Source organism: Theobroma cacao, chromosome 9 (assembly GCF_000208745.1).
Source record: "Theobroma cacao cultivar B97-61/B2 chromosome 9, Criollo_cocoa_genome_V2, whole genome shotgun sequence".
NCBI classification, from domain to species: domain Eukaryota; kingdom Viridiplantae; phylum Streptophyta; class Magnoliopsida; order Malvales; family Malvaceae; genus Theobroma; species Theobroma cacao.
Window position 1 is genome coordinate 31,984,736 of NC_030858.1, and position 139,124 is coordinate 32,123,859.

At 34.1% G+C, this 139,124-nt stretch overlaps 18 protein-coding genes, 2 long non-coding RNA genes and 1 other non-coding gene across 40 annotated transcripts in view; 9 read left to right on the plus strand and 12 right to left on the minus strand.

The window, feature by feature from the left end:
* On the plus strand, window positions 11,000-16,230 carry LOC18590082 (transmembrane protein 209). Its single transcript, XM_018127417.1, has 7 exons — window positions 11,000-11,389; window positions 12,121-12,176; window positions 12,268-13,184; window positions 13,719-13,917; window positions 14,026-14,208; window positions 14,325-14,701; window positions 15,530-16,230. Exons 1-7 carry the CDS (start codon window positions 11,202-11,204, stop codon window positions 15,668-15,670), a joined length of 2,061 nt encoding a protein of 686 aa, XP_017982906.1. The 5' UTR covers window positions 11,000-11,201; the 3' UTR covers window positions 15,671-16,230.
* Window positions 16,563-16,635, plus strand: TRNAK-CUU. The gene has a single exon. It is a non-coding gene; the product is annotated as a tRNA-Lys (tRNA).
* Window positions 16,725-20,829, plus strand: LOC18590083 (general transcription factor IIH subunit 2). 4 transcript variants are annotated; one of them, XM_007015387.2, is made up of 5 exons: window positions 16,725-16,783; window positions 17,346-17,684; window positions 18,527-18,988; window positions 19,406-19,781; window positions 20,452-20,829. In XM_007015387.2, the coding sequence occupies exons 2-5, from the start codon at window positions 17,400-17,402 to the stop codon at window positions 20,589-20,591; spliced, it is 1,263 nt and encodes a 420-aa protein (XP_007015449.2). In that variant the 5' UTR covers window positions 16,725-16,783; window positions 17,346-17,399; the 3' UTR covers window positions 20,592-20,829. The 4 variants fall into 4 exon arrangements, with proteins under 4 accessions (XP_007015449.2, XP_017982930.1, XP_007015448.2 ...); XM_018127441.1 differs by having other exon boundaries at window positions 17,363-17,684; XM_007015386.2 differs by having other exon boundaries at window positions 17,396-17,684.
* LOC18590084 (E3 SUMO-protein ligase SIZ1) lies at window positions 20,955-32,181 on the minus strand. 4 transcript variants are annotated; one of them, XM_018127411.1, is made up of 18 exons: window positions 32,016-32,181; window positions 31,804-31,852; window positions 31,089-31,169; window positions 30,723-30,765; window positions 29,973-30,045; window positions 29,553-29,715; window positions 28,465-28,595; window positions 27,461-27,529; window positions 27,219-27,306; window positions 27,053-27,128; window positions 26,706-26,779; window positions 26,362-26,469; window positions 24,985-25,146; window positions 24,071-24,175; window positions 23,910-23,990; window positions 22,623-23,835; window positions 22,367-22,407; window positions 20,955-21,660 (listed from the first exon to the last, which is right to left on the minus strand). In XM_018127411.1, exons 2-17 carry the CDS (start codon window positions 31,825-31,827, stop codon window positions 22,403-22,405), a joined length of 2,496 nt encoding a protein of 831 aa, XP_017982900.1. In that variant the 5' UTR covers window positions 31,828-31,852; window positions 32,016-32,181; the 3' UTR covers window positions 20,955-21,660; window positions 22,367-22,402. The 4 variants fall into 4 exon arrangements, with proteins under 4 accessions (XP_017982900.1, XP_007015452.2, XP_007015455.2 ...); XM_007015390.2 differs by lacking the exon at window positions 22,367-22,407 and having other exon boundaries at window positions 31,804-31,841; window positions 32,016-32,179; XM_007015393.2 differs by lacking the exon at window positions 22,367-22,407 and having other exon boundaries at window positions 32,016-32,179.
* LOC18590085 lies at window positions 42,535-43,281 on the plus strand. The gene is made up of 2 exons (XM_007015400.2): window positions 42,535-42,751; window positions 42,894-43,281. The coding sequence occupies exons 1-2, from the start codon at window positions 42,666-42,668 to the stop codon at window positions 43,102-43,104; spliced, it is 297 nt and encodes a 98-aa protein (XP_007015462.1). The 5' UTR covers window positions 42,535-42,665; the 3' UTR covers window positions 43,105-43,281.
* LOC18590086 (elongation factor 1-alpha) lies at window positions 43,938-46,439 on the minus strand. The gene is made up of 3 exons (XM_018127438.1): window positions 46,337-46,439; window positions 45,284-45,754; window positions 43,938-45,201 (listed from the first exon to the last, which is right to left on the minus strand). Exons 2-3 carry the CDS (start codon window positions 45,743-45,745, stop codon window positions 44,314-44,316), a joined length of 1,350 nt encoding a protein of 449 aa, XP_017982927.1. The 5' UTR covers window positions 45,746-45,754; window positions 46,337-46,439; the 3' UTR covers window positions 43,938-44,313.
* LOC108663453 lies at window positions 48,069-54,603 on the plus strand. The gene is made up of 2 exons (XR_001929473.1): window positions 48,069-48,158; window positions 54,314-54,603. It is a non-coding gene; the product is annotated as an uncharacterized LOC108663453 (long non-coding RNA).
* LOC18590087 (pentatricopeptide repeat-containing protein At2g27800, mitochondrial) lies at window positions 48,210-52,025 on the plus strand. 2 transcript variants are annotated; one of them, XR_001929450.1, is made up of 3 exons: window positions 48,210-49,623; window positions 50,181-50,300; window positions 51,428-52,025. XR_001929450.1 is itself a non-coding variant. In XM_018127440.1 (2 exons), the coding sequence occupies exon 1, from the start codon at window positions 48,315-48,317 to the stop codon at window positions 49,602-49,604; it is 1,290 nt and encodes a 429-aa protein (XP_017982929.1). In that variant the 5' UTR covers window positions 48,210-48,314; the 3' UTR covers window positions 49,605-49,623; window positions 50,181-52,025. The 2 variants fall into 2 exon arrangements, 1 of the variants encoding a protein (XP_017982929.1); XM_018127440.1 differs by having other exon boundaries at window positions 50,181-52,025.
* On the minus strand, window positions 52,328-53,498 carry LOC18590088. The gene has a single exon (XM_018127477.1). It carries the CDS (start codon window positions 53,401-53,403, stop codon window positions 52,684-52,686), a length of 720 nt encoding a protein of 239 aa, XP_017982966.1. The 5' UTR covers window positions 53,404-53,498; the 3' UTR covers window positions 52,328-52,683.
* Window positions 55,247-57,429, plus strand: LOC18590089 (elongation factor 1-alpha). Its single transcript, XM_007015404.2, has 3 exons — window positions 55,247-55,352; window positions 55,632-56,115; window positions 56,200-57,429. Exons 2-3 carry the CDS (start codon window positions 55,654-55,656, stop codon window positions 57,085-57,087), a joined length of 1,350 nt encoding a protein of 449 aa, XP_007015466.1. The 5' UTR covers window positions 55,247-55,352; window positions 55,632-55,653; the 3' UTR covers window positions 57,088-57,429.
* Window positions 58,053-65,640, minus strand: LOC18590090 (NADPH-dependent diflavin oxidoreductase 1). 4 transcript variants are annotated; one of them, XM_007015407.2, is made up of 12 exons: window positions 65,259-65,640; window positions 65,037-65,114; window positions 64,814-64,918; window positions 64,166-64,257; window positions 63,061-63,245; window positions 62,812-62,909; window positions 61,734-61,808; window positions 61,508-61,618; window positions 60,106-60,240; window positions 59,330-59,449; window positions 58,887-59,103; window positions 58,053-58,776 (listed from the first exon to the last, which is right to left on the minus strand). In XM_007015407.2, the coding sequence occupies exons 1-12, from the start codon at window positions 65,397-65,399 to the stop codon at window positions 58,247-58,249; spliced, it is 1,887 nt and encodes a 628-aa protein (XP_007015469.2). In that variant the 5' UTR covers window positions 65,400-65,640; the 3' UTR covers window positions 58,053-58,246. The 4 variants fall into 4 exon arrangements, with proteins under 4 accessions (XP_007015469.2, XP_017982910.1, XP_017982911.1 ...); XM_018127421.1 differs by having other exon boundaries at window positions 65,037-65,175; window positions 65,259-65,352; XM_018127422.1 differs by lacking the exons at window positions 65,037-65,114; window positions 65,259-65,640 and having other exon boundaries at window positions 64,840-64,913.
* LOC18590091 (protein disulfide isomerase-like 5-1) lies at window positions 66,401-70,413 on the minus strand. Of its 3 annotated transcripts, none has more exons than XM_007015408.2 (5): window positions 70,117-70,413; window positions 69,576-69,634; window positions 69,285-69,460; window positions 67,158-67,263; window positions 66,401-66,696 (listed from the first exon to the last, which is right to left on the minus strand). In XM_007015408.2, the coding sequence occupies exons 1-4, from the start codon at window positions 70,408-70,410 to the stop codon at window positions 67,169-67,171; spliced, it is 624 nt and encodes a 207-aa protein (XP_007015470.2). In that variant the 5' UTR covers window positions 70,411-70,413; the 3' UTR covers window positions 66,401-66,696; window positions 67,158-67,168. The 3 variants fall into 3 exon arrangements, with proteins under 3 accessions (XP_007015470.2, XP_007015474.2, XP_007015471.2); XM_007015412.2 differs by having other exon boundaries at window positions 66,401-66,790; XM_007015409.2 differs by having other exon boundaries at window positions 66,401-66,795.
* LOC18590092 (vicilin-like seed storage protein At2g28490) lies at window positions 72,254-74,670 on the minus strand. Its single transcript, XM_007015413.2, has 5 exons — window positions 74,309-74,670; window positions 74,001-74,182; window positions 73,748-73,828; window positions 73,288-73,674; window positions 72,254-72,934 (listed from the first exon to the last, which is right to left on the minus strand). The coding sequence occupies exons 1-5, from the start codon at window positions 74,643-74,645 to the stop codon at window positions 72,446-72,448; spliced, it is 1,476 nt and encodes a 491-aa protein (XP_007015475.2). The 5' UTR covers window positions 74,646-74,670; the 3' UTR covers window positions 72,254-72,445.
* LOC18590093 (exonuclease V, chloroplastic) lies at window positions 75,793-79,604 on the plus strand. The gene is made up of 7 exons (XM_007015414.2): window positions 75,793-76,413; window positions 76,543-76,647; window positions 76,773-76,894; window positions 77,607-77,756; window positions 77,916-78,069; window positions 78,393-78,469; window positions 79,082-79,604. Exons 1-7 carry the CDS (start codon window positions 76,060-76,062, stop codon window positions 79,353-79,355), a joined length of 1,236 nt encoding a protein of 411 aa, XP_007015476.2. The 5' UTR covers window positions 75,793-76,059; the 3' UTR covers window positions 79,356-79,604.
* On the plus strand, window positions 79,672-81,204 carry LOC18590094 ((R)-specific enoyl-CoA hydratase). 3 transcript variants are annotated; one of them, XM_007015416.2, is made up of 4 exons: window positions 79,672-79,983; window positions 80,126-80,412; window positions 80,495-80,610; window positions 80,701-81,204. In XM_007015416.2, exons 2-4 carry the CDS (start codon window positions 80,128-80,130, stop codon window positions 80,810-80,812), a joined length of 513 nt encoding a protein of 170 aa, XP_007015478.2. In that variant the 5' UTR covers window positions 79,672-79,983; window positions 80,126-80,127; the 3' UTR covers window positions 80,813-81,204. The 3 variants fall into 3 exon arrangements, with proteins under 3 accessions (XP_007015478.2, XP_017982971.1, XP_007015477.2); XM_018127482.1 differs by having other exon boundaries at window positions 79,673-79,947; window positions 80,139-80,412; XM_007015415.2 differs by having other exon boundaries at window positions 79,683-79,983; window positions 80,139-80,412.
* Window positions 81,920-101,561, minus strand: LOC18590095. Of its 2 annotated transcripts, XM_007015417.2 has the most exons (27): window positions 101,254-101,561; window positions 100,827-101,162; window positions 100,686-100,736; window positions 100,175-100,257; window positions 99,441-99,540; window positions 98,698-98,776; window positions 98,214-98,337; window positions 97,452-97,558; window positions 96,400-96,528; window positions 95,785-95,849; window positions 95,492-95,644; window positions 94,949-95,109; window positions 94,793-94,824; window positions 90,727-90,902; window positions 90,085-90,164; window positions 89,675-89,740; window positions 89,289-89,578; window positions 87,498-87,605; window positions 86,267-86,364; window positions 85,897-85,957; window positions 84,843-84,919; window positions 84,671-84,742; window positions 84,519-84,595; window positions 83,885-83,965; window positions 83,315-83,417; window positions 82,874-83,029; window positions 81,920-82,793 (listed from the first exon to the last, which is right to left on the minus strand). In XM_007015417.2, exons 1-27 carry the CDS (start codon window positions 101,398-101,400, stop codon window positions 82,401-82,403), a joined length of 3,405 nt encoding a protein of 1,134 aa, XP_007015479.2. In that variant the 5' UTR covers window positions 101,401-101,561; the 3' UTR covers window positions 81,920-82,400. The 2 variants fall into 2 exon arrangements, with proteins under 2 accessions (XP_007015479.2, XP_017982896.1); XM_018127407.1 differs by lacking the exons at window positions 100,686-100,736; window positions 100,827-101,162; window positions 101,254-101,561 and having other exon boundaries at window positions 100,167-100,251.
* Window positions 104,885-111,573, minus strand: LOC18590096. Its single transcript, XM_018127433.1, has 6 exons — window positions 110,771-111,573; window positions 109,761-109,952; window positions 109,411-109,650; window positions 108,090-108,307; window positions 106,009-106,263; window positions 104,885-105,331 (listed from the first exon to the last, which is right to left on the minus strand). The coding sequence occupies exons 1-6, from the start codon at window positions 111,111-111,113 to the stop codon at window positions 105,071-105,073; spliced, it is 1,509 nt and encodes a 502-aa protein (XP_017982922.1). The 5' UTR covers window positions 111,114-111,573; the 3' UTR covers window positions 104,885-105,070.
* LOC18590097 lies at window positions 113,209-117,064 on the minus strand. The gene is made up of 3 exons (XM_007015420.2): window positions 116,185-117,064; window positions 114,077-114,849; window positions 113,209-113,726 (listed from the first exon to the last, which is right to left on the minus strand). Exons 1-3 carry the CDS (start codon window positions 116,935-116,937, stop codon window positions 113,609-113,611), a joined length of 1,644 nt encoding a protein of 547 aa, XP_007015482.2. The 5' UTR covers window positions 116,938-117,064; the 3' UTR covers window positions 113,209-113,608.
* On the minus strand, window positions 117,743-120,859 carry LOC18590098. The gene is made up of 3 exons (XM_018127429.1): window positions 120,078-120,859; window positions 118,857-119,629; window positions 117,743-118,212 (listed from the first exon to the last, which is right to left on the minus strand). The coding sequence occupies exons 1-3, from the start codon at window positions 120,834-120,836 to the stop codon at window positions 118,017-118,019; spliced, it is 1,728 nt and encodes a 575-aa protein (XP_017982918.1). The 5' UTR covers window positions 120,837-120,859; the 3' UTR covers window positions 117,743-118,016.
* LOC18590099 (LOB domain-containing protein 1) lies at window positions 129,404-131,533 on the minus strand. The gene is made up of 2 exons (XM_007015424.2): window positions 131,136-131,533; window positions 129,404-130,097 (listed from the first exon to the last, which is right to left on the minus strand). The coding sequence occupies exons 1-2, from the start codon at window positions 131,523-131,525 to the stop codon at window positions 129,747-129,749; spliced, it is 741 nt and encodes a 246-aa protein (XP_007015486.2). The 5' UTR covers window positions 131,526-131,533; the 3' UTR covers window positions 129,404-129,746.
* The window catches only part of LOC18590100, a 5,757-nt gene continuing 4,429 nt past the window's right edge, over window positions 137,797-139,124 (minus strand). For 3 of the 5 annotated variants that reach the window (XR_001929461.1, XR_001929462.1, XR_001929463.1), the window contains exon 3: window positions 137,798-138,395. This is a non-coding gene — a long non-coding RNA (uncharacterized LOC18590100). Of the gene's footprint in view, window positions 138,396-139,124 lie in introns of all 5 variants that reach the window. The other 2 variants (XR_001929464.1, XR_001929460.1) reach the window with 1 other exon arrangement.

Sequence of the window (139,124 nt, forward strand, 5' to 3'; positions counted from 1 at the left end):
AATATATATTTTATATAATTTTAAAAATAATATATAAAATATTATATATAAATTAGTTTGGCCTAAAAAATTTAAAATTACGAACCAATTAAATAATCAAATTGTATCAAACTTTGTGGACTAATAAACTCAAAGGATTAATTGGATCAAACCATTTTACTCAAAGTATATTCAGTTCAATTAAGTTATTGATCCGGTTCAATTTTACTCACCTTTAACGCTATCTATATTTGACTTCATCAGTGGATATATCTTAATCCTTGCCACTTACATTTTGTTTAAAGAGGTGTGTTTTATTGGTAATTAAGAACATATATAGATCGAATGCAGAGTTCATTGTTAATTCATAAATAAATAAATAATTCATACTTGGTATTGGATTAGTGGTGTAAATCTAGTTTGAGATTCTAAAAATTGTTCTAAGTTTTAATATATTGTTTCAATTTTAATACTAAATCATAAAATCCAACATTTAAATACTTGATTCAATAATAAATATATGTTTTCTTATTTAAAAAATTAAAATCAAATTTTCTTTCTTTCAAAATAAACAAAGAGAATAATTTTTTAAATGAGACTTAAATTTATAAATCTATACCTAAATTCAATTATCTATACAAAATCTTTGTTTCATTAGAGAGAGAGTATTAAACAAATTTGAATTTTATATAATTGTGTTCCTTTATTATGATATGAAAATATTTATGTTTTATGAGAGTTGACATGTTGAATGCCTATATGACATGTTAATATACTACGTTTAATTAATTATATTGATAAATTATTTTACATTAATATTATGTTTAAAACATTTAAATCCATTAATTGTTTTATTAATATTTAAAATATTTTATTATTCACATTTAATAAATTAATCATATGTACCTAAATAAATCAATTGTATTTGAACGTGTTAATAGTTTATTTTAGGATAAAATATTTTTACCTCTCTAAGTTTTGATCAAAATTACATGAAAATCTATTAGTTTTCAAAATGGACACGTTGCCCTAAAAAAATATTTTTCGTTGGACATTTAGGTCAAATCGTTAGTCAACCGTTAACGTTTTCATCAATTTAATGAAGTGGTAAAGGTAAAAAGATAATTTTATCTTTGATTAATTTTTAAAATTACTATTATATAATTTTATTTTTAAAAAAATCCCTAGATGGGGAGCCTCGATCAAGCTCGTGCTTCCCTCCTTTGGGAGCATTGGCCGATGCTCCCCTTTCTTGGGGAGTTCGATACTCTTTTTTTTAATTTTTTAAAAAAATATAATAATATTTTGTAAAATTAATAAAGAAAGAAAAATTATTTTAACCTTTTTCTAATCTCTGTTAACATTATTTGTATTTTTGGATTAGAGTATCCATTTAAAAAAGTGAAATATTTTACTCTTTCTTTCAACACAACAGGATTATAATCCCTTAACATAAATTGTCAATGTGTGAGTGACAAATGGCTAGGAAAAGTGAATGGGAATCCTTTTTATAATTTTAACCTTTATAATTACCACTATAGCCCCAAATGACTATGTTACCTTACCGTCACTCATAATAGTTCTATTAAAACTTGCTAATTTAATCCATTATACATTTCCCGTTAGGCCATTATTCTTAAATTAAGTTATTTCAAGACTTTTCAATTTATCTTATTTTTTCAATTTATGAAATGTAATTATCCTCATTTTTAATAGTTCTATTAAAAAATAAAATTGTTATAACACAATATACACAAATGTAAACATAAAATTTTAAAAAAAAAAAACTTATTGTTACCAAATAAATGTTAAAAGCCCTTGACTATTCAATTGTCTAATTGTCCAACTATAGCGAACAAGTCACATTACTTTATTTATTAGGGAATTGTTTGAACAAATTCGAATCACTCTTGTTATTATTTTGTATTTCTTAATTGTTTAATTTTCTTTTTGTTTTTTCTTAGAGAGAATTGTAATCAAAAGTACTATGCTCAAAACTATTTCTTTTATGTTTAATTTTGACATAATATTTTAAAAAAATTCAAATAAATTTTTATATTGGGATGAGTCTTACAGCCAATTAGGATTGATTAAAGCTTGATTCTAATCGTGTAACAATATCATTCATGTTGAATTATTAGAGGTTTTCCTTCATCAATAAGACACTAGTTATGATGGGTTATAAGTCTAATTAGATGAAATCAATGAAATTAATATGTCTTGCAAAAGAATTGTGATGGGCTGCAGTTATGAGATCTCCATCCATTGAAACATAATTTCTAAATATTCTTGGTCGATATATCATTGAAACTAGACATCAATGATGCTTAGAGACTGATACATTCTATATTTCTTACTTGTGAAGTAAACAACCGATTTTATAGGTTGAAGTATAAAGATATTTGGAACTAGAATGTTGGTGCTTGCTTAGGAGAGCAAATTCACTAAACATGCCTGCCATGAGAAGTGCATTTAGTAACATGTGTCAATTGTGTAAAAACTCCCTAAACTTGAGACACTAGGTTGTCTTATATGTGAAGTGTTATACTTTGATTTTATCTTTACGGATGCCTAACCAAGGATGCTAAAACAGAATGCTTTTAGGTATAGCATAGAGCATGTAAAAGCAAATGAGTGGTTAAGATAAGAATCATTACCCCCAAGTGATTCAAGGAGACATATACTCTCAATTATTGGTTGACATTAGTTTATTGAAATCCTTGGCCAAGATGACTTGGAGAATATGAAAAGAGTTTCATAACTTTTTATAAAGCTAATGATCTAGCTGTAGGAACGACTATGGAAGTCATTAAGGGTAGACACTGCACCATGCTCTTATCATCTCCGAAATATATGATGAAGAAATAAATTACATTGATAGACTGTACATTGAAAGGTTATCAAAGAATCCTTTGACTCTTATAATAATTAAGTGGCCATGATGTATTGCTAAATGTCAATCTTAGTCTATGGAATTAAATTAATCGATTAATATTACAATTTAATTCCATTGCCAACTTATTAAGAATCTAATGGGTCACACACAAAAGTTGTACAATGAATTAAATTGGGAGTATGATAATTTAAGTTAGACTTAAATCAAACTCTAGGTTTGAACTTCTAAAGACTTAATTAAAATAGTTTAATTAAGTGTAAGGTCAATATTATAAATAGTTATAATTTTAGAACCTTAATTGCAAACATGATAAAAGAAAATTAATTTCATTTTAATTTTCAAGGGCTAAATTAAAATGGTTTAATTAAGTGTTGAGTTAATATTATAATGGGTTATAATATTGGACCTTTAGTTGCAATTATGGGAGTTGTTGAATCTAAGTATAAATACCACCTTTAACTACTTCTCACATATGACTATGAAACCCTAATTGTTAAAACCAAAAATTCTCTAACCGCCTTTTGTGTTTGAAAGAAAATTCTTGTGATGAATTTCTCTAGAATGGTCCGGCTTATATTGTGTGTGAAAAAAAGTACAATTGTTGTACATTCTACTAACACAGAGAGTAGTTAAAAGCTGTTAACCTACTATAAGTTCAAGGGCAACTGTGTGGATACCATTGGAGGCCAAACGCTTGGGTGGCTTGAGTTCTTCCTCTTTTTGTGGTGTATATGAGCTTGAGTAGAAACAAAAATAGTGTTGTATCTTCTCTCAATTGAGAGGATTTGTCATCGTGATTACAACATCACTTGGCTAGGTAATATTTTTTATTACTCCTCCTAAATTTTGTTTGTATTAAAACCACCAAGGTAATCCATTGGTGACAATATAGTATGATACGTTTAAGTTTTTTGTCTTTCACTGCCATTCCAGTAATGGTATCAAAGCCTTCTTTGGCTCATTTTAATACAAACGATGTCTCATTGTTGTTGATTCAACGTTTATATTTGATATTAGGTGTTTGGGTTTAAGCTGGTAAGGATTTAAAATTTTTAAAATCGATTTTGGAGTTGTTTCAATTTTTCTGGATAGATTTAATTAGCAAATTTTAAATCTTAATTTTGGATATACTAATCTAAGTTTTGGTGTCTTGATTTGGCTAGATTAAGAAGTGCATAAGATGCACAAATTAAATTTGCAAAATCATATTCAAGTTCATGATGTTTTAGTGTTGTTTAAAGGGAAAATTTTGACTCTATCCAACAATTGTTGTGGTTTGATTTTCAGTATTAAAAAGGTTTATAATGACTTTGAAAAATATGGAAAAATCATGGAAGTAATATACTTTGGAATAGTTCCAAGAGAGATTGTCGGCTAAAGGTGAATGGTGGTGCAATAGCCACAAAATCATGGCTGAAATCGCTGCTGCTATCACTTATTTCAGGCCACGTTTGAGAAATTTTGGCAACTTAAAAGGAGTCTAAATTTGTGCAATTAGCTGTTTCAGGCCATGATTTTGACAAATTTTGACAACTTAAAAGGAGTCTAAATTTATGCAATTAGTTGCACTTATTTGCTAAAATTTTAAGTTTTTAAAGGAGTATAAATATTGCACCCGAGCATTTGACTCATTGGTTGGTGCATGATCCCCTGCCTAAAGAGTAGGGTTTGAATCCCTTCTCCCTCAATTATAAAAAAAAAAAAAGAAAGAGTTTAAATATTGCCAAATTTGAAGCTCAAAAATCAAGGGATTTGATCCCTAGGATTTTGGAATTGTCAATGCCACCCAAGCAATTGAAAACGTGATTGTGTCCAACAGACTTAGGTCACAGTTTTTGAATTTTTTGGATAGCTTATTTCTGTCCAAAAATTATGAAAAATTAATATGAAAAGAATCCATATGTTAGCTGACCATGAAAAAAAAATTAGAGACTAAATTCCATGATTTGGACCTACTTTAAAGCGTAGAACTATAACTACACCATTGATAGCAACAACAGTAAAAAATCACGGTTTTGAGGTGATTTGATCAATCAATTTGCATCAAAAATTTGTGCAAATTTGATATGGAATAGTTCCATATGTTGACTAACCAGAAAAAAAATTGAAACTAAAATTCCTAAATTTAAGGCCTCATAAAAATCGAAAATTGTTACTGCACCAATGCTGCTTGTAACTGACTAATGCCACTGTTTTGGCATTAATTACTTGCCTAAATTGCATCCTTAATTGGTGCAATTTAAATTACAAATTGGCTATTTGAACATTTATGGAAATGCTCCGAAAAAGATAATTTCGACATAATTAAATTAAGGAATTTGATTTCTTAAATAAAGGATGTTAGGATTTAATTTATAACACTCATAAATCATGAAATTCGATTCCTAAAGTTATGGGAGTCAATAATATTCAAAAGTTGATTGGATAATTATGGAAATAGTTCCATAAAGATAATAAATTCAAATATTTTGAATTAAAGAATTTGATTCCTTAAATTAAGGATATCTGAAATTATTTGTTGACACCAAAAATTAAGGAATTTGATTTCTAGAATTATGGAAGTCAAAAATATATGAAGGCAAGTTTTTCATCATGAATAAATTTCCTTTAATTAAGGAAAGAAGTTTGAATAAGATATCAAGTTTAAATTAAAGATTTTCTTGTCTTAGATTTGATCTAAATTACCGAAAAAAGATTAGGTAATAGAAGACATGCAATTTTTAATTAAATTGGATTAGTAAAAGAGTTACCTAAAGTATTTAGGACAACAAATTAAAAATATTTTAATTCGTAATAAAATTTAATTCTAAGCCTAATAAAATTAGGAATGGATAAATTACTAATTTTGATTAGTAATACTTACCATATATGAAAGAAGTTTCCATATATAGAATTAAATGATTACTTGAAAATTTGAAATTGGTAAAGTCAAATGTTGAAAAATTGCTAGTGCCAAATACCTCAAATAATTTTTATATATATATTGATGGATGTATGTGGATGATTATGGACTTCGGCCCACTATGATTGTGTTATGGTTCAATGTATATTCTTGGTATTTTTTAATAGGGTCTGCGTGTCCTGCCTTATCTCTTTATCTCAGTTTGTAAAATTCTTGCCTCATTTTACTCCCCTTGAATGTAATCAAGGCTTCTACATTCAAATGTAATTAAAATTATGATAGATTAGGAATTGAATTTTGAAAAAATTGACGATGGAGACCCGAGGCACCAAAAAAGGACAGAGATTACAAGCAAATTTTGAAGATTATTATATGTAATCTCCTAGGTTTGACCAAGCTAGTTTTCTTTGATGGCTCAAGAAATTAGTATAGTTAAAATCCATAATCATCCAAAGTAATTTATATGTGATAAATTTATTTTATGCAATTAATAAATGCTATGCATGCCAAGATGAAACCTTAATAAAAACAAATAACAAAATCCCTCAATAAATATTAAGTCGCATGCCGCATATGATTAAGTTACCTTCCACCATATAGTAAGATAACATGACCACTCTTTTAATTGGAGACTTGTTAAGTACACTCAAGGTCACACTTTTACACGAGTATGTTTAAGCTATTGGTGGGTTTTACTCAACTAGTTTCATAAAATCCGAATGCTTGGAAACTTGATTATTATGAAAACTAGAGGCAAAGGCTAGGCGAAACATATATGATATGTTTAGGCAATGTATTGTCACCTAACTAATGTAGGAGTTGTGTAGAAATATAATTGGTAAGGTCAGTTACCTACCTAATCCACTTATCATGGTTTGTCGAGCGCACTCAAGGCTATGACTAGATGGATGAGATCCTAACCTATTAAAAGAATCCTAGTAGAGATCTTTCGATGTGATATGGAAGGTTATCATCTTGTAAAAATAGTGGGAGAACTATTTAAAATTTTAAAATCTTGTTTTAAATAGTTTATGCATGTTATTTATCAATTACTGTATCTATTCAAACATGTTTATATACATTTCAAATGACTAAAATCTGTCACTATAGTGCATCTTGGATGCAAATCAAACTCATTATACTAAACCTTTTTGAAAGGTACCAAGACTTAAGAAATGTTCTGAAGTAAAAGATTGTCTATTTATAGGAAGCTTTGCCATTAGCCCATGTTGAGGCAAATGGTGATAAAGCATGGGATGTTCATTAGACTCGTTAAGCCACATATGTGATGTTGGCTACTATGACTACAAAGCTTCAAAAGCAACATGAAAATATCTATGCGACATGTATGACTTTGCAATCAAAAGAATTGTTCTATAATTAAGGTCATACACAAAGGTATAAGATAACATAGAAATTGTTTCTATGCGAAAAGATAGAAGATATTTCTATAAAAAGCAAAAATTTAAGGTTGCTAGGCTTTATGGTAAAGCTAGAGCAATGTGTTTATCATGAATTAAGTATCGACTTCATTCCCTAATCTCTACCAAAACAATTCATAATTAAAAGTGAGCTTCTATGAGATGGAATTTACATTGCCTTAATTATGAATTGGGAAGACAAACACAATAAAGGCACTAACTTGGAAATGTTCTCAAGTATCTTTATGGTAAATATGGATAAAGAAGAGACTAAAAATGTTGACAGAGTTAAAGAAAAAGAAGCTTATAGAAGTTTCTACTTTGTCAAAGTTTATGATTGAGTTAGAAATTATTATTATTGTATTAACATTATAAGCATTCGATACTAAATGTTGAATGCATTTAAGTAATGACATAAAGTGCAAAATAATAGTAAAAAGTCAACGCTCAATATAAATGTCAAGAAAACTGATTGCATATGATCTCGATTATGGCATTTGAGTATTGGTCATTGAAGTAAAAATTAAAGAATGAAGATACTTAGATCTTTTTAATTGAGAACCATAAAGCGCTAGTATTTCTTAATAACATGACTAAATCACTTTTTATGCAAAAGTGAACGACTTGATATGTTCAAAAGGTCTTATACATATAGATGTATACAAACCATTGAACATAAAGTACTATTGCAAATGTTCCTAATTCATTAAGTTTACATAAGACCAAATTGAGATTTTGTCTTGTATACTTAAAGAAATATAATTTGAATTCTTGAAATGTTCAGAGAAATCAAATAGAAGATCATATGAGTTATATAATATGAAGTACTCTTATTAAGGTATGATCTTAATGCAGATTGCTCTTACTTATTAATTAATCATTTAAAAGATGAATGTAGATTCATGTGAAATGGAACTTTCTTATGAATCAAACATAGAGATGTTTGTTCAAAAAAGAAAGCAAATTCATATAGTTATATGATTTGGTCCTTATCTTTCCAATATATATGTAGCCAATTATATTATTCCAAACCAATACTATTCTAAACATATATTGAGATACATGTATATAACATCATGGAATATTCAAAAGAGTTTGAATATTACTCTCACAAAGGATCTTAGATATAGTGAAAGCATGATGACACTAAAAAAGGAGTTTTTTTAGTATTACATGATTACATTGAAATCTAACTTTTTAAGATTTTCCATAAAGATGCATAATCATATATATGAGAACTCCATGGATTTAGTATTAGAGGTGTATTATTCATATGAGATGAATCTATTAAATATGTTTTTCATTGGAGTTATACACTTTGTTCTATCAAAAGGGATCCAAAGTGCTAGATTTAATACAATGTACAAGTGTACTTATCTCATAAATTTAAGGAAGCTAGTAAGAGTGAATACAATTCTTTGGTGATACAATTACATGGGATGTAATGTGTATACAAAGAAAGTTCCAAAATTTAAAAGAGGCAGATGGCATAATTGAAGAGTGACAAGTGCATATAATGCATTCAACATAGTTTAGTTGGAATGGTTTTAAAGAAAGAAAAAGGATTATGTACATGTATATAATCAAAGCCATATACAACCTATTGAAGGCTCAAATAAGAGGATATTTAGATTATTAGTTCACAAAACTAATATAGTTCTAAATATTATTAATGCAACAATGAAGCCATACAAAGAGAACCCGGGTCTCATTGGATCTGGATCTGGATCTGGATCAAAGCATAATCTCTAAATGTTCCTCGTCGATATATTATTGAGACTGGACATCAATAATACCCAAAGACTATTACATTTTATGTTTGTTACTTGTGAAGTAAACAACTGATCTCATAAGTTAAAATATAAAGATATTTGGAACTAGAATGTAGGTGCTTGCCTAGGAAAGCAAGTTCACTGAACATGACCTGCCATGAGAAGTGCATTTGGTATTTCACTTAAATGTCTATACAATACTTCTTATGTGTCAGTTTTATAAATACTCCCTAAACTTGAGACAGCAGGTTGCTTTAATTTTTTTCCTAATAGTGCCTAACCAAGGATTTTAAAATAAGATACTTTTGGGTATAGCATGAAGCATGTGAAGGTAAATTGAGTGGTCAAGATAGGAATCATTATTCCAAGTGATTTAAGGGGACATATTCTATCAATTCTTGGTAGACATTGGCTTATTAGAGTTCTTGGCCAAAGCGACTTAGAGATTATGAAAAGAGTTTCATAAATCTCTATAAAACTAATGATTTAACTGTAGGAACAAATATGGAAGTCAATAAGAATAGACATTATACTATGCTCTTATCATCTCTGGAATATATGATGAGAGAATAAATTACATTGATAGATTGTACAATGAAAGGTTGTCAAAGAATCCTTTAACTCTCCTAAAAATTGAGTGGTCATGATACATTGCTAGATGTCAATTTTGGTCTATGAATTGAATTAATCGATTAATATTACAATTTAATTCCATTGTCAACTTATTAAGAACCTAATGGGTTACACACAAAAGTTGTTCTATAAATTAAATTGGGAGTGTGATGATTTAAGTTGGACTTAAATCATATTTTAGGTTTAAACTTCTAAAGACTTAATTAAAATAGTTTAATTAAGTGTAAGGTCAATATTATAAATAGTTATAATATTATACCCTTAATTGCAAACATTATAAAAGGAAATTAATTTTATTTTAATTTTCAAAGGCTAAATTAAAAAGATTTAATTAAGTGTTGGGTTAAGATTGTAATGGGTTATAATATTGGGTCTTTAGTTGCAATTATAGGAGTTGTTTAACTTACGTATAAATATCACCTTTAACTACTTCTTACATATAACTATGAAACTTTAATTGTCCAAACCAAAAATTCTTCAGCTGCCTCTTGTGTTTGAAAGAAAATTCTTGTGATGAATTTTTCTAGAGTGGTTTCGGCCTATAGTGCTTGTGAAAAAAAGGACAATTGTTATCCACTCTACTAGCTCAAAAAATAATTAAAAGCTCCTACCTTATTGAAGATTCAAATGCAATTGTGTGGATACTATTTGATGCGAACACTTGGGTGACTTGGGTTCTTCCTCCTTTTGTTGTGTACACGAGTTTGAGTAGAAATAAAAGTAGAGTCATATTTTCTCTCAATCAAGAGGATTTGCCATCACGATTACGACATCACTTGGTTAGGTGATATTTTTTATTACTCCTCTTAAATTTTGTTTGTATTAAAACTACCAAAATAATCCACAAGTGACGATATAATATGGTACGTTTACATTTTTTATTTTCTGTTATGTATGATAATTATTATCTATGAGTTTCATACTATTTTAGCATTTTATTTTTTATTATATTTAATTAAATTCTTGTACTTTCATTTTAAATTAAATAGATTATTGACTAAACTTCTTTAATCAAAATGTCACATGCCTATTTATGCCACGTAGTATCATATGGTATGTTGACACATTATATAATAAATGTTAATGTGACATGTTAAAAAGACTTGATAATAATGGTCCTATACAATTTTCACCTTTCACCTCAATGTTTGTCATTACCAAATTAAGGTAAAATTGATATCATTAATATATTAAGATAAAATTATTGAATAGCATTTTGATTAATAATACTTAATCAATTATGAATAATAAAAATTTATTTAACTCAAAATAATTATATAACAACTCGATTGAACTCTAACAACCTATTTGAATAATTAAAAATTATGCCTACAATTTTGGAATAGTAATACTACGTTTTATTTTTTTTTTTAATTTTAAATTTTCTTTTGGCTTTGTTTCTAAGCAAATCTCACGGTCTGCTACCAACAGCTTCCAAAGTCGGGGAGGGAGTGCCAGATATTTGAAGTTTTGAAACTCAAAAACTGGCGAGGACTACAACGGCAACGACAACTCCTCGTAATTAACCCACAAACAATGTCATAAGCACTAACATATCTCTATCAAATCCCTCATCTTCCAAGTAACCGGTTAAAACCATGGCAGCAGCCGCCGGCCAAGACAGGGCCTCGCCTCCATCGAAGCCCTCAAAGTTCTCTGTCTACCAGAACCCAACCCTGTCCGCTGCTCTAACGGCTACAAGTCTACAGCCCTCCAAATCAACTATTCTTTGCATCTTTTCTCTCTTATCTGCTTCGGCTTTTGCTCTCCTCTCCATCACTTCCAGGTTCTTTTAACTTTTTTTTTTGGGTTTTTTTTGTTGTAATAGGAACGCAGGCGTTTCGAGCCTTTTAAGCCGAACATATCCATTTTACTTACATATGGATGGTTATTTTAGGGTTTTAGGAGGGTTTAAGCAAAAGGGTATGTTTTCATTGTTCTTTTAGTGTTTTTGATCCTTGGGTTTTGTTAGGTAACGTTTTGCTTGATTTTGTTTCTGAGAAAATGCATGAATGGTAACTTTGTTTTATAGAAACTTCATTGATGTTTCCCGGGAGTTTTTCTTTTCTCTCAAAGAGTGACTTTGATTATAGGAGGCTTTTCGGCTTTAATTGTTTTTCAAGGGGCAAATTTAGGTTAAATTGTGGTCATGCTGTTGTACAGATTACAAAGGCATAGGCTCATTGGTAGCTGCAGCTTTCTTCCGAAGAAAGAGATTCCCAGCTTTGAATCTTCCTTTCCCCTACTTAATTATTGAAAAAACAATTCAGACTGCAAGAGAATGATTAATGGAAAGAGAGTCTGTTGATACTTCTGACTGTCACTGGAATTATGTATCATGTAAATAAGAAAGAAGCAGAAATATGATTGAGTTGGTTAATTGGTAAAAGTATAAAAGTGAACCTTTTGAGGTTTCTGAAATCTATAGATTAACGTCTTCTTTCTGTCCATAGTTTTGTTTTGGTTTGAATGTGTTTGAATTTCACTAACACAATCCTTTCTCTCACATTGATGAAGGGGCAATCTGTTGGCTGATAAACTGAAGTTTGGAGATTTATCTCATGAAGTTGCTTGTAAGTTATCATGTGCAGATGGAATTCCTTTGATTCTTGAATTAAGAGCTCTATTTCCTGTTGTCACATTTGCGTGTTATCTGTGCTTCAGGTATATTGGCCAAAGCAATACAGACTGCATTGGGTGTTGTTTTCATTGGCACCATTTTTGCCTTATTCAAAGCCATCTCTCTGCATAGAGCCAGAAGCATTGGTTGTGTGCCAGCTGTATCTCCTTCTAAAGATACTAAGGATCAACCTTGTCTGACGAAGCGGCAGCTAGGGCTTTTAGGAATAAAACCCAAGGTTGAGCAAGTTGTGCTAGAGTCTTCAAAGAAACCCCCGAAGTCCAAACCCCTAGTGACATCATCTCCTTCAGATGTTCTTGTCCCACTTCATCTGCCAATTAATGGCTCAGATCGTAAGTCTCGAGTCAGCTCTAATAAATCAAACACCAGTGGTGGGAATAAGATGAATTCTTTTGCTACCCCAACCAGATCCCAGGGTTCTCCTTCTTCATTATATCTTGTTCCAGCATCCACTTCTGCATTATCTTCTGTTCAAACTTCACCAGGCCAGGAGCATGTGGCCAAAACCCCTTGGTCCATTAAACGAGCCTCCTCTACCAAAGAAATAACAACAGAAGAGCAACTTGAACTGTTTCTTGCAGAAGTGGATGAGAAAATCACTGAATCTGCTGGAAAACTAGCCACCCCACCCCCAACCGTCAGTGGCTTCGGAGTAGCAAGTCCTAATACTGTAGCAAGTTCAGTTAATACATCTGGAACGACAAGGAGTACACCACTGAGGCCTGTTAGGATGTCTCCCAGTTCCCAGAAATTTACCACTCCTCCAAAGAAAGGAGAGGGCGACCTTCCTCCTCCAATGTCCATGGAAGAGTCTATTGAAGCTTTTGAGCATTTGGGCATCTATCCCCAAATTGAGCAGTGGTGTGATCGCCTTAGACAGTGGTTTGCTTCAGTTCTGCTAAATCCTCTACTTAACAAGATTGAAACCAGTCATATTCAGGTCTCTCATCATTTTCATTCTCTCAACTTTGCCACTATTTCAGTTACACTGTCTTTATGGAAATGTACAGAATATTCACTGTAATCGCATCCTAAACATGGAAATATTCAAGGTTGAGATTTTCAATTTTTCATGAAGGATATGTGTTTTATCAGGGATGAAAGGACAAGCCTTTTTTGTCAGAATATGGCTATTATGAATGAGTCCAAATTATATTCAGCTTTAATCTTGCAGAATGATTTGCAAAATTTTAAACTTTGCTATGTTGTTGTTGGTCATCAAAATTAGAAAGTTAGCATAATCTGGACTCAGTTTAGAATTTGAGAAATGAGAAAGTTTCTATAAATATTGACATGTTTCTTATAGCCTTTTCCCATATTTGTGTGCAGCACAGGCTCAAATCTGTTGATATTATTGCTCTTTATCTATGTTTTTCTGTGTTTTGGACATTGCAACCTGATTATTGCTGTTATCTACGTTTCTTCTGTGTTTTAGACATTGCAACCTGATTATTCTCAAATCCTCTGCTTATAGGTAATGCAAGCAGCTGCTAAACTCAATATCTCAGTAACAATTAGTCAAGTAGGAAGTGATCAACCAACCAATGGAAGTCCTGCTACTATGTCTCCACCTGATAGGATGAAGGAATGGCAACCAACATTCACTCTTGAGGAAGAAGGGCTGCTTCATCAATTACATGCAACTCTGGTCCAGGCTCTTGAGGCTTCTATGTGTTAGTTGCTTTTATTGCTGTTATTAATTTGTTCTTGTATTTGCTAGGTTGGTTTTGTTTATTGGTCTTAGCTGAGGATTTATAATGGCACTGTTTCATCAAATGCAGCAAAGCCTTTAGCCAACCAACAACAATCTCCACAACAAAATCCTTTGATCCCTGTTATGCAGGAGTGTGTCGATGCCATTACTGAACACCAGAGGCTTCATGCATTGATGAAAGGGGAGTGGATGAAAGGTTTGCTACCACAAAGCAGTGTGAGGGCAGATTATACAGTACAAAGGATTCGAGGTATTTAAAAGCTTAAAATAGTCCTCATATGCTGAGTGTCTGTGTTGCTTATAAACCATATTGAGACCTTTTAGTGTACATAATTTAGGGAGTTACCTTTTTGTGGAATTCCACAGAGCTTGCTGAAGGAACCTGCTTGAAGAATTATGAATATCTTGGAAGTGGGGAGGTTTATGACAAAAAGAACAAGAAGTGGACCCGTGAACTTCCAACAGATTCTCACTTGCTCTTGTACTTGTTTTGTGCTTTCCTAGAGCACCCAAAATGGATGTTACATGTTGATCCTAATTCTTATGCTGGAGCCCAATCTAGTAAGAATCCATTATTATTGGGGATCCTGCCACCGAAGGACAGGTTTCCAGAAAAGTACATTGGCATTATATCTGGTGTTCCTTTGACTCTTCATCCAGGAGCTTGCATACTGGCAGTTGGAAAACAAAGTCTCCCCATTTTTGCCTTATACTGGGACAAGAAATTACAGTTCTCTCTTCAGGTAAAAGAGTATTTTAAGTTCTTTGTTATAGGTGGCAAGACAAGGGAGTAAAGAACATGATTTAATGAAAACATGAAAGAGTGAAATTATTAATAACTATTAAAGATGATTTAAAGTGAATAAAAAAATTGATGTCAGCATTTGTGAAGCAAGTCTGAAGATGACTTAGACATAGATATAAAAAGATTGTAAAATAAAGCTGGATGTTTTGCTCTTAAAAAATGCTCAAGTGCATGAATGCCTTATCATATGGTTGAGATAAAGACTATCTTAATGGTAAATGAATAACTCTAGTGCTTGAAATTTGCCACTATAAAATATTGTAATTAATTATAATAGATAACTTGTATTCCTATCAATCAATTGTGATTTAATCTTTTCATTTTCTTTTGTGAGGCTTAGTCAACAGTGTCTGCAAGTCTGCAGCAGTTTTATGCCAACTTGACTTTATTCCAAGTCAATGATTTCTTTGGTCTTATGGAAGATTAAGTAGTGTATTGGCAACTTTTTTCTTAATTAAACAAACAATAGCACTCTTGGATGGTGCTTTTGTTTACCTAGCAGAACAAATAGTAAAAGAAACCAATGCAGTTTAATTGATGTCAACAAACGTAGTCGTGGTCTTTTATATTCATTATATTGTGGTTTCCTGTGGTAGCACATCAAAGTGAAAAGCTGAAGAATATCCTTAGCACTGCAGAAGCTGGCCCCAATTCAGTCAAAAGCTTTCCTCCATCCACATGCACGCAGACATTTGACATCTATGGTTGATAGAAAAGATATAAATCGTATGGGTTGGATGATAACAATTTTATTTTATATTTTCAGGGGAGAACGGCACTGTGGGATTCCATCTTGCTTTTGTGCCACAGAATAAAGGTTGGATATGGAGGAATGGTTCGGGGCATGCATATTGGTTCTTCAGCCTTGAATATTCTCCTAGTTCTTGATCCAGAAAATGAAGACTGAGTTCTTGTTAGGCATGCAGCATGCTGCAGTTTTGCCTGTCATGGCCTGTCTATTACAGTAGTCAGATATGGTTCGCAAATTGCAGTGTATTTTTCAATCAGTGTGGAAGTAGAACTTCTCATGTGGGTTGAAGCTTGTTGGAAACTTGGAATCAAGGGGGAGCTGTTTTCAATATTTTGCTTGATCCTGTGCACTACAAGATCATTCCAGAGCATTCTGATGATTGACCAAGTTGGCAGTTTTGGCAGTGAAGATAATTTGGACCAAAATCTTTGTGAAATTTTGTAAGCATTGTACCTTTTGGCATAATATTTTTGCTTCAAACTTCCCCACGGTACCTATGGCCTATAGACATCTTCTTGTACTTAAGCAGTATTGCTTCTAACCTTTGTGAGAGTCAAAGCTTAAGCAAGAGTTTAATCCTCTGCTAAAAGAGAAGCCTGTTGTTTATACCCCTGGAAAGATTGTGCACAATCTATTAGTCCTAAATTAGTCTGGTTTTATTGATGTCAAGGTTTAGGTAGAAACTTTTAGTAATAATTATGACGAAATTTTCCTTCTTTGGTATGCAGTTCTTGTACCAATGATTAATAGTACTAGAGCAAAGCTGGAGGGCGCAGAGGCTTGCTTAACCTTTGGATAAGAAGAATAGTAAAAGGAGAATAAAGAATCCAATGAAAATAAACAAGTTTAGTAATGCCAAAGTGAAAAATTAGTAGCATTCGAGTATATAGCCCATTATTGAAGGTTTATGTATTTTCTCACTCAACAAACCTATGTGTAAGATAGTGAGAAGCGAGACTTTATACGTTCAGAAATGAAGGAGCTGTAATGTGTGCATAGTGAGAGTGATACTCTATAATGTTTTAAACAGACCTTAGCTTTCCAACAAGCCCGTCTAGCTCAGTCGGTAGAGCGCAAGGCTCTTAACCTTGTGGTCGTGGGTTCGAGCCCCACGGTGGGCGTATAAAGATTTTGTTTTTATTTTTTTCTTAATTCCTTTTATTAAAAGTAAGTAAAAACCTAAATTATTATAAGCAGTTAAATACATGAATTGACACTATACTTTTGATTCATTTGAGGTCCTCCATTTCAAGTTTCTGCAAATCCCAGGTGATTGAATTTCTTTACTCCATTTATCCAAAAACAAGATTGATTCTTTACTCTCTCTCTCTCTCTAATTAAGAAAGAAAAAGACTAATCTTTTGTTTAACCTATTCTTATAACTGCTTTGATTTCTACTTAATTTGTTCTTATAAGAATATTACGTATTTTCTCCCTTTAATTTGATGTTTATCTAATTGTATCAAATGCTTTTCATCGAAAAAAAGCTGAATACTCCTTTTTTTTCTCTTTTAAATTTCGCACTCATTTCCTCAAACAGTTGCGTTGCATTCTGATAAATGATAAAACTGTAATTTCCTTTTTGTTGCTTTTGGAAGCAAAAATTGAAAAATAAAGGCAGCGCTTTTGGATATATACGAAAAAAAAACAAATGATATTTTTGAAGAATTAAAAATTAAAATGTTATTTTTTTTTATAATAAAAGGCATGATTTTTATTTTATTTTTTTATGTAGAACATTATGTTAAAAAAAATTGGTGTTAAAGTTATAGTTTGTTGAGTTTATTTATTTATTTGATTTTCCCATTTTATCTTATGAATTTTTGCTAAGTTTGGGAGACACTGCAGATAGCTAGAAACTAATCAATTGTTGGTTTGAAGAAGAATGAATAATGGAGGGGCAAGACGGATGAATGGTGGAGGCGAAGAGGACGATGATGAAGATTATGTGAATGGGGACCTTGATGCGTGGGAGAGAACTTACACCGATGAAAGGTCGTGGGAATCTTTGCAAGAGGACGAGTCAGGCCTGCTTCGACCAATTGACAACAAGGCCCTTTATCATTCTCAGTATCGTCGCCGGCTTCGGTCCCTTTCTTCCACTGCCACTGCTGCTCGGATCCAAAAGGGCCTCATTCGATATCTCTACCTTGTTATTGATCTTTCCCGGGTATCATTTTTCACCCCAATTACCACTGTAGTTTTATAAATTTGCTATCTTGTGTGAATATGTTCTTATTAGGATGAAGGGAATGGGATTTGCTCTTAGAGTAGGTAATTTGGAGCAGAACAATCAAGTTTGATAAGCAATCTTTTGTAGCTTTAATTTGGTTACTTCTTGCCATCAAGTTTGGTAATCATTTATTATGAGTAATAATTTGTGGTTTTGAGTGATGTCATGTCGCTCAGGTCTACGAGATTATTACTCAATATCTGAATCACAAGCTTGTGTTTAGCAGAGGCTTAAACTTTCATTACTTTGACCACTGCTCTATGTTCACATAGGGGAGAGAAAACCTAAGAAGTTTTTTCAAATTTTTCATTGAAGTTTCTCATGGATTTACCTCTTGCATGTGTTAAGCAATTTGCCAGTTTGATATCCTGAAAGCAATACATTGGTTTCAAAGTTCTTCACTGAAAAACCAGTCTATTGCCTACTTTCATATCTCTGTCGTAAATGTTTGATTTGGTAGAATTTGATCTATTTCTTGGGTTGATTGTTATTTGAGGCGAGTAACAGAATACAAATGATACAATATACCCCCAGGGAAATATGTTGGAAGTTCTTCAGAGAACTGGAACCCTTGAATTGAACTTATGATACCACCCAATTGGTTCTTTTATTTTTTTGGATAGTTGGGAAGGAGTAGTTGGATAGACAGAAGGTATTATCATGTTATTGCCTGGAAGTTGGTTATTCTTCTTCAATCATCATGAGGTTTAAAGTAATCAAAATTCCTTAGTTCTTTACATGAACTATCAACTCATTTTCATTTGTTTTGCTGTATTTAGGCAGCTTCGGAGACAGATTTTCGACCAAGTCGTATTGTTGTTATTGCAAAACATGTTGAGGCTTTCATTAGGGAGTTTTTTGACCAGAATCCTCTTAGTCAAGTTGGCCTTTTGACTATCAAAGATGGGGTTGCTCAGTGCTTAACAGATCTCGGGGGTAGTCCTGAGTCTCATATCAAAGCTTTGATGAATAAGTTGGAATGTTCAGGTGATTCCTCCTTACAGAATGCATTGGATCTCGTAGATGGGTATCTGAATCAAATTCCATCATATGGTCATCGTGAAGTTCTTATATTATATTCTGCTCTCAGTACTTGTGATCCTGGAGATATAATGGAGACCATCCAGAAATGCAAGAAATCTAAAATAAGGTGTTCAGTTATTGGCCTTGCTGCAGAAATGTTTATATGCAAACATCTCTGCCAGGAAACTGGAGGAACATACTCTGTTGCATTAGATGAGGTGAGTGGAACAAGAGGTATTGATTGTCCATATTCAACTGAAACTGATGTAATAACGTCAACCTGAAATTCTTATCTGAGTCTCTTAATTGGTTACTTAAAAGGAAAATGAATCTCTGTTTTCATAAGGATCCAAAGGACACTTGTCATAGAGAAGCCAAGTGAAATTGCATGGACAAGTTAGGGGTGTCTAATTCTCTATATCTTCTAAATGTTCTATATTGCAAGTTGTTCTCTAATTTTCGCTTTCCTTTGCTTTTTGGTTGTTATTTATTTACCTTTTGAAAGTGGGAAGAGGAGTTGCTGGTTTCTTTCATGTGTTTTCAGTTCGTCTTGTAATAAAGTTTTTGTCTATGGATGGAAAGGGGGAAAATGAAAATGAAAAGTAAATATATTTCTATGTGCTTTTCTTGTGCAGTCCCACTTTAAAGAGCTAATATTAGAGCATGCACCCCCACCACCAGCCATAGCAGAATTTGCAACTGCTAATTTGATCAAGATGGGATTCCCTCAAAGAGCGGCTGAGGGTTCTATATCCATTTGTTCATGTCATAAGGAAGCTAAGGTTGGTGCAGGGTACACTTGTCCAAGATGCAAAGCACGTGTTTGTGAGCTGCCTACAGAATGTTGTATCTGCGGGTTGACACTCGTGTCTTCACCCCATTTGGCTAGATCATATCATCATCTCTTCCCTATAGCACCATTTGATGAGGTGCCTCCATTTAGTTTAAATGATCCAAACCACAAACTGCAAAGAAATTGTTTTGGATGCCAACAAAGCCTCCTCAACCCAGGTAAGTGATGATAAGTAATGAGTACATGATGATTTTACAATACCAGTGTGCGCTTTGACATTATATTTTAATGCTGCTAATATTGAAATTGCAAGTGATAATACCTAGAATTGGTTAATACATTGACATGCCATTATGATTCTTCATAGAACTAAGCTTAAGGCTCTTTGAGGGTTGAAAATGGGTGTTACTGTTAAGTGCTATGCTATTTCCTTGACTATTATGAAAGAAATGCACCATTCTATTAAACCTTTGCCTTTAATAAATTAAAAAAAAAAAAAAAACAGATGTAGAAGTAATGATGAATTGACCAACTTACTTGCTATGCTAATGGCTGATATCATTATTTAGAACTATGATTGCTGCATTGGGAGAAAGTCAAAAGTGGCTGTTGAACTTATGTACTATGGAGGAATAGAATATTTATTCAAAAGGGACATTGTTCTTGAGAACTTGGAAATTCTTTGATGCACAACTGCCCTTTTTAAGTTTTAGGTTTTGCAAGATGTGCCAAGATGTTGTGGCCGATTAATTTCTATTTTGATTCTTAATTCTTTTGCTTAATCAAATTTGTATTTTAACCTTGTAATGTGTGTCAATTGTTCTTTCCTCTCATGTCTCACATGTATTCAAGAATTTTCCTTCCTGATACTCGCTGGTTTTGACTCAGGAAACAAACCTGGCCTTCTGGTTGTGTGCCCCAAGTGCAAAGGGTACTTCTGCCTCGACTGTGATATTTATATTCACGAGAGTTTGCACAATTGCCCAGGCTGTGACAGCTTCAGGCATTCCAAGGCAGATAAAGAATGAGAATGGCATTGCCCCGGGAATTCATAGTTCATAGTTGTTATAACAAATGCTACTGTCTCTTGTAACATATGCGCCCATTTTTGAGATAGTACACTTACAAATGGTCCCCTTTCTGTCGTTATTGGTGTCAGACTCTTGAGAGTTTATAATGTTGGGACCATAAACACTAATTTGCTGCCAAGTTCAATGTTTCTCCTCTTCTAAGCGAATGCAAATTTTGTGTTTCCTCTTTGGGTAACAGTGCTCCACAAAATCCATGCTATATGGTTCATGATTAAAACTAAAATCGAAGTTCCAGTCTACAGTGACAGATGCATAGCAGGTAAACAAGTGACGGCCGAGAAAACTATCTGACAAAGGGAATCAATTTGATAAAATAGCATTTCTCTATTAAGTAACTGAATTTTTGAGTGAATTTACAGGTTATTTGATCTCATCTTAAACCAAGAGTCAAAATGGTGGATCCTTGTGTTACTTCAGGGTTGTTTCCCCACTGCAATGCATCCAAAGGTTTTGAAACAATGGATGTAATTCCAATTCTCGGACTAAATGACTAACTGTACAAATTCAATCGGACCTGCTCATCTGTGTTTTAACTGTGGTGGAAGTGCTTGTAACAACCCCGTTACAATGCATAGAATTAGAAGTAGAGCTTCATCGAGTGTGCAGGCAACACTAACAGGCACAAGGCCCCGAGCTCACCCTCTTTAACAAAGAACTTCTGCAGCTGCCAGCTCAAGACCATCGGAGATAGGACAGTTCCCTTGCAGCCATTCTTACCTTAAGCTGTGCTTCGTTTCAAAATTTCCATTTCACGTTCACTGGCATGCCAGTCACGAGTGACCACCAAATTTCTCCACGAGATGCCTTGTTTTCCCCAAAAATTCACAAAGGGAGGAGCGCCAGTAACTTTAGGCAAACAAGTCCAATTACTCAGAGTCTGAGTCAATAGAAAGATATAATCTCTGTCTTACAGAACGTTTTTGCCGCGGAAATAGAAAAGGGCTCTCTGATCTTTGCCTACTTGACTTCTCAGATCTACTGTCGTTCATACCAAGCAGCAGAGAAGCTGCAGAAAGAAGGAACAGCCAGTCAGTGCCAGAAATTGAAAAAAGAACCAAAAAAAAAAAGACTGATGGAGCTATGAAACGCTAATGCAGCGAATTATGATTCTAGAGTCATGCGTTACTCCAGGAACTTATAAGCCAGATGTAGAGCAACAAACTCCACCAGTACCCTCGTGAAAATTAATCATTATGACATCTACAAACTTCTACTAACTAATAAACTATTAAAAGTGGACAAAAACATTACAATTATTTATAATGTTAGTTCTATTTTGATTAAACTTATCATGATATAATTAATATTTTAGTGTTGGGGTGTTTCCTAGTTTCACACATATAGGCATTCCTAAGGTAAGCACAGTGCAACTTTTGTAAGGATAAGACTACTTTTGTTTTTACTGTTACCTTTATTCAGTAATATTTATATATATAATTCGTATTGATATTTGGATCATTCTATATCATGTTTCCTAGTTTTTACACCCAAGTAAATTTCTTTCTACCTGAACATATAAAACATCTTCATTTTTGTTCTACATAATCTCAATCTTATTTTTAATAACATGCCTCCAATTTTACTGAATTCAAGACAAATTATCAGAGTCAGAAAAAAATCATCAATTACACTTCAATCAAAAAGAATGAAATAGATTTTAATTGAATCCAAATACAAATAAATTCTAACTTAAAATTATTAATAATACTCACATGCAACATATCATGTGCAAATTGCACATAGCGAACCTAATCTGAAAAGAATAAAAAGATGGCAATTAAATAGTTAAACAACACTAGAACAGATCCACTACTAATCAAATTCAACAAAACATAACAGCACTGTCCAAGAATTACACATGCTTGCATATAACCAGTTTGAAGCCTTTCCTATTTGCTGGCCATGATATGGCAAAGTTTAAACAAACTTTACAACACTATAGCACCTCAAAAGAACAAGGAAACTAACCGGTGTCATCCAAAGAATCCATAGTGCGTTCTCTGGAAGGTATCTGCTGCCTTAAATTCAATCCATTCACTGTTGTTGAGTCCCCATGACCACCAGTTGCACCATCTCCAAGCCTAAGTGAAATCCAATCATCAGTACGGATGCCATTTGATACATCAGCTTGATCTCTCAAATCAGACTGTGCTGATGCATCTGAAGGACGAGTTGGAAGAAATATCTGAAGAGAAGGATCTTCTGCACCAAACAAGGGATTGTCAACTAAGCGATCATTTATATCTGTATCAGTCTGACCAATGGAAGAACCAGGGACTAGATTTGCAGATCCCATTGTTGTCTCTGGAGCCAATGTATAACCATTCATTGATTGAGGGCAATTGAGAGCATTACGCTGCAGATCAACTAAGGCATCTGAGACATCTGCATTTGTACTAAATAGTTGAAACCCAGAGCCTTCTGGGGGTCCTGGAGGTAATGACCACAGACCCATGTCAAATTCATCATTAGTAGGAAAAAGACCCAAATTACCAGCAGGCCCAAGAGCTGGATCTTCTGAATATGGATGAGAAATTCCAGGAGGAGCCACTGGAAAATTAAGTCCAGAAGAATCATTTTGATTATCCTTATAAAGAGTTGCAGAAGATATCAATATGTCATTCTCTTCATCTGAATCACTAAGAACAATAACTTCTGCATTTCCTGTGGGTGCAGATGGATTTCGGTCCGTAAATTCATATGCCGAATCTATGTTCAGAGGCATGGAATCAAGTTCAATCCCATTGCTTGTAAAGTCGTAAGTCCCACCACCATCCTGATTTACACTAGGATCTTCACCATCCTTAACACTTCCAGTTGCACTGCTGCTCATTGGAATAATTTTTTGCTCATGATGTTCAAATCTTTCTTGTAATCTACTATCAGAAGACGTGTTCATATCTTCAGGCTTGCTAACTTCCCACAACCCATCGCTATTCTTCTTGATTCCAAGTTTCAAACCTGTATGACCATCTGAAGCACCTTCAAGTTTGATCTGCTTCGACGTTTCAGCTCTGGGCTTAACCTCCGCACTGCCAGGGACACATAGAGTACCATCAGGAGAATGCCATTGTGCAAGATCACCAAGTTCTCTACGCTCATTTTCACTTTTAGCCTTTGCACGCCAAGAACCATCAGGCTTGACCTCAATCTCGGTAATATCTTCTCCACAATTTCTCATCTGTAGCACAGTTAATCATGGTCATCACACATTGACATCATAGATAAAATACAGGAGAACCACAGGGTACCCACCTTGGATGTGATGCGATTAAAATAAGGATCAATTATAATGTTCTCCAATGAGTAGTTCTTCAGACAAATTGGGCACTGCCACTGCAATCACATACAAATGCTTGTCAAAAGCCTAAAAAAGAATTATACATGACAATAAACATGTTACTATAGTTGCTTGCCTTCCTAGAACGTTGGTTCAGCTCCACAAAAACTTCAAGATCAAAACAACCCATGTGAACACAAGGTTTAAACCTTCCAGCCACCTTCATTCTTGAACCACTCATCTATCACAGGTAAACACAGAAATGAATATCAGAAATAATTGGAGCAACTTCAAAACAAGGGTGCAGTAAATCAAATGCTGCATTCAATATATACATACTATTGAAAGCAAAAATGGCTCCATCTGGTTGATGATACTTTAGCCTTTTGCTTCTTTTGCAAAAAAAATGAATAGAATGGAAAAGGCAAAAAATAAAAATGAATATAAAACCAAAAACACGTCAACCAAACAAAGCCTATATAAGCAGTCATAAAGCCTAATAAGCAGACAAATATAACCCAAATGGTGCTATAATAGTTAAGTTCTTTATGGAACAAAGCACAAGTGATTGACTGCACACATTGTCCATGTAAAATAATAAATCCATCATATAGGCCACACCATCCAGCTAGCCGAAACCAACCTATTGTCATGACAGATTAGATATCTTGAGAAAGCACTTCAATATAGGATGAAGTGCATCTTCTTAATGTTAATAACACGTTTATGACAATGCAAGAAAGCTTCAGCCAACATTAATACTATACACCCAAACACACACGACATCCCTAGATGTTTCCACCATTGACACTATTGACACACTTTACAAAAACTTTGCTGGTAGGTAAGTGATACTTTTGATCCCTGAATTTTGCAAGGCACAAGCTCTTCCAAAAACACTTTCCAAGATAAACCAATTAAGTACTAAAAAAATAATGTCCCAATCAATTAAAGATGCAGTATTCTTGTTTCTTAGCATAAAACATGGTACAGAGCTACAGAAATATTTGGCAAGAGATTGCTAGCATTTGTAAAAACTATATAACTCACAGGGCAACGTAGGTTGACTCCAAAAAAATCTGCAACAACTTCTAGATCACTGTCACTATCACCATTGTCTGTTGCAGTTCCACCACCAACACAACGACAAACACGAGCAAGAGCGTCTTCAAAACGTTCACCATCAGTCTCCTTGGGAATCATGTTAAGTACCTAGGCAGGCCAGAAAAATATAATATGACAATAAAGACAACAAAAATAGTGATATAGCAAGGTAAGCTTCACTTGCATAGAAACTTGATATTATTAGCAAGGTAAGTACTAATACTAAGATGCTTGAATTCCTGCTAGTAGTTTATCTATGTTTTATCTCAAAGTTAAACTTGATGTTATTAGTTTTAGGATGAACTTGATATCATTAGTTTGCGGCCTTGAAAACAATACAAAATCATAAAAGCAAGCCAACCTCATAGCCAGCCCCAAATATTTAAATAGATTCAGGCCGAAAACCCATCTCCTCAGCTATTAAAATGGCCCCAGACTATGCAATTAAGCTTGTACACAAAATAGCCAAAACGAAACCGAGGAAAAAAAAAATTAAGTTGACCATGGTAATAATATGAAGAGTGGAGCACTTTACGTGACAGTTTAAAACAAAATAAATATATATATATATATATAAAAGCCCCAAATTTCACATATTTCCCCTTTTCTAGATATTCCCTTCATTCTCTGTTTGTAATCTCACCATTTTTCCAGATCCAGCCTTTTACTTCAGTTAATCTTCATGATCACAAGTTTCTTGTGATAAAGACCCATTCTCTCTCTGTTCTTCATTCTTTTTCTCCCAATTTCCTTAAATTAATGATAAATTGTGCTTGTTCGTTGTGTGGTATGAAGATTTTTAAAAAAATAGAAGAAAAAACAGGGTGAAAGGTGAAAAGAAAGCTTTATTTAGGGCACAGATTAAACCCAAATTGTGGCATTCCTCTCGTCTAATCTGACTCTGATCCCATACCCATGTCAATGTCTTGTTGACACAAGCACCTCACCAAAAATGCCAGTAAGTGATAACTTAATGGTCAAGTGTCTAATCTGTAATGATTTTTGCAATAAACATGAAATACAACTAGAATGCCGTCTGCAGAGATATGAAAATAAAACAGCCATATATAACAGCAGTAAATATATTTGCATTCTATTCTGCTTTATTGTTAAACTGATCAATGCTGCCAAAATCAATAACAGATCTTGCAAGCACTGGATAAAAATTGTTACATGCAGAGCTTCTATACTTCACAAATTGGGCATATATCGTTTTCGACTTTGAAGCCCATCAGATGGCAACGGAATAAATCTTGTAATTCCAATATGCAAAAAAACCTAAGGTCAATCTTAAAAGATAAAATTTGAAGTTAGTTAACATACCTGTTGAACAGTTCGCCGTTTAACAATTCTAACTCCAAAACAGAATACGCGAGCATCACATCCAGTCAAAGTTATCTTATTAATTCCATCTTTAGTACATGGAGTTATCTGACAACAGAATAGACGATAGACAATTGCTTAGACACCACACTACAAATGTTTCTTCAATAGGTTAAAAAATATTAACAGAATTGTAAAGCACATGCAATAACCTGCCTGCCAGCTTCCCCACCCGTTCCCATCACATGCATACACATGTAAAGTTAAAAATTATGGAGAATATGATTACATATAATTGAGAACAAAAAAAGAATTAATCTGTTTTATAGAAGGACGAAACTCACAATTGGACCATCATCACGGCCATTAGCCCCGAGCAATTGCGAGCCAGGTCTATTAATAGCACGAACAGGTAAGCCTGTTTAAAGACAATCAGTTGGATGATTACTAATCAAAACTGAAATGGAAAAGGTACATAGAAATTAGTAGATGTAAAGATGGAGAAAAATGATGCTGCAATGAGGAAAAAAATGGCAAACATGCTAAGCATGCTTCTTTTTTTTAAGCTAGATCCAAGCATGCTGCTCAAGTGACAACAAATTCAATAAACAATAGCAAAGCAATTAATCTGAATTTGTAAAAGGAGCTGTTAAACCACTAAGTAGTCAAAGCAACACATAAATAACCATACCATTAACCTGCAAATCTGCATATTGAGGCCACTGCATCCTGAATGGAACTTTGTCATTCAGAAGCATGCACCATGCCTATGTGACAAGATAAAAAACAAAAACATCACAATAGATAACCAAAAAGCATATCATCAAACTGAACGCATTTTTTTTACACTAGCCAACCTGGACATCATACTCTTGTTTTGTCAGTAAGTCCTTGTCTGTCCTGGTGATTTGGAATGTTTTCTCTGCACTTAGGACTGGATTTGTACTGTAAAATGTTGGATTTGAATTACTAAACTAAACAAACAAAGTCATAAAGCATTACACATAAAGCACAAACACGTTGACATTCACACCTAATTGACAAAGCAGTTCATGGGGGAAAAGAAAGAGCTGTACTGTTTCTCATATAGTGCACTCACCCATCATTTGGGATATTTGAAACAGCCAACTTCAACGGACATAAAGGGTGCGCAATAGTAATCCAAAAACTGCACAAGGGGAGTCATATCAGGAATTAAAGGAATGTAACATAAATTTTCCAACAAAAGATACGCTAGATGCATCCAGATGGAGACATAAGAGTATACAAATTAGAATGCAAATATAGAAATATTGTTATCATGAAACAGTTAGATATATATATATATGATGCAGTGAGCAATAAATACTAGATAAATAGTAGATTTCATTTGTAGTAGAGCCAACTTAGCATAACCCTTTTGAGCATTCTATAGCTACAAGTAACAGTATTTGGCTCTTAAAAGAATTCCTGATAGGAAAGTGAAATAGCTCTTTTAGATACCACCAATCACAATACCTAATCTATATTATTTATATAGAAAGCCACCGCCTAAATGGCATCACTGAGATATTAGATACAAACTCAATGAGTTAAGAGTAAATAACAGAATAAACAAAAAAAAAATATCCCTCATTTTTTCCAAAGAAAAGGTTTGACTCCGCTTTCAAATTGACTCAACTTGATATGATCATTTCAAAAAAAAAAAATTCAGTTCCAAGTGCACTTTTCCTTTCTTCTGCCTAGGTAGTAGGTGGCACAAAAGCTAGTCTATATTTACAAGTCTTGCATCCTAATTTTATTCTGACTACAAAGAAGCCCAACCAGTAATTACTTTTTACCCAACCAAACTGCACTACAAAAGTCTGCCATGTTAATATTGCAACACACATAATAAATTGAAGATAGAACACCTGCAATAAGATGTTAAATAAAATAAACATTTTCCCATATCTATATCACAAAATTAAACATCAGCAAATAACCAATCAGTAAACCAGCACATAGCTGGACCATCAATTTGCAATAATCATACATCCTCGAAGCGCACACATACAAACACACAAACACACACAAATACACGTAGGAGAGTGATTTGGCCAGAAAAAAAAAAAAGAGACATACGGATCAGCTTGGCTCAGCCGACAAATTTCACAATAAAATAAATCAGGAACTGGTGGATTCCCCTCCATAGTCTTCTCTGGAATTATAACACAACGAATATGTTGCCACACTTGACATCTTGGACCTTCACACTGTCATTACAACAAGGGCAAAAAGCTAATTTGAGGTAAAAGTGTAGCACAATTTTGTATAGGAGAATTTAAAAAAAGAAAATGGAAGTATCTGGAATCTATGTCTTCTCAAATTGGACAGGAGCATATTATACAAACAAGAATTATGAACAGAAATAATAATACGTTTTGATACAACATACAATCCCCTGATATCATTATAACAAGAATCGCTCAAAAAAGGCACACAAAGAAACAAGAAGATTCAAAAGCAATGTAACTCAATACAATTTCATCAGGACAAGATTCATATGAAAGTAGCCAAACATAGACGTCTGCATTAGGAGATACCTATTGTTGTGGAAGGCCACTAGGAAAGATGTATACTTCTTTTTTGAGGTAAATGTTAACCTTAGGGAACTCAATAATTCACCATGAATTTTAGTGGCAAGAAGAAAATCTAGGAGAAAGTCTAATGTGCTGAATCTATGCATTCTTATTCAAAGTCAGTGTTTCCAAGTAAATACACCACTGCCATACTGATTCGTCTATTTCATTTTTTTATAGCCTATCTATCTGCAATTTTACAAGACAGTTTCCCAAAGCCCATCAAAAAGTTATCAGATTCATTAAGACCTCAAAGCCTCAAGAATTACAAAAAAACTATTGAGTTAATAACTAAAGTAAGCAATTTTACAATATAAGGACTTTGAATCTAAGTGTATGAGTCAAAAAGCAAAAAACCTAGATCATGAGATGATAACAGCAAAATGTAGAAGTATTATGAAAATTGAGCATCATATACAATTTCAAATCAAGCAAACCCAAACCCGAACTTGAAGAACCATAAATAAAGTAACATGACATTGAACTTAAAAGGTTACAGCCACCCCAACATTCCAATTGAATGTTTCTGACATTAGATCATCATTAACATAAAATAATGAGGTCAAAGAACATTAAGCTTGTTATCATTACCTTAATAATGTTCTCAGTCTCCAATGAACTTCCACAGGGACAACGAACTTTCATATCTGATTGAAAGGGATCATCTATTTCCCCTTTAACTTTTACATTACTGCTGTCCGACACACCCTGTCCCTTTGATGCCAATTCAGTGGCTCCAGAAACCTGCATCTTTCTGAGGACAAGAAATAAAATTTAGAGAAATAAGTAGAAAAAAAAGAGAAATACACTTTAGAGAGAGGAATGAAATACAAAGCAGACAAAGATCATAAGCGGATAATCAGATATCCTAGATTCAATTGGCCAGCATTGTTTATCATAAGTCATAATTTGTTCACAAGAATGAAAAAAAAAAAAGAAAAAAGAAACAACTAATCCCATTGTAAATGTTGCCATCTTTATTCTGTAATAGAGATAGATGTAAACACAAACCTGTATATGTCATCGACAAGTTTTGCCACATCTTCCTTTCCGACGGGAGTCCTTTTTGCCCACATCTTTGCAACTGGGAAACAGCAAGTAGACCCAAGTTTATTATAAAGGTTAAAAGGAATAGTTTCTGAACAGATAAAACAAATTTATGAGCCAAAAGTGAACTATCTACAGTCAAATGACACTACAAATTCAGAAAATAGTACAATTCCACTGACAAGCATACTTGTATCCAACCCCTTCCCTCCCCTTCCTCATCAAAAAAACTGCACTCATAAAAAACCAAACTTTACACACAGCCATTGGAAGCATCAACAAATTATAATGAAATTAATGGAAAAAATAGCTAAATGCTACAATCTCTGCAACCCAAAGAACCTACAGCAACATTAGGCAGAAAAACAGTTGCATAGTTACTTTCCTTGATCACTCCCAACCGACATCACAAAAAGGAAATAAAAAACTGACTAATATAAGTCCTACTAAGAGCTGAAACTGGAAAAAATTTTTGCAACATTCCTAACACAATCGATTACCAATACACATCCAACAATTTGACTGTGTGAGTACTTTGCAGACACAAGAATATCAACAGCTCAATACTAGCACTTTAACAACCTATGCTTTAGGCTAGCAGAGTAACATCAGAAACAATAAATATTTAAAAGATAATATAACTTATAAATCACTACAGCAGTTATAAATCGTCTATTCAAACAAGAGAGAGAAAGCTGGGAAGAAATATTTTACCTTGTTCATCAGAGAGAGCACCTAATATCCTCTCAACAAGGTCCTACAAATCAATATACAGAAAGGTCAAACATAATCCTACACAATGAAGGTGCAACTTATAATAAAAAATACAGATAATTAACGGAACAACAATTATCATATCCCCTAAATTTTTAAGGCTGCCAAATTTGCTAAATCTGCGGTTATCTTGAACAGATTTATACAGGGAAAAAATACAAAAAGGAAAAAAAAGGGGGGAGGGGGGGGGAACCAGGAATTCAGGATAATAAGAACAATGCCACAGCTATGAAGATAAGACTCAACAAAGACATCCCTCTCATACTCATACAAGATAGATACAGTGCATTATCTCAAGCCCCTAACCTGCTTCTTCCCTTGCTTTGAAAGACCCAATTGAGTGAGAACATCCTTGAGTTCTTTTATTCGAAAATACGCCAATTTATCCTACAATAGGAATATCAGATTGTAATAAACTCTTCATAAGAAAAATAAAAAAAAAATATCAACATATTAGCATCAAAGCATAACAAGTAGCAACTGAAAACATACCACTTATCTACTAAAATAGAGCTTAAAAGGGTGATCTGATACTCTAATTATAAATAAAAAATTCCATTATTTTTAAGTGACTATATAAAATAAAGTTAGCCAAGCGCTATTAAAAAGCCCTTTGCTCACAGCTGATACTAATTCTACCAAATAAAAGAACTAAAACCAACAAAAGTATCCACAATAAACTTACTACAAACCTAAAAGCACTTGATTCACAAAGCCACATAAGCTATTACCCATATGTTACAACAAAAGCATATCCCCATTATTGAAACTAAGTTCAGCAGTCGATACTCCCTATCCAACAATTAAATTACATGAATGTTAACCTAGTTAATTGAATTTGATAAAATAAATAAAAAAAAGGATACAAAAAGTTCGATCCTCAAACAATATTTCAAGAGTTTAGTCTTACATAATTGCATACCATATTTGAAGAAGACAAAAAAATAACAGGAGCTACTCAAAATAGTAAAAGATCAAAATAAAGCCAAAATATTTTACAAACAATATAAAAGTAAAATACCTTGCAACTGGCCACCAAATCCATGTTTAGTTTACAATCTGTAGCCAAGCTAAAAACCAGTAATCAAAAACCTAAACGCTCAAATATTACCAATCGATCTAATAGAAAATAACTAAAACAAAACCGCGTAAATGAAATTAAATAAATTAATTAATCAATCAATCAATCTTCAAAGAAAGCGATAATCCAATAATCAAATTAAAGCAACTCACCAGGTTTTTCTGATTATTAATTAAAAAGGAAAGGAAAGGAAAAAGTAAATGGAAAATTTGATAAATGGAAGAGAAATCGGAGAAATAGGGTTCAGAGTGTGGAGGACGCCGACTTCTCTTTCTCTTTGTGTTTTTTTTTTTTTTTTCCTTTTTTGACCAAAGAGACCCAACCAGAAGGAACCAATCCTTTCAAAAGAAAATTACAAAAGTGACCGGACTTATCGCCGATTATCAAATCCGGTTTTTTGACGGGGAACACGTCCGGGTTTAGTTTCGGTGAAGTTGCGTGTTCGTTTGTAATACACGCCTTCCTTTGTTTTTTTTCTTTTTCAATATTCAATGCAAAATTCCTTTTTATCTAGGAATTCCTAAAGTACACATGTATATACGTTGACTCAATCTGACGTTAGCTGTGATTCTGCCACGTAAGCAGAAAGTCGAGATCGCATGAGATGGTTGACCTGGTGAGTTGAAAATGAGACTGCCTAGATGGTGTTTTAGCCGTCGGATTTTTGGTATTTCCATGTACGGACTTGAAAATAAATGAATATTAATGTTACAGATTAAATCTCATCTCACCAACCAAAAAAAAAGATTAAATTGCATAATGTTTGAAATTTTGTGTCATTTACTATTTTCATCTTCGTAATTCAAATGTCACTCTTTCACACTCAAAACTTTTTTTGTTATAGATTACAAGTTATAAATAGCAAGGTAATTTAAAATTTTTATACTCAAAATAATCTTTTAAAATTCTCGAAATTGTAATTATTTTAAAGAAATCATTTATCAACCTAACAATTACTTAAATCATTAAAAATGGCATGTTCATTTTTTCCGACCAATATAATTGACATATGCTTTAATCATTAAATTTGCAAAAGTATTTATTTGATATAAAACAAATATTTGAAGATAAAACTAAAAGACTTTAAATTATAAAGACAAAGACATTAAAGGATATGAATTTTATATATAACGGTTGTAATTTACTTCAATGTAACCGTGAAAAAAAGTATTGTTTTTAAAATTGGATCCAAAAATTATTACCTATTAAAGTTTACAGATCATCGGGTCACGATTCAATTATTAAGTCATTTGACTTAATGTTAAGTTAATAAAAATATTTTAAAATATTATAAATAAAATGATAAATTATGTAAATATTGTGAGTAATAATATAAATGATAATAATTTATGATAGGAAGACAAGAAATATTCATCATCATTATGAAAAAATGGTTAAGCTTACAAATGCCATTTTTACTTTTAATTTTTTTAATGTATTTTTATTTTTTATAATAAATTTTTAAAAAATTTTAAAAATAAAAAAAAAACATACTTCACTGATACGGATCAATAAAAATCTAAGAGATTATTAATTTATTTCATAAACTCGACCAATCAAATATCAATTTCTCAAATCATATGCATAAAAAATTCAATTGAATATCAATCCAAGTTAAAAGTCAGGTCACCCAGTGGGATCAATTCCACGGTAATAGGATTATTTTTAAAAAAATAAAAAAAAGGAAATTTGGTGGAAATAACCAGAAGAAGCCAAGAAGGGCTCATCGGAAGTCCACCATGAGAAAAAAGGGACCCATTGGCTACAAATTAATAAAAAGGTAAAAAGTTAGGTATTCAAGGATACAACCTTTTTTTTTTTTATTCTTTTAAGTTGAAGGACAATGCGACATGGAGCATTGATTGGTTGATAAAGTCATATAATGAATCTCAACCTGATTCTCATCGCCATGATACCATTCATTGGAATTTTACGCGTAGGAGCAAGTGAAATTATTTTGACATAATATATAAAAAAATTTAAATTATTAAATAAATTTTTATATTTTTATTACGTTTAATTAAATTTTTATATTTTTATTTTAAATTAAATAAATTTATATATTTTTTATTTTAAGTTAAATAAGCTTTTATAACTAATAATTGACTTAATCAAAATATTAGTTATTATATGTTGCGTGATGTTGATATAATATGTTAAAATATCATAATTGATTATGATATGACATATTGGAATATCAAAATAGATAATGACATGATATATTAATTTGATATGATAATATGATCATGTGACAATTTTCACTTTTCATATCAGTGTCATATCAGTATTATGTACATATAAAATGATAAGAGACATTTTTAATAATGACAGCTGGTCAATCATTAATAATAAATACTTATTTGATTTAAAATAAAAAAATATGAATATTTGATTGAATGTAATAAAAAAATAAATTTATTTAAATATTTTAAATAGTTTATGAACTTATTTGAATATTATGTCAATTATTTTTTATTTTATTTTTATTTTTTTCACCATACTTTTCGCTTGAAATTGCATTACCCATTCTAAGAAGCTCGTGAGAAATTGTAGAGAACATCATCCCAGATTCCATTCACACTTCCTTTTTTTTCTTTTGATAAAAAGCATAGCATATCCTTTCTTGGAAAGTAATAATCTCGAATTAGAATTTAAAAGGTCACGCCAAATTTGATTTTAGAATATGCTTTTTTTTTTTTAAATGTTATGAAAATATGTTTGTTTATTGAAAACAAAATATTATTTCTAAAAACAGGCAACAAATATCTTTTTATTTAGAACGAACAATAAAGATAATTATTAATATTTTCAAACATAAAAAAAAAAAAACTGAAAAGAAAGTTGAAAATTCGACAACAATTATATTTATTTTTTGTGAATTTTCAAATTAAATTTAAATTATATGCTAGACTTATTTCTTAAAATTTCTGAAATTATTTTAAGTCAAACTAGTTGGATTTCAAATTTCAAATTGGATCTAAGTTCACATAATTTAGGATTGAAAACATATACAAGAAATGGTTATTTAATTGGTTGGATCAAATTAGTGTTTTTGCTTAATTTGCCTTAACGCAAACTAGTATTATGTATTATATGTTCTTCTCAACAGTTAAGAGTAATCTTTTGACTAAGAAATTTAATTTTAAACATTTGACATAAAAATTTTAAGGTATAATATGATGAGGTGGTAGTGTTTGACGAGTTTATATATGATGCACTATTTGTGTATAATATTTATATATTAATAAAATATTGTCACCTTATTAATAAATAAATTTAAAATTATAAAATTTAAATGGATTTATATTTAATGCACTATTATTACAGTAAAACTTTTATAAATTTATACTTTTGAGACTATGAAAATTTATTAATTAATCAATATTATTTAATCAATAANTTTGACTTAATTTTTTTAGTTTAAAAGCTATTATGAAGTTTTTATGAAAAATAATAACTTTTAAAATTAAGTGAGACTGTTTGGTAAACCGTTTAACAAAATAAATTATATAAGTTCTAATTTCAATTAAAATTATCATAAAGAGTATTTATGCTATTTTCAATCAACTATAAACTATAACAGAACACTTTAAGCTTATATACAATTTTATATGTTAAAATAAAAAAAATCCATACAAAAACAGAACAGTTTTCAAATTTGTATAATAACAATAGTATTAGACTTTTGTCGATATAAAGACCAAAATGCTTCAATTCCAAAAAAAAAAAAACTGTATATTTGACATTAAAATATTTTTTTGAGAAAAAGAGAGAAAACCTTTAAATAGTATCTAAATGCAGTTTTGAATTTTGAATTTTCTTTTCTTTTAATCTTTATAAAAACAAAAAAATTCTAAATTTTGCTATTCTGTTACTAAATCTTTTGTTTTTTTTTTTTTGTAGTTTTTGTAAAGAGAGGTAGATGACAAGAAGATCGCGATTTGCATTGGAGAATAATGATTTGCAAAGGGAAGGAGGGGAAAGAGAGATTAATTGAGAAAGGGATATTTCTTGAAATATTGCTGTGTTTTTAAAAGAGGAAAAGAGAAAATAAGAGAAAGATCTTCCTTTGAGCTTTTCTTTAAGCTTTTTTTAAAAAAAATTTTGTTTTTTAAAAAAAAAATTTTTTTAAAAATTTCTCAAAAATCATGTTTGGTCTTACTTTTACTTTTAAAAAGTAAATAAGCTGAAAAAAAGTTAAGCCAAACAATCACTTAATATACTCATAAATGTTAAGTCAAACAAAAACATCTACAAAAAGAGCATACATTATCACAAATGATAAAGTTAAACATAATGGCTTTTAATCTAAAAAATATAAAAAATCAACAATGACAGATAAAATGCGTAAAATACTATGTGAATACAACATAAAAAATCTAAATTGCACCCAAAAGCAATTGCAACAATGGGTATCAGAAAAATTTAATTTACAAGTGAGCCAAGCAACAACATCAAATACGATCAAGAGGTCATCAGAGTATTTATTGGCCAATATCAATTTTCTCCTGCAATATAAAAACACTACACCAAAGTTTCTTAATGCAAAAGTTAGAGATGTGGTCTAAAGAGACATCAATTTAAAAAAAAAAAACTAACATTAGAGTCATATGTTACAAAAGTCTCTTAATTAAGTTAAGAATATATATAATTTTGATGTATAAAGAGATTATTAATTTATATATCAAGTGGGACTTATATGTTTTTTTAAAATATATTATCTTATAAATTAAACGAATTATTAATTTACTACGTTGGTCTCAAATCAAGACCAGTTTAAGAATATTATTTAATTGAGGTTATTAATTTATTGAGTATTAATTTTTCGAAATTTTACTATATATAAATTTTATACATTATTATTAAATTAGTTGTCACGTCATTAAAGGTTTATATTTAATGTAAGTGTATAATTTTTATATACGGTCAATGCATAATGAAATGTCACATTATTAATAAATAAAAATAAAAACTTATAAGATCTTAAAATAAGCATTTAAAGTTTTAACGATTAATAAGATAAAAAAATAAAATATTTTCAAAATCTCTTTTCCAAGCTTCTCTCCCCTTCTCTTGTTCTTCATGTGTAGGCATACAAACCAAAATCCTCTTCAGACTTCTCTCTAGTTCTCTAGTTCTTCATCTGTAGGCAGTTAAACCAAAATCTTGCTTTTGATTTTCTTCTTCATCGATTGTCTCCCCTCGATTTTGTCACTTCTACATAAAAGGAAATGGAGCAATGGATTTGATTTGCTCATTTTCTATTTTTTTTCTTCACCATTGGAATTGCAAAGTCTTTTATAATTAATTATATTTAATGTACTATCACCTCATTTAGGGATTTAAACTTAAATACTAAAAAGTCTATTGATTTATTAATATAGAGAAAGTATTTAGAGGGAGTAAGAAGATTTTTTTCAAATATGTATTTATAAATGAATTTATAAGCTAATAACCCTTATTTAGTTAGAATTTATAAGATGAAGATAATACTAAGGAATTAGATAGATGTATTAAATTTTAATCTTAATCCAATCTAATCTACATCCAGATCTAAATATACATAATACAAATTGATATTCACAAAAATATTAATAACATATAATAATTAATTAAATAAAAAATTTCCCTATAACCCAAAGTTGTTTGATTATTCTCCTACTTTTTATTCGTCTTTAACTTCATTATCTTCTTTTCCCCTCCTCTTCTTCTATTAAAATTAAATTTGGCAAAATTATTCAATTTTAAGAGATTTTAACATAATTTTTACTTGTTGACTTTTATAATATAATTTTTAAGTGATTTTTACTTTTGATTTAGGGTTATAATGTGATAACCAACTGTTATTTTTTCAAATAAATAAATTAGAATTTTAGTTTTAGTTTGATTAAAAGGTAATTAACTAGCATCAACTTAATATCAAATTAAAATTCTAACAGAAATTGTGATAAAAAATTTTCAACACTTATATCGCCCAAAGATAATTTAATGAAGGATTTTTTATCACAATTGGTGATTAAATCGACCAGCTACCCATCCCATTTGGTTCCAATGTTAACCAAAAAGAGAATTACTTCCTTGTTGAGCTACAAGGTGTTTTGGTTCAATAGCACTTTTGTTTCCTCTCTCAAAGAAAAAAAAATCTTAATACCAAATTCTTCACTCTTTCTCTCTCTTAAGGTTTCAACAACATACTCTCTTAGGGATGTAGTAGATTTTTAGTTTAAATACCTATTAAAGAACAAGAAGAAGAAGAAGGTGAAAGAGGTTATGGGGGAAAAGTGAAAATATTTTAATTTTTAATTCCTATGGAAGAAGAAAGGGAGAAGAAAATGGCGTTAGAGAGAGGAAAAATGAAAATAATAAAAGAATGTTGTGAGGGAGTTGGAAAGGAAAAAAAGAAAAATTTTATTTTTTTAATTAATTATTAAAATCTTTTAAATATTTAAATATAAATCTTTGAAAATTTTTAATTTTGCCTCGTTAATGAGATGACAAAATTTGATGAATTGATATTTTAGGCCCCGTTTAGTAACATAGGTGTTTGCTATTTTTTTGTTTTTATTTGCAAAAAACACTAACAAAAAAACATATTTGGTAACTCTGTTTTTGTTTTCTCTTTTTTGAAAACGTTTTTGATATTAGTGGAAAAAACACAAACATAAAAAAGGTGTTTTTCATTGTTTGTTTTTGTTTTCATAACAAAAAAACATGCTGAACCACCCCAATTAGACCAACACCAAACCACCTCTCTCCCATTTTTTTTCTTTGTTTCTCTCTCTTCTAACACCACACCCTAAATCATTTTTTTTCTAATTTGTTTGCTTTTCCACCTCAAGCGAGTTTCTTCGGATCTTATTCACCTTATATTAAGTTTTTTTTTTTTTTTTCTTTTTGACTTTATTTTATCTTTTGGATTTAATTTATTGTTTCTGAAGACTTTGGGTGCCTCAATAGAACAATGCTTCTTCCTTTTTCAGGTCATTTTCTCTGTGAATTATGATGGTTATGTTTACGTTTCCCTATTAGGTCTAAGCATTTAAAACAAAGATGAAATTGGAAATTTTGCATGGTAAAAGTATTAGTTATAGAGGAACCTTGATAAAAATGTTTTTGAGACTCGAGAAAAATGTTGGTGGTAGTAGTTCACAAAATCCTGTTGACATTGATATATCTCGTGGTTGACTTCGCCAAATGGCCTGTGTGAGAAGTGAAATTGCAAACTAGATTTAGAGCATGTTTGGCTTGGCCTACTTTTTTTAGTTTAAAAGTTATTATGAAGTTTTTATAAAAAAATAATAGTTTTTAAAATTAAGTTAAGTTGTTTGGTAAATTTATTTTTTATAAGCTCTTTTTTATAGATAAATTGTTTGGCAAAACAATTTATATAAACTCTAATTTTAATTAAAATTACTATAAATGGTATTTAATAAATAATTTTTTATTAACCACTAATTTCTTTGTTCAAAATAAAAAAATTAATTTTATTTTTTATCTATTTAAAATAAAATTTTGAAAATATTAAAAGGATTTTTATATAACATAAAGTTTATAATTAATAATAAATCATAAAAAAAAGTTCCACAAATAATTTATAAGTAACACATAATTCATAAATAAATTTTTATTGAATAATAATAAATAAATTAAAATCAAGAGAAAAAATTGAATCAAATAAAAAAAATGATAGATGAAAGAAAGCAGTAAGTCGATTACTGGAACTCTTAACCTTAACAATGGAGTAGAACCCAAAAAAGAAGAAGAGAAGTCTAAAGTGGTAATAATAATTCAGGAAAATCACGTTTAGCTATTGATGTCCTTATTAACAAAGTTGACTTCCATGAACAATATTATCTCAACAACCATAATCAACAAATATTATCTCAATTTTCATCTAATTTATCTCAACAACTATTGACTTATTTAATTAATTATTTCAATCATAATAATTAAATATTATATATACCATAAAGAAGTTAAGAATAAATAAACATCACATAATTGTCATATCAAACAATAAATTGAGAAATATCAACTAATAAAGAGAGTTTTCAAAGTACAAAAAAAAGATAAAAAATAAAATGAAAAACAAAATAGAAGAAAAAGAAAAAATAATACTTGAATGCAATTTTGAATTTTGGATCTTCTTTTTTCTTATTTTTGTAAGAAAAAAAAAAAAACCTTAGAATGATGATTTACAAAAAGGGAGAAAGGAGAGGAAGATCAATAGGGAGAGAGGGAGGATTTTTTTGAGAAAAAATAGCTCTCCTAATAAGTTGACGTGGTTTTTTTTTGTAAAAAAAAAAAAGAGAAGAAAAAGCTCCTAATTGGAACTTTTTTTAAAGCTTTTTTTTATAGATTTTATTCTTTTTAAAAAAACTAATTTTTTTAAGAGTTTTTTACGAAATTCTATTTTGCTCAGCTTTTACTTTTAAGTAGTAGATAAGCTAAAAATAAGCCAGGGCAAACGGACACTTAGACAAGTGTCCATGGTAGATGATTGATTTAAATGTTAATTTGAAAGTTATTGTTCTAATTGTCACTTTTTCCTTTGAATTTTATGTCTTCAGTTGTATTTTTACCTCTTGGTGCAAGTTTTGAACTTGATAAAACAATTACATAAATAATATTTGGTATATTGGATGATTTATATGACTTAATTGTTTTTTATTTTATTATATATTTTTTAATTTAGTATATAACAAAAACAAATAGATGATATTACTGGTCATATTTTCATGTTTTTATTTTCAAAAGTTTCTTATAACAAGAATATTACTAAATGCGTTTTATTTATGCTTTTTTAAGAAAAAAACGAAAACAGTGTTTCTGTTTTAATGTTGAGGTGTTGTAAAGACACCTGAATGTTGTAAAAATCCCACTACAGTGAATCACCAATCTTGTTACTCTTTAAAAAAAGTATAGAGAAATAAACACTTTTGTTTAAGAAAATATTATTTATAAACTCTTCACTTGAATGTTTCATAACTAAGCTTAAGGATACTATTTATACTATTATAGACTCACATCTTAATAAAACTCTACTTCTAGTTGCCTAACACAATTAAAATAGTTCACAAGAGACTTAAATAAAATAGATATTCTATTCTTAAATACAATATGACTAGCTTAATTAAATAATAATTTTTAAAAGTATTAAAATCTTAATAAAAATAAAAAAGAATTTCAATCTAAATAGAATAAAAAAATAAATCACAAATCAACTAAAATTAGAAAAACTAAATAGAACCTTAAACACTCCTGCATCATGTTTTTATTAAAAAAATTAGATTACCAAACATCAGCTTAATTTTGCATCAAATATAAATCCTTACTACCCGTGAATAATTTTTATACATGATCAAATCATCCGAATATGTTGTACTTGTTATTTTATTTTCTTTCCACATTTCTGTCTCTCCTTTTCTTCCTCGTCCTTGTTCTCTTTTCTCTATTCTTTGTCGTCTTTCTTGTGTTGTCCTGCTGGTACAAGAAATGGTGGTCGGATAAAACTTTTCATGGTCAGTTCATGTGTTTTCAGGATCTCGCATTTCCGTAGTGCCAATGGCCTTGAAATTGTTTCAATGTCTGGGTATATTTGAAAGCTCAGCCCGCGTCGTGTTGGCATTTTAATAGCAATGAAATTCATTTGATCTTTCAAAAAAAAAAAAAAATCTGTTTGATTACTGGGTTTGAACAGGGAGTCTCAACTTGTTTCTGCCAAGAGCATCCACAACCATTGAGTGGTAGTTTTTTGTAATGTCCCTCTGAAAGCAATACAACTCCAGCTTTTCATAAAACAAAAAAATTAAATTTTTGGCTTTTATATTCCAAACCAGTTTCTTGTTAAGAATCCATGGTGCCTTCTCTTCTTTATGGCATTTTCCCTTTTATTATCAAGGCTTTGTTGCTTTAGACTATGGGAGCAAGAACCATCTGTAATTGTTGAGACTCAGGGCTTTGAAAAATTGTTAGAGGACTAACGATTGTCTTTTATCTATATTGGGAAGAAAATAAAAGATTTTGATTTTTTATTTATTAAATACTAAAACTTTAAAATATTTATTAATAACTCTCTAAAAATATTTAATTTTACTTCATTAATGAAATGTTACATTTCAACGACTTACCATGCATAAAAACAAAACACTGTTAGCATATCAAATATAATTTTAAAATATATAGTTTCAAATTATTTTGTAAAGCTGTAATGCACTTCTTCTAAGAATGAAATTTTATTTGTATAATAGCAATTCAAATGATAGTAATTTAATTAAAAGTTTTATTTTTTTGTGAGGTTAAATTGTGAGTGGTCCTAGTCTCAATTATATATAAAAAAAGAATTGAACAAGGAGACAAATGCTACAAATCATTGCTATATTCTCACGCCATGCAAAGGAGACATTGCGAAAATCATTAAATGCCTCCGAAAACTTGGATCTTTCCCTTCAACCCCTGCCTTTACTCTTTTTAACTCCTTTACCCAGAAAAAACAAAACAAAAGAGCCATCTTCCAGTCATCAGTTAAGGGTGTTAAATGGTTTGAAAAAGAGAGACGGGGAACCCATACCAACACCTTTTCCAAGTTTGAAACTTAATGGGAGAAAAGGAGAGAGTGACCATTACTCTAAACAATTATTTAATACTAATAATGATACAAAAAAAGGATATCTGATACTAATAGCTAGGCAGCTACCAAATTCACAAGAATACAAAGTTAGAATCAAGACACCACCCTCCCACTCCTAGTTATAGTACTTTTTCTTCTTCTCTTCATCTTACAGAAACCATTTTCTAGAAAAATGCAGTCCATGCTAAACCTTCATACAACTTATGGTCTTCCTCTCTGTGTTTCTGGCATCACCAAACATTTTATCCTCTCTGAAGAGTACAAAACTACTTTTACATCTCTCTCTCTCTCTCTCTGTCTCTTACCTGTATAAGTATGCGTTAATCTCTTTTCTAGATGCCATAATAAACAATTTTTCTTCTTTTTTTTTTTTCCTTCCCTTGCTTGTTTTGATGAGTAGGATGGCAGATCATGACCGCAGGAGGGAGGCCATGAAGAAGAAAAGATCAAGAGCCAGTGAGAGTCTGCATGCAGATCGAGAAATGGGTATTCAAGAAAACTTTGAAACTGTGGTTGAACAGATCATGGAAGGTGAAGTTGATGGAGATGGAGCTATTGTTTTGCAGCATCTGTCCTGCAGTTGCCTGGCTTGTACAGCAAAAGCTGCCTAGTTTAGGCAAGTTTAAACTAGTATTTCTAGGCATGATGTGGCTCAGAACTTTGGTTTTTAACGAATATATGTATATGGTTTTGTGTTAGATTTGGACTCCTTTTGGCTCTTGTGGTTGTTTTCTTTCTGGATCTTAAATTACTATTAATTACTGATTTCACCCAAAAAGCAAATTTAATTTTTGTTCTTGTTGTTTTATCGTTTTGGATCTAACCAACTAGACATGTACAAATTGCATCTAGTGACCAATTGTTAGGTTTTTCCAAATAAAAATAATTAGTGAAACCAAGGCACGCTCACCAATAAGGAAACGCTGATGCTATGGTTTCGATCAAATAAATAAATTTGAGGTTCATCTTTTCAAAGCAGAGCCCACTGCCCTCGAATGAATTGATTGCTTTAAAAGCCTGGTACCAACCCAAGGGTTGAAAAGGAACAATCGTAGATCAGGGGTACGAACAAGCAATGCACAAGAATCCCCTTCCCATGGGCCGATCCATCCATGTAAGAAAAGCCCTCAAACTTGAAATTTAGTTTGTAAATGGTAGTACTACTTATTTACTTTTGTACTGACGTCTCTCATTAAAAGTTTTTATTGAAAAATCAGAATTATTTTTTATTAAATTTTTTCTCGAATTCTGCATCTAACATGTAACAAGTTAGCATAAATTTTCCCACCGCAAGTAGTAACATAACAGAATACAGCTTTCTTCCCATCCATTTCCTCCTAAAAACCAAATCAAGAGAACACATCTCGAGACACAATGCACCTTGGATTCAGCCCGAGAAATGCCAGTAGACGATAAATGAACATAAAGCAAAGTCACACGGGGGCAGAAAACCTTGGGCTCATACTAGATAGATAATCTGATAATGGAAGCGATTGAACAGAATGAAGTAGCTAGGACTAAATAGAAAAGCCCGTCTGAAATAAAAATCAAAATAATGCAATGACTGACAATGATTCCGCAGCAGAATGAAAAACATAAACAAAAATTTTGAGCTACCTTGGGAAACCAAGGCACTCCCCACGCTATAGCTGCCACCGTCTGTCCAGCACCCAATTCTGAGAACAGCCACCGACAAACAAAGACACTACCCTATAGCAGAGACAAACCGTATCATAACTAAGAATAACAAAGACTCTTAAACTATTAATAAGATAAAGTACATCAGCTGCGGAAACAGCAAGAGGATTAACCAGCACAGTTCACTTTCCACCCTTCTTAGCTGCAGACTTGGTGACCTTGGCACCTGTTGGATCCTTCTTCTCAACATTCTTAATAACACCAACAGCCACAGTCTGCCGCATGTCCCTCACAGCAAAACGTCCCAATGGTGGGTACTCAGAGAACGTCTCCACAACCATGGGCTTGGTGGGAACCATCTTCACCATACCAGCATCACCATTCTTCAAAAACTTGGGTTCCTTCTCAAGCTCCTTGCCAGATCGCCTGTCAATCTTGGTCAACAACTCAGCGAACTTGACAGCAATGTGGGAGGTGTGACAGTCAAGGACTGGGGCATATCCATTTCCAATTTGGCCAGGGTGGTTCATGATGATGACCTGAGAAGTGAAGCTGGCAGCCTCCTTGGCAGGATCATCCTTGGAGTTAGAAGCAACAAAACCACGCTTGAGATCCTTAACAGCAACATTCTTCACATTGAAGCCAACATTGTCACCGGGAAGAGCCTCTTGAAGAGCTTCATGATGCATCTCAACAGACTTAACTTCAGTGGTCAGGCCAGACGGGCCAAAGGTCACAACCATACCAGGCTTCAAGATACCAGTCTCAACACGACCAACTGGGACAGTTCCAATACCACCAATCTTGTACACGTCCTGAAGTGGGAGACGGAGGGGCTTGTCGGAGGGCCTCTTGGGCTCATTGATCTGATCAAGAGCCTCAAGAAGAGTAGGGCCCTTGTACCAGTCAAGGTTTGTAGACCTTTCAATCATGTTGTCACCCTCGAAACCGGAAATAGGAACAAATGGAATTTTATCGGGGTTGTAACCCACCTTCTTCAAGTAAGAAGAGACTTCCTTCACAATTTCATCATACCGAGCCTTGGAGTACTTAGGGGTAGTGGCATCCATCTACACATTAAATAAGCAAAAATAAGTTTAATGTGTAATTAAAGCAATCAAATGGTAACAATAGGCTTGCTATAAATCCAACCTTGTTGCAGCAGCAAATCATTTGCTTGACACCAAGGGTAAAGGCAAGCAAAGCGTGCTCACGAGTCTGACCGTCCTTGGAAATACCAGCCTCGAAACCACCAGTGGTGGAATCAATAATCAAAACAGCACAGTCAGCCTGTGAGGTACCAGTGATCATGTTCTTGATAAAGTCACGATGTCCAGGAGCATCGATCACAGTGCAGTAGTACTTGGTGGTCTCGAACTTCCACAAGGCGATATCGATGGTAATACCACGCTCACGCTCGGCCTTGAGCTTGTCAAGCACCCAAGCATACTTGAACGACCTCTTGTTCATCTCAGCAGCTTCCTTCTCGAACCTCTCAATCACACGCTTGTCGATACCACCGAGCTTGTAGATCAAGTGACCGGTGGTGGTCGATTTACCAGAATCGACGTGGCCGATGACCACGATGCTAATGTGAACCTTTTCCTTACCCATTCTGATTCACTGCAGAAAATAACAATGGCAGACAAAGAGAAAAACCACAATTTATCAAATCATAGAAAAATAATAGTAGTACACATGGAATCTCACATGGATTCTAATATAAAGTGTAAATAATATAACAGCCGCTATCGGAGTCGAACCGATGACTATCGCAATTAGATTGCGATGCTCTGACTTCTGAGCTAAGCGGATTCAGATTAATAAATCACACATATAACAACACATGGGCTCAACTAAGGCTTCGTGGATTGGGCTGAAAAATCATAAAAAGCCCGTGACCAGAGAAGCTGTTTACCCAAGTCTAATAATAGTATCGCCTTATAAATCCACGAAATATTTTTAGATAATTTCCACTCATCTTTTCTGAGATTCGAGACAAAGAACAAAGATCTACTCGCAGTTAATTTGAAAAGCAAAAAACCACACATATCTCAAAAACGTATTCAAAAATCGAAACATAATTCACAATTTCAACACAAAATCGTTCCATAGCTAAAACAAAGCCTTGAATTCATGATATTCGATCAACTAATAAGAAAAAAAGAACTAAAGAAGAGAAGAAACTAAGCTTAGACCTCTCACCTTGATATGGAGCTCGCAAAAAACCCTAGGCGCCGAAAGAACAAAGAAAATTAAAGAGCGGAAAAATGGATAGTTTCTGGGCGCAGTGTAGGGTTTTGCTGTGATATTTATAGAGAGGAAAGCAGCAGAGCTAGGGTTACACAAGGAGACGATTTCTGGTGGTTTACGAAATTGCCCTTATTCCTTTGTTTAATTGACTATAGTCAAAGCCGGTGTTTGCGTGGGAAACATACTGTGTATTTTGTACCGAAAGTATCGTTAAAAGGTCGGCGGTTTTCGTTTTCTCACTAATAACGCCAGTGATTGGATACGCTTGCATGGATCCCAGCATCGGCGTAGTTGTTAATCCCATTACGGCCTTCCTTATACGGATGTGATTATGAATTTCCTGGAATCAGTTCACAACATTCCTGCAAAATGTAAAATTACAAGTAACAAATTGATATTCTGCATCCGGAATCTCAGTTTTTTTTTTCTAGTTTTTAGTTAAATTTTATTTTTTTGTAATTTTTTACCATAATTTCCAAAAGTTCTTAATCATGTTAATGACATATATTATAACATTTTTAAAGCCTAAATTAAAGGTAATCATATTTAAAACAAAAATACAATTAAGATGACGTGCATCGCTATCAAATTTCCACCTTCTTCGTTGATATGATTTGATTCCACGCACCAAGATTTCAAGTTTAATAAAACAAAAGTAAAAAATTTAATATTTAGAAAAATAAAATTATAAAATTTTTAAAAAATTAAAAAAAAATTATAAATTTTTGAAAATTTGAGAGACGAGCCCTAGTAGCCCCCCCTCCCTCCGCCTTTATTCCATGTAAATGCCGTGGATAATCGTACTTGTATCCAAAACTTCAATTATTTGTGCCATGTGAGATGTTGGATACGGTACGAAGGGAAAAGGATTTCCATTTTGTTGTTAAAAGCGATGGTGCAAACTCTGAATATTTCATCAATTTAAACTATAAACAATCAATTTAAAATCTTCTAAGTTTTTATTTTTACTTTTAACCATGTCTAATAGTATATAATTTTTATATTATCCGTACAGCAAATATAATTTTTATTTATTATTAGATGTGATGCATGTGAACATTTATTTTTAAATAATATCTATATAAAAAGATGGAGATAAAATATCTTCATTTTTTAATTTTTAGGCATAATTTCATTTAAGTCTATTAATATTAAATATAGATAATTTGTTCTAAAAATATAAACATCGTTCTTTGAAAATATGAAAGAATTAAAATAGTTTTTTTTATTAATTTTTTAAAAATTCTTATTATATAAATGTTTTAAAAAAAATTCAATAAGCAAGGAATCAGTGTTTTTTTGATTTTTTTAAAAAATTATATAATAATAATTTTTAAAATTAATAAAAAGTAAAATTAATTTTTAATATTATCAAATTAACAAAAATATTAACGATTTATTAACAGATGAATCTATATGTCTAGTAAAAGATATTTTTTTAAGTACAATATCTATTTCGAAAATAAATGAACGTATTTAGAATTTTGATTAAAATTGAAGAGTGAAGCTATTTTATTCAAAATACAAATATTTTTAAAGTGTAAAATTCAAATAATAGTTCAATTGTGGATTTGTTTGGACGGTTAGATTCGACTATCTCGGACCAAAGGAAAAAAGGCATTTGGGCTGACTAGCTGAGGCCCATGAATATTGTGCAGCGTGGAGCAGAATCGGAGAAGAAATATTTCAGTCTTCACCATCACCACTTAACAGTTGTGTTTTACTCCAGTTTTTGTGTCTTTCTCTAGTTGTCGCAGCTCCAACACGTTTTAAGGTTAGATTCTCTCTCTGTCTCTCTTCTCATATTCATTCTCTCTGATTAAATAAAATATATATACAGATTTCCCACCTGCTAAAAGAAAAAAAATTTGTTACTTCGATATTAATCTAGCAATCAAGCCAGCTGCAATTTCTTTCAATAAATAATAATATGATTTCTCTTCATAGAGATTGCTTGAGGAAATTCTACCATAAAACAAAGATTTTTATTTCTACGAACCCTTTTCACAATTTCCCTTATTACTCTGTTTTTTCTTCTTATCTGAATCCCTTTATCAAAGACTTTAAGCCTAAAGAAAGCCTTTTAGGCTTTACCCAAATTGACCCATTGTCCGTTATATCTCCCACTGCAAATTTACACCCATTTTGTTATAATTCTTTCACTTGTTTTTACTCAACTAGAGCCCCATCTAGATCATTTAGAAGAAGAATTAATAAGAGATTAAAAGCTAGTAGCAAACCTGTTCTTGATCAACCAAAATTTGAGAAGGCGGTTTCCCAGCTCCTGCCTAGGTTCACTGCTGAAGAGCTATGTAATGTGATAACTCTAGAAGAAGATCCTTTAGTATGTTGGGAGTTATTTAATTGGGCGGTGCAGCAGCCTAGGTTTAGGCATGATGTTTCCACTTATCATATTACCATAAAGAAGCTTGGTGTAGCGAAAATGTATGAAGAAATGGATGTTGTTGTTAACCAGGTGCTTGCCCTTCGTACATTTGGTTCTGAGCCTCTTTATAATACCATCATATACTTTTTTACGGAAGCCAGGAAGTTGACTAGAGCTGTGAATATTTTTAAGCATATGAGGAACAATAGAAAGTTGGATTGCAGGCCGTCTATTAGAACATATAACATTCTTTTCACAGCAATGTTGAGTAGGGGAAGAGATTCCTATATAAACCATATGTACATGGAGACTATTAGGTGTCTGTTCAGGCAAATGGTCAATGATGGGATTGAGCCTGATGTTTTCTCATTGAATTCTATGATAAAGGGATATGTGCTTTCACTTCATGTTAATGATGCTCTACGAGTGTTTCACCAGATGGGTGTGGTCTATAAGTGTCTGCCTAATTCTTATTCCTATGATTTTCTGATTTACGGGTTATGTGCACAAGGTAGAACCAATAATGCTAGGGAATTGTGCAACGAAATGAAGAAAAATGGGTTTGTTCCTAGCAGTAAATCGTATAACTCCCTTGTGAATGCTTTGGCACTTTCTGGAGAGGTTGAGGAAGCACTACATTACCTAAGAGAGATGATTGAGAAGAGAAAGTCTGCTGATTTCATAACATACAGAACAATCTTGGATGAGATCTGCAGAAGAGGAAGGGCTGAGGAGGCCACGGGATTGTTAAAAGAGTTGCAAGATAAAGATCTTGTTGATGGGCATACTTATAGGAAACTCCTATATGCAATGGAGGATGATTTTGGAAATTGAAATGCAGAAGCCAGATTAGGTATAGCATACAGAATTGGTAATTTTTGTGCATGATATTTTCTGTTTTAAATGCATAAATCGTTATTTATTTGGTATTTATTTGAAAGCCAACCACTAGAAATATGCACTTTTGGCCTAAGCGCTAATCTAGGAGTTCTTACCTGTGAGTAATTGGCAGCTTTTCCTGAGGTTGCACTTATTTTCAGGTCATATGTATGATATAGATGATATATTGACAGTGAAAACTCAAAAGCATGCTTTTAATGATTTTTATACTTCTATTGTTTAAACTTGTTTATTCAATTTAGATTTGCACTCACCTTTCAAAAAAAAAATTTAGATTTGCACTCTCATGAATCATGATGATGTTAAGGTTAAGCTAGATGAAAAGTACATCTATGAAATATCCATGGAAGAGCTCACTCTATCATGGAGTTCCTACTTTATAGTATTATTATTGGTTTTTGCTATCTTCCAGGATATTTGATTGGCTGAAAAAAGTTTATTTGATGAAACGACTTATAATTTATGTAGTCTAAGAGAGTTTTGGAATTTGTGCTTCTTTGGTGTTTGCAGTAATGTTGGCGTAAACAATCACTTTCCATGCAGTTTGACATTCAAATCATGTTTGAATTATGGAGAAAACCTTCCAATGAGTTGGAGGTTGCTACTGCCACTTGATATTTTTTTGTGAAGGTACAACTTGGTACTTGATCAACATACAAGTTTTACTTGTGTACCATTTTTATTTCAAATTATTTAGATTTATAGATGTAAAATCTTGGCTGTGCCAGCAGTTAATAAGATAATAAGAGTCAAAGGAATGACTTTATTTAGAACTTCTTATGTGTCTTGTCATTATTTAGGGAATGATGGTGAAAATGGTATTCACATATATGAAGTTTTTACATAGTTATGGTCCCATAGAAGTGGATTATCTAATGGGGGACCTACATATATGATCCTACATTTTTGGATTTTGTGAGCATATTCTTAGATGGTTGAGTCCTACCTTCTGCACTATGTTAGGAGCAATTATTGTTTCATATTTGCGAATTAGAAACTCATTGATTGGGCTCTTGAATTGGTTTTCCATTTTCCATTTTTACATAAATGGCTTAATTGTTATATCACTATTTTCGGTTCTTGAAAATGCATCCTTACTCCTTAGTCTTCAATAATTTATGCATCATTGTAGCAAATATGAAGAAAGCTCTCTGACTAGCCTCCATCATATTCTATCATAACTTGTCTTACATCTTATTACATATGTTAACCACATTTTCTGCATTATGTAAAGAGCAATTGGATTTTGTGCAAGGGACTATTGTTTGGTATCAGAATGGTCATTGAATGTTGCTTAAGGTGTTGATACATCAAACAGCATTATTATTAGTATTATTTTATTGAAAGTGCATTCTCATGTTCTTTCTTGTTGTTCTTAAATGCCTTTCCATTTCTCTAAGATAAAAAGAAAAAAAATTCTGCAGGGGGTTTTTATTAAACCATATTGGGGCACCATTGATTATTTTCTAGATTGTAACTGAACTAAACTCTTAGGTGAGAACTTGTGACTGGTAGCATCTGGAATCTATGAAGGTATCAAGCCATATAGTTATGCCTCATTTCAACAATGAGCTTTAGATAGATAATCTGTAGGCTAGCTTTCCTTGCTGTTAATATGATTGATTTTGGCCTTTTTTAACATAATCTGGTTATTGAGACAACATCCGCAAAGTTACTTAGTGTATGGATTCATTAAAGCAGTTATTCTTGCTTGGTCTTGGCTAAAAATAAGTTTGTAATGTGCCAATCTTGCAAAGGAAGGAGTTCTTCTGCATCCAGGATTCCTGCGGGTTTTTCAGTAAGGATCACCTTCTACTGTTAGCGTCCTTTTTTGAATGTGCCACTGGAATGCCAGGAGATTCTGTGTTGGGCACTTGATGATGGAAGGAGAGTTGTTTTCAGTTAGGATTGATGTTGATGGTTCTCTGGAAAGGGTGAATGTTGTTCAAATTGTTGACTGATATTGTGTTGGTCTTGCGGGTTTGTGATCGTTTTGTTTTGTCCCTAAGGTGTATGGCTTCAAGTAGGAAGATTCAGGATTTTTGTTGCTCTAATCAGATGTACAAGGAAGGTTCAGAGCGATGTGAGGAGCTGTTTTTGTCTTTTGAATAGGAGTATTGGGAGTGTATACTGTTACAGGTTAAGGGCATACCAACCAATATTCTTCTTGTTCGGCCTGGTTGCTCGCCATGGCCCTTGTAAAGGGGAAAACAAAATTCCCAGCTTTTTAATGATATTCTTCTTTTAATTTTCAAAAAAAAAAAAGTTTGTAATGTGAAGGCTGGAAGGCACAATACTGGCTGGTATTGATTGAGTCAATGTCTAATTATTTTATAAAAAATTCTCCATTGATTATATTTTTGAATTGTTTCAAGAGAAAGATTGTTCCTTCAACAGCATATTTGCCTTACTTTTGAATAGGAGAAAGATCTGTTATGCATAATGTTAGTTTGAAATTGCAAACGAAATCATCAAACCAGTACCATAATTCAAGCAGCATTATAGTCGGTGAGAATAGATTTCTTAGTCTGAACTTCTAGACTACAAAACTATCAGCATTTGAAACTCTATCAACATTCAAGAAGCAACAATATGGTTCTAACATGCCTAAACACCATCAAGAGCCACTCATTAATGGCAATTTGCAAGCATCAAAGTTGTTCTTCCTGATACAGAACCTGCTTCAATTACATTATCAATGGCGATTATGTGAGTATAATACCTTACATAAAGCATGCATCAAAGCCACTTCCTACTTTGTCAACAATCATGCGTATCTTTGGCACGATATAAAATCCAGTGAGAAGCAGAAACAGCTATAAGAAATTAACCATCAATTGATTTCAATCATTCTAAATTAACAAACATATTTCCTCAACAGTATGATGGAAAAGATTATCCAAAAATGATTACGCATTTTAACCGCGGAGCTAAGAATTGCCTCCAAACCAAAACCTTCCAGGCTGCCATAAGAAACAACAACAACAAAAGTTGCTCCATTGCCTCAAATCAATCAACTATCCACTTCGTTTTTAATCTTCTTCTTCCTTGGCTCTGAAGAAGAATCATTTTCAATTCCCTCCCCAATCTCTCTACTCTTCCGTCTCTTCTTGTTCTCCCATTGCCCTTCTGCTTCATGTCTCATTTCACCCTCCTCAATTTTCACCCCATTTCTCTGAAAATTTTCAATTTTTCGGCCACTTTTCTCCCTCTTGTGCTTCTTTTTCTCACTTGGTTCCTCGATTACCATTTTTTCCTCATCTTCCTCAGAGTTACAAATCTCATTCTTCTCCTTCTTCCTCTTGCTCTCTCCATCCTCAATTGCACTTTTGCCTTCACCATCCCCGACATTACCAACCTCACCCTTCTCTATCTTCTTCTTGTTCTTATGCTTCTTTCCCTCGCTATCCCCATACCCATGACTCGCCTCTTGACTCAGCTCCACAGCACCACGAGTCAAGTTGAACACACTCGGTTCTAGACTCGACTCGCCGGCACCTTCCACTGCGGCCTCAGACTTGGACTTCTTGTGCTTGCGATCCGATTTCGACTGTTTTCGGAGCTCCCTGTGCAACTGTTTGAGCTCGTTGAATGAAGCGGAGGCGCGTCGAAGGTATGCGCTGACCGCTTGCGACGCGCCGTTGTCTGTAGCGGCGAAGTTGGAGATGATTTTGGTTGCTTTGGAGACGGAAATCGGAGTTGAAGAGAGGATTTTGCCCGTTGCCGTCTTCATCAGGTTTAGGGGTTTTCGAAGAACCCAAATCCCTAGGGTCTAACGTTTAATTGGTTTTAGGGTTTTGGGTTCGCATGTGATATGTTATGGATAAAAAGGTAATTTAAGATATTTGTCCTATCTTTTTATGTGTTTGTTTCTCTTGTAGTTTGCTGCATTGTTGCGAAATATCAGTTTACTTGTACAAGTATGTTCCAAACCTTTTGTTGTGACAAAGTATGCATAGTGCTAAGAGCTAGCTTGCTCCCTTTGGCAGCTAACCCCTTAAACCCCGTGTGTGTACGAGCAAGCAAAGTAAAGTTGTAATTGGAATCGTGTCTGACCTAGAGGGCTATCCTGGTCATAGACAATTAAGAACACCACACTTCAAGTTTTGATGCTGCAGTTTTTTTTTTTTTTTGTCAACAGCCAATGCTGCAGTTGAAATCCTTTAAAATTCCTTTATTCCCAAATATCTTCCATTATATTTTTCCTTCTCAATCTCTATGGATTGGCTGACATAGTTTCCTACTACAATGCTATGAAGGAAACAATTGAACCTTAAAAAAGAAATTATGTCGAACAAACTTTTTTCCATGTGTTGAGTATATGCAGCAGTAATTGATGATACCTGGGGTTGTGGTACTGGAAAGAAAGGTTTGATAAGTTGATATAGTTGATACATGAACAAAATCTTTTTGTTTTTAGCTGAACAATTTTTTTTCTAAGCAAACCAAAGCTATCTTATAATGCTCTATCCTGCTCACCAGCTCGCATCCACTTGTGCTTCAGAAATTATATATCTGTTGATTATAATGCAATGTTCCAGATAAAAATAATATTCTACTCCCTTCAAATTTTCGTCATACTTTAGTACTTTCCATTCATTGGTATGCTTCATCATGGTGGTCTAATTGTGTGCTTTTACCAGATATATTTGGCTTGGAGATGGTGAGGACTATATTTCACTTTTGCAATGGTGTACCCCTAGAGGGGGCAGGGAAGCAGGTCAGGTTGCTGGTGTTGTCGTTTAAGCCTGCTGAGATGTATGCAGCCACTGAAACAAAGGGGAAGTGATCCATCTCAATATATTTTGGTTGTCATTATGCATTACAGGAATGGGCGGCCTGTCATGCACCAGCTTTAAATTATAAAATTGTTGGAAGGCATGATCCTGCTTTTGGAATGATTCTATCATCAGTTGTGTCTAAATTGCTAGCATTATGTTGGAGAAGTGATATGGTTTCAAATTTGAACCAGACATGCCCTTATATGGCAGCCATGCATACATGAAAAATGATGCTTCATGTGCTTGTACTTAAGGCTTTGTTTACTTGCTATCTTTATTAATTGCAAATATAAAAAATTTGTGTTTGAAACTTTGAATGCAAAAAAATAAAAAAATAAAAAATAAAATGAAGAATTGAAATTAAGAATGAGTGAAATAAATTGGACAAACCTAACTGTTTTTTTTTTTGAAGGTGCAAACTTTAAAGTTATGTATATAAAAAAAAGAAATAACATAGTAATAGTTCTAAAAACCATATTTTCAATAACATAAAATAATACTTGAATAAAACAAAAAAAATTATTAAATAAATAATAAAAAAAATTGCATTTAATTATTTATTTAATAAACAAATTACATGTTCTATTTTTAAAAATAATGTTCCAACAATTTCAATAATCAATGGAGGGTTATTTTAGAAATTTCAAGGAAATAGAAAAAGAATATGCCATGCCAGCAACATAATGTGCACATCCAACGTGGTAACTTTAATCCATAACCGTTGGATGGAGGACCCTTGAAATCCAACGGCGAGGAGAGAAACCCTAAACTCAAAACAAGAACTATGTCGGCTGAAACTCGCTTTAAAGCCACAGCTCTTCCTCCAGTCTGCGTTCCTCAACCTCTCTTTCGATCAATCTCCAAGGCGGCTCTTCCTTGTTTCTTCATTTCTTTCGACAAGGTTCAAACCTTTTTCCTTCTTCATTACTTCATCAATATTATTCCTTTTGTAAATTCTGGTTTCTTTTTTCTTTGTTTTTAGAATGAGTTGTGTAGATCTGGTAGTTTCTGAAACCAATGCTATGCTCAAATCTTTTCAATTCAGACATCTCAGTCTTACTTAATTTTATTTTGGGTTACTGTTTTTTTCAGTTATTGTTATGTTATTCTTGTGGAAATTGGAATATTGGGAAATGTCTTTTACTTATGTTTTAGTAACCCTTTGCTTTGCCTTTCTTAGGTTTGTTTCCCAGTGAATCAGAATGGGTAAGGAAAAGGTTCACATTAGCATCGTGGTCATCGGCCACGTCGATTCTGGTAAGTCGACCACCACCGGTCACTTGATCTACAAGCTCGGTGGTATCGACAAGCGTGTGATCGAGAGGTTCGAGAAGGAAGCTGCTGAGATGAACAAGAGGTCGTTCAAGTATGCTTGGGTGCTTGACAAGCTCAAGGCCGAGCGTGAGCGTGGTATTACCATCGATATCGCCTTGTGGAAGTTCGAGACCACCAAGTACTACTGCACAGTGATCGATGCTCCTGGACATCGTGACTTTATCAAGAACATGATCACTGGTACCTCACAGGCTGACTGTGCTGTCTTGATTATTGATTCCACCACTGGTGGTTTTGAGGCTGGTATTTCCAAGGACGGTCAGACTCGTGAGCACGCTTTGCTTGCCTTTACCCTTGGTGTCAAGCAAATGATTTGCTGCTGCAACAAGGTTGGATTTATAGCAAGCCTATTGTTACCATTTGATTGCTTTAATTACACATTAAACTTATTTTTGTTTATTTAATATGTGTAGATGGATGCCACTACCCCTAAGTACTCCAAGGCTCGGTATGATGAAATTGTGAAGGAAGTCTCTTCTTACTTGAAGAAGGTGGGTTACAACCCAGATAAAATTCCATTTGTTCCCATTTCCGGTTTCGAGGGTGACAACATGATTGAAAGGTCTACCAACCTTGACTGGTACAAGGGCCCTACTCTTCTTGAGGCTCTTGACCAGATCAATGAGCCCAAGAGGCCCTCCGACAAGCCCCTCCGTCTCCCACTTCAGGACGTGTACAAGATTGGTGGTATTGGAACTGTCCCAGTCGGTCGTGTTGAGACTGGTATCTTGAAGCCTGGTATGGTTGTGACCTTTGGTCCTTCTGGTCTGACCACTGAAGTTAAGTCTGTTGAGATGCACCACGAAGCTCTCCAGGAGGCTCTCCCTGGTGACAATGTAGGGTTCAATGTGAAGAATGTTGCTGTTAAGGATCTCAAGCGTGGTTTCGTTGCTTCTAACTCCAAGGATGATCCTGCCAAGGAGGCTGCCAGCTTCACCTCTCAGGTCATCATCATGAACCACCCCGGCCAGATTGGTAATGGTTATGCCCCGGTCCTCGACTGTCACACCTCCCACATTGCTGTCAAGTTTTCTGAGTTGCTGACCAAGATTGACCGGCGATCTGGCAAGGAGCTTGAGAAGGAACCCAAGTTCTTGAAGAATGGTGATGCCGGTATGGTGAAGATGGTTCCCACCAAGCCCATGGTTGTGGAGACATTCTCTGAGTACCCACCATTGGGACGTTTTGCTGTGAGGGACATGCGGCAGACTGTGGCTGTTGGTGTTATTAAGAATGTTGAGAAGAAGGATCCAACAGGTGCCAAGGTCACCAAGTCTGCAGCTAAGAAGGGTGGAAAGTGAACAACGCAACAGCTCTATTCTCTTGGCGTTTGGGCGCAAGGAGTGTTCTATCCTGGTTATAGTTTTAAGAAACTGGTTATTGTCAGTCTTTCAAAAGTTTTGCATGTCGTTATATGTATTTTCTTGCCTTTGAATTTGAGTAGCAATTTTCAGAATTGGGTTCTTGATAGGCGGTGGCATTCTTAGCACTTTCGTTTTACCTGTTTTGTGGAGGATTAAAAATTGCGATGCTTTGCTTTGCCTAAGCATCTTTAGACGTTTTGTGTCAGTTTTTGCGGAACTATCATTAATATTTTGTTCTGTTTCTATGCCTATTTATGCCTGACGTTCTTGTTCTGTTTAGGGTTCTTTGAATTCTGGTTGATCTGTCATTTTGTACGCTGATTTGGTTCTTCTGTACGAATCTGATAAAATTTGCATTACATTAATTTTTCAAAATACTAGGGGAAAAAAAATGATAGAAAGCCATATTCTTTCTCTCGGGCAGTCATTCTAATTGTAACGAATTTTTACTCGTGGAAAGTGCCTCTAGCAAACATATCAAACATCAATGGTTGACAATTCAGAAGCTGAAATAATCCTATACTTGATATTTATGTTTTGAAGCAAACAATCCAAGTAAAAAACAGTTCTCTTGGCAATAGTTCTGGTAGAAGTTCGTCCAACCTTGCATGCAATGTCTCAAATTTCGGAGGCTGTGTTTTAGAAAAAGATATCAAACAAAAAATGAAAACATTACTACCATTCAGGTTCTGACCTATGCTGAATTGAAAAAGTAGCCAACCTCAAAGACGACACAGCCAATCTCTACAATGAATTTATCTTCTGCACCATAATATACTCGAGTAGATTTGTCTTGTTTTTCTGTCACAATAAAACTCATCATCCGAAGTGTATGTAAAGGGTGCATATGACAGGCAGAGTGAACTGTTCTGGGTATTGAAGGGTGGCAGTAGAGATGGATGTTAAATCTAAAATAGTAGCATTTTCGTCTGGTTTATTTTTCAATCAAGAAATCATTAGTAGCGACCAATTTGGCAGTTTAGTCCATTGACGGATGTTTTCACCCTCTCACTCGCTCAGAAGCTGACAAGAATTGCAATAGAAAAGTTTAAATGCTGTACGTGTACACTCACAGTATAGATGAATTAAGCAGGGCTCAAGACCAAGCTTCAACATGATATTTACCAGCTTTTTCTAAAGACCTAAGCCATCTTGCTGCCGATTCCCTTGGGGCCCCACTCTCCTTGGATATAATCTCCTCAAAAGCTAACATGACATCTGATGGCATTTTCGTTGAAGAGCCTGCAACATAGATAGCCGCTCCCTCACACAGCAGATTCCAAATCCTTTGGCTTTGTTCCTGCATTTTATGTTGCACATAAACCTTCAGGGGTTGGTCTCTCGAGAAGGCAGCATAAAACCCACCACCTTTGGCTTCTGAAAGCACCCCATCATTTTGTGAATGGGACGACCAAAAGTCTCTATAAAGAAAGTCATTCTCCTCATTTCGGCAACCGAAGAAGAGAATTATTGGAGCAATTGAACCGGACAAACTCTGTGCAGCTCTTTCATCTACAAATCCTCGGAAAGGTGCACAACCAGTTCCTGGTCCAACAAGAATGAGGGGAAGTGAAGGTGGTGGGGGAGGAAGCAAACCTTTACGAAACCATACTGGAATGTATATCCCTGTTCAAACAAAATACATATTTTAGCATGACTAACACATGTTGCATAGTACATACAGTTGTAAGTTACAATGAAGAAAATAATTGGAGCTTATAATCTGACACCCATACTTTGTTCAGGATTGAGACTGGCTAGCCATGTTGAGCAGAGGCCTCTCCTTTTCCTCTTGAATGGTGTTGTCCATGACACGACATCCACAGTCAAATGCACTTGATTGGGGTGAGCCAAAGGGGAAGAAGAAATGGAGAAAGCCCTTTTCTTCAGTGGAGGAACCAACTGCACCAACCACTCAAATGGCATTTGCACAGAAGGGAAATCCTCCAATACCTGTATCATGAAGATTGAAATCAATTTTGTTTGCAGTGGAAGTTGCATTTTTCTTTAAAATCTAGTATGTAGTATAAAATTGAACAGAGGGATAATTTGTCATCCTCATCCAAACCAAAAAAAAAAAAAATTGAAAATATCAAAATACAGAGGAAGATGACCATTAGAATAAACTACAAAGCACCAAAAATGGCATTATGCATGTACTATATCTATTTCACTTTACCTCTAGAACAGTTCTTCGTTCCTTCTGGTTGTATTGGTAAAGATCATCTCTTCCTTCAGGTGAGGCAAAATACTGAAGCCTTTCTTTCTCATGTTCAGCAGTTGCAAAGAAGCTCATAACCTGCAAATATTGATGTTGTCAGATAGGAACCAAGAATTGAAACCTTTGGAAAACTTTGAGTTTCTTTTCTTCTTTTCTTTATCAGAAATCATTTTTAAGACCTTTATTTGTATAAAGCCCATGAATTATATTCATGGTGATACATTTATGACAAACTTCCATAAGGGGCACAGGAAATGGAGCCGTAGACCACTAAAAAATTTGATCTATAAATAGCATCATTATGACAAAGGTCTGGTAAAGGTACTAAATGTCAAAGGAATCATTACCACAAGGCATGAGAGGGAGGTAACAAGCATCTATACTGTACAATCAGTTTTCTACAAAATGAAAAATGACACGTATGGTAGGATTGTAACTTAGAACATGGCCTTAATCAAAATGCATACATTTGTCTTAAACATAATACCCTGATTGAAATGCACCTTTTTATATGAAGAGTATTTAATTGAAAATTACAGGAAAGTATAACACTTTTCGTTTTTGAAGTTATCTTCTGAGATAATAGTGGTAGTTGATACTGCAAGTGAAATGACGTCTCAGGAGAAGGAAACAAAAGTGCATCACATTTTACCTAATTAAAGGTGGGAGGAATAGCTTGATAGCAAAATTCTATAATAGGAAAACCAAAGAAGTTAAAACATACAGGATCTTGCCTCAAAGAAATAGCGTCGAGGGGAAGCAGATGCGACATCCATTGTCAGTTCCACAAAAGTTCTTAATTTAATGGGCACCTCCAAAGTATTTACATTGTCATCAAGATGGTGATTTTCCAATTCCCTCGGATGGATCTGAAATAAAACATATTTGTCAGCACAAGGTTAGTATATAGCAAGATCATGGCTTCAATGTTTCTTATGCATGTGAGGTGTACAAAAGGCCAAAAGAGTTTTGGCAACCACGATAGACAAGAATATTAACTACGAAACAACAAGCAGTGTTCTAACCTATGGATGTGAAATACTGTCAAACTATGAAAAGTGGTAAATATGACCATGACAAGGGATATACTGCCATAGGCCCATAAGGCTATTATCATACAGGCGGCTGGAAGAAATTACCATGACAAGGGAATATGACCAATGCATTATAAAGCAAATTGACAAGCAACAAATAAGTATTCGAAGTCTAATCACAATAAAAATGAAAATATCAAAGCAAACAAGTCCAAAACCAAGCACACAAAGATAGAGCAGGTTAGGAGGATATTTATGCATATTGAAGGATTCAAAAAGGTACAAGCTTAAACATTAAAAGGGGATGTTAGAGAAGACTTCCATGCCAATAACCAAAATATCCAGCTTGCAGCTTTAACGCAATGTTGATAGAATGCTAGATACATTATGTGAGCATATTTAAATCAATATTTCTATTGTTTAAAAACACTACCTGTCATGACCAAAACCGAGAGATAACACGACAATCTTAGCAGTCACCTTGTGTTGTCGTATTTGGGCTAAAGTATCATGAAAGCCCAATGATGTGGCATAGGGTCCCTTATTTGTTTTTAACATATGTTTTTGGTTTGTTTTTTAAAAAATTTCTGTAAGTTGGGGACTAATTAGCAAAGATTTAGGGCTGGTATAAATAGCCAACTTAGCAATCACCTTGTGTTACAACAAGAGATAATTCCTATGTTACTAAGGGCTATCCACTAACAAGATGCTCACCAAGTACTGATATTTGCTGGCTTTCTCATCTCTAATATAGTTGCACATTATACTCAGACAATTGAGATGGTGTCTAATTAATGTCACCTGACCAAGTGCCACAAACTTTGTGTAAGTTTGTTGAAATACTGGCCTTGATCTTTGGGAGTGAGACCCCGACTGAATGGTGGCAAATAGAAGGAAAAACAAGAGAACATAGGGGAAAAGTGGTGTAAGACATTTCTCACATACATTGTAGTTCTCTACTTCCAAGATGAGTCCCTAAACGTCTGCTGCAGTATTGTTTGAACATGTAGTTGATGCAAATATAACATCAATAAAGAACATGAAAAGACAGGAGCATCAGAAAGAATGATTACTACAGTTAGCCAATATGGAAAGAACTTACACTTATGAATGATTCAGGGTCCAAATTACAGTGCTGTATGAAAGAATCAACTGCTGCAGGATTTTGAGAAGGAAGAACCTCTAGGACACCACCAATTTCATATTGAACCACCTAAAATATACAGAAAAAAAAAAAAGACCAAAAACCATCATGCAATAGCCAAGGGGTCTGGTTTGAAAGGTGAGCAGCACCAAAAATTAAATGTAAGCAACAACAAAAAACCTACCTGTGTAACAAATTCAAATTCCAAGTGACGTACATCTTTTTCGTGACTTGCCCTGGTCAATGGGAAATTTTTTATCTGCAAAAGCAAATTAAAACATCTGAGAAAAATATAGACAAAGCAAAATACCCCATAAACCAAGACTATTAAATATTAATTTTATATTCATGAACAATCCAACGGCCAACCATGGGTAGAAACTACCAAACAATATCTAAAGATAATGGATAAATATAGTTTCACATAATAAGATTTTTTAAATAATAAACTTCATCTTAATTATTATTTTTAATTCATTTTTCTGTTGAATGATATTTCCAAACCACCAAATGCAATTCTGTGCTAAAGAATAGGGCTTAAATATTCCTTAATAACGCATTCAAGGCATCTAAGGAAGTCCTTACTAGGGTTTCAGTTTAACAAAATAAATTTGATTATCTTAATTAATGAACAACAAAAATTAATAAGTTAAAATTCCATTTAGTCTTATGGATTAAAAGAGAAACTGGGGAATGAAAATGCCCCAAAATCACAGAATAGCCTTACTAATTTGCAACCAATGAGAAATACATCTAGATTGCATTCTACCCAAAGTTTCTAGCCCTCAACTTTCATACCAAAAAGGAAAAAAAAAGAGCAACTTTCCATCACTTTAGTAGCTAGTTCTTCTCCAGCCAAAAACAATATTATTACTTGCATTTCAACTTTCTTTCACATGGATATGAATATATCTTCTTTCATGAGAAATACATGTTTATTTGTGTGTATAGATGGTTTTAATATTCATTTGGCAAAAGCCTATTACACAATAGAGCAAATCGTTGGGAGAAGATAATAGGCAATGAAACATCTTTGTGCTTTAACTAGGAGATGAATTATTTATCCTAAAGCAATATAATTGGTGTTGCATGTTCCGTAAATGCTGGCTTTCAAACTTGGACAACAAGGTACACAACTACAGAATTGAGCCATCGTCAAGTGTCATTGGGCAAGACAATGGATTGAACAATGTGGTCATGAAGAACATATAATTAAATAACATAGCTTTCTTAAACAGTATGGTAAAATATGTTGCAAATACCATTTTAAGAAAGGCGTCAGGCTTGCACTTCTCATGAGAAACTTTTCCAGCATACATTGAGCAAGCCCTTCCAATTTGCATCTCAAGATATTCAAAATCTGAGAGAAACATAAGCGAGAGTATGTTCTAAGTGGAAAAGGCAAAAACAGAAAGAGAAAAGAAGATGAAATAAAATTATATCGAGACATCAATCTAAAGCACAAGGATTCCACTTGCTCAATACCCTTTCATTTTTTCTTTTCAATTTACCTGTGGCAGATGATAATTGGGAATCCATCTTGTCTATGTTATGGTAAGTGACTTGAAATTTTGGTTGGCCAATTAATTCCACATTTGGAACCAAAAAGTTTGGGCCTTCAGGGAAGAAATTGGGTTTGATCTCAGACAACCTACTCCACAATGCTGACATCCAAGGATCCAGAGCAGCTTCATACCTGCGAATATAAATTAAAATTTCAGTTAAAAATTTTTCCTAGTCAACTTTCTTTTCAACTTATCTTTTAACCTAAACATCAACAAAACCTCAAATCAAAAAAGAAAAAAAGAACAGAAAAGAAAAAACATCACGCAAACTTGGAGGGCAAAAAAGAAACCTATATTGGGTGCAACTCAACCTCACATCCATGAATGATTCAAAAGTCTACTTGGAATTTCTTCCAGAAACAGCAAAGATCCTTTTTATTTAACCACATTTCAACTGAGGTGATCTTATAATGCACTTGTAGCATAGTGATATTTCTGCTCCATGAAGTACAAAGTCTGTGTGCAGTACATATTGATGGCCGCTAGGTTTCTAGCAGCTACAGTTAACCTAAACTATCCACATGATTCCTACAGGAAAATAGATGGCTTCTAAGGTCATCAATTCTTTTCAGAATACCAGGGTTGATATAAATTATCCACTCTTGGCACTAAAGTGCACTGCTTTCCACGAACAAAACCATTCATAAATGAAAACTTATCCCAAAGAATTTTATTTTTATGTAACAAAGGTTTTGAAATTTTTAATAAACTAACGAACTAAGATATGGGATGCCTGCACCAGATATGCCCAAAAGAAAATTTTGAATAGGCAACTAAAATAGGATCATATATAAACCACTCAAATCTCTCTTAAAATCTAGATTATCTTGCTTACACCCATCATTTTAATTCCACGGGATCTTATAGGTTCGTCTTTGTCTTTATAGGTTTTTGCAACAATTTCTAACTGGTCTTGATTAGTCAACAGTGAAACATTTAAAGAAACCAGAGCATATGCTGAAATTAAGAACTCTGAAAACAATATAGTTAAAGAACCTGCTATCACACCAAGTTAAATGATCTTCTTCAGCAAAGTAATTAGCAACCATACCCTGAAGGATGCTGATCATCTCCCAAACCTCTCTCAACGACAGCTGTAGCCCCAAGGTCTGAAAGTCTTTTATCAAGCTTCTTTGCAACAAACTGCAGCCACAGCTATCAAATTAAGTGTTTCTCTAATTAAGCACCAAGAACTGAGTCAATCAAACTACTTGACGAGCCATTTAATAAAAATTCAAAACTACAAAAAGCTGCCTGATTCTTAGCTTATAGAACAGTGTCCGATAGTTCTAACACCATATGAGTCCACAGCTAAACAAATTATGTACCAAGAGATATTCCATGATAATTTAATTTGCAATAGACACTTTATTACACATACATATACTATGAAACTTCCGGCCCTCATGAAGCAATATAAACAAAGCATCAATACTATGCTTTTCAAATTTCGGCAATGGCTAAAACCCCGCATTTGATAACAGTCATCATGTTCTATGAACTCATTTGCTTCCTCAAACATTGTACTTATTAAATATGAGGAATGGTAACTACAGTCATCATCTAAGCTACACAGATTCTACGATATCATGAAGAATTAAAAAAATCTAATATATGAAAATTCTAACTACTATATGTAAGTGGAAGAAAGTAGACATGAATTTGACAATTCACCAAAGGAACTCCGAAAAACCATTACATTATATTTCTGGTAGCCAGAATCACCTAATCCAAACACAGCGTAATGAACTCCTTCCAACCAGTGGCTGCCTAGATTTCTTTGTAGAAGAAACCTCCAAAATACCTGCAATACAGATAATATTAGGAAACTCAAAACGATAACTTTGAGGCACATTCCAAAAATAATAACAATGAGAAGATAGTTATGATTTTTTAGGATAACTAATAATAACTAGCATTGCCTTCATGGAATCTGGAGCATCCCCTTGGCCCGTGGTAGAAACAACAAAAATTACAGCGTCTTCTTCAGGTAAGGAGCTCTGCAAAAAAGTAACAAGTAAGTTACCATTAACCAAAAACTTCTTCTTCAGGTAAGGAGCTCTGCAAAAAAGTAACAAGTAAGTTACCATTAACCAAAAACTTTTAACTTGAAAAGTAAAAAGAAAAAAGAGGAGACTATTTACAGCATCATATTCGTCGGTCGAACGAATGACTACGAGGCAGGCTCGGCGCTCAGCTTCTCGAGCAATACGCTCGGCCGCATCCAATGCATTTCCAGTTTGAGTTGCGTATAGTATCAGTAGTTTCTTTGATTTAATCTCCATTGTGAACTTGGCGATTGACAAAAATTGTTCTTCTTAGGGTTTATTGGAATCGAAGGAAGATTCAAGAACCTGTAGAAGGAAGGTTGGAGGAAAATTGATTTCGGGTCGGGTTACATGCAGGTGAGAGTCCGGATCCTGATTAATTTCGGTTAGTGGGCTACAGCCTACAGCCGTCGGGCAAGGTGGAGAAAATTAAGATTTGCGTGTTCTTGAGCTCCTGGCTCGACCTGAATGTTTTGGGTTTCATGGTTAATTATGAAATTTTTTAAAAACAATATTATAATATCAATATGTATATAACATATATTGATAATTTTTTTGAAAAAAATGATAATATAATATTCTATTTAAAATTATTATATTGAGTAAATAAAAATTTATTTATAAATCGAAGAAAAGTGTCAAAGGTCTTTATGTTTTTTAAATTAAAAATATGAATTCATAACATAAAGATTAAGATAATTTAAAAAAATTAAAAAATTATATTCTCATTGATCATCGGACAATTTCTTGAATTTTTTTTATACAAATATGACCGTGTATTTATTCTCGATTTAAATGCATAACATTCCTAATACCAAAAGCCTCTTAATTTCCTTCCATCTTTAATATATTCAATCATTTATACTACAATTTTGGTTTGCATATTTTTTTTCAATAATAAGCTTTAAGTGCTTAAAACTATTAAATCGGGAAAATAAAATTAATTAAATTATTATATTGAAATCATATGATCTGAGTTTAAATCGTTTCATATGATATTAATTTTATGATTATATCATGCTATTCTTATATATTATCATTTGCTTTTAAGTGAATTAATATTTCACTATTAAATCTTATATATATATATATATAGTCTTTATTTTATTTAAAGGAAAAAAAAAAGAAAGAAGAAANCACTATTAATACTTATATATATATATATATAGTCTATTTATTTGGAAAAAAAAAAGAAAGAAAGAAAGAAAAAGCCTTCCAATTAAAATTTTAAATACTGCTTTTATCCTGCCTATAAAAATTGGTTTGATTTACTAAAATTAAGATGCTCATACCCAGACCATGCACAACTAGCTCAAAACATGCCAACATTCAGTGTAAAAACAAGCCATTGCCATGCCCACGAGATTAGTCCTGCATCTGGCTAGAAATATGCAGAAATTACATAAAAACATCATATTCGTGATACAATCCAGTACAGCCCAGCATATCATGTGTGAGTTGGGGTGTCTTCAAAATTTAAGCATCCTGTTGTGAACAGCGACCCAAACCCTGTTTCTGCTCGGAAGTCTAGTCTCTGCATCGGATGATAATATACTGATCAACAATCCAAGAACATACTGAATTCCAGTACGTATTTGAAATCAATTTCCCTGAGTGACATTTACAAACTATTCTGCAAGAACGGTTACATGAAATGAAATTGAGAAGCAATTTATACTTGCAAACTCTATTCAATTTTTAGTCCTTCACAGAATGCTATAGCCGTACAGGAGATTTCATGCCCATTATTTTGCACCAAAAATAGGAAGCATTAATAAGAGATCTAGTGGTGTGTGGCTTAGAAAGTTATAAACCTTGTCCAAGTATTAGCCGTGCTTTTTGCATCGATATTTGGTTTCATACAAGCAGCTTCAAACTTCAATTATCCTTTTTCTCTCTCTTACTTCTTTTTTCATCATTCTTAACTGCTATAAGAGATTTCAGGCAAATATTTCATGGAACAGCTAAGCATACTGAAGAGACCTGGGTACTTACCTTTGAAATGATCATAACTCTTTATCAATGCCTAGCTGTGCGTTTTCTGCAGCCTTTTCTGCTTCTTCAACGGCAAATGTTTTCAGTGATTCAACATCCCTTGGCCCTGGTCAATTGCATAACATGCAAGGGAGAAAATAACTCAATTAACAGAAATAGTTCCAAAACATGGTCTTTTGAAATCTTTAGTGACTAATGCTTATTATGATGCATAGAAAGATGAACCCAAACATATATTTTATGTTCATGTGGCATTCAATGAAATCAGATCAACTACCAATAACTAGATTTATCCTGCTTAGAGGTGATTTTGACTCATATTCAGTTCAGGTCGAGTCAAATTGCTCAAAAAGGGAAAAGAAAATTCCAGTTCTTTCAAACTAGACTTCTTTGATTGCGATATGCATCATAACAATATAAATACCATGTTAGATAGTCCTTTATAAAGATTAGCCAAGTTGAGTGGCCAAAAGGCCCAGAAAGCTCAGTAACTTACCTACATGCTAGCTCTAAAATGTCAGTAGCTACAAAAGAGAAATGTCCACTTAAACTAAGTTGAGGAATATCAAATGATGAACAACTTGTAAAATTTGATGAAATTTCAAATATCATATTTTATCATTAAAAGAATCTCACAAGTAGTTCAGATGAATTGGAAACACTTGTACACTGAGTGATATAGATTTGCTATTTTCATCTGAAACACATTAACAGATAAATAAACAGGCATGCCCACATTCAGATATTTCATTATATAATAGCCTTTAACAATGCAATTAGAAATTCAAAGAAAAATGTAACATTTAACCATTTGGTGAAATAATTAAGTCACTAATGTCACAGATAATAATTTTAGGCAACAAATCAAACTAGATTTTGTGCCATGCATACATGAAAAAACATGTTTTTCGCTTCAAGACTTGACTTCCAAAAAAAAATGCTCAAAAAAAAAAAAAAAAAAGAGAATAAAGGGTGATGATGTGAGAGAAATACTATCACTTAGCTACATTTTCCCCCGCTTGATCTCAACACAAACCCAAAACGGCCCTATGAACATGATAGATAGCATAAGCCTTTTGGCACTTTTCTTCCTAAGGCATATAAGGCTCTCCCAATGCAGGTGAGAGCTTAACCAGCCTGAGTTCTTTCTACTTTGTTTAATTACAGTGGCCTTAGATCTGCATCTAAATCATTGATCCCTAGAGCTTGCTGCATAAGAACTGGTTTATGTGATTGTTTAAGAGAACAAATCAGACTTGTCCCTCTCAAGAAGCAATTGAGACATATTCCAGGACAATGCCAGCCTCTGATGTATACATATGGACAGAGGATCCAGAAGTATTGACAAATCAGACCAGATACCTAACAAATAAGGAACAGCTACCTTTTGGAAGAAATTCAGGCTACATAAATAGGTAGCAGAAACAATAGTTTGACAAAATAGAGACTACCTCCCTTTAAAAGGTTCTAATCCATTGAGCCCTCTTTGCTTCCACTAAGAGAGTACACTCTACACTAGTATTATTCACAGCTTATTTTGCTTGCTTTGATTGAGTGCCCAATCATGGTCCCAAAAAGCTCTCCATCCCCTATTGAGTTGACGCAACCAATAACTACTTATTGCAGATTGCAATATCTTTTACTTTAGAATGAAATGTTAATCCTTTGCATCAAAATTATATGCAATAACACTACAAATGCCTCACAAAGAACATGAAATTCACAGTTCGTATTAAACAGCATATTAAAAACATGAAAATTATGTTGGTAGAAGGGAAGGTGGGAGGAAGGAACAGGAGCAGAAGGAAAATAGTGTTTCTTTACTTCCTTTACTTTGTTTGGTAGGAGAGAAATAGAATGGGAAAGAAAATAGATGGATTTGCAACTTTCTCTTCCTTCCAAATCTAATACTTCCAAGAAAAGAGGAAAACACTCTTTATACTTAAGTTAATGATTTTATTTATAAGTGAAGCCCTAGCCTCTTTCTTTTCCTCTATTTTCTATCCTTCATACCAATCACAAGGAAGGAAAAACAACTTTCCTTTCTCGCATTCATTTTTTTCTTTCCTCACCTCTTTCCCCTCCTTCCTACTGAACATAGTGGAACAGATGAAATAGGATTGTTACCTTGATATTTAGCAACTTCTTCTCCATCATAAAAGAGCTTAAAAGTGGGGTATGAATGAATATCTACTTTAGCGCATACAGGTTTGCTCACACCGCAATCAACTTCTCCTATCTCTATTTCGTCTTCTCCTTCCATTGCCTTCCCTAAGTCATCCCACAACGTCCCCAAGTTCTTACTGCACAACCAAACATTATTACATTCATTAGTAAGCAAATTAGAACTGCGGATAGCTCGATAATCAGATCTAGCTTGCTCAAACAAATAGACTAAACTAGGCAGAAAATATTTACCAATGCTTACACCAAGGAACACAAAATTTCACAAACCACGCCGTGTCTTTCTCCTTTACCTGAAAACAAAAAAAAAATGCAAATTCAAGATAAACGCCAAGCACTCATATTCATTTACTGTGCTTTTATCCACTCATTTGATGCAGTTCAAGATTTATTCAATTTGATGTCAAAGTTTTTTTTTTTTTTTGAAGAGCAGAATTCATTCCAATCATGAAAAGAAGAACAAAAGATAGTCACTGGAGCAAATAATCTCCAGCCACCAGCAAAAGAATTTGGAAAGTTAACACTTCGTTAAAAACAATTCACTAATAAAATTCAATCAATATTGAATAAAATATGTCTAATAAATTCTCCCTGGAAGAAAGTAAATTGCAAATGTATTCATACTACAATTTATAAGTAGTCACCCCATAATTAAATTTTGACGAAAACAAACACAAAAAAACAACTTTGATAACTGATATGATTCAAGCAAAAGAAAACCCTTTTTTTTTTTTTTTGCGACGTTGAATGTGAATAACGAGAAAATTTGGGTTACCTTGTCGGAGAAGGTGTCGGGGGTTAGGGTTATGACTTCGGCTTCTGTGTGAACTGTTATTGATATCAAGAAAAGCAGGAGGAGGAGGAGAGTAAAACGACGGTCGCTCTTCATGGCTGGCGATCGTGATTTTTCACCTTCTTGTTTGAAGCTTGTTTTCTTTATTTCTTCGTTTCCTTTTTGGAGAGAAATGTAAAACGCCTGGAGATTTTCTGATTCAAGATTCCTCAGATTGCTTCTTGAGCCGGATTCAGGCCAACGGCTCAGCCTAGAGTTAAAGAAGAGAGGCCACATGGCACGTGCTATTTGCACGTGACATTTAGAGTTGTTTATAGTTTGATTTACATTTTAAACATTAAATTCGAATTTAATTTTAGTTTGTTCATTTAAATTATATTTAATTGTTAAAATATTTTATATTTTTAAAATGTACTTTAAAATTAAATAAAAATAAATAGATCGAGATTAAAAGATTTTGTCCAACACTCGACTTGAGTTAGGTTATCGGAGATTTTGTCCAATACTTTTAGGTTACCTGGAGCTCGCCTTGGCACAAGTCTAATGACATTATTTTATTTATTTTTATTATTTTCATTTTATATTTTTTGTTTTTTTTATTAAAATGTAATAATTTGTATGTAAAGATATGAATCTAATACCAAGAAATGGAAAATCTAAAAATGACTTTATTTAATTAATCATGTTAAAATATTTCAATTCCAATATATTAACAAAATAGGTATTATGTTAATTTGAAAATTAATCTAATAAATGAATACATTACATATTATTTTATATATATTTTTTATATTTAAAGAAAGAACATTCACCAACCAATGGTACATAATACCACACGAATGTGAATCATAACGAGGAAAGGTAACCAGAAAATTTTTATCTTCACTGTACATCTACCTTTCGTTAACCCATTGATTCTTTATTTCTCAAAATGGATAAATTTTGGAACATTTTAAAAAATAAGGTATTTTAAAAATAATTATTTTTATAATTTTAATTATTTTTAATTAAATTATATAAAATTACCTTTAACGATGTTATACGTTATGTTCAAAAAAAAATATTAATATTACACGTCATAATTAAAAAAAATTATTACTCGTAATGTTAAAAAGAAATATTATTATTACACGTCATGTATAAAAACATGTTACACGTCATAAATAAAAAATATTGTTGCAAGCCATATTGAAAAAAAATAGTTATTACACGTCATATACAAAAACATATTATACGTCGTGTTGAAAAAAATGTTACAGGTACATGCCATATTCAAAAATTTTGTTACATGTTTAAAATGTTGTTAGTTACGAATCAAAATTTCAAATTCTGTTAACTCTCTTCGTTTCTTTTTGTTTTTTTTTTTAACATTTTAGTATCGATTAAAGTGTTTCTAACATGTTTTTATAAATCAAAACACAAATTTTTTTATCTAAAACTCATATTTTGATTAAAAATCGAAAAAAATTTCCTTTGAAACTCTAAGTTTATAAATTTCAAATTCTTAAGTTTATTGTTGTTTACGTATCGAATTGATCTAATTAAAAATAATTTTAAATATCTGTGATCATTTTTACCGTTTTAATTTCATTTAAATTATTTAAAAATCAAATTTCTTAAATAATCATCCACTCCAAACACATCAAAAGTATAACTTGGCGTTTTAAAAGTGTAGGTAAGAGAAATCGAGAGTACAACAAACGAATGCTGAAAAGAAAAATTAATAAAATTAAAGAGAGTTGGATGATGAGAGAGAAATCAAAAGTATAGATGAAGAAAAATTAAGATAAATGATTTAATTTATTTAAAATAATTACGAAAATATTTTTATCAAGTCATGACTAAATATAATTAAAAATAATTAAATTTATTATAATAAATATTTTTAAAATACTTTATAATAATTTTTTTTAAATTAAAATTTGTTATCCTTTGAAGATCGATTGCTAATAATTTGACAGGCATGAATCATCCTATTTTAGAATCTGAATCGCTAATAATAAGTTGTGTTCCTTGTTGTTTTCCTCGTTCTTCTTTATTATTCCCCAACAACAATTTTGTTTCCAGGATTAATCGATGAATGACAGACAAAAAAATAGCTCCAGCAAAGTCCGTACTAGCAAAACAAGACACTGATTCCGGTCCGGTCCAGGGGCGAAAAGAAAAGCACAGTGGTTTTATTCACAACTCGTGGAAAAACTCGTTGGCAAAACCCTGAAGAGAAGCGAAAGCCAAAAAGACGAAATAAAAACTAACACCAAGCTTCCTAGCTAGCCTGCGACCAACATTTCCATCTTATCAACTAAGCCCATCAAACTTCTCCCTCATCAAAACCCATAATCATTTCACTGCCCAAGTTCTTGATCACCTTTGGCACTGCCTCAAAGTTCACTCTCTTCTTCTCATCTTCCTCCCCAGCTGGTGCTGCTTCTGCCGAAGGAAGGATCACAGCTTCACGTTGCGCATTGATAACACGTCTCATCCTCTTCTGGGTTACACCAAACGCTGCTGCAAGCTCAGGGCTGCTGAGAGTGTGGAGAAGTGAGTTTGAACCCACAAGGAACTGAGGCCGGTTCTTGCACGATGAGGTAGTGAATCCAAAGAACTCGAAAGGGCCTGCTCGTGATGCTATTTGACAGAAAGCAAAGTATCTTGGCACCCGAAATACATCACCTTCTTTTACCTTGGCGTCCAAGGCTAAGGTTCCATTTGGATACACAATCTGTATTCTACCAGTTCCCCTTAATACAATACCGTACTCGGTTGCTATTGGATTCACATGGGGTGCCAACATTGACCCCTGAAAAGTAAAGGAGAGTCATGAGTCATTGGCAATTGTACAACAACTTCGACCATCATCAGCAGTTTTTCAGCTTGTCCTGTTAAAAAAATCTCTAGCAGCACTTCTTTTACACTTTTGTAAGAAAGAGAACACTTTTTTTTTAGCTACTAAAGGTTACATAATTGAGCTAAAGAGTCTAAACAGCCACATTTTTTGTTTTTCTTTTTGCATTAAAGAATAGTCTAGTTAAATCAAGCTGCTAAAAATAAGTAGAGATCAAGCTCGAAATTGTTTGTAGCATGCGATAATCCAATTAGAGAAGAGTTTGCTAACTGTAATGCATAGGGTTGAGAAGTTTTGAAATTGATTACCGCAGTAAGACTGACAAGATAAATGCCGATGCCAGAGTATTTGAGAGGGTTGTCATCGGATCCATCAAGCGCAATGCTCCATCCATAGTTGTTCTTGAAGTCAGGGCTTCTCTTGTAGATGTTGTAACAGTCTGGGGCTTTGTCCTTGATATTTTTGTCTTCGCTTCCGAAAAATGAGTCAAAGAGTTTCCTCCATGACCACTCGGTTGGCTGCTCTTCCTCTTGATTAGGTTCTTCTTGGATCAATTTCTTCAGGTGTTTCAGTCTATCTTGCTCTTGAAGTTGAGAGAATTTTGTCCAAATGCTTGGTGCGCGAGACTCGGTCAGATATACAATTGGCCCCTCCTGCTGCTGGCTCAAAATCCCCGTTAGTTTCGACACTGAGACCTGTAATCATGTTGGTTAGTTCATTGCAGCACTCAATGATCTGCTGGCTATAGAGATGATGTGTTTTGCTTACGTTGAAGGCTGTTGAGAGAGTTTCAGGACCAAAGCCAGCAAGGATAGATGTTGGATAGGTTCCTCCGCCAATAAAGAAAGACTGCATGCAGATACAGAAATCAAAATATATCATTTCATATGTTAGTCTTACATTGACAAAAGAAATAGGGAAAAGTGTTGTGATCATGAACTGGTGTAACCCAATAAAAGCTAATTTTAGCAACTTTCAAGCCAAGAAATCCTAGCCTGGAGTTAAATTATGAGTATTGTACCTGGAAAGTACCCAATTGCGAACTTTCAGAGGGATCAATGCTGCAAATGATGTGAAGCCTCTGCCCCTCCCCTGGGTTCAAAATGTAGAATGTTGAACCAGCTGGGATATGATACACGTCTCCGATCTTCATTCGCCTCTCTACCATCTGATCGTTGTAGATGCAGCCTACCCTGGCTTCCCCTGCATCCATTCCAATATCCATCAGCATTTACCTTGCTCCTCACATTGATCTGCTTTACTTCCATAGTGTAATTGAGCAACTGCAGTAATCAGTGTAACAGAAATACAAATGAGAAATTGGCATACCTCTACGAACGAAGAGAATCAAACTGGAGTCAAGATACTGAGGAATAAAAAGAGTTTTAGGCTCCATTGTAATGAACCCAATGTGCAATGGCTTTTCAATAATCCTCCCTCCAAGACTTTTAACCACCCTCATTTCTCCAGCATCAGTTTTCATCACAGGCTTTGAGTCTGGAAACAAGAACCATTCCTCTCCTTTTCCTGCTTCTTCACCCTTCTCTTCCCTCCTTTCTGTTTCTCCTTCTCGCTCCCATTCCTTCTCTCCTTGGTACGCCATTGCCATTGTCACTCCATGGCATACGACAAGTACTAGCAGCAACAAGCTCAGTCCCTTTCCCATTTTTAGCTTTTGCTTTCTTAGCTGACTCTTTGGTTTGATTTGAGTTGGAGTGGCTTATGTAGAGGAGAAAGAGAGAATGCAGGGAGACGCGTGTAATCCATGCATGGTTTGTTGGTTTAGGTGGCAGATTATGGTTTAGACACAGTTGAGATCTGGTGAGAAATATCAGTTCTCTGCTAGACAAAGTCTGTTTGCTTCAATATATGTAAGTATCATGATCCATCTCTTCCTCTTTCCTTCATTTTTGTTTGTCTGTAAGTTCCTTCTTTTAATTTGTTCATTCCATATTTCCCTTGCATTGATTTTTTCTATGTCTAAGATTTACAATATTGCTTTCACAGTATTGTATTTGCTTATGCACTAGTATTGGAGAGCAAAAGGAGGCCCGAACTGAAAAAAGACAATTATGTTAAGCATGACCTTTTTGCACTAAAATTGCAATTGGCTTGGGGTTCTAAACAAGATAAGCTTATGTGAGTTGTGTCTTTACAGTGAAGTCTTCTTTGTTGGTTGGAAGTACTAACATGGAGCTTTGACCGTGGGCGCTGATCTTTATTTTCAATATTTTTTCTTTCCTTGGGGATTGTTTTTCCACCTTTTAATATGTCAAAGGAAATGGGTCCCTATTTCTTCAAGCCTCTAAGACTAAGCACATCATCTCTTCCTTCTTGGGCTCAAGCCCAGTTAGTAAACACAGGAAAAGGGGCAAATTTCCAATCAGGCCGCTAGAAGGAGGCTAGATACCTAAAGCTCAATCCAAACTCTCAAAAGGAACAATGCTGATTGGTGCTCTCTGGCTGGCTGGGAAGAGGATTGCTTCTCCCTTAACGAAAAATCAAAAGTTGTGAAAACAAGACATGGTCCGAAAAGCAATGAAGTGTGGTCTTTTCTTCTTTCCTTCCGGACAAAGAAATAAAAGGTGGCAACTTTGAGAAAAGAGATTCGTGACTGTGACGCTTAAACACAGCTACATCATTTCATGATAGATGCATGGAATTAAAGCCTACTAGAGACCACGCACAGGGGCTCTTTCCACTTGTTTTTTTCTGTCTTTTTTTTATCTTTCTTTTTCCTTTTTTGCTATGACTTCCATTTGGCTAGAGGAGGAAGCCCCACTTTTACTTCTGCTGAATCTTTTTGCATAACTAAGCCGCTAATAAAATCCCTTTCAAATGCACACTTCCTATATTCAAGCCCAAAGCCTTCCTGTAAAGGCTCCATTACAATACTAACGGCAACGCCTACATTTCAGGTCTAACTTCTAAGCCTTGCTTCCATGCAACGCAAACAAATCTATAATAATAATATTAAAAAGCCAAATCAAACTGCAAAAAACTGAAGCAACCACCCCATTAGGCGGGCGGTTGTTTGTTCCCAACGGTCGTTTCCCCGCAAAAAACTCATCAAATCGAAAATGGCTGAGTCACCTCCCAACCCCCAAGAACTAAACATTCCCAACATCCCAGTCGAGTTCGTGAGTGAAGAAGAGATGGCTCTGATCGAAGCGGCTTGCGCAGCAGCTCATTCCTCTCTCTCCTCCTCGTCGGTTTCTTCTTCAATTTGTTCACCGTCTCGCTTGCCAAGCAAGATGAGGTCGATCCAATCGATTTCCCTCTTGTCTAAACGAGGCTTAAACGGTTCTAGGGAGCCGGATATAGAAGATTCCTGCAATTTAAGAAGTACCCAGAAGAGGAGCAGAGTGGCTCAACCCTTTTTGCTTCGGTTTAGAAGGGATACGGGATTGTCTGTTACTGATCTTACCGCCGCGGTATGGCAATTTTTTTTTCAAGGCTTTTAGATTATGGGTTTGGTTTGCTTTTAAAATTTAATTTTCGTTTTTGAATTTGAAGACACGCGGCATTAGTATAAACTTGCGTTTCAATTGAAATCTTCGTAGGACTGGTGTGAGAAGCAACTGGAATTTGCCCTCCACTTTGGCAAACGAAAAATCAATAAAGCTATGAAAGCTGGTCGGGCTCGCCATTTGAAACTTGAAGAAGAGGTTCTCTTTTTAAACACCAGAATTTTCAAATTTCCTTTAAATATGACTGCTTTTTACATGTTTTCCCGATTACTTGTCAGGTTCTCTTAATGCAATTATCTGACACTGGTTGTGTTTCTTTGCAGGTTGTTAAGAAAGTAAAAGTTCGTGTTCAATCAGTTGAAGATACCTGGGCTATAAAGTTTATTAATTTCGTAACTGGTGCTACCCAATTATTGTTTGAAGGACTTACACGAGAGCTACCGCTGTAAGTTTAACTGTTTGTCTATATCTCCAAAATCGGAATACATCTGTGTCTCCTCATGGTTAAGATAACTCTCAGCCACTACATGGCAGTGAGTTATACAATCATTTTATGCATGAAAGAGTAACAGGGTGTGCTTGAGCTCTAGGTTTTTACATCTTTCATACAAGGTTTGACTAATTGATTTTAACAGAAGCGGTTGTTTAGAACTTCTGAAGAATCTGTTTTTAGATCCATATTTCAAGATTGCCATATCTTAATTAGCAGTTTTTCTCATCGGGCATCTAGATCAACCTTTGTAGAACTAAGATTAGATATCAGAATAGCTATTTTATGAAGTTTGGCTACAGATTATGTTTTAATTACTGTTCTTGCATTTAAACCTTCAGGATAGGTCTTTCTTTTCCCAAATAATTCTTCAGGATTTTACAAATTTATGTGGAAATGAAGAAATGAAAGAGAAGTTTACTGAACGCTACATTTTGGGATTTGGACAGCAAATGGTGCCGGTGAAATGTTTTAGTTTATTAAAGTTTTTGTTGTTCAAAAATTGGTTAAAATGACGTTTAAAATAATTGTTTGTTAACCTGTTTTAGGTCAGTGGTAGTTGTTTAATTTGCCCGTCAAGTAATTCTTTCTCCTTTGATGTAAATTAGAGCTATGGATTTTCATTTTAATTTCCCTGCTGATGGACTGTGATGTAATATAACATCAGAATAGGTTTTGTGGAAGGTGTATGGTTGGTAGGAGTTATTGATGAGATCAGAATGTCTGAGAAAGGCAGTGGTAGAAACCCAATATTAGTAGACACAAAGACTCGGGTACGAGACTCTCTCCCTAGTAAACCACAAAGGAGAAATGGAAGGTATGCATATTTTACTGGCTTCTGTTTTAATGCAACTACTATGAAGATTTGGAATCTTTCTCATGGCTAGCCTTTAGCTCTTTTAGTCTATTATCCACTTTATATTGCTTGTACCAAATTTGGCAAGATTTCATGAATCAAAACGTTATTTTGTGTCAGGTTTCAATTAATGTGCTACAAATATTTGTGGGACACCTTGGTTGCTGATAGCTTCCCTTCCAGACAGTTTTTCAATTTCTTTTCATTGAACCCTAACTATATATTATCTGAAGACATCAGAGAGAAAACTGCTAATTCAGGTTTTCCAACTAAGGTAACTTCATATGTATATGTTTTTTAATTTATTTGTTCCATTCAATCTGGGATAGTCAGGGTATTTACAGTGTGTGATGTGTACGATCACTTTTATTCCCTAAAATATGCAATACTTATATTCAATTTTTTTTCCTGGAGTCGTGTTCATTGGTGGGGATGGGTTAATCTGCTGCCTATTCAATAAATGTCATGATTTTGTGCATCATGGTGAGAGTTGAAACATAGATTTAAGACTACCAAGATAACTAATAGTATTAGTTTAATACCTTCAAGGTTTCAACTCTTGCTCAAATATATTTTTCCTCTTCAATGGCTGTGCAGACCCTTGATGACATAGTGGGATATTACAGAAATACATGTAGCATGCTTCCCCCATCTCAGGACCAGCTACTATTGAGGTGGGTGAAAAGTAGTCTTAAAGACTTTCTGTTAATTTTTGTTTACTTTTGACAGTTGAATATTTTTGTTTTACCAGTACATGGAGACAATGTATGACATAATTATATGTACATAATTAAGATGCTTGGGATTTAGTTTGGTGAAGCATGGGGTGTTTTAGCAGTTTGCTGAGATCGAAATCAAACTTTTAGGCAGTCAGAAACAGCTCAATATGAAATGTTTTCTGACAATGTTATTATCTACTGCTTTGTGTACTGGGATGCCTCAAAAATTTTGTTACAGTGGCATCTGCTATATCTGCTTTGACATTTAACAAAAAGAAATTAGGAGAATTTTAGAAGCCATATTTATTAATGATGACAACCCTGTTAGTCAACTTTTTAAGGTGGGAACTCAATTGTATTTATCATAAAATGCACTAGCTGATGTCAAATTGGAAAAACAAAGAAGGAATGATGATGAACCAACCATTTTAATGAACTAGTATCCAGGGAACTTAATTGTATTTATTATAGAATATAATTTAGGTTATTTAATGTGGGTTCAACCCTTAGCTATAGTAATATGTGAGGTTTTCCATCAAGTCACGTTATCTAATTGCTTTGAAGCAGATATGAACTACAAAAAGATCAATCAGTGCTTGGTGAAGATCAATTTGCATATGATCCTGACTGGCTCAAGAAACAAATTCAAGGCAGTCTCGAATTCTGGTTGGGCGAGCGAGAAGCCAGTTACACCCCTGAGGAAGAGCGTTGGAAGTGTCGGTATTGTCAATTTGCTTCAGTTTGCCCTGGAAACCCCACTCCCAATAGTTCTCGTGGCTCCACGAGCTCTGATACCTCACAATCCTTTGAGCTAGAGCAGAACACTGACCTAGCTCCTTGATAATCTTTTCACAAGTTCATTCCTAAGTGAATGTGATGGGATGATATTGTCTTGTGCAAAAGAAGCACAGTTTTTATAGATGCTTCTCTGTGCTAGCTGCAACATTCATTGGATGTTGTAGTGTATTTGTTCTATTGGCAAGAATTGCTGTAAACTGTAGTATTTGTTCAAATGCATCTGTTGTAGGTCTTGGTGACTAACTGTTGTAAAGTACTGAATTACCATAATTTATTGATTATCATTTCTTAAGTTGAGTTGAGTTTAAGAGAATAGAACAATTAGAATAAAATTCTCAAAAGTATAAATAACTTACAAATTAAACAAGGAAACAATTAGAATAACTCTGAAAATAGTATAAATAAGCCCCTTACATGTTCAGAAGCTTATCAAATGTTGAATCTCTTATCAAAGAGTGGACACACAATAAAACAAAAAACAATTTCCAGGCCATTTTAATTAACTCAAAAAAAAAAAATACAACTAGTACATAACCTGGTTTAGCGTTTTCATGCCAAGCAACGCTGGGGAAAGGCTTATCAAACGTTCAACAGCCAACAGCCCAACGCCCAATCGCCAGATTCGATTCTAAAAGGTCGACTTGTTCACCACCCAGATTCTTAAATTCTAGGTATCTCAATTATACATAACGTTTGCTTACTACATCAGCTGCAGTGGTCCTGTTTCATATCGTTGGAAACAAGCTTGCACTTGAAACGTTTGGTGTAATGACCCACAGACAATTTTTAAGAGTTTTGTCTTCACCTTTTTAGCTATGTTTCTCAGGATGTTCGTGAAGAGTTCTGTCTTGGTAAATGTGTCTTCTTTGAGATACTTGTCGTCATCATCATCAGCATCACCTCTACTTAAAGCTGGAGATGTTTTAAGACATAGAAGAATATTCTCGGATAAAGATGTTGTTGAGTATTCTAAAGTGACCCATGATGCAAATCCTTTGCACTTGGATTCTGAATCTGCTCGAGCTGCTGGGTTCGAAGATCGGCTTGTACATGGGATGCTTGTTGCTTCACTGTTTCCTCGGATTATTTCCTCCCACTTTGTGAGTCACTTTCACCTTCTTAATTTATCACAAAACACGGTGTGCAGTCTAATGCTAAGTGCATGTGTTTGGAATTGTTTAGCCTGGAGCTATATATGTTTCGCAAAGCTTGCACTTCAGGTCGCCAGTTTATATTGGAGATGAAATTGTGGGTGAGGTACATGCTGTCAATATAAAAGATACCAAGAACAGATACCTGTAAGTTACATCCCCCTCAGTTTCACATTCTGTTGAAGCAAGCAAGACATTGTAGCCTTTGGGTTTTAAGCTTTCCGTTACATGGTTCAGAGCGAAATTCTCAACCAAGTGCTTCAAGAATGGTCAGCTTCTTGTTCTTGATGGTGAGGCCATGGCAATTTTACCAACTCTAGCTGTGGAACAAGTGCAATCTGAGGAATGAGGTCATGAATGCGATTACAATTTGGGTTCATCATACCCTTGAAGGTGCCATGCCTTTCATATTTGCTATTGGCAAGAGTTGAGGCATTGATTTATTTTTCCAGATGACGCTAACTACTGAGGGTCTGTCCAGCTGTTGATGGTTTCCCTAAGCTTTTGATACTATGCATGCTCTTGTTGAAGCTGCTTCACTAGATTTTAGTCATTGCATGTTTTTACTGCTGTAATAAAACCCATTGTTAGCTTGTGGCTGTCCCGTAGGCATGAACAAGATAATTGACTCGGTGATCCTTATATCGTATTGGTCAGAAATCTCAATGACAAGCTCATTGACTCGTACCGTGATTTTGTTGCTTTGAGATGGAAATTGAAGACGTTTGGCTAGCTTAAAGGGAAGATGGATTTAAACCTGGAATCTTAACACTCCCAAGGAAGATTATAACGTTTACATCAATATCGTGCATGAATTCTATATTGACTGTTTCAATTTCGTATCTGGAACCTGGGTGTGTCTTATGACAAACCTTTTTTTTTTTTTGAAAAGTTGAATTTGTATTTAATTATCACTGGATTACAAAATTTTCACATTCTAAAATCTATGTCAAAAAACGTGATCAGGTAAACGACAACCTGATCCAAATCTAACTGAAAAACTCAAATCATGCAGTAACAACTCTGGATACGTGTTGACTGATGAAATGCCAACCTGCTGCGAAAAGGCAACATATGGCCCACACCCGCTGTGAAACCCATGACAGGCTTTGAACCAAAACCTCAACAGTCCCGCAAGATACTACACTGACTTAAACACCACCAGCTCAAAAAACACAAAACAGGCAAACTTATCAGCCAAAAAACAAATTGCTTGACTTTGTTTTGATTTAATGTTCAGCACTCTGCCAAAAGAAAATAGTCCAAGGAGTTGTCTAAGCCTTCATCTTTCAGTAACCGCAAGTAGTAAGATTATAAGTCACAGTGATGCCCCATTGTATCCATAAAATTAATTGTAACAGATCTTTGAATTCGCATTTAATATGGCCTGATGATTATCTTTGTAATAATAACTCGTATGATTATTACTTGATTAGCATATATAATGAATGAGTCATAATAGGAACAATATGGACAACGTACACTAAAAGGAAAAATAATACTGCACCCATGATAGACGTGACGTGCATTACATTTACAACAAAGAAAATAATTCTTCTTATGTCCAACAGCACCCTTTTAACAATTTTAGAAAATATAAACAAATATATTTATTCTTGTGAATTAAGGCGTTTAGGGCAGCAGACGGTAAACTGTCCCACAATTTCTTCCTTCGCCCAAATTAAGTACTCCATGAAATTTAACAAATTTCTGTTTCTACTCTTTACGTACACTAGTATTTCTTGGAAGCCCGAATTCAATTTTAACCAAAATGTGCCACCTCAATACGCAATCCCTTTATTGTGAACCCTCAAAATCTCATGAGATGGAAGCTTGCAACTCAGCCCTCTATTCCATTTGCATGCACCCAATTCAACCCAACCCGATTCATGAGCAACCCTGATAATCTAATGAAGATAAGGGAGAAACCGGAGTTTTCAATAAAATTCCAGTCTGCCTGAAATTGTGATGGGTGGGTTGATTTCAACAAGACTTGCCTTCCCTTCTGAAAGCAATTGTGGTAACGTGTTGGCCTCCTTGGGCGCTACTCCTTCCGCACTCCATATGGTAACATGGGGCCACTGGTTTTTCGAGACTATCTTTTCGTCATCAACAGAGCCAAGTCGGGCCTCGAGTGCAGCGATTTTATCCGTGAAGAGAAGAGCAGTCAGTTCCACAGGAACCTGACGATGGAGGTAGGGGCCATAACTAGCCACAGCTATGACACCGTGACTTCTCTTATGAGCAAGAGTCACATGAGCCTTCTTAAGGATGTCCTCCATATGTTTGTACTTGAGGAAAGCTTCGACCTTGACGTTCTCCCCAGACAACTGCTCCATTCAACACAATATATTACTCAAATTTCTAGTGAATGAACTCAAAAAAGTTGAGGCCAAAGAATATTGCTCACTTTGTTAAGGACACTCTGGATCTCTGCAACAGGCAAATTGACAGCAGCAAAAACAATGGTTCCAAGCTTCCTCTTCTCAGCTGGCACTATGTACTCACCCTTCGCTATCTTTCTCAGTTGTTCCACCACCTGCTGAACTGCAAACTCAAATGGAACCTGACAAGACACAAAAAAATAATTAAAAGCATGTTTGGAATTTGGAATAAGTAAATTCCCCCAAAATCCATATTAATAAAGGTAACTCAAAATGAATTATATAGGCCAATTTCTGTTATCTAAAACGTGAGAATATGAAACTACAGCAGAATTCATTTGCAATTGAAATTATTTCTATTTCCATTTGCAAACAGTAAGCAGATAAGTGCCTTGTTGACTGCTGGAAAAATGTAATTAGACAAAAGAATGCAGTAAGTAGAAGAAGATAATGATAATGATGTCGACCTGAATAGAATTTAAATACTCAGCATTGGCAAACAAAGTGTCCCTTAATTTCTTCTCCCATTTAGCCCACTCCTGTGCATATGAGCCTTTGGTTGACTCCAATCTAACAGAAAAAACAAGAAACAACGATGTAAATATATCCACCAAAGTTAAAGCAGTAACAAGTAATGACAATACTGCCACCAAAAGGGAAGCCTACAATGGAATGGGCAAAACTAGGACCAAAGCTGGGACCACTTAGTAAGTTCTGAAGGAGACTGGGAGAAAAGAGAAGGGAAAAATGCAATAGATTATGTCACATGGTTACTTGAAATAAACAAATTCACAAGATAAAAACAGCTTAGTCTTAATTCCCATGTAAAATATTGTTACCAACGAAGAATACAAGTCAAGAATTAGAATAAGCTTATAAGTAGTTAATCATTTATCAGCTAGAACAAGAAAAAACAAGAGAAGAAAGAATGAAAGTTTATAACATTTAGTTCCTTCAATTCATTGTTGTAGACTGTTCTACAAAGAAGATTTATGTATGACTACTTTGTGCATATATTGTTTAAACTTTTGACCAACCTTCCATGACTATTAGTGTGAAGATTGTATAGATTTATTCCCTCTTCCAGAATCAATCTCAATGGAACAGGTAGAGGACTCCTGCAGATGGAAGAAGTACACAAAATATAAGTCTAATAAAAAGGGGAGAAAAGGTTGAAATAAATGGCATTTAGTTTCATATTCTTCATAAAATAAGAGAATATTCATTGGATATTGGGTTAAGGCAGGGAGGGATGATGACAAAACACTATCAAGTCAATCTTTAGAGGATAGTACAATCCTACAATTCAAAGATTTACAGATCATTGGTCCGTCCCAGGTATAACGGAAAGAGATTGCAATATCATCACCAATGCTCAAGTGCCTAGTTCACTTTTCTTATGTCTTTTGGACCACCTTTTATTTTCTTTTTCCTTCTTTGTTGTTGAAGGGGCAGCTTACTAGCACCTTTTACTTTCCTCTGTTCCAGTTCTCTTGATTATTATTATTATTATTTAAAAAAACTACTTTTTCCTGGTTTCTCTTGAAACTTTATGCAGGGTTCTTCATATTCACTCTATTTCTATTCTCCCTAATCTTTTTTATGGTTCCTTCATCTAGTAGAATGAAATACATTAAAATAGCCAACTAATTTAGGGGGCAACATTCTCACCTGTCAGGTTTCAGCAATGGCATCTTGACAAGAGAGCCGAAACGTTCAACCAGTTCATCCTCAAAGTATTCACGACTCTAAATATATGACCAGGTGTTAGAAAATGCTGAGTGAAAGAGAGTAAACACTATACTTGGTACAGCATAATGTACCTTTCCCTCATAAAGGTGATAAAACATTAGCAGCACATAGCCAGCATTTTGAGATGCCTTGTCAAGATTACCCTAGAATTTATAAAATTGAGGAAGTGTTAGCTAGATGGTAACAATTGGGAGTGTGATTTTTCACATACCTACAAGTATTAAGAGAAAGGCAATTGAATACCGGGTGGTTGACTCGTTGAAGCACACGAAACATGAAAACACCCAATGCATCAAGAGAAAATGGATTTGAGTCAGTCCCTGCATGTTGACAGAGGAATTCAACTGAGGCTGAGATGATAGATGAATAACCTATATGCAAGGTCATCAATTCTATATTACTTAGACTCCTAATTCTCCTCCATATGTGTAAACACAGCACAATCTTGGTGTGAGTAAGCTATATGTATCTGACAGCCCAACAAAATCATCAAACAGGTAATAGCCAACTTGTCACCAGTGTTGAATATGACTTGCATTTCTGAAAGTTGTCCAATATTTAAACTAAAATCATGAAAACAAACTTAGATGCCAATACTGAAATAGGAGACACAAAAGCTTTTACATTTTTTTAATTTTTTTAATCAATCCAAATGGTTTAATACAATAATCTTCTAAAACCTTCATTTAATAGTCCTACATAAATATTTGTGTACTTAATTTATCTAGCATGTCAATTAGGCAATAACTATCTGTTTTATAAATAAAAAAAATAAGGATATTAAGTCAAACTCGTGTATATACATATATTTTTTTGGGAGGGGGGAATAAACCCAGCTCAAACCAAAATACACCTTAAACTCAAAAAACAATGAACATAAAAGCTAAAAGTAGCAAAAATGATCCCACTCTAAAAATTTTGAGACTTTAAACAACCAACACTGAAACTATCTATTTTATTTATTATTCTTTTTGGACACCGAAACTACTAATATGCTTGAATAACCCAAGGCCCAATCAACCCAAAACAACTTGAAAGTTGAAATGATCAATTCTAACCCACTTGAACACCACCTAGGCCCAAGAAAAAAACAGACTAGTTTATCTGTATGCACTCCATATTCAAAGACAGATCTGGAATAGCAAGGGATAAATTTAAGATAATCATCATGCAGACAAAGTATATCAGACTAGCAAACAAACTATGAAATGCATCCAAAGCACACTTTAGCATTTTGTCAACAATAACACTTTAAAACCCAAAAAATTAACAACTTTCTGTTGGAATAAGATACAACCTTCAGAATCAGGTATGACTGGAACAGCTGAAGCTCTGGTGCTACGGCACATGTTTTCAATCTGCAGATACAAAGGGGACCATCAAATGAATTTTCCTAGAATGCTAAAAAACCATATGAACAGTAAAGGGGAAAAGAGAGCTAATCTTTCAGCAATATGTCTCACCTTCCACCACAAAAACCTTGTAATTATTAACAGAAGAATCAAAATATACCATCATTTGAGTATAGGGTTAATTTTGTAGTTCAGCTTTCAAAAGTTCAGTATATAGTAATTAAACAGCTATTATCAGTCAAATCCCTTCGGATTTATCTTTTGTTAACTTCATTGAAGCAGTGTACCGCACATGTCAAACAATGAGAGAGTTACCTGTCTCCAAACTTCTTCATTTGGTGCATTCTTATCCGCAAGAATTATAGAATTAGGTTTTCTCCTGAGCTCATCAGCAACTTTTGGCCAATATCTTCCTGTTTATAACACAATACAAATAAGTAAAACCTCAATTACATCAAGTAACTATTAACAAACCATATATACGAATTATCTAATCCATGTACTTTGGTGCTCAATCCTATTGCTTGTAATTGTAATTTTGTACATAAACACACCTATCAAATTATTCAAGTCTCAAAGTAAAGTAACCCTTCCTTTTGATGTGCCAATGTAACTTGTCAGAAATGGCAAAAGCAAAATATTAGTTTTTCACCAAGCAGTGTCTGATATATCACACACATACACAAACAATAAAAAATACCAGCATTGTCAACTTTTATACCAGTCATAATTAAATTTGGCATTATATGCAATCATTGATAAACACAAATTAAAGAGATAATGTTATTGCCTTTCAATAAAAAAGAGATAATGTTATTCAATTGATTTCAAACTTGGCATTTATGATCCCAATAGACTAGTACATTCAAAAGTTTGATTGGTGGAAATTGATCACACAAAAAGTTATGGAGTGCTTGTTGCACTATGTTATATAATTAAGTTTAAATGGAGGCTGATAAATATTAAAAAACTTATTCTGCATGAAATCACACATACACACACATGAATAGCATTCCTAATTTTGGTCCAACCAAGGTAAGTTCTACAAGCCATAATCTAAAGGTACAACGAAACTGTATTTGTTTGTCATGTCTAAAATGTATTTCATGCAATTGATACATTTTTGTTAAAATTCACCTGCATATATCAACTTTGTGACAAAAAATTATACCTAAATTTTACATAACTTTTTGCAACAAGATTTCACCAGATTTATACAAATTGCAAAATATTTTAACCAATAATATATACTAATCCCAACCAATCATTAATGCTGTTAACACCCCAGCAAACAAATAGGATGTGAAACCATTTCTACCTTGTATATTAAAAAAATTATGAGATGAAGGGCTTAGATAGACATATGCATACAACCATTGAACATAGAGAAGCTTTTAATTATGATCAAGAGACATTGCAAGTATCTTTCATTAAAAAAAAAGAGACATTTCGAGTAAGAAGATCATTATTACATATGGAGCAAAGTTTTAAAATCACCAAATGGTTTCAGAAAGCATATTAGATCAATTTCACATTTATCATGTACCTTTGATAAGGTCACCCATCAAACTCTGAACTGACAGATCATCTCCAAGTCCTCCTGGGGCAGTTAATAGTTCTCTGCAAAGTGCAGACTTAGCACAACCAGGTATTCCTGAAAACGCAATTGTATTGAGGTCAATGCACAGAAATTAAGATGACCATTACACATAATGTAAATAGAGAAAAGAACAATACAATAGCATTCTTGAATCATACATGAGAAAATGCAATATTACTTTTAAGTGAGCTACAATTGAAACATGTTGATTAACATAAGCAAAAAATACACTGCAAAATATTTGGAAAATAATATCAGGCAAACTCTCCATCAGCCATATGTAAAATGGAATACATATTGGACAAGGTAAACTTTGGCTGACACTACTTTTATTATGGAAACAGCCAGCTACCACACAAATAATTCAGAACCAAGTTATTTGATTTAGAAAATTAAATTGAAATGACCACAGTTTGGTCCTGATTCTTTACGTTCTAGGCATCTAGCGGTCGCCAAATTTGATGACCCAAAATTATACCACTATACTGTCAATTAAGTCCAAGCTGCAACTTAGATAGCTTAAGGTACCAACTTGTGGCAAATCAATAAGCTTGGTCAGAAAGAAGATAACCTTTTCAGAAACCAAGAGGAAATGTCCAAGGAAAAGTGCTTCAGGTAAATATTGACTCATTACTCCAACATAATAGAAGTTTTATTGAGTATTAGAGCCCAGTTGGCATCATACTTTTGGGCTGAATGCAACAAAACCATAATGCACAACACAAAGGCTGATTCTTCCTAATACTAATTTTAAGATATTATTATTTGGATTGTGATTCAAACTAGACATAATGTGAGAATTGAATAGTACTGGTTATGAGAATTAATATGCATATGATCATTGAAGATAGCTTATAAGCAGTTTCTTCTCACTTATTTTCAGTTTTTTTTTTTTCTGTAAAAATTCAGAAGCAAATACACGGTATTGAACACAAGAACTAAACCATCCACATATTTACCCACCTATTCCCTACCAACAACTACTCAATCTATGTACTTATGGTCAAGGAGGCTCCTGTTAAATAATAGCATATATTTGTTAAAGAGACTTATTTTTATGGTTAAAAAACCGAGTAGGAAACTAGGGAGGAAAGTTTTTATACATTTGTATTATGCATTATCACACCATATTGCAATTTTCAAGATCATACTTTTTAAACTTAGGTAGTAATATTTACATCATAAATGCAAGAAAATGCATAACGAATGTTTTACATATTAAACATGAATTCTGATAACAAAAGGATGAAAGTTGGTGTGTTAATAAGTTTTTCTTCTTAATATGTTTCAGATGTTGGATAAACAATTTTAATAGTTTTTGACCACACGATGTGTATACAACTGCAGGAAAAAGAAAAACTTTTGCAAAAAATTTGCTTTAAGTGTTAACGAAAAGGACTGAAGGGTTCAAAAGACAATTCTAATGTATTTTTTCTAACAAATTCCTATGCATTCCATGGCCAGTAAGTGCTTCCACAAATGCACTTTTGGCTGCTGTTAAGAAATTCAAGGAGCCTAGATCTATCATCAGACACCCTTTTGCCTTCAAGAGCCAAAGATCCTATCTTTTAGCAACAAAAAAAGAGTATATTATAAAATCAGATCTTAACATTTTGCAACAGTCACCAGGGAATATTTCAGTGACCTTCAGTGTAAGTTAATTCGCCAGATAACAGTAAAAAACTTCTCAACAAGAAAGAATAATGGGGCTTCAGCCAAATGGCAAATTAAAATTACCAGGGAAAAAAACAATCAAACTGTCAGCTTTCTGAATAGTGTCCTTGACTGAGGGGCAAAGACTTGCTGCTGCTGCCTCCTTCTCTGTCGCGAGATCACCTTCTTCGTCTCTGCCTCCTTCAACAATTGCCAAGAAATCTTCGGTTCGTACCAAGTTCCCAGCAGATCCAATTAGAGCCTGATTCTCTGGACTGCGTTTTGCATACTGTTCAAGAAATGACTCCGCTTCCGAAAGGTATATTGCTGATGATAATTGTTTGTTTCCACACTTCCTTCGAATGTACACAGCCCTGAAGTTAAAGCAGAAAAATAAATAAAAGCCCAAGAGAACAAAGAGAGAATGAAATTCATGTCCCAAGTGTATAGAATTAAAATTTCATCATTACCATTCATCGAGCATCTTGCTGAGCTCTCCCCGCTTCCCTGCTGAAGTGCCCCAAATCTTCATTTGCCTAAATACCAGAAAGAAACAAAATTTTTTGTAAATGGGCTGAATTGAAGTCTATTATTCAAATTTTATTGATTTATTTAAGAATTTGAAAATGCAAACATCATGATAGTACAAACTTTGTGGCCAATCATATATCACCACAGTAAAAAGAATATGTGATAAAGTGTAAGATATTAGAAAGGGAAAAAACGTAATATATAATATGAGAGAGAGACAGAGAGATGACCAACATCTGACCATAATTACTATCTAACAACCAAGTACCAAAGCCTCGCAATTTTTTGCTCCTTATTATAATTCACCAAATAGTGAAGTCTCATCTTACACCTTCCTTTCAAACCTCACCTCAGGTAGTAAGCCTTGTAAGCAGCTGGCCCATCCTTGAAAAGGATTGACAACCCATTGCGGATCAGAAATGTTCTCAACTGGCGGGAGGAAAAGGGCAAAGCATGATGAGAATCAGATTCCAAAGGAATATCACATGAAAATTACTATTTGGGAACCATACAAGAAGCAGAATTATAAGAAAATAGGAAATGAATGTTCATCCTCTGGCAATTTGTCTGCTCAATAAATAATGGCCAATAATACTCACTAAAGAAAAAATATTTGTATATTTACACAACACACCTTGTTCTGATAACTATCACATAAAATTACCATTTTGTAGAAAAAAGAAAAAACCAACAGCAGAGGTACAACAGAGAAGAATACTTCCTTAATGTGATGCTCAAAATCCTAAATGCCATGTATGAATTATAATGATAAAAAGGAAGGGCTATATTGATTCATGTAACGGAATTCTCTTAGCCTTGTAGTTATCATTTTGATGCCAACAACAAATCTTCAAACCGAAAATCTAAGCAAGGACAATTACCCACTTTCTATAAACATTACAAAGATGGCCAAATCATCAAATCCAATCTCACAGACAAATTAAACATAAGTGCCTCCTTCGCATCAAGAAAGTTGTAGAAGTAAGTATACCTTATATGTAAGGAACTTCAGTTTAATCATTAGATTTGCATCATCATCAGCTAAACCATCTCTTGTGGATATATTACTGTCATTATTTACATTTCCTACTAGATCATTGTTGCTTTTCGCAATTTCAGCAGCTCTTTCCTTGTTTGCCTTGAACAAATTAATATCAAGAAAAAAACCTGAGTAAAAAACAAAGAGCATGAGAATAACTAACTTTTTGCAACACAAGCAAGTATGTTTCTTCAATGCTTTTAAAGAAAAGAGAAAAAAATGGAAAATAATATTATCACACACAAAACAGATTTTACATGAAAATACATGTCAATTCAGTCATTTGGTATGTTTTTGACCTTAACCCCTTATTTAAATAGCTTAAATTTTTTCTGGACTTTCATCCCTTTTCCAAAATGCAAACAGTCATTTTTCTGAAATTTTTTGGCTTTCATTAAAGACTAATATATATTGTCATGAGTTATGTAGGTTTAGGGCTGTTTTAGTCTTTTTCATATTCTCTATTCTATCAGAGCCTACCTATCCAAAACCCTAAAAAAAAGAAGGTACTCGTCGAATTGTTGTAACCATGCGGATCGGGTTCTATTGAGAATAGTAAACCTTGTTAGTTGAATATAAGGTTGGTTGGTTTTGATATGTTAGTTGATTTGTTTTTGTTAGGTTGCTAGTGTCGTCTTTAATCCGTTGCTATTAAGTATTGCATTGTGTTAGTTGATTGTTTTAATAGCGGTGTTTAAAGGTCAATGAGATGGCGTTGTAAGGTAGTAAGAGTGTGGAGGTTGTGTCCTCACATCACAAAATAGTTGATGTTATGCTAGCTAGAGATGGTTCTACTTTAGTAAAATGGAAGTTTCTAATGAAGGTTAATGTAAGAGGACTTGGGAAGGAAGCACATCTTACTAAACACTGTCGAGATGAAGAAGATGCTGCCAAGGTATGGACGATAGATGATGGAAGATTGTTTTCTCAAATTGTTAATTGTATTGATAGAAAGATGGTTATTTCAATGCAACATACTACGACAGTTAAAGAGTTATGGGAGTTATCGCATGTGTGTTTTTCAGGTACAAATCACAGGAGGTTAGTCATCCGAGTCAGAATGGACGGACAATTATAGATTATTACTACGATTAAAAGAGTGCTACAGAATTTCTACACTGCCATGCTACTTGCAACCGATGCAGCTAAGATGAAAGAACAACGTGAGAGACTGTTTGTCTTTGGTTGGCTATTTGGTTCAGATTCAGAGTATGAAGTGATTCATTCTCAGCTCTTGGCTAAAAAGGATGTTTCTTCATTGTTTGATGTGGTTACCATTGTACTGAGTGCTACCAAGGAAAGTGTTCTTACTAATAGTGATGTGTCTGACCGATCTGCTATCTCACAGGGTACTACTGGGTTTAGCAGTGAATATAAAGGAGGATCCATAAGGGGAAGAGGCAATTCTAGAGGGGGCCATGGTGGAAAGGGATCAAGTGGTCATGCAGGTCCAAGAGTGTGTTATAATTGTCGCGAACAAGGTCACCTCAGGAATCAGTGCTCTAAATTCCTACAGGGACAACAAAATTATCATTATTAGTCTCCTCCATAAGGGCAACAATAATAGCAACAGCAGCAGTATCTTGCCCCCTCTAAATTTGCTCATGCAGCATCATAAGGTGGCGACTCCACTACACCCTGCACTGAAGGCCATACGATAATTACATTTGATGAGGAGTGTTCTAGGTATACTCAATTCCAAAAGTCGCAACAGCCTTCATCCTCTTCTACTACGACCTTAGTTAAGAAATCTCACAGCTTGTCTTTCTTCTTCCTCTCATCATTGGGTCATTGACTCAAGTGCCATTTGACCATATGACAGCAAATTCGAGTATTTTATCCACTTATAGACATTCCAATCATTGGACTAATGTCACTCTTGCAAATGGGTCAACTTCTAAAGTCTTAAGTAGTGGTAGTGTGTCTGTTACTTCGCCATTGCCTTTATCTTCAGTTTTGCATCTTCCTAATTTTCCATTTAACTTGATGCTTGTTAACCAAATAACTAAAGCCTTACATTGTTGTGTTGCCTTCTTTCCTGGTTATTGTTTATTTTAGGATCTCTTGACTTGGAAGATTGTTGGTAGCGAGAGTGAATCCAATGGACTATATCTAATGATTGAAGTTGTTGTTCTTCTTCGTTCTGCTGGTGCATCAATTGCCTGTTCCAATGATCTTTCCCCTTTCCAACTTCACCATCAGCTTGGTCATCCAACTCTATCAGTGTTAAAGCAAATGTGTCCTGAGTTGGTATCTGTGTCTAGTTAAAAATGTGAGTTTTGTGAGTTTTCCAAGCACCATCGTGTGCCATATGTGTCTAGAGTCAATAAAAGGACTACGTCTCTCTTTGAGTTAGTCCCATGACTTCAAAAAACAGTTTTAAGTATTTTGTTACATTTGCTGATGATTTTTCCAAAAGTATTTGATTATATTTAATGAAATTTAAATCTGAGCTGTTTTCCACCTTTGTTGCATTTTGTGCAGAAATTCGTACTCAATTTCACTCTAATTTTCGTATCCTTTGTAGTGATAATGCTAAAGAGTATTTCTCTGAGTGTTTTACTTCTTACATGATACAAATGATATTATTCCTCAATCAACTTCCTATGTGAGCACGGGAGAGCTGTGAGCACGGGAGAGCAGTCAGCAAATTTGTTTACTAAGAATCTTTCTCGAGTTAGGATTGATTATATTCGTAACAAGCTGGGCATGATCAATATCTATGCTCCAGCTTGAGCAGAAGTGTTAAAGATTGATATATGTTGTTATGACTTATATAGGTTTAGGGCTATTTTGGTGTTTTTCAAATTCTCCATTCTACTATAAATAGAATAGTCACATTGTGGATATTGACTTTAGTCTAATATACGAAAAGAAAAGCTTACTTTCACCATTGAAAGCTAACATTAACTAAGCTAAAGCAATTTTAGTACAGAGGAGGGAATCTAAGATTCCCATGGTAAACAAGTACATCATCTTAGTTTTTTCTATTATGAAATTCCAGAAAGGACTAATGACAACAAGGTTTACAGCAAAATCAAGCATATTCAACCCTAGGTATTACCAACAATCTACTTCAGGTACCATCAAACAATTTGAGATGAAAAGATCTCAGCTGCTTTATTGATTTTTCGTCTTATGGTTGCATCAACTGCATAATATTATTTTGCTTTCTCAACATAATAGTTCTTCTGATAATAAGATTGTTGAAACTCTTATCAATATCTACTAGAAGCAATCCTCTCTTAATGAATTCTAACCTTCATCATGCAAACTGTACCCAGCAAATTGTTTTTCCTCACAAAATATTGCTGTTTGCATGTTTCCTTCCATAAAGGTATTAACTTCCACCCACCTTTAATTAGTTTTATCTGTCAACTAGGATATTGTGAGAAAGCATTACTCTATCTAGTCATGTATAGGGAGCTTAAGCAAATCAAACACTAACATAATTTAAGTTCAAGAAATTTTTCACACCTATATATGCACAGAAACTATTTTATTTTTGAGTTTTCCGTGAGTCACAATGACCTGCTGCTGATTTAACGTTTAGGAATCATACAAATCAATTTTTTAAAAAAGAAAAAAAGGTATCAAACAAATCACATGAGCTGACGTTGTAATTATTTGATTTCTAAGCATCTTGCAAGAAGTATGAACATAGATTAGTAACAGAAGGAAAGGAATTCATGAAGCACACAGGCAAGATTTAGCAAAATGGTTTATTTATCACAATAAAATAATCCACAAATTTTGAAGCACCAGATTCTCACAAACATGTTCCTAGAGACTTGAACGTGAAACACTTTTCTATATTCTGCAAATTTGTAGGTTAATGAGCAAAATAAGAACACAACTCTTATACTTGTCTGGATCACTAATTTGAAACTATGTCCTTTAAGTGTATATTAGACCTTAACTAATTGAAAAATGTCCTTAACAAAAAATTAACACTCATCAAGAACTGTTAAGTTCAACATTCAAACACAGTCCAAGTATGCGAATGAAATATTTTTACCTCGATAAAGAGGCCATAATCCTGGCTTTTGCCTGAAGCATTCCAAATTTTTTTGTGCAATAAGACAATGCAGAAAATAATTAATAAGCTTCCGTACAAATGAACAAAAAAAAATGGCTGTAACTAAAAAAATTATAGAGTAAGTTTAAGAAATACCTCATCTCCTTTTGATAACGCCGAAATCCTGAGTCACTATGGACATGAATGACCATTTTATAGAAAAGGTTGTCACTTGAAACAGATTCAGCTTTGTGGAAGTTATGATAACATTTGAACGCAGCTGGGAAACGTTTTTCTCTCATCAGACGAATCATTTCCTGGTTTAGTAAAGAAATCAAATTATTATTTCAAGTGTAAACTATAACGGAAATATCCATGTAACAACTGAAGAGATCACAAAAATTTAGAAACCAAAATTTAATCAGTTCAATCAATGAAGGAAGCTTTATTGGCTTTTGGGTAAGAGGTTAAAAAAGTAATGAAGGAGAATATACATGTGGGTCACTTTAGCTCAGGTTGCTCAGTTTGGGCCATTTCAAGTTTTGGGCTGTTGACTTTTGGGTCAAGTCACTACATGTTGGAGCTTGATAGCAAATTTCATGCTATCCAGTTTGTGGTTATTCAGGTTCAGTTTCAGGCTGGTTGGATATGAACAAGCTCTGAAGGTGGAAGAAAAATGAGAATGTGGAGTAGCCTAACCTGCAACTTAGTGGTTGTATAATCAGCAGGATGAGCTTGCAAAAATTTTGAAAGAACAGATCTATCTGCATTTCTTGAATGCGCATCATCATACCAGTCTGAATGATCAGGGCAGAAAGAAGAACCAACATTTTGAAGGAGTGCCTTTATTTGCTGCAGTGGTAGATTCAAGAAAAACAAAAAGATTCACAGATAAAAAAGTATCCCAAGTGATATAATTTCTTAATCAAATGTGTCACAAATAACCAGAAGACAAAGTACAGTATTTCATATTCAAAGAAATTCCAAGTCACCTGTTTTTCATCTGACCTATTCGCAGCACAAATTTCCCTTAGACTTGGTCCCAAATCTATGCCAGCTGAAGTAGGCAAGGAAATTACATAATTTAAAAAGAGAATTAATTAGTTTTGACTCAAGAGATACACGTCTTTTAACAGCCAACATATTAAATTTAAAGTATGTTCTTAAGCAAAAATCATGCAAAGAATTAAAATGGAAAAAAGAAATGCAGTGCATGCACCATAGTTAAGAATAATAGCACGCAACTTTTGCTTGAAGCTCAAGAGTCAAAAAAATGAAGGAATAGCCCCTCTGATGACTCAGGAGAGTTGATTTCTGATTCCCTAGGCATAGGTAAGGGTGCTTGCACTTTTGACATAGGAATTATACTATCTGGTTGAATCATAATAGCGGTCCTGGGCATTTTAGATAGTTCACTCGGCTTCTAACTACAAAACAACATGCCGGTTCTCTTAGGAGTGTGTTAAAAGTATATAAATGTATTAGAAAAAAAAAAAGAAATATATGCAAGAAAAGAAAAAAGGATGAAAGACAGATATGTCTTCACAAGAAAGTTACTTCATAACCAAGAATATAAACAAAATGAATGAGAAGATACAGCCTCATACCTCCATCGGCAGGCGGAGGAGGGTGATCTTTCAAGACCTCCTCCATATGTTTTGAGCTCTCATGACTTACAATACGAGCTACAAGACCCTCTAAGATTTCTCCCTGCACCTTTATATGATCTTTTGAACCTGCGTGTTGGTAACATGTTGATTAAACGCTGCTCAGATACATCACGATAAATTCCTTTAAATTTACCGGAGAATAATACAGCACCACTTGAATCCAATAACACTGACCCTAAATGTTGAGGATGCAAAATGAAAATTTGCAAACAATTGCTTCCAAGCAGTCACTTCATGATAGTGTTGGCCACAGAAGCAAATGCACAATTTAAGCTGGAATCAGTGACTTGGAAATGCAGCTTATGCATCTGTGACGAAAATGTTGTTTAATAGGTGTAAAAAATAGTGAGACTAGCATGCATTAGAGGTGATTATAATGACATGGAAAGTACACTCCTCTCCCAAACCATTTGAGGACATACATTTCCAAATTACCATCCAGTTTTGTCAAAGGTATAATGCACATCCCTAGGCAATAGGACCCTGTATTGTCCAAGGCACAAGGCACAACAAAAGTGTTCACCTCAATGAAGTAAGGCACTAATTTTGAAAATTAATTTCTATCTATAACAAAGAAAGTTCAATGTATCATGTCTAAAGAGCTTTAAGTATATGATCTTCTAATAAACATTAAAAGATTTGCCTCATTAAATTGCTTAAGGTGGTTCAAAGGTCAAGTGTTATCATAATTAAGCAAAAGTCATCACAAAATACTCACCCATAGCTAACAAAAGAAATTAAAGGGACACTTAAGTGAGGCATGCTTTTCATGCACTTTTTACAATTGACCTTTTGATTGGACATAGCATTTTAAATACTGTCTATTCTTTCATCCTACTTGTTCATTTCAAGAACTCCTTCTGATTGGTAATAGCTAGACTTGGCCTACAGTTTGGTACTAGCAATACTTCCAATACAAATGGCACTTTGTTTGAAAAGCAGAAGCAACTGACCAGCTAACTGAAAGATACTTGAGTGAAAAACTTTACCAGGTACAGATGTATCTGCAACTTCATCGAGAGCCCTACATACAGAAGTCGCTGTTCCTTCTTCACATAGAGCATCATAAGCAGCAAAAAATGATGTCACTGACTTCCTACAGTTATAGAAGATCAATCAGACGCTTTTCTTGTAGTTTCATAATCTATATGCATCTAAGAGAAGAACTTACAAAATAGTGGATGCCACACTCAAAAAATTATGTTTAAAGAATTAGCAAAAATGCATTTGTTGAAAGAGAAATCGCAGTACTAATAAGAAAGAAAAGATGATGCTGAAGGATGAAAAATAGCTACTAATGCCACAAACTAACCAGTAACCACAAATAATTGCACAATTTTAAGATAAGCTATGTTAAGAAACTCTAAACTTTCAAGTCAACCAAGTTTGTGAGAGGAAACAAGGAAAGAAACGACATATAATAAGGCACAAATAAGAATTTGTGCTAAGTCTAATGAATACAAATTTTGGGTAAAAACTTACTTATCAACAAACTCATGAAAAAGAAAGCCATGTGAATTTCAAAATTTAATATCAATTCAAAATTTCTGCTTTATCTTGTTGATATAAACAAGAAGCAGGCAATCACATGAGAACAGTAGACCTTAAATACCAGCAAAAATATCTGATTCTCCATGTTATCACTATAAAGAACCCCATAAACATAATTATTTTAAGGATGTGTAGTTGTAAAGATAATTAATCAAACCAATTTTTGAATTGTGATAACTATACAAATCCTAGATCATCACCTTGTTGAGAACAACCATATGTGATTTGTTGGTAGACGCCATTTACGACAAAAAGCAATTACTTCAGGAGTTGAGTAGAACTTTGGCTTTCTGTTGCCCAATTCAGTGACAGCTGTTACTACCGCTGAAGGAAGCAAGAAAATAAGTATTACGGAATGTAGGACAAACAATATTAAATAATGGTGCAAATTAATATGGATAGTTTCATCATAGACAGTACTATAAATAATTTTCATTTTAAAAATGGAACAAAAACCAGCATTTGCACTGACATTTCATTAACTAAGCTGAAAAAACTACCCCTATCTCAGAAAATTTCTAACAGCACTAAACGAGACTCTACATATTAATAAGAAAAATTAGATCATTTTTTCTTGCTATATGTTTAAAATAATTTTGTTGATCATCAACAAAATTAGATTGACAGCTAGTCAAACATTTCAAAGCAATAAGAAGAAAGTGAAAAAAAAAAAAAACACTTAACCGTAGTCTTCTCGAGGGCGCTGTCCATGATCTCCCAGAACAGCAGTTACCAACTCCATTGATATGGACATATGATTATGCTGAAAGAAAGATTAAAGATCATAAAACTGTCTATTAAGAAGGCAAAAGAAATTTCAATAGCAATTGTAATTGATGCAGAAAGAATATAGACCTAGAATAATAGAGATAAACTAGGCAGCCAAAAGAGGCTGGTCTCCTGCCTCTAAGGCCAAGGAATAAAAAAATGTGGCTCATTGAATATTAACAATTGAATCCTTTTAAGGGAGGAAAAATGATATCAAAGAGAGAAAAGCAAGTTAATAGGAAATGGAGGCAAGCATCAATTGCGCTCGCACAGCATTTTACCATATATCCTGCCGTATGTAATTGATTTTTCATGGTTTAATTCACTGTGAAACGAGTCCTTGTTTGAGAACCAACCCCAAAGCAAAAGGTATACAAGTAAAACACAAGTTAGAGGTACATTCTGCCCGTCCAACATCTAATTAATCATAATTCTCCTTTCATGAGTCTTTTAAATTAAATCATCACCATGGCATTGAGTCCCAGTATTATTAGCAATATTTCTACATATGGATGTGAAAAGATGAAATAGCATGGCAAGAGATAGAAAGAGATCAAGCAAACTCTAATTGGCTAGAATGCTATAAATTCATATAATGTTCATTTTGGTGGATTTCTTTTACACTTTATGTTCATCCGCAATTGTAATTAGAATGCTACCTCAATAAAATCATTGAATTGTGCTTGCTTCTCTCCAGCTTTAGTCCCCCATGCCTCACGAAACATCCTCCCAAGAACAAAAACACCAACAGCAGTGTAACTACAGCAAAAATGTTAAATCCCATGAGTTACAGCAAAGGAAAAACAGCAGAAACCCGAAAGGAGAAAAGAGAAAGAATATATACAGTGCAGTCAAGACAAGTAACTTGGCATGCCCAGTTCTAATGTCAGGTGCTTTTGGGCATTGCCCCCCGCCCCCCACGTTCAGTTGCCTTACCAAGGCACACAGCTTTGGCAACTAGGCATGCTTTTTTGAAAGGAAATAGGCACCTAAAAAGGCACATCTCATTGATGTGTCCTCATTTTGTACAATTTTTATATTTTTATATTTCACTGCATTCTCTTATGTTATACAATTTTTATATTTTGTAATAAGCTATACTTCACGAAAGGGGATCTGCCTATAAATCTGTAATCTATAACACAACTATTAATTTCTCTTTTTTGCTGATACATTACACATCTAATGCTCAATTTTACACTACAACACAAGTAAACACTGATTAAAAAGAACAAAGTAATTATAAGTCACACACATCACATATACCACACTGACAGGTTTAATTGAAACATAGAATAAGTCAGAGTTCGAATCATCAAATTAGAAACAACGGAAGAACCACCAACCAAAAGAATAGTAAAGAGAAGAGGATCCAGGATTTTTACAAGCATACATATTTCCAAAGCTGTTTTTAGCATATGCTCCACCCTCATTACCCGCGTACATAAACAGAGATCCAGAGTGTTTAAGCGAAACCTGTGGAAGTTCCAAATTTATACGTATAAAAATTTATACACATTTCCATACACAAATACTAAAAAACAAGCTTACATTTGGTTGTCACTTTTTCTACTTGCTTTTGGCTTTCGGAATATTTGAAACTAACTTCTTGTAAATATCAAATTCGTATGAATTTTAATTTTCTATATACATTTTTAACAATTTGCTCGTTGTTTTCTACTCTTTGCTTTTCCATTTTAGTAACTTTCAGAAGAAGCAAAAGTAAATAGCAAAATTAACACCAAAAGGAACCTAAAACAAAATCTTAAAGTTATTCTATCTATTGCCTTTTTAAAATGATGTACAAAACTATTATAGCAAAAAGAAGCACAAGCTTCTTAATAAAGAACTTTACAACTCTTCTCCCTTTTCCAAATAAAGGTAAAGAGCTGCGTAATCCATACCTCCAAAGTAGCCAAACCTTTAGACACCATCTCGATCATCCGTATCCTAATCTAAACACATTCAGAGCCAACGAAAATTAATTAACAGGAAAAATATTGCCTCATCGTTCAAAAACGAAGAAAAAATAAACAAACAGTTACCTCTTGATCAGACTTTTCATTTTCGAATTTCGGATAAAAAGTAGCTCTGATTTGTGCAAGTGAATAAGTCGAATTATCAACACTGAAATTATCCAACAAATTAGGCTTCAAAATTTTACTCAAATCAACACTTCTCTTCTCGGTTTGAATATCGACGGCCGTGGCTGTGGCGGTGGCGGCAGCGGCGGCGGTGGGTCCACTCACAGTTCCATACGACGTCGGCTTCCAAATTTGGCCGTTATTATTTTCGGAGATAATCAAATCGCCGAGTTTGTTAGCAACGGCTTCAACAACTGATGCGGAAGCAGACGTAACCGCCTTCGGCTTTGGCTTTTCCTTCCATTTTTGTTTCAAAAAAAAAATTTATTTTGAGCCAAACAGAGAAAAAAGGTAAAAGTTCCATTTATAAAGTAAAAAATTATGTTACCTGATTTTTGGGCATGATTAGGCGAGAAAAAGAGAGAGGGCGAGAGAAAGGAAAATAATAGGAAGGAGAAGAGCGGAGGAAAGTAAACGGAGTGGATTTATTGGGAAGAGAATGGGAGAGAGTGCAAAGTCTCCGCGAAGCCGACATTCAATATTGGAGAAAGGAAGGAAATGGTTATTTGTTAAATCTCAGCGGTAGCTGCGCAAGCTATTCAGCTTACACGAAGCTCTCTAGAGAATCTGCTCAGGAAAACAGACGTGGAAGGAGCGACCCGTCGTTGTAGGGGGGTTTTGTTGTGTCACAAGGACAGGGTTCACTGTGGGGATCCGCGGCTAACCGTTCCACGTTTTGTGGCACGCCACATTTCTACGCATTTTATTTTAGATTTTACTTTTCTCATTCTAGTAAGGGTTACCAAATTAAAAAAATATTTTTTTTCAATGAAATTATTATATTAATTATCAACTACTATATTTATTTAATACAAATATTATTAATAAAATAATATTTTAATTAATTTTAAAACACTCATTAAGTTTTTAAGTATAGTCGTATAATATTAGTATTTAGTTCTTACCTCTTTTTATTCGGAATTTTTAATTTTTTATTTACATTAAAATTTTTTAAAAGCTTAAAACTTGGGCATAGAGGTGTCAAGTCAAGTGAATTATGTGACTTGGCATGACTCATCCACTCGATCAAGCCACCATGCCCCATGGAAGTTGAGGGTTGGCCTTGAATGATGAATGGCTCATAATTTGCATTGACCAAAGTTTGTTAAAATATTATCTTAAGAAAATTATTACACTTACGAAAATGTTTTTCATTATAATGTAAAAGTAAAAATAAAGTGCTTAGCTTTCAAGATTTTAAAAATTTTACTTCGTACAGGCAGCCTATTTGAGTTTTTAAACTAAGGTATGAAGCAAAGTGTTTTTTTTTTTCAAAAAAGTGTTAATATGTAGAAGCAAATAGCTAAGGAAATCTTTAATATTCTCATTTTCTCTTTAATAATTCATAAAATAAAATTATAGGAAGCATTATGTTATTCGTATTCAACCTTGTTATCTGGTTTATTTTTTTATCAATTATAATAAAGTATTCCCTATCATTATGAAGCATAGTTCAATTCGAGTGTTATAATAATGACTTACTTCGATAGTAAATTGGAGCAACTTAGTATCTAGACAACATTCTCACATGGTGAGCTTAATGAGTGGGTCTACATGCAATAACTTAAAGGATTTCATTGTTTCAAATATGGAAGACTACATTTGTCTACTTAAAATGTCATTATATGGCTTGAAACAGTCTCTTAGACAACGATATAAAACATTTGATATGTTCATGGAAGCATATGAGTATATTAGGAGTGTATATGATAGTTGTGCCTACTATAGGAAGCTTTTTGGTGATCCGTTTATCTATTTGTTGTTGTATGTAGATAACATGCTTATAGCTACCAAAAATATAACAAGTATTAATGTAATAAAAAGTAACTCAGTGATGAGTATGAGATGAAAGACTTAAATTTTACAAAAAAATTTAAAATAGGTGTGTGTCTAGGTTATATTTGTCCTAAAAAAATGCATATTCAAGAACATTTTAGGATGCAAGATATCAAGTTTGTGACTACTTCATTAAGGCTACACTTAAAACTTGTAACTGATTTATCACCACAACGGTATGCTATGGTGTGTAGTAGACCATATGTCTCGCATGCTGTCAGTGTGGTCAATAGATTCATAGGCAAATTGGGAAAAAGACATTGGCAAGAAAGAGCATTTATATTGGCTTAACGTATGAAATAGGTGCAGGCACTAGTTGCAATATGCTTGACTTCTTCAATTCAAATTTTGTTAGTAACTTAGATTATAAACGATCTCAAATGGAGTATGTATTCACTCTTTTAAGATTTGCAATTAATTGAAAAACATTTCTTCAATCTACAATTACTTTGTCAATAACTGAACTTGAATGAATGATTATGCCTGAGGCAGTGGAGGAGGCTTAATAGCTTCGAGACTTGGTTAGTGATATTGATTTTGGACAAGTACAGACACTTGTATTTTGCGATAATCAAAGTGACATACATTTGATTAAAAATTAGATGTTTTATGAGTAAACTTATCACATCCAAGTCAAGTTTAATTTTATTCAAGAGATTGTTTGTAGAGATGAGATTGTAGTGAAAAAAGTAATTGCAATTGAAAATTCCACAAATATGTTGACTAAGTTAGTTTTTAAATAAAGTTCAAGCATTGCTAGGACTTGATTAGTGTTTGCTGTGCTTGAAGCCTTTAGGGCAATGGTGGTGATGATAAAAATTGGTTTGTGAAGTAGAGCTTGATGAATTCAAGTCAATAGAGGAGATTTGTTGTAATAAACTTGAATTCTAGTTATACTAAGATATTTTAATTCTAATTATACTAGAATAAGACTCTTGTAATTGTTCCTTATGGATTTAAAGAAAATCATTAAGCTAAGAGAGGGGATAGAGAGCACCTTGATCTAGAAGAAGAGATTTGACTGCAAGTGAGACGAGAGTGTGAGTTTGAGATTTATCTTATAATCTCTATTGCTGTGTAAGTGGTCATAAGTCATCAAAAGATGAAACCACATCAATTATTTGTATTCTTGAGAGTGTGCTTGATTTATTTCTCTCTCGCAACACTGTCTCAGGAAGGTTCTTGTTGCCGAGGTTCAAGCGCAGTTGATGAAGGCACTGGCAACCAGCTTTGGATTGCTAATGGGAATGCACAGGAAGAGTTGGTGGGCTTGGAGGTAAAAAGGTTAGTAATGGTTTAGGCTTGCACTTGCTCATTGATGGAAGAAATGGCCTAACATCGTATTACTACTTTTTTCAAGTTTCTGATGCTCTTTTTAATTCTAAAATTTCCTTGGTCGTTCTATCCAATAAGAATCACAAGAATTTTTCCAATAGGAAAAAAAAAGGCTTAATCAAGGCGGAAAATGTGCCAAGGTATAAGTAAATTGATTGATCCATATCTAGATTAATCAATCAGATGCTAGTGCCTTGTACTATAGCCAGCCAGGTAAGGTTAACATGATTCCAATCAGCTGGTATTTGTTGTGCACAATACATGTATGATAAACATCACAGGCAGCTTAGAGACTAATCCTCTAACATAAACCAATCCACCAGGTTCATATTAACTACCTCAAAGCAGCTCCGAAATTTACTTCGGTTATGCAAGGCATAAGGAAAACCTTCTGATCCAAAGGAAATGTATAAGGAAAACAGTTTGATCCAATGATTATGCTACACGACTTCGTTTCCTATACCTTACAGCATAATTTAAACTTTGGATATGATAGTATTTCATCTTTCTACTTTTCTCCCCTCCCAAACATAGCCTTACAGAAGATACTGAATAGAAAACGGCAGGAAAATTCTCTAATTTGTTTTATGGCTGGTACTAGTTTGTTTTGCTGTAGTAGTCCCTCTTCCAATTCCCCTTCACATTAAAACTGTGGTCATGGCTTGTTGCAGACATTTTAAGAAACAGTGTTAAGAAACTGAGATGAGAAGAAACCTTTATCTATTGTCAACCTAATCACAAGAATAAACTATAGTTTCCAGATTAAACTGAGAGCAGGTAACTGGGAATAAGAACAAATTAACTTCTCTTGATTATTTCCCGTGTAGCCAACATCTTCAAAAGTTTCTCAATCCCACTGACAAAATAAATCTAAGAAATTTTATTCTTCTAACTTTCTTTACTCACAAGTAATAGAATGAACCTATGATATGTACACCTTACATGTCAAACCTATTATAGAAAAATTTAATCTCTTAATCTGTCTTTAAATCACCCTGAGATACCTCTTCCTGCACTTGTATATCATCAAATGGAGTTTGCTCTACTTCTATGGTATTGTTGAGAGGGCCCTGTGGGGTTCCAAATAGCGTGGTGAATATCTGTCTATGGCATTCATCACAAAAGGAGAAATATGTGAAATGGCCCTCATATGGGAGCTTATGCACTGCAGCCCCAGGTAGAACCCTATGCACAAAATCAGTCATCGAAGGTGGGACCACTTTATCATCCATCCCCTGTACAACACCAGAAGATTCAGAAAATAAAATTAAAAAAGAAGAAGTTAAATTAATTAATATTGGCTTGATACAAATTCCATAATTCCTCCGAACTGAAATAGTAATCCATGTGTTGCTCAGCTCCCAAACTAAACAATGAAACCACAGCTTATAGGTTGCAAGGACTAATCAAATTTTAGATAGCACAAATGCATATGTTGGGAATTTAGAAACAAAAGTGTTGTTTCACTAATGATCTTACATGCCAGAGGCGCATCCTTTCTAAAAGTAATATTAATTTCTGAGTTTGAGTCTATGAATTGGGCACAGCATGGGTTGAGCGATACTAGCATTCTAGCCTTTATTTGTTTCTAACAAAGAGGGTTCTTTGTTATAAAACCCACAGAATATGCCTTGGAAAACTGTTGTTCTAACAAATTATATTAGCACAACTGCATGAACCCAAGATGGGAAGCAAGTTAACTACGATAATCATTTGCAAGTAATTAACCACAAAAACAAAGGGCAAAAGAAAGCTATTAATGGAAATAACTTCATAGGTATCACACCTCACAGTAAAGAAGAACAGATCACTAAATCCATCATGTCTTAAAGAACAGGAAAAACAATTTTAGCAGTATAGTAACTACAGTTCAATGCAGCGGCAATATATGAATAAAAGGATGGAGGTAAACCTGCCATATGTGTATTGGACCAAGAAAACCAGTATATTCTTCCTCAGAGCTACCAAGTAACAACTTAATCAAATTGAGAATGCCTTTTCCTTGTTGTTTCTTCTGCAATTTGAGGTCTGCAAGGCTGAAACCCCAATTTGAGACTTGCAATACAGCTTCCTCCACAAAAGGTTTTGCATTTCCTTGTCGGATTGATTCTTCAACATCCCTTTGCCAAAATTCTTCATAGACAGGGTCTTCTATCAAAGCCCTATCCTGGAAAGACAGGAAATGCGATAACTTAAGAATCTAGATATGACGTTTGGCAAGTGACAAACAACAGCAAGCTTTTAACTTGTTCACAATATAATATACTTCCACAGTCAAGATCAGTGTGTTCTTGAAAAAATTTGCATATGAAGAACTAAACATGATGTTTTCATACATGTTGTGAATCAAATAAGTGCCTACCATGTGGATGATTTCTTTCCTGTAATCAGAAGTATGCAGGACCAGATTCTATATCCATATTTACCATTTCCACTTAGGAAAGCTGTTTTTGATTAGGACTATAAATAACTTAGGTGGTTTAGGCTTGAAGTTCCCAAATCATTGAGGTTTTTATCCTTATACAGATTACTCTTATAAAAACAATATGCTATTACAGCTAAAAACATATCTCTTGAAGGTATACTGCTACACTCAGTAGTGAAACAAATTATTGAATGCCATACAAGTTTCATCCCTTTTCTACAGATAGCAAAAGATTTTTCATTTTTAAGTTCCGAAATAAAAAATTTCCGTTGAAGTACACTGCCAAGTGCTTCATTTACAACATTCTTCAGTATGCGCCTGAGAAATGATGAGGCAAAGACTAACAACTTTGGTTCAGTTTTTATGGTCGTAAAATTAGGAACAAAAGGAAACCAGTATATATACTGTGTTAATCTAGCACTAACTCTGCTTATACATCACGTTAACTATTTAAAGCTCTCAAGTCTCTATTTACACTCATGGCATGGCCTTAATGTAGCTTCGGATTTCATGCTGTATGCATTACAACACCAAGGTAGGCTTCCTACTTGAAGCAACAGAGAGACCAAACCACATCATATAAGGGCATGCTAAGTCTCAACGATTGGCATAGGCACATCATGAACTCAATCATTAATAAACATTTCATATAACTTTCCTTTGACTACCTAAATTTTCCAAAAACATGAAATTTTACTCCTCCATAGACCTGACAATTTGTGTTTTCGTGTCTTAAATGTATCAGACACGATTAGACACGAAACACATTAAGGCTAAACACGAACACGACACGTTTAATATTCGTGTCTTAAATTTGAAACACGTACACGTACACGTTTAATACACGTGTAACACGACACGATTAACACGTTTATTAAACGTGTCAATATACGACACGACACGATTAATAACACGTTTAACACAATTAAATAAAAATATTTATAATTAAATATAATTTTATTATTTAAATTTAAAATCTATAATTATAAAAATAATTATAACAAAATAATAATAATAATAATATCAAATATAATAAAATTTAATATAAATAACATACATAAAATTCATTATCATACATAAGGTTAAAATACACATTAAATAATTATTAAAACTTATTTATATAAGGTTAAAATAATTTTTAACTATTAATGTTTAATAGGTTAATAAACGTGTCATGTATACACGTTTAAACACGTATACACGTTTAAATACATATACACGTTTAAACACGATAACATGATTAAGTAAACGTGTTTAAACGTGTTTGTCGTGTCTGACACGTTAAGACACGAAAATTTTCGTGTCTTAACGTGTCAGACACAATTAGACATGAAACACGTTAAGGGTAAACCCAAAACCTGTTTAACTCGTGTCTTCTCATGTCGTGTCCAAAATTGCCAGGTCTACTCCTCCATCCCCTTCCCCCTACAGCCGCCCCCCCCCCCCTCCCCGGCACACCCCCCCCCCCTCCCCGGCACAAAAAAAAAGAAAAAGAAACAAGAAAGAGTTGTAAGACTAGAGATGGTTTCTAAAACCTTCAAGAGTTCACAGTGTTCAGAATCACTCACCCTCCTTCCTAGTGTCAATGCTAGCCATTGATCAATCTGACTGTGCTTTCCAGAGAGGAAGCTTCTTTGGTAGAAGTAAGATAGAGATTTAGGAAATCTTCGAGCCAAAAAGTACATAAATTTCCTTTTATGGGTCCACTTTTCCCAGGTTCCATATTTTTCTCCCCTATTCATCAATGAATCATAGGGACTAACCATTGGAGCAAACATAGCTGCACCTGCAAATCAGCCACGATGAATCAAGATGTATTCACGTCCAGAGTACAGTGGAAAATTTCATTTCCTATAACAATGCAACAAATGAGGAAAGCACAGAAATTGTTAAATCACAAACAATTCAAATGATGATAATGCACCAAAATTTGCATTGACCTCATCAATATTTATTGGTTTTGTCCACCACCACCCAGCCTCCAACTCCCAAAGAGAAAAAAAAAATAGATTTTACTACATTCCAACATAATTAAGCAAAGCAGCATTTTATTTTAAGATTTACCACTTTGTCACCAATGATAAAAATGGTACTCTAACAAGGGTTGTAATGCAGGTGCTATTTCCACAATCCATTCAACTAGGACAGAGTGTATAGTTTTACTACTCTCCTGAAAATTGAAATGAAACTCCTTAGACTTTGCACAGGACGCACAATGATTTCAAAGCCTACTACAAACTTATGAACTACAGCACCTTTGCACCCAGAACCAAAAAACAGCCCAGCTGTTTTATTGCAGTAACATTTTGAGTGAAGGGTTTGATGTTTCAATCAGTTACATCCAGAACTATCTAGGTTCACTTGCGACTAGACATGCAAACACCTTTTACATTGTAGACCATCTCATTTCTGATTTTCACAACGAGATTTCTCCTACAAATAGATGTGCATTCTCTCCAACTCTTTTTATTACCTAGTTAGAAGTATATGCATCAAAGTCTTTAAGAAGCCACCATATTTTGTTCTTGTTTTCCTAGGGAAGGATGTCCATTACTAAAGAGATGCAGCCTTGGCCAAATCAAACTTCCAAGCAACAAATATTTAGCAGAAAGAACAAAAGATGATTATCACTTTAATAGTATTGTTTTAAACAGCATAAACTTTTTTTTTCTTTTAAAGTGGTTAAACAGCATAAACTGTTTGAGCACAACATGTGCAAAGCCTTTTTATTTCCAATAATGGAAAATTAATTAGCTTCATTATGCATTTTGAAACAACTAAATTTCACATATTTTTCGTTACTAGCTAGCCAATACTATGGTTATCAGTAGAGGTGATGCAAGAAACTGTTACAAACTAATGCTAGTGCAGATAAAATAATATTCTTACCTGCAAGTCTATCAGGAATATATTTCAGAGCAGCCCAAGCATGCAGGCTACCGCTTGAGTATCCAACTACCCAAAACTTGTCACTGACACCGAGAGAATTTGCTAAGAACAACATATCTGACGCTGATGACTCAAGGTTTCGCTTGGGGTGAGGATCACTCTCGCCAAAACCTGGAAGATCATAAGTTAACAAGCGCACACCAAACTCTTCTAGTAGTGAAGCCTTAAGTCCAGGAATCCCTAGTAATTGGGGTGAGAAAATACACAAACTGAGAAGATAAGTGTGAATTGTATGAACACACCTCACTCAATAAAATCAAGTTCTTATGTACTCAATTTTGATATCAAACCTGCAAGTCGGGAAGAAAGAAACGAATGTGGAATGATCATTGTAAATCTAGCTCTGTCAGCTGGAAGGCCTTGCTCTCTATATGCCATATATCTACCATCTGGTAGCATTATGCGATCAGCACTAGGTGGATGTATGTACACTTTCTTTGCCACTGGGATGGCAGTATCATGTTCTACGCTTACACTCAGGACTGCAATTTTTTTTTTGTCAGTAACAGCTCCATGGAAACACAAGAAAAATGAATGCATGCGGATGAAGAATTACCAAGGCAGAAAATGCAGAACTTGATTGATTTACATTTACATTCATAACATGAAAATTGAAGTTACAAGACACATTTGTAGTCACCAAGTTCAGTTGAAAATAAATTAATCTAAAATTCAATCCATCTGCAAATGACATCTCATATCGAGTGTAGCATCCATTGTTCCAAAGTGATGCATAATTAAAGCACAAATAGGACTAAAAGGCAATAGCTTTCAAATGTCGATATACATGTGAACAGAAATTTTTCAATACTGAATTTGGTATTCTAGAGTCTGGACCTTTGTGGGCAAGAAAATGAAATACTTCCGCATATAGAAAGTATGACCCATAATGAATTTTACATGGAATACGTCAGATTCATACATTCTATGCTACCAAATTGATTCTGAATCTGGATGAGAATCTTAAATCTTGTGAATTAGTCCTAGTAACCATGCTTGATTAACCCAAGAAAGAAAAATATGATCCCTCGGAAGGAAAAAGAAAATCATTGCCGACAAAGATAGAAAAAAAATATTTGGTTCATAATTTACTCATAACTGGAATCTCACCTTAATTATGACATTCCCAGTTAACTGAAAATCAAATAAATTTAGAATAATTCAGAGTTCTTCCTCCTATTAGCAACGAAACAGCGTCTAATTAAAATAATTAAAGCATTTCATGTAATTCAACATCCAACCCATCAAACCACCAAAAAAAAAAAAGGAAGAAGAAGAAGAAGAAGAAAATTAAAAATACCTGCAAGAGCAAGAACAAAGACGAACAAGATAACAGACCAAGCATGCCACGGATCCTTATCTTCAGGAACCAAGTACTCATTAAACACCTTCAATCTCCTCAAAACGTTGTCGTAAGGAACCTTAAGTTTTCGACCAATGCAAGAATCTTTACCAAAATTCCTTACTAAAAACGAATCCTCTGTAACTAAACTCTGCTGCACCACATCCCTACACCCTCTCCCGAATTGCACGCTCATCTCAAGTAATCCCCTCATGAATTCACGAACAACATCCTTAAAATTAGCTGCTTTATCCGGTGGTACGCCGGTGTAGCGCTGCTCCTCCTGATCACCGCCCTCCATATCTTTTTTTGAAGAAAAAGCAGAGAAGAAAGAGCAAAGGTAGTGGTTTTGAAGTAGAGTTAGAAAATCTAAAAGGCTTGAACGTGACGCAGAGGTTAATGGGAATATTTAAGTAAGAGGTCCGTAAATGTGGAAACGAAAAGAGAAGAGAGAAAAAGTTGAGAGAGAGAGGTTCGGTAAGAAAAAAAGAAAAGGTTCACTTTTTATTCCATGGGTTGGTTGCTCTTTTTGTATTGGTTTGATGGTGCATGGTGGAGATGGAAGGTGGGAGATTTGTCCAGGGTGGACAAATGGGTATATGTCAGACTGTTGCTTCTGAGGGGCAGCGCAAGTGGAACTGGCGGGTTGTTGGGGGTAAAAAGGTTGTGTCCGCTTTTGGGAATTTTCACTGGTAATAACCGCCGTCACTTAGCAGAGGTTGCTGGTTTTTCTGGGAAAGATTTTCTTTCTTTCAAGTCAGAGTCACCTCTGTCAACTCCACATCTTTCAAGCAGGGCTCCGCTTGTTGATGCATTTTCATGGCTCCGCCATTTATTTCAAGCTTTTTCAACCCTCATTTTTTGACTAGTCAGCTCTGTTCTCTTCTCTTATATATATATACACACTATTTTACATTTTTTGACGTAAGACATGATATATTAATTTATTTTCTCTCGAATAAAAAAAATAAAAATTTTTTTTCGAAAAAAACTTTTCAACTTTCTTCAATGAAATGAAATCATAACATTTTTTAATTTAACTGAACGAAATCTGTAATGATTATATCAAAGATTTAATATATATATATATATATATATATATATATATTAATGAATCAAATAATTAAGTACTTCTATATTTGGGTACTAATAAAAAGAAAAGCATTTGCAATTTTGCATGCTTAGTGTTGCCAAGGATATGCTCTGCACTCTTTACTTGTTTTTCCTTGATTTTTTTACTATAATTTCACTCAAAATAGATGATGAATAATAGATAAAATTCTGTTTGATCATTGCTTTATCTTTGGATATTTGTTTGTATTACTTACCTTTGAGTAAAATTTTGGATTCTTTCAAGCATCAAGGGGTGAAGATTACCAAAGGATTTTGAGTTATGTTGTTGGTGGGTTTTCTAATCATGGGTCCCTTTTTTTCCTGTGTAAACACGAGCCATTCAAGTCCAAACAATTTGCATTGGCTTCGAAATTACGTTTGCATAAAAGTGTGGCCATTCCTAAATTTGAGTATGAAAACTGTGCAGTCTCCACCCCGAAAATGGCAATTTTCCAATTTCTTATTGGTGTGAAAACAAGATGAGAAATTAACCTCTAAGCCACGATGTGAAAATGGATAGAGGATAGAGACGAGAGACAGTTTCAAATGGAGAAAAACATGGCAAAAGGGAAAGAAGCTGTGGACCACAAGCACGATCCCACCACAACATAGCACATGATTCGTGGCAGAGTTATGGAATGGCACGCCATGTCCCGAGTGCTTGAGTGGTCCTAAAACTACTACTTCTACTTCTTAACTTTGATGCACGTATCACGTCCAAAGATTTCTCCAAGACATAATCAATTATGTGCGTTATTCAGACAAAGAGTCCGTGCATGGATGAAGACACATGGATTATGACTACCCTGGACTCTATAGTGTTAGGCATAGAAACAGCTTTACTTTCGCCATTGACAAGCTCATGCAGCTATCCATTACAGTGCTTGCTTTTTCAAAAACTAATTAATACAACAAGTGCCTCAGCTACAGGAAAGAAGAGGGAGTAGATTTAAGTATACATTGTAATAAGTACGAACAATGAAGAGAGTGGTGTACATCACGAAGAGAAATAGAGGGGATAATAGCAACAGTAACATATAACTTTTGATACCGTTGAATGAAGCAATAGACTGATTTGTTAAAAGCCCCACTAACCCAGGCATCAGCAATAGCTGATGCCTTGCATAAAGTTACTCACCCAAACTGAGCAACCTCACTGTTCCACGCCAAAAAAGGTAGGGAAGGGACTAGTGAGGGAGAGAGTGTGTTTGAGCAGTAACCTCCATCCAAATTGAAATGGAGAGGCAACATACTTGCAACAAACTAACATGCCACAGATTGCAGGTGCTACCAATCCTCATGAAAACCATTTCCGCTTCACCAAATTCTACAGGATGTCCAAAAGGGGTCTTTCATAAAAAGGTCCAGCAATATGCAATACCTTCCGCAGGGTAATGGTAATACAATGCCAAAATTCTTGAAAAATAACAATGAAAACCTAACCTTGCAGACAACTTTACGTAAAAATCCATGAGGTTCAATACTTATCAAATTCCTATTAACTTCCCCAAGCGTTCCCTCTAGAAAACATAAACTCTAAACCCCAAAAATCTAGTTTTGAGAAAGGGGAGAAGCAGACAAAGGGAAAGTAAAAGAGGGAACTCATGGAAGTAAATTGCCTAAATTTCTTCAGCTAGAGCTATTGAGCTCTAGATCATTGTCTTGTCACTATTTTAATCTAGATCATTGCCTTCTTCGTCGATCACGTATAATGTTTCGCTCATCCCAGATTGGACATGAACATGTTGGTTTCTTGTTACGCCACTGAGCTCCACAAGTATAGCAAAACTCATATCCACATCTGCAAAAAGGATACAAATAAGTGGTAGCATGAAAATTAGTAAATTTAAGACAAAGAAATAACAGGTTCTAATTATCATGATCTTGTTTCCATCAAGGAGCAAAGTAAATAATCATCAAGAAAACATCAACCCCTTGCTTTCTAACATTTATAAAAGAGTAAAGATGACATTTCTTGATCCTAGATTTTGACCACAAGCCCTCCAGTCCCCTTTTCCCTTCCCTTAACAAACACCCCCCCCCCCCCCCCCCTCCAAATTTTTTTTTGACATAGTTTCTTTTCCTTCATTAAATCACGTGAAACATCACATTCTAATATGGTTCCAAGGAAAACCAAGATTGGTTACATACCTGCAAGTGATGTGATAGCACCCTTCAGCAAGTTCAACCAAATTTTTGCACTTTGTACACTCACGCCATAGTTTTTTATTAGCAAGAGACTTGAGCATTTCATCCTCTTTGGTGGGATAAGGATTAGATTTTTTGTAATCATAGCAGGTCATATCATAGTGCCAGGGAACCTTGCAACTGATACAGAAAAAGCGATGGCATTTCACACATTTTCTGGCTCCAGATTGTTCAGCACCAAGCAATACGGTTCTAGTATATTGCAAGACCTCATTCTTTGACATTAATGCTGAACACCTTGGAAATGCACAATAAACTTTCTCTGAAACAGCAATAGAAGCTTCCTTCGTGCGGTTGCTCATGATCTCAACTAATTTAGGATCCAGGAATTTTCCGCAGCTATCAATAGTCACCTCAGAATTACAGCCTTCATGTGGGCAGCTAGCCACCATTCCATTTAGCAATTTGACTTCTACATGCTGCTTCATACAAGAAAAGCAATACCTGTGAAAGCAACCATTGACTGAAAACATCTGAGCAGCATCAATATCTTCGAAACATATCACACAAGTCTCCTTCAAACCCCTGCCATTGCTAGTTTCTGCAGACCAGGCAATCTGAGAGACTATAGCATCTCTTGCTAGCTTCAATGCAAATTTCATATCATTACGTGCCACAAGAGATGGTTGGCAGTAAGTAAATTTCTTGTGTAAAAGAGCCACCTCATTGACTAGTGTCCCCATCTTACTCTGCCCTGGTTGCACTCTGCCTGTAACCTGTATTCAGAGATTGACGGTAAACCATCACCGTTTAGGTATTTATCAAAATCCTCAACATCAGTAGATATAAATGGCATTGGATCCTACTTTCTGAGACATTGCAAACGCTACAGGCTTACCAGAAACAATCTTTTCCCATTGGAAAACCAATGCTGACAAAGATAAAATTTACTCTTGCCAAAATAAACTATGAATTACCATTATTTAGCACTGATAAGAAATAAATCAAAACAATCATCAAAGGGAAAGATGGAAGAATTTTATAGATAAAGGCTTTAACTTCAAGGTGTCTTTATGCAAATAGATAAATTTGAGATAAAGAGTCGAGAATCTAACAAAGCTAAAAGCAATGAGAAATTTTCCACTTGTAACCAGAAACTTCTGCAACACGATATACATATAGAACAAGCTTGAAAAAGAAACTCAATTGAGGCATCAATATACTCAACAATTGATTGCCTGTTTGGTTACAATAATGAGGAGGCCACAATTGTTGTGCTGACCTAGTTAGCACAAAATTTATAAGAGACAACCACATCACATTGTAATAGTTGGAATAGACTAGACTGAACCAACTACCAATATATCTAATCTCCTAATATGGTAAATGTCTTCAAGTCAAACAATGGGTTGCTTATTTATTAACCATTTTGTCCAAGCTTGTCTATGACTTACACCTGCAAAACTATGTCTTTATCTCAGCAACAATCCCCTGACAATGGCCCCGCATGATAAGTAATGCAACAAGAGATCTATGCAAGCTAGACCAACCACAAAAAAGAAAGAGAAAAGAAGACTATGCCTAGTGCTATCGCCTACAACTAATTCCCGCAATTAGCTATCCCATAATCTTCAAAAACTTCTATATAAGAAACCAACAAAAGAATTCATTACCAAAGCTACAAATAAAGCATATTGAGCCAATGAAACAAACACCAGAAGCATGAAAAAAGCCATAAATGAAAAATCTCACCATTGCAAAGGTTATAACCATTACTCACATATAAAAAAAAATGCAATTCCCTTTGTTAAAACACTAACATTTAAATAAGATAAATAAACTTGAAGAAGGGTGTAAGATTTTAGACTCCCATATTAGAAAGACTCAAAACCGAGAATAGTTTAGCAACAAATAAGAGCATGCTATACCCACAAATTTGAAATCAAGATTAGCAAAAAAGAAAATTGGAAAAGAAAATTTGAACAAAGGCATATATAGCTTTCTAAACTCATATATTGATAAACCAAGAAAGCATCCACAACCAAAAAGTAACCCTATTCAAGTCCAAACTCAAAGCTACCCATAATTAAAAACCAACATTGTAAACTTACATATTGATAAACCAAGAAATCATCAACAAAAATAGTAACCCTTTCCAAGTCCAAACTCAAAGCCGCATTAAGCCCATGAACCACAGCCTCAACTCCAGCCATTTCACCACTCATGAATTCCGCCCCCTCCAACCTTTTCCTCACTTCCAAAACCAAATTATCTCTAAAATCACAAATGGCAACTCCAACACCACCCACAACAACATTAAACTCCCTTAAACTCTCTTCACTAACCAAGCCTTTCACATAAACTCTAAAACCCTCAGTTGAAATGACACCGGTTGCAACATTACCATCGAAGGGTCTTTCGTAATTGTCTCCGTACTCCTTCCATTCTTCTTCGGGGACATTCATGATGTAGCTAGAAAAGTTTTGATCGTGAATCGAACGGTTCAGATCGTTCCTAAGTTTTCTCATCTCTTCCTCGGTTTGTTCCCTGTCTTTACGTTCCATCTCGAACCTGTCTATGTCTTCGAGCAAGAGAGTTAAGTAGTCAAAACCCATTTCGGGAGGAGGCAAGAGGGTGACGTCTTGGGAAATGGAAGAGTGGTGAAGAGAAAGAGAAGCGGTAACAGCTTCTTCCATTTGGAGTTGGAAAGCAAAGTCAAGATCAGAGTCTAAGGTTTTGGCTTCCATTAGTTGTTGACGTTGGAGAGCGAGGACTGACTTGAACTCTTCTCTGTCGTCGTCGTCGTCGTCGTCGTTAGTTTGGGTGGCTTTGGCTTTGCCTCTGCCTCGGTTGGGGTTTTCCATTGGCTTGTTGGGTTTTGCTCGGAATGAATTTTCTGGGTCAAGAAGGAGTCGAAGTTGCGAAGAGAGAGACTACTTAGAGCGCACGCAACTTATGGGAGAAGGGGTATATGGTCAGTCAAGGCCAGATGATGAGAAATGTAACTTGATAATATTGTTTTATTTGTATATTTTAATTATTTTAAATTAATATTTTATGTGAAAAAAATTAATTTTTACTCTTTTTAATATCTTTCAGTTAATTATAATTATTCATTTCTTCTTTTTCAAGCTAATATAATTTAGAAAAATAATTTATAAAATTTTTTAAACTTTATATAAAGTCAAAATCAGATATTATAAAAATTAGAGAGGGTATTTAAAACAATAACAGATAATGGGCAGAAAATTTTGAACAACCTCAAGATAAATTAAATTTTAATAAATGATGCATATATTAATTTTAAAAAATCAATATCACACGATTGTTTTTCGCATATTAAAAATTAGACCATAAATGATTTTTACTCCGTTTTATATGTATCATTTATGGTACTAAATATAATTCCAATAAAATTCAAATTCTTTAAAATACAAAAATAGGTAATAATTGATTAAGCAGTCATATTTTATTATTCAATTCATAAAAAATAATATTAGAATTACATATTCAACCATCAATTTGATTTTTTTTTCAAAATATATCACCTGATCTTTCTATTTTAATTTTTATTCTTTTCTCCTTCTCTTCGGGGATCCTCTCTATCAAAACCCATCTGATATCTTTTTCTATTTATTTTTTTGGAAGAGTCATTTGGTGATGCAGTGATACTTGAATGAACATATTACTTCATCCCTCAATGATTATAACAACTGAACTCTACCAAGCTGGTTTTTCTCAGTGAGTTTCCTTATCTTGGCTTCTTTACTGGAAAAGAGATGTTGGCAGAATATCTTCCAACTCATTTAAGAACTTGGCTAACACAATGTATGCCGAACTTACAAGTTATACACATATATTGTCCAATATTCACCAACCCTGCAATTAGCCAGACAGATAGGATAGAAGGGTGAGAGTAGAGTCAACAAGAAGTCGAGAGTCCTCAGAAATGAAGCCAGTCATCCTCCTCCTCTTCCTCGAACCAGTCATCCTCCTCCTCTTCCTCGAACCAGTCATCCTCTTCATCAGAGTCCCTATTTTCATGCCAAATGCGATCCTCCTCCCAGAGTGGACAAGAACAAGTTGCCTTTTTGTCCTTCCATGCAGCCCCACAATTATAGCAAAACTCATACCCACATCTGCAAAACATAGCAACCATGAGATGCAATATTTATTAGCACAACACAACAAAACCGAAAGAATTAAGTCACTGAATATGATATGGTCATAGCTGTCGACTTCAAACACAAACAGACATATGAAATGAAACTTATGAGAGCCTGGTATATGAGAATGACTGAAGAAATGTTCCATAACATAGTTGAGTAAGAGAATTTGGTTTCTGCTCCTATGACAAAACAATGATTTGTTCTATTCATCCTCACAGAAGGAGAAACACACAATTAAACTACAAAACTATGTACTTCCTCCCAAGTCCCAACCTAGATCCACCATTTTTTTCTCTTCATTGCAACAAAGGATGCAAAGAATTTTACAGGCTTCAATCTCAGCATGCTCTCAAATTGAAATTCCTCATTTATAATAATGATTCTAAAAACGTGAATATTCCTTGACACCCAACCCTAAAATTTATAATATTTAGGTTATATCCAAGGCAATGGTACTTAATCGTCCACCTCAAGCACCCAGCCCAAACAATATCCTCCCAAGCACCTTCTCATTCCTCCCCCCTCCCCTCCCCTTTTTCTTTCACCTTGTGGGGCAAAAGTCTTAAAAACAACAACAAAAATAAAATAATTAAACCATAACCAGAATAAAAGACCTGCAAGTCATGTGGTGGCAACCCTCAGAAAGTTCTATCATGTGGTTGCACTTCACACACTGGCGCCACAAATTCATTGTTGCAAGTGACTTCAGCTTAAGATCCTCTGCTGGGGGATTAGGATTCTTTCTTTTGTAATCAAGACATGTCATGTTACTATGCCAAGGAACCTTGCAGTTGATACAGAAAAGGCTATGACATTTCAGGCATTTACTGGCTCCAGATCTTTCAGCTCCAACAAGTACATCTTTAGTATATTCTGAAACTTCGCTTCTTGACATTAAGGCCGAGCACCTAGGATATGGGCAATAAACTTTATCTCCGACAGGAATTGAAGCCTCCTTCAAGTGCTGTTTAAATGTCTCAATCATTTTAGGGGTCAAGAACTTTTTACAGCTGTCAACATTAAGCTCGGACTTACAGTTCTCATGAGGGCATTTGGGCACCATTCCATGAAGCAACTTCACCTCCACATGCTGTTTCATACAAGAAAAGCAGTATCGGTGCATGCACCCATCGACTGAAAACATGCACCCAAGATCAGTATCTTCTAAGCAGATAACACAAGTCTCTTTCACAGTCTTGCCATGGTTTTGATCTACAGGCCTGGTGACCTGAGAATCTATTGCTTCCCTTGCAAGTTTAAAGGCATATTTAATATCATTACGTGCTACATGTGTGGGGCTGCAATAAGCAAATTTGCTTTGAAGAAGTAATACTTGATCAACTAACATTGAAATTTTTCTTTGCTTTGGTGGCCATCTCCTAATAACCTGCATTGCCAAATACATCATGAACAACATTTTCTTTGCTCTTTATTTTGAAAATAAAAGGCTTTTTTTTTTAATTAGTTTACTTAATTATAGCACATTGTATACTCAAACCCAAGTACAGAGTTCTTTCCATGTACACCTGAAATTTATTCTTATTACACACTTAAAGCTAATATGTTAACATTCAACAAGGAAAATGATTAGCTAATTGTCCATCATTCCTTGAGAGAATGACGGGCAAATATGGACCATGCAAACCCTTAAAGTAAATAGATGAACGTGAATTTCGAAACTATTGCTTATATACTTAGATAATTAATTCTTGAAAATATGATTTTTGCCACTATATCAAAAACCCATTTTTCAACAAAACGGAACGTAAATAAAAATTTATATACATTATACAATGCCATAAAAGAAGATGAAAAAAGAAGTAAAAGGAACTTACGTATTGATAAATGGGGTAATAATCACAGAAAACTTCAACCCTATTAAGCCCCAAAGACAAAGCAGCGCTAAGCCCTTCGATCAACGCCTTAAGCTCAGCCGCTTGTTTACTCAACCCAACGCCAACTAACGGCTTCTTGATTTCGTAAATCAAATTATCCCTAAAATCACAAATCGCAACTCCGATCCCCGCAAGGTTCGATTTCACATTTTTAACCTTCTCTTCACCGATCAAACCCTTAAAGTAAATGCGAAATTCGCATTCACCGTCGTCAGAAACATCAACATCGTTGTCTTCGCTGTCGGTTTCTTCCCATTGCAATCCCTTCGAACAACCTTCTCCTAACGGCCGTTCAAAGCAATCGCCCCACTCGGCCCATTGACCCTCCGGAATCGCCGCTAACTGACGCGCGAATTTCTCGTCGTGGACTTGACGCTTGAGGTCTTCCTTGAGTTTCTGGGTTTCGAGGAGGCAGTGTTTGTGATCAAGCGACTCCTGTTGGAGTTTGGAGAGCTCTTGGGATGTCAAGGAGATTACGGAGTCGTTCTGAGAGGGACGCGGAGGAGGTGGAGGTGGGGGAGGTTGGGAACTGTGAAGAGAAAGGGAGGCGGAGAGGGCTTCTTGGAGTTGTAAATGGAAGGCCAAGTCGAGGTCGGACTCGAGACGGTGGGCAGCCATGAGCTCGTGGAGTTGCTGGGAAATGAAAGAGTGGAGGTCTTCGGGGTCAGCGTTTGAGTCTTCTTTTCCCGTCGTCGCCATCGCCAAGAAAATGCCGATGGTCTTTGTCATTTATATGTCCTTTCCTTAACTCGGAAGTACGACTGTCAGTAATTGGGCCGGTCATTTTGGGCCATGTCTAGATAATTACTAGCATATGTTTCCAATCCAAGCCCGGCCTATCTCGGCTTCAAATATCTCTCTCTCTCTCTCTATATATATATTTTCCTCAGTAGCTTGAAATATTATTGCGTTATGAATATTGAGTAAATGATCATATATTTAAATTTATTTAAATTTAATAATTAAGATATTATTATTTTTACATAAGTTTATTTTATGACTTTATAAAATTCGGATATACAAGAAAATTTGGATTCCTTCTGTAATAATTAGGCCTCCTCTTCCACACTCACTCCAACTTGATCTATAGACACCTTCATTCAAAATTTATTTGAAATTAATCATCGTAAAAACAAGGTTCAAACATATTTATTAAATTTAATTAACAAGTTTAACATACTTTTTCGAGTTAATTTGATAAAAACTCATGAGTCATTCTTAACTATAGTAGTGTGGTTATTTCTCATAGACCTTATGTCTAAATTTGTTAATAAACATTTGAATAGATTTATGCACAACATGTTTTTGAAATAAATAAAATGTAGTTATGTATTTTTAATTATTTATTTTATACATATATTTAATTTAATATCCAATTATGGACAGCTTTATCATTTACAATGCTGATCCTTTTCCTGCCCAAAAGGAAGCCTAGCCCTAGCCCAATAAATTCTTTGAAGCCCAAAAAGAGCCAGTCAACTCTTATATGAATTAAAATATACTATAGAATATGAAAAAAAACTTGAACCGACAATCATGGGTGAAATGTAATAAGAAAATAAAATGATCGATGTTTTGCAAATGGGGTGTGGGATATTTATAGGCTAATAGTCTATTTAGATAGAACTTATAAAATAAAAATAATAATAAAGGATTTAATTTGAATTAATAATATTCAAATTAAATTTTAATTTTAATCTAATATAATTTACATTTAAATTTAAATATACATAATTAAATCTAAAAGGTCAAATTAGATTACACGTCTTTATTTGACTTTCTGAATTGTTTCGTGAGTTGCCTTACCTACTTAAGGTACTATTTGTTTGATTATCTAATTTAATTTGAAATGTCAGATATATTTACTTATATTACTATATAATTCATCTAAATCTAAAAGCATAATCTTAATAGGAGCCTGCTTCTACTTTGGGTCTGGACAAATCTTTAATTTGGTTTGGTTTGTTTTTTTTTTAGCTTTTGTTTGCGCTTTTGGCTTGCTAATCAAATTGCTAAGTTCTGCAGTAACGCATAGGTGATGACATGATAATCAGTTAATTACAATAAATTAGATAAAGATATTTATATTACTTTGATTGATTGTGATTTTAGTAAGTAATCATGTAACCTAGGACATTAACTCCATGGTTTAATCCAGCCAGCTGAATAATTTTTCCTAATTGAAAAGCAAACGGGATTGATAGTCCGATCAGTGGTTGATATAGCTATTTAATTAAGTGTTGAATTGGTGAGGTTATATACATATTCTCAGTTCAAGTCCAAATCCATTTGCCTCATAATTTCAGTATTTCACACTTAAGACTAAGTTTCATTAATCCAATCAAATGCATATTTTGGTCGTCCTAAATTCATTTCCAATTACTCTGTTTCCATCTTCACTCTCTCTTTCTCTTGGAAGCAGTCGTAGCAATCTATATACCAGATGGATAGACACGACTGTCACGAATCAAAGAACCCAGAAAAACCAAAGAAGTTTCAAAAGACTGGAAACATAATACGTTGAAAGATAACTAAAAAACAGATTAAAAACACCAATTAACATCATGCTAATAGCGTCTTTAACGGATGTTTTTATCGAAAACGCCATTAAACACAGCCTAAATATCACCTTTTGATAGGCTATATACTTACAATATATACTAGAACTAATTAATTTTCCTTCTCTTAGTAGGAGAAGCTAATGTATCTAATTGGACAGACACCCGGTTCGACCTTCCAAGTTCCAACTGCCTGCGAGAAACCGCTAGGAGTCAGCTAACCATCTATTCAAAGTGAAAAGTCTTCTCTTCATTGGGTTCACATCAGATTAAGAGTCAGTTCAACAATTACTCGTGTCCATATGTGCAGGATTTCTACCTCCGATCACCTAACATATAAATTTTATGAATAACTTATGAAAGCACATGCCAGCATTTGCTTAGACTAGTTGACTATTTTGACACTTCTCAGACCGTTAGGTTCTTTATTATATTGCAGAATTTGAGAAAAAATAGTAAGCCACCTTCTTTGTTTTTGATCTTGACTTGAAAAACTTGCCGTGAAGGTACTTTCGTTGTAACTCCACCGGTTGAGATAATGAGTCCAATTCACACATTTGATTATTCAATTTTAAGTAATCTATGAGTAAACTGTTGCCCTAGGTAATTCCCATGTTGGGGTTTAATGTTCGGATCAAAGTAAAAACCATTGCCGGTAAACTGTGTTTGTTTTGCTTTTGTTTCTTTCTGGGAAAACTTGATTGTCTTCCTTTGCATGTTTGACTCCTTTTTATAATAACTTTTGACTACAATAACGGATTCAAGCTTTTACATGAAAGATAATTAAAAAGTTATATTATTTCATAATAGACCGTTTAATTTAATTAAGAATGACACAACTATATATATATATATATATATATATATATCAGATTTTATACATATTATAATAAAAAAAAATTAAAAACTGAAAGATAACAGTCTCATCTGCCTCTGCTTGACAATGCCGCGTTAATATGCTAAATCAATAAGAAAGCAGTTCATAAATGCTAGATTCTCAACCAAATTTTCAGTACAAAATGTAGGTTTGTTGAAATTTCTGCCGCCATCTTTCTCTTTTTTTCCAAAATGAATTGCTAGCTTTATGAGTTTTGCTTTCAAATGCAGCTATTACCCCTTATGTTTGAAAATGCAATGAACAATTGCTACAGCCAATTCTGAGGTCAATGAAATGTACTGATGGCCCCCAAGCCTCTTCTAGAAACAAGCATTTCCTCCTTTTCCTATTGAGATCCGAATTCTTCCAAAAATTTGTATCTTTAATTAAAAAAAAATGATAATGCTATGTACTAATATGAGCTGAACGACTGACTTGCAACCAAACGTAGGTAGAAAAAGGGCAAACAACTGGTCCCGACATCTCTCTTTTCTTGACTGTGACAGTAAAAAGCTTCCATTCATAAATAAATTATATTATATATTATTAAAAGAAGCAAAAATTCTCTTGTAATGAAAATTATTATATAAATCCTTTTTCTTTTTGGATTCCTATGACTGAGGAGAATATATATATATATATATAGATATACCATCAAGCCTGTTGATTATCATGTTCATTGTAATTTTAACAAATTAAGATGTAATACATGATAAAAAAAGGTTTCATGTCTAGATTAATTAATAAAATATATGACATTTTCATCTTGATCTGGTAATAATTTATAATATTAGAAGATTATACCATATGTTATTAGCTTTATGTCCAAGATGTAGTGTGAAAGTATTGGCATACCATGCATGACTTTTCTCTTTAAATAATAAGTCACAATTTCGTACACTTTCAATGTTCAAATTAAGCCATTTTTGAAGACTCACATCCAATATAAATACTTGTTTTTTTTTTTAAATTTATATTTTTGGTACGGCCTCATAATTTCTTAATTCAATATAAGTTTCAAAACACATATATAGAGCTCATTCAAAAAATTTAATATGTATATATGTAGTGATATCTAGCTATCTAATTAAGTATATGAAAAAGGATATAAAGCCTTTTACCAAATAAAGAGAAACATATATTATGGAGTGAATGATGAACATTTCCGCGTTAATTAAAAAGTTTGTATGAAGTAAAGATAAGTGGGTCCTTTACAAAAGGATGGAAGGGTAAATGATTTTACGCGTTAATTCCCTTTGAAATTAATTAAGCAACTTTTGTTCATAGTTTGTTTTCCAACTTTAGGGAAGTGTTTCATAAATCAAAGGCCAAAACACAGCCTGCAATCGATTATCAGCCGCACGAGATGCAGTGAGAACCCACACACGGATTAAGGGTGATCATGATTTGTATCGGTTACAGTGAGAAGACAGCAGGTGAAGTTCCAAAGACTGCGCTCTCCCGGAGCACACACCTGATATTGCTTGCAAAATTCCACGGCCAAATCTTAAAAGCAATAAAGGTTAGAGGATGCCAACAAACAACAAAAAGGTTACTACGAGACAATGAAACCCAAAAGCTTTTATCGGTATCTTAATGATTACATTCGATATACTTTATTTTAAGAGTGTTTTACGGAAAATACTATTAATATAGATTTGTATGAAAAAAATCAATTTTAATGATTATCTTTTATAATATAATATAGAATTAAAACCTAAAATAAATTTCATGTATGGAAATTTGTAAATTTTATAACTTATAATTTTATTTAAATTGATGATCAAAATTAATTTTGTCTTATGAAAATATCAATAAGACGTAATTACAATTGTGTCGATGAAGAAATAGTATGTTCTAAATCCCAAATGCAGCCATGTGCTCTGTGATCAATATATATATATTGATGTAGCAAGTTGTAATGAGGTATCACTACCTAATTATTTGACACTTATGTTGACATATATATATATATATATAGCAGGAAGGATCTGTATATCTAACCATGGAATTCCATGGTTCAAAATAAATGTCTCGTTGTCCATTGAAACTGGTCATATGGTATTGTTTTCCTTTATTTATTTTTTAGGTTAGATACTTTTGAAGCGGGAAAAAGATCCATACTGACTTCAAGTTTTTTGGCTTTTCTCTTTATTAGATTTAAGTGGGGATTGCTGTTCAAATGGTCTCGTTCTACTCCAATTAAACATGGCTTTCTGTCAGCCCTTTGTCCTATATCTCGTCTCATCTTTTTGAATCATTTTGATTAGGTTGACACGTACCCTTAAACTATACGCTTAACCTAATGCCACTACAGTCCACAATATAAATCAATCTACGTCCACTACCATTTTAGTGGTTCTTTATCATTAATAACACCAAAGTTTGTTAATATAGATTGCCTTGAATATATTAGTTTACCATATAAAGTCACTTGAGGAAGACCCATTTGTTTTTTTATTAAGAAGAAACGTGTAAGAAAAATGTCCGAATAAGTTAAAAGATTATCATTTTATATACTGACTATGGACTTTAGCTTGATATACACATACATATCCGAAACCATGATATTGGGTTTTAGATAACAATCGAATAAATGGGTACGTGGCTGTCATTTTTATGCAATTAGCATCCAAGGGAATGGGTGGGAGAGCTCCATAGCTATCAATTCAGAGAAGAAAAATGATCCAAGAAACAAAGCACATGATCTGAAATCATCTGGGCAGGCATTGAATCGTGACAAGATGTATAGTCTTTTATTCTAAATTGTCGTTAATTAATCATTTAAGAAGGCAGAAAGTTTGTAAATGACAACAATATCTTGAATTCGAGGGTTTCATATACTAAAGAAGGCATTCCGGCCCTTATATTTTCTTTCAATGTAAAGTTTGAAGTGAAATAATAGAACTCTTATCCACAAAAAATAATTCTCTAAATAGCTCATGGAAATTAGCAAAAAATATTGGCAATGAGAGTCGTAGCCTTTCAAAAGGTTAATTCGACATAAAGGTTCCTTCAACCTATAGAATGGAACCTTTACTGCCGATAAAATTTCAAATGCCCCTTTCGCTGTGCACTTTTAGAATTCCTAGAGAAGCCGGTAAGCAGGGGCTCACACGCCCACAACTACCCAATTTTTCGTCCTATATAGCAATGCTATTAGCTACATGCTGGGCGGTTCACCAATAACTGAGAAAAACCAAGACTCCATCCAATGTCATGTATATAATAGTAATATACCATGCATGTGGCTTTATCCTATTGAACAAAGCTAATGACTCATTACCAGCAACAGCAACAAGATTTTAGCTAGTTAAAGAAAAAACAGAGTATAAATCCACATTCTTGGCCACGAGTTCCCAACTTTTGGACCTCATGGTTTTGATGCAATGGTCAAGTGCCCCTTTAGAGGGACTAAGTGTCCAACCAATCTGAAATATCCATCACGTGATTATTATAATTAGAAAGTGCATAAAAATATGGGTAATTAAAGTAATATTTAGATTGACTCTTATAAAGGGCATTTGATTCTTAATCTTTATAGAGACTATACCTCTTTTTAATTTCACTCACAATTAATTTGATGGTCAGAGAGGTGAGTGGGAGCCATGTTTCAACTTCTCTCACAGCTTCTGTCTTGCATTTTTTGATCTAACTTGATTACAATGTTGATCTCAGAGTTAGATTTCAGGTGTAATTAGATTAACTTACGTAGGATTTTATTATAAGCGTGATTATCAAATGAATTATATCTAACTAGTAGTCTAATGACTATTGGAAGCACATGCTTTTTTTCATAATGGACTAACGAGATCTAGTCCTACAAGTACAAGAGATCCCCCAACATTCCACCTTTGATTTCTTTTGGATTCATCCTTACCTTTGTAGCAAATTGAATGGGCATACAATGACAAAATGACTAGTCATGCCAAGGAGAGCTATTGTCATAATATTTGTAGTACATGGGGAACTGTTGGTTTCATTGGATTTGCTTTGACTTTTCTAAAACCTCCGATCTTATTTTAGAAAAGGGTTAGAGAAAAGAACAGGAGAAGAGAGCTACAACCCACTTTTTAGTCAAAAGAAACAAGATATGTTTCCCCTTGCAAGCATGGAAAATAATGGCATGTTGGGTAAAGGATGAAGAATTTCTGCCTTCTTCCTCTCTCTCAAAAAAAACCTTGTTACCGACAAATGAAAAATGTGGTGTATCCCTTGCTCGGCATCAGTTCACGTGGTAAGCACATGATTTGAATTATACTTCCGAAAACGCGTTTAAGGGGGGCGGGGGGGACAAAGCTCCCAACCCATCATTAATTTTTTGAACAAAAGTTAATCCAAAGATCAACATTACCACGTGTGCTGCTGCTTCTTTTACACAGGAGATTGCATAATCCAATTGAAAGGGTCCATTTTTCTACATGAACCAAATGTTAAAAGGAGATTAAAGACATCTAATCATGATTAAAACACGCCTATTTTAATTGATAATCATTTTTATACGGTACGGTTTTAGAATATGTACTGCCAGTACTTACATCTTCTGGACCCGCTCTGTTTAGCTCAAGATAACAACCTTATTACCAGGGAAGATGCCAAAACTTGAGGAACTCATTTTTTCTGCATCGTGGACTAAAGCATATGTAGCCTAGCTAGTGGTAATTACCACACTATCCATCATATTCTAGAGGTTTCCATCTTTGTTAACAATATTATACTATATAAATGTAATTATTATAATAATATTTGACTTTGGTGAACCTGCTACTCCTAGAATTTTCATTCTTTTTCAAAAAAAAGTCTGCAATGGTAATTTTAATCTGTCCTTTAGATATATTTTTTACAATTAAATAGATCTTGAGACTGTAATTTGCAATTTTGAATTGCCATCTTAATACGAAAGTGACGTAGTTTACGGAATATAATGAGATTATCATGTATTATTTTATTCCATTTTAAGATTTAGAGAAAGGAAAACTGTATTTCCCTTCATCTCACGATCATTTGTCTTTTAAACGAAATAAATTAAAAAAATACATATAATAATTGAAAATATCATAGATATGGAACATGTATGTATGGAAGAGCATCACGTCATGTGGATGGGAAAAGGACTTGTCAATATAGAGCTTATATATGTAAGTTATGACGCATCCAGTGAAGGGATGCTGGAAGAGGAGTGGGTGGTGCAGAATCCAATTAAACAAAATTGTGGTGCTGAAGCTGAGATGGACTCTTCAATGTTGTTCCCTTTCGAAAGGTTAAATTGTCATCCAACTTAGTCAAACTTAGGAAAATAATAGAATTGGAAAAGACACATGATATGGAACATGACTGTATATGGTTCTCTATTAAATATTAATCAATTTGCTCATCGTCTTAGAAAAGGATTGGTCTTGCCAATGGCCATATCATGACCTTGATGATATTAGAAAAATGCACCAATGATTTAGAAGCACATTTAATCTCGAATATCCATAGATCTAAACAAATAAGACTCTTAAAAGTGAGTATGAATTAACGTAAGTTTAACTTGTATCAATTTATTAAAGAATCATTTTACTTTCGCATAAAGTATTATCTTAGATAGTAGAAAGAATCTCACATAATTTAATGAAGATTTTGAAAATACTGATAAAGGATTGATATCAACAAGGAGTTGTTTTGGGAGTGTCTTGGCAAAATCGATAAACAAGTAGTTGCTAGCTCGGCTGTTTAATTAGTTCCTTAATATTGCAAGAAGATTAGTGCTCATAGATGGCAAGCGTAGTGAAGAGCAAAGGAAAGAGATGGTCAAAAGCTAGTTTGACAAGGAATAATTGAAACATCAATTTTAAGTAATCATAGTAGGTGACCTAAAAGTTGTTAAAATTTCAATAATCAGCACAGGAATTATAAACTTAGGAAAATAGGGTACATATTTCTCTTTCTCTCCAAACATGGCAAGTTACATGGAGGAAAAAGACCTATCTACTTCGTCTAGCTTTAACAAAGAGATTAGATCCTACGTTACACTTCCCCCATATATCTTTTGCTCACATTATAACCTATCGCTAAGTTAAATTTATTAATCTAATGTAGTCCTTCAACTTCTCCTTCTTTGGAGCCATTGGCTTAGAGTTAGGAGAGTTTCATGGGACCTTTCTCAAAGCAGCTATGCGATCTAAGCATTAATCATGTCCAAAGAGGCTCCCATAATGACCCTAAGTTGTTATTGTCTTCCAGGAAGCCTGGGTTGCTCTGGTAGCTTGGAGGGCTGCTGATGAAAGTGTCGACGGATTGCTGGGAATTTGGTTGAGGAGACTGTGCCATCTCCATGCAAAGTAAAGCCACAAGGTTAGCTTGCTGCAACTGCATGTTGACTACTTCAGCTTGAGCTTTGGCTAACTGTGCTTGGAGCTCATTGACTTGCTTTTGCAGCTGGCAAATTGCCCCTGCACACCCATAAACCGGGTCTCGGATCCTTGCACTAGCCTCATAAACCATGCTGCTTACCGCATCAGCCCTTTGAGACTCTGGAAGTTCCTGAAAAATCCAGAACCACCACTCATTTAATTAGCATCTAAATTATTGACTATATTGAGAAGTCTACAACTATACCTTAACAACTAATCAAATCAGTCTGTTAACGAAACCCAAATGTAAACAAATGAATAGGGCCTTAACTATGTCTATTGATGACTATCCGGAAAAGTGAAATATTATTAGTCAAGAGAACCTAATTCCACTCAGGTTACAGGAAATTTGATTTGGGAACTGTGAGCAGCACATTTTTCATGGAGTATAGTCAATTTCCTCATTCCATATATATGGAAAATGCAATGTGTAGGAGAAGTTCGTACGTTTATATTTCTTGAAATAGTCAAGAGAGTTAACTTTCAAAAGAAAAGAAAAAAAAGATAGAGTCAGAGAGGCATTAGGAAGTGTCAAACATTTTATGCAGAGAGTAGGGTCGTTTCCACATGCTGTGTCCGTCCCTATGTAAACAAACCATGTAACTTGCTTTTCAATTTGCTGTTCCAAATAAACTCAGATTTTATTAGATAGAAAACGTGGAGCTGCGTATTATTTTTAGACTAGTCATATTCTTAGCTTAGCCTGCAGCCTACGCCACTAGCCCCTCCATAAAGACTCTTAAACCCCGTTTTGGTTGGAGAGGATAGATTTTCCAAATCCAGCACTACTAGAACTTCTGACTCAGACAACAAGCAATAATACAGAGTGATTTACCATATGGTATGAACCAAATCTTACTTCTCTACAACATATTTAAGTTTTAGTTTTGATGAATCCATACTTAAACGAAAATAGAGGAGGAACAAAGTTGTTTAAAATGCACCCAAAAAAGAAGAACCACTAAATGACTTTTTCCATTAATTACTAGAGTATCTTTTTGTCACATTTGTCAACGCACTAAAGCAAAACCCTTTTAAAACCATTTCACACTAGTGCTATAGTAGCCATTCTCTTGCTGAGAAATCTCCTAGTACCAGAAGTAACAAAAGGAATAGTGAATGTCAATTTGCAGGGGAGATCATCAAGAACCCCAAACAAATAAACTACCTGCAAGAACTTGATTATGTTGCTAGCACCAAAGACGCGATGAGCAATGGTAAACTTGGCTGGTTCAGTAGGAGGAAAATAAGGTGCCAAGACACATTTATCAGCACACCTTCTCCTTAAAATCTTGCAAGCGGCACAAGGGCTAATAACAACCGGTGGAGTTGAAGTAGTAGTAGGAGGAGGAGGAGGAGGAGGAGAAGACGACGAATTCGAAGAATTCGGAGAAAGAGATTGAGGAGAAGATGTAGTAGTAGTAGTAGTCGGAGGAGGAGGAGGAGTTGCTTCAGTATATTCCATCTTAAACATGAGTTTTAAGGCTTTTAGGTGCAAAGGAGAGAAATGAGGAGGAAGAGGTGGTAGGGGGTTCAATGTTGGGGTTTGCTTTTGCATAGAGGAGGGTATATTTATACCAGAAATGAGGCAAAACAGTGAGGTCATGTAGTATAAGACATGACATCATTAGCTCAAAATCTTTTAGGTTGCGTGGCTGGCTGGCTGCTGTGCTGTGTTTTCACCATACCCAATTTGTTTTTTCTTTAGTTCCGTTAGGTTCATGATTTTACATATTTTTGGCTTTATTGCGTGAAAAAATAACTCTTCTAGTTTGAAACCTCTTTCTCCCTAGCTTCCCTTGTCTATTTTACTCCTAAATACTTTTCCTTTTTTCTTCACAAGAAATATCCCCCTTTGATAAATATGCGAGGAAAACTTTAAACGTGGCAAATGGACTAAGCCTATCAATATGCATAATTTTTTTTTCTAAAAAGTTGATTTTGTTAGTTTCAGCTACTCATATGCCATTCCAAATCTTTTGTTTATTGTAATAAACTTTTTATGATACTTTATCATATTAAGATCTCCTCAAAATTCCCGTTGTTATGGACTTTCTAGTTTTATTTATGAAGTCATTTGCTAATTAAACGAGGTCTTACCAACATGCACAATCAATAACATAAAATATCTAAAAAAAAAGTTAATAATTTAATTGGCTTATATAATTAGCAATGTCTACCATATCATTCCTTTCACATTAACTTTGCTTTAAGAGAGAAGTTTCTAATATGTTTTCTTTCCTATTCTCCCTTTACCAAAAATTATTATGATCTCAATGAACGTTTCGTTTTTCTTTGTAAAATTCTATGCCCACTGCCTAACTTCAGGAGTAATGGTTGTTCCAGAAAGAAAATATTTCTTCTAACCCTGTCTCCAACTTTCTTGGACTCAAATCATACATTCATTTTCAAACCATATGATAGAAAAAAAAAAAAAAGTCATGCTTTGTAATCACCCATATGCTGAATTCTTATGCCAATACCCCTTTCAACACGTTATTAACGTAAAATTAGGGTATCCAATTCTCTCAATCATAAATGTAATTCATATTTACGCCATTATCTTTTCAATTTTTATATAAAAGTTTCAAAGGTGAGAAGACATTAAAACGTATTATTAGAGCTTGATTAACATTATTTTTTTTTATCAAAAAAGAAAGAAGAAAAATAAATAAGCCAAATTATACTCAACTGGTCCACAAATAACTACTTCTTGGTGTCCCAAATTCCAGAAGGCCACGTAGCTAAAGTCTTTAGATTAAATCAGTTGAGACCGGTTTCCTTTGGCGCCAGTTATTGGGGTTGCTGCCCCCTACATCAGACAATGCCATCTTTCTAACCCCTTAACAACCACCCAATGACCTGCCCACTTTATGAGAACGACACTAGATTTTTCATTTTTTAACAAGATAAAACAACTTAATTCTCACAAAATTTCACGTAAATCCAATACATATGGGCCAACTAAATACGATCTTGCATTGATAAGTATACTTCAATGCACGTGAGCCAAAAAAACAACAAGGCAGCTAGAAGAAAAAAGGAGCAAAAGTTGGTAAAAGCCGGTTGGCTCGATGTGCACATGAAGATAGAAATAAAGAAAATTTTGGATAACAAGTCTTAAGCTGTCATTGCATTTTAAATATGTAATTTATTAATTGATGTATAATCTCCCATCTAAAGAGTAGAGTTCAAATCCCCTTTCTTCAATTACAAAAAAAGTCTTAATTAAGCTGCCATTAAGGATTGTGACATCTCTAAACCTTTTACTTTAAAAAAAAAGAAAGAAAACCCTTTTAATGGTTATTGAAAAATCGAAATCATTGATTACTTTATAATTTAAGTTGTAATCCTAAGTGACCAAAAATTTCCACCTCATGGAAAGCAAAAAGGGGAAGAAAAAAAATGTTAAAGAAGCTTTCAACTTTGCGGTGGAGAAGTAGTTAGACTACGCAAATATTCTTGGCAATTCCACCTCCACTCCCACTAGTGTCTCAAAAGAGTCTTTTGCGTGTGGACCATAAGGCCACTAAAGAAAATACACCCAAGCCAGCTTTGGTTTTGGTTTTACTCTTGAGGAACAAATTAAGTCATTTCTTTTAATAAAGAGTGTTCTAATTGATAAGTAGCTAGGCAATGTAAAGTGTAAACACAAACAGCACTTCTATATCCATATCCCGCCCAAATGCGACAAAGATATTTTGATAAACAAAAGGCAAAATTGCATTAAATTAACCATTGTTTTGTGGGATCTGATCATCTTGTCTCTACCTACTTGGTTGGGTTTGAGTTTATGCTCGTGTTTTCATTTTTGTTGTTTTAGATCATTTTAAAAGAACATTTCATTATTTTATTATTACTGTTTTAAGTTGTCTTGTTTGTTGTTGTTTTTCTCGATTTCATCATATGTCGTTTGTGTTCTCTAAATCAATTCGAAAATCTAAACTTAATTCGTCAAACCCTAAAACCAATTTACCAAACTCAAAAATTGGTTTACTAAATCTTAAACTGATTCAAGAAACCCTAAAACAGATTTATCAAACCCTAAAATCGATTCACCAAACCCTAAAATCGATTCGAAAACCCTAAAATCGATTATGAAACCCTAAAATCAATTCACAAAATTCTTGAATCAATCCATAATCCTTAAAATGATATTAGCGACATAAGGGATTTAACCATCACATAAGGGATTTGATATGATAGATTGCAAACAAAATTCAGCTTCAAACATTGTGAATCATAAACCATATTACACATATGTTTGCAACTAAAAGTAACTCTTTCTTCCGCTATGTTGCACTAATAGATGAATTTAACACAGAAAACTGTGATAAAACCTATCTTGGCTCGTGTTAAAGCCGCATTAATCCTACGCCAGTGTGCAAGTAGTGAAGAAGTGCAGTTTCTAGGATTCTCATTACACCTAACAATAGACACTCGTATGCAGCCCTTGTCTCTTCCCTGGACAATGGTCAATTCCAACGGGAAATGACTGTTGCAACCGAAATTTACTTCTACCATGCAACAGTCGAGCTCATGGTCATGTAGAGCTCTCATAGTATGCAAGAAACTTGAGACCTGGTCGCTGATCAAGTAGTGCTTAGATTGATTTGAGGCATTTATTGACATCGCCACAAAGCTTTAGCTTTTCATGTATTCCTTGTTGCTTGTTTAAATAATAGTTCTATGCACTATAAATTTCTGAATAAACAAATGAATTTTGAAAAATTTAAACGAGAAATACGAAAAATTATTCTCTTTTGTTTGATTGATGGCCTCCCTCTCTCTCTCTTCTCCCGAACACCTAGAATAGAAAGATGCTGATAACAGTCCAGTCAAGACTTTATAGTGCATGATATTCACTGAGCTCTCTTTGATGTCATTTCATCTTTCAATAGTAATTTAAAGCGAAACAATGATGTGGTAAAATTTAAAGACATAGATCATAGCCTTAAAGGTAGGCTTTCTATGTTTCAAAAGAAGTAGATCAATAAATTCATAATAAATTTGCTGTTGGTTTACTGAATTTGCATCATATTTGAAAGCTTGGGCATATACTCTAAACTCACTTCGTGTAACACTTGATGATCCTTTGTGAGCCATAGATCAATAGAGTTGACTCATTTTGTTAAAAAACCAATAGTCTCGTGTTCAAATGTAGATATTCACGACATTGAATGAAGCATCTAGATGATTTGAATCTCAAATGAAAAACGCCATACAAGGAAGTTGATGAGTTTCAACCTCCTGTCTCCTATCCTTTGTTCCCTTTGCCGACTCTTCCAAAATAAATTGGACGGGTGGCAAATATTGTCTTCTCTGATACATGTAAAACGTTGTTGGATTTAGCTATAAAAAGAGAGTAATACTCTTCTCATCCCGTTTTTTTTTCCCAAAATTCAAATATATATGAAATCTTCTAATTAAAAAGTTTAAACTCTAATTATATTAGAATGTATTCTTGAGATAGGTATAAAGGATTTCAATTATTATAATGATCGTTTATTTATTATTTTCATTACAAAATTTGATACTTTTGACATATAGCTTCCATCTTTTCCTCTTACTTTTTGGCACAATGGAGGGTGAATGCCCTCACGAACCACACCTTCCTCCCTTTCCCAACTTGTTTCTCGTGGCAATCCTCTTTCTCTTCAAAAATCCAAGAATCTGAGTTTAGTGAACACCTAAACTTGAGGTAGTATATATTCACTTAATTAATCTTTCCTTAATTTTTTTTTTTAAAAAAACAATGTTACTGGGCCAAAATTTACGACCTTTCCACTATCAGTTCAATCATTTTGAACAAGAAAACTTGATAAAAATCGGTTAAATATGCCAAAAATAGGATCTAGGCAACAGAGGATTAGTCAAGTTTCAGTTGCCTTTCGTAGATATATATCATTTGAAGTTGAGCGGTGGCTGCTAAGCAGAAACGTCGTAATCAGAGTAGAATGGTCATGCTGCTATAATAATTATCTTCCTCTCCGAACAAAGTGCTCTGAAGTTATACGGCATTGGTACTTTCTAATCGCATCCCTTGGGTTCATGCATGATTAGAAGGCTGCTTTCCACCATTAATAATTGCAAACAATGCTGCTGCTGCAGCAGGCCAGCAGCAGCCTTGATCAAACGGTCAGGGTCAGGATGCGCGTGGCTCTGAACGGGTGCCCTGATTCTCAAGCAAAGTAATCCTTCTGTAATTACTGCAACTGAGACCATGACCAAGACACAACATTATTCTTTTATTTTAGACTTGACCAGCAGCTTTCAAACCCTTTTCACATTGATGACAAACCTAAGTTTTGTGAACCAAATAAATGTGCATGGATCTCGTGATGACCAACAAAAACTAGTGGAAGCTGAACTAAAAAGCTGAAGAATTTAGGAATATTCAGAAGAAATTAATGGTAATAAGTCTTCCCACATGACTACTGAAAAGTTGTCAAGGATTGCAGGAGAGCTTTCGTTAATCTCAACTCCGAATAGACTTCAATTTGCATTAGGCTGTCCATCCAGCTTACGGAGCGAATGGAGGCCCACACGGTTTTAGGGCAGCAGGTCTTTGGTTACAACCAGTTTTCCCACTCAGACCGCTAGCAATCACTGAAATCAACACTGACTACAGCTAAATGCAACCCCTCAACGCTCAAGGGTCCTCAAAATTCTTGCCCTTGTTTTTTCAATTTCTATGACTTAAGGACTGCCAATGAGTACATCAGTTGAAGACTGAAAGCCAGATCGGTCCATGGCGTTAGCCTCATGACATGTCTAAAGTCTTACACTAAACATAGATTATTGGTTGGTTCATTGTAAAATAATGGAACAATACTTTGAATTACTCGTCGGACACTGTAAGGCTAAGTGGATAGAGAACAAATGGTGGTCTAGAAGTAGGAACAGTTCTTCCACTAATTAAACTTTGAAAATGTTGGCGAATAAAGAACACAACTTGAATATCTTTCATGCCTTCAGTCTAAAAGATCAGGGGCAGGTTTCCTAAATCCTATAAAAATCAATTGAAGAATCAAGTGCAGCAGATGAGGCTTGCTGGATTGATGGAGCTAGCTAGTTGCTATAGGTTTACTATTGTGAATTAGAAGGCTGCTGCACACACCAAAGAAAAGCAAAACATCTTACACCAGTATAGACTAGTAACAAGTCAAGATCATGCAGTAACTAATAAGTTAAAACTTTTGGTTTGGGAAATGGTCTAGCTTTATGCATCAAGTCTTTGTTTTGGTGATTTCTCCCATAGTAGTATGCGAACATGAACTTTTATATGAAGCGCATGAAGGAGTTTCATGTGGGAGGCATGGATATGTAATTGTAAAACACACGCCTCGATTGAGTAGATGTGAACATTGAATGGGGAATCAGTTTTATGGAATTTGGAGGGTAGGAACACGAGCGTGAAAGGAAACTAGTTTGGTGCGCTGTTCACACAACCTTTAGATTAGGTGTCTTTTTCTGGTTGCTCTCATATAGTTGAGAATTCTAACCCTATGTGACGGGCATTATATTAAATTGTGGGGCTTAGACTTTTGAAATCTTATCCTTCCAAGGCCAATTTTTTGAAAGGAAGGTCAGAGATTATGTCCCATAGCAGAGGACAAAAATCAACCTACTTATGACCTTAACTGCCTTCAAATTCTGAAAATGACTTCCAATTACTCTAAAAGTGGATTTGCTTATTCCTTCCGCCTGGTGCGATTTCTATCATAGGATAATAACTAGACATGAGTTAGCTTCAATATGACGTTTTATTATTTACTCTGTTATCCCTGAATCTTGTTTGCATGAAACCTTTCTGTGCTTCTAGCTGTAAAAATTTACCAAGGACCTGGACTACGGGTTTGACCCATAATCCAAGATATATTCAGCCCGGGAAAGGTTGATCAAGCTCTACAAATGAACTTCCGTTAACATTTAAACCAAAATTAATTTTGGTGTGAAGCCAGGGTTGATGAGGAGCACAGCCGAGATTAAACTCCAAAAAATTCAACATTGTTCTAGATCCTTGCTCAGGCTGCTGGGGGCATGCAATCAAGAACAAAATTTTTCTTTTCAAAATAAGTATGATGTTCATGGATGCTTATCATAAACCGTTCATCAGCCCAAGGTCAATTATTGTCATGTCCAGTCTCTAGAAAGTCTTGATTCCCTGGTTGAGTTAGGTTCGGCTTGACCGCTTTCTATAGAAATAAGATAGCGATGCATCAGGAACGAAGAGTATTAACGTCGGAAAAGTCTTCACTTAGCCATTTGTTTAGGTTGTCATGGAAAGTTCAAACTTTTCACACCCGATTATATTAACTCCGCAACTACTTCTGTAGGCCATAGCATTGAATCACACAACAAGCAGACATAGAGGAAAGAATATAGAATCGCTCCCTGCAAATTGAACATTGAGAACCAATCCTCCCTGCAATATACCAAGACATTTCTGCATTTAAACAACTCCAAACAGGAGAAATGAAACTAGAAATGATAGCTTAGAATTATTAAATATTTTTAAGCAAAAAGACTGGGATGCAACTATATTTCACCCTTTTGTGCCTGAATTTTGGACTTATTTATCCTCCAAAAAAATCCCGAGAGATATATCCTGCATTATCCTACATCTAAATTGTGATACATGGTCATTTAGAACAAGAAACAATGAAGCACTCTCGTCAAACTTGTAGGGGTAAAAGCAAGCACATTCTTCATGTATAGTGAAGGAAAGACTCCCTCAGGAAATAATCATGCAAGGATTTCTTTTATAAAAATTTCAGCATGGGTAGAAGGTCTTCGAAAACATTTGAGCTCTATTGCTAAAATTTCCTATCTATTTGGTGGCAGCAAGTCTGTCAAACTTCAAAAACAAACGGCTGAACATGGGGGAGAAAAGAAACAGATCAATAAAACATGAAATCAGAAGCCATTCTTATCCACAAATAAGACTTAGAAGTTATTTTCTCAGCGAGGACTCCAATACCATTGCCTTGAACAAAGCAATTTGCTGTTTATGAAAACATGTGTAAATGGTACAAGCACCTGACAATTGCAATATATCATGTCAAACACATATTTGATTGTTTGTTAAATTTCTTAGAGCTTGACCATGTTACATTCTCCAACACATTGTCACATCAGCTCATCAGCTCACACA

Bases quoted from the DNA above. Each gene is read 5' to 3' on its own strand.
- LOC18590082 (XM_018127417.1), top strand. From the start codon at position 11,202: ATGGCAGCAGCCGCCGGCCAAGACAGGGCCTCGCCTCCATCGAAGCCC. The intron at 12,177-12,267 runs GTAAGTTATCAT...TCTGTGCTTCAG, and splicing joins TTTATCTCATGAAGTTGCTT to GTATATTGGCCAAAGCAATA. The intron at 13,918-14,025 runs GTTAGTTGCTTT...CATCAAATGCAG, and splicing joins GGCTCTTGAGGCTTCTATGT to CAAAGCCTTTAGCCAACCAA.
- LOC18590083 (XM_007015387.2), top strand. From the start codon at position 17,400: ATGAATAATGGAGGGGCAAGACGGATGAATGGTGGAGGCGAAGAGGAC. The intron at 17,685-18,526 runs GTATCATTTTTC...TGCTGTATTTAG, and splicing joins TTGTTATTGATCTTTCCCGG to GCAGCTTCGGAGACAGATTT. The intron at 19,782-20,451 runs GTAAGTGATGAT...GTTTTGACTCAG, and splicing joins ACAAAGCCTCCTCAACCCAG to GAAACAAACCTGGCCTTCTG.
- LOC18590084 (XM_007015390.2), bottom strand. From the start codon at position 31,827: ATGGATTTGGTGGCCAGTTGCAAG. The intron at 31,170-31,803 runs GTATTTTACTTT...TTCCTATTGTAG, and splicing joins ATTTGGTGGCCAGTTGCAAG to GATAAATTGGCGTATTTTCG. The intron at 30,046-30,722 runs GTAAAATATTTC...GCTGTTTCCCAG, and splicing joins TGCTCTCTCTGATGAACAAG to TTGCAAAGATGTGGGCAAAA.
- LOC18590085 (XM_007015400.2), top strand. From the start codon at position 42,666: ATGCAGTCCATGCTAAACCTTCATACAACTTATGGTCTTCCTCTCTGT. The intron at 42,752-42,893 runs GTACAAAACTAC...TTTGATGAGTAG, and splicing joins CATTTTATCCTCTCTGAAGA to GATGGCAGATCATGACCGCA.
- LOC18590086 (XM_018127438.1), bottom strand. From the start codon at position 45,745: ATGGGTAAGGAAAAGGTTCACATTAGCATCGTGGTCATCGGCCACGTC. The intron at 45,202-45,283 runs GTTGGATTTATA...TTTAATGTGTAG, and splicing joins TGATTTGCTGCTGCAACAAG to ATGGATGCCACTACCCCTAA.
- LOC18590087 (XM_018127440.1), top strand. From the start codon at position 48,315: ATGATTTCTCTTCATAGAGATTGCTTGAGGAAATTCTACCATAAAACA.
- LOC18590088 (XM_018127477.1), bottom strand. From the start codon at position 53,403: ATGAAGACGGCAACGGGCAAAATCCTCTCTTCAACTCCGATTTCCGTC.
- LOC18590089 (XM_007015404.2), top strand. From the start codon at position 55,654: ATGGGTAAGGAAAAGGTTCACATTAGCATCGTGGTCATCGGCCACGTC. The intron at 56,116-56,199 runs GTTGGATTTATA...TAATATGTGTAG, and splicing joins TGATTTGCTGCTGCAACAAG to ATGGATGCCACTACCCCTAA.
- LOC18590090 (XM_007015407.2), bottom strand. From the start codon at position 65,399: ATGGAGATTAAATCAAAGAAACTACTGATACTATACGCAACTCAAACT. The intron at 63,246-64,165 runs GTATGGTTGCTA...TTATATTCGCAG, and splicing joins GATGATCAGCATCCTTCAGG to GTATGAAGCTGCTCTGGATC. The intron at 59,450-60,105 runs GCAAGATCCTGT...CAATATTTGCAG, and splicing joins CTCGACGCTATTTCTTTGAG to GTTATGAGCTTCTTTGCAAC.
- LOC18590091 (XM_007015408.2), bottom strand. From the start codon at position 70,410: ATGTGGCCTCTCTTCTTTAACTCTAGGCTGAGCCGTTGGCCTGAATCC. The intron at 69,635-70,116 runs GTAACCCAAATT...TTTTGTTTTCAG, and splicing joins CCGACACCTTCTCCGACAAG to GTAAAGGAGAAAGACACGGC. The intron at 67,264-69,284 runs GTAACAATCCTA...GCAATTGACCAG, and splicing joins AGAAGTTGCTAAATATCAAG to GGCCAAGGGATGTTGAATCA.
- LOC18590092 (XM_007015413.2), bottom strand. From the start codon at position 74,645: ATGGGAAAGGGACTGAGCTTGTTGCTGCTAGTACTTGTCGTATGCCAT. The intron at 74,183-74,308 runs GTATGCCAATTT...GAATGGATGCAG, and splicing joins GATTCTCTTCGTTCGTAGAG to GGGAAGCCAGGGTAGGCTGC. The intron at 73,829-74,000 runs GTACAATACTCA...ATCTGCATGCAG, and splicing joins CGCAATTGGGTACTTTCCAG to TCTTTCTTTATTGGCGGAGG.
- LOC18590093 (XM_007015414.2), top strand. From the start codon at position 76,060: ATGGCTGAGTCACCTCCCAACCCCCAAGAACTAAACATTCCCAACATC. The intron at 76,414-76,542 runs GTATGGCAATTT...AAATCTTCGTAG, and splicing joins TTACTGATCTTACCGCCGCG to GACTGGTGTGAGAAGCAACT. The intron at 78,470-79,081 runs GTGGGTGAAAAG...GCTTTGAAGCAG, and splicing joins CAGGACCAGCTACTATTGAG to ATATGAACTACAAAAAGATC.
- LOC18590094 (XM_007015416.2), top strand. From the start codon at position 80,128: ATGTTTCTCAGGATGTTCGTGAAGAGTTCTGTCTTGGTAAATGTGTCT. The intron at 80,413-80,494 runs GTGAGTCACTTT...GGAATTGTTTAG, and splicing joins GGATTATTTCCTCCCACTTT to CCTGGAGCTATATATGTTTC. The intron at 80,611-80,700 runs GTAAGTTACATC...TACATGGTTCAG, and splicing joins GATACCAAGAACAGATACCT to AGCGAAATTCTCAACCAAGT.
- LOC18590095 (XM_007015417.2), bottom strand. From the start codon at position 101,400: ATGTCGGCTTCGCGGAGACTTTGCACTCTCTCCCATTCTCTTCCCAAT. The intron at 99,541-100,174 runs GTATGCTTGTAA...TTTTTGCTGTAG, and splicing joins AAAAACAGCTTTGGAAATAT to TTACACTGCTGTTGGTGTTT. The intron at 95,110-95,491 runs GTTAGGCTACTC...TTACTAAACCAG, and splicing joins ATACAACCACTAAGTTGCAG to GAAATGATTCGTCTGATGAG.
- LOC18590096 (XM_018127433.1), bottom strand. From the start codon at position 111,113: ATGGAGGGCGGTGATCAGGAGGAGCAGCGCTACACCGGCGTACCACCG. The intron at 109,651-109,760 runs GTTTGATATCAA...CCCAATTACTAG, and splicing joins TCTTTCTTCCCGACTTGCAG to GGATTCCTGGACTTAAGGCT. The intron at 106,264-108,089 runs GTGAGTGATTCT...CTGTCTTTCCAG, and splicing joins CATTGACACTAGGAAGGAGG to GATAGGGCTTTGATAGAAGA.
- LOC18590097 (XM_007015420.2), bottom strand. From the start codon at position 116,937: ATGGAAAACCCCAACCGAGGCAGAGGCAAAGCCAAAGCCACCCAAACT. The intron at 114,850-116,184 runs GTAAGTTTACAA...CTCTGAATACAG, and splicing joins ATTTCTTGGTTTATCAATAT to GTTACAGGCAGAGTGCAACC. The intron at 113,727-114,076 runs GTATGTAACCAA...TCCTTTTTGCAG, and splicing joins TGCTATCACATCACTTGCAG to ATGTGGATATGAGTTTTGCT.
- LOC18590098 (XM_018127429.1), bottom strand. From the start codon at position 120,836: ATGGCGACGACGGGAAAAGAAGACTCAAACGCTGACCCCGAAGACCTC. The intron at 119,630-120,077 runs GTAAGTTCCTTT...TTGGCAATGCAG, and splicing joins ATTACCCCATTTATCAATAC to GTTATTAGGAGATGGCCACC. The intron at 118,213-118,856 runs GTCTTTTATTCT...TATGTTTTGCAG, and splicing joins TGCCACCACATGACTTGCAG to ATGTGGGTATGAGTTTTGCT.
- LOC18590099 (XM_007015424.2), bottom strand. From the start codon at position 131,525: ATGCAAAAGCAAACCCCAACATTGAACCCCCTACCACCTCTTCCTCCT. The intron at 130,098-131,135 runs GTAGTTTATTTG...TGGATTTTTCAG, and splicing joins ACATAATCAAGTTCTTGCAG to GAACTTCCAGAGTCTCAAAG.